This window comes from Sturnus vulgaris, chromosome 1 (assembly GCF_052056855.1).
Source record: "Sturnus vulgaris isolate bStuVul1 chromosome 1, bStuVul1.hap1, whole genome shotgun sequence".
Classification (NCBI taxonomy): domain Eukaryota; kingdom Metazoa; phylum Chordata; class Aves; order Passeriformes; family Sturnidae; genus Sturnus; species Sturnus vulgaris.
Genome location: NC_142243.1, coordinates 38,111,042 through 38,255,220, shown reverse-complemented (window position 1 = coordinate 38,255,220; position 144,179 = coordinate 38,111,042). Strand labels below are relative to the sequence as shown.

Here is a 144,179-nt window from a genome sequence, read left to right as displayed (position 1 = left end):
ATTGGTCACAGCCAGCATAGCTTCATGGGAGGGAAGACCTGCTTGTCAAAACTGACTTCCTTTTATGACAGGGTAACCCACCTGGAGGATCAAGGGCAGCCAGTTGATGTAGTCTTTTTGGATTTCAGTACAGCTTTTGGCACTGCCCCTCACAATATCCTTCTGGACAAGATGTCCAGCACAGAGCTCAAAAACCATGCTCCATGATCAGTGAGCAACTGGCTCATGGGTCGAGCACAAAGAGTTATAGGGAATGGAGTGACATCAGACTGGTGGCCTGTCACTAGTGGGGTCCATCTGATGCCCTGTGCTCTTCAACATCTTCATAAATGACTTGGATGCAGGACTGGAAGGGATACTAAGCAAGTCTGCAGATGATTCAAAACAGCTGACTCCCTCAAAACAGAGAGGCCCTGCAGAGGGACCTTAACAAATCAGAATGCTGGGCAATCATTAATTGTAAGGAATTCAACAAGAGAAAGTGCTGAATTCTGCACCTGTGATGGGCCAACCCTGGATGCAAGTACAGACTGGGCAATGAGATGCTGGAAAGCAGTGACACAGAAAGGGACCTGGTGTTCTGGTTGATGGCAAGTTGAATGTGAGTCAGCAGTGCCCAGGCAGCCAGGAGGGTCAATCCTGTCCTGGGGGCATCAGGCACAGCATCACAGCCTGAGAGGGGATTGTCTGCTCTGCTGTGCACTGGGGTGGCCTCATCTTGAATACTGTGTGCAGTTTTGGGCACCATAATAAAAGAAAGAAATTAAACTACTAGAGAGCATCCAAAGGAAGGCAATAAAGATGGTGAAGGGCCTAGAGGGGATGCCATATGAGGAGGAGCTGAGGTCACTTGGTCTGTTCAGCCTGGAGAAGGGCAAGGGGAGACCTCATAGCTGTCTCCAGGTTTCCCATGAGGGGAAGAGGAGCAGGCACTGATCTCTTTCCTGTGGTGACCAGTTACAGGACCAGAGGCAATGGCCTGAAAGACAGAGTTCAAAAAACCTCTGGACAGTACTCTCAGGTACATGGTGTGACTCTTGTCCTGTGCAGGGCCAAGAGTTGGGCTATTGATGATCCATGTGGGTCCCTTCCAAATCAGCATATTCTGTGATTCTCTGAAATGCTTATCCCTACCAGCTCAAGAACTTAAAGCACTTGCTGCATTCTTCCTGACACATTTTCCACCAAAGATGTGTATTGACATGTAAAGAAGAAAACCTGGTTCAAACAGTAGATATTTGGATATTTCTGCATATTTTTAATATACTGCCCTGACATATTCTTCACTGAGATGTCTTAAAATAAAAAGGGTAGTTTCCTTCAAATGCAGATACTAGCATTTATAATCTACTGTTTGGGTTCCACTAGCACTGATGTAATTCCTTAAATGTCTGTAACTTAGCATTAATTTCAGGCTAAATTTCTGGAAGTTTTCAATAGGCATATGCCAGTCAAGACAAATTGGGGTGATGGTGCTCCCTTAGTGAGCAGTTTTCTGAGTAAATTTATTCATAGTAAGAGATAATGTCTGGACTAAGGTCAGGAAATCTACATCTCCACAGGAATAGCTGTGTGCAGACAGTTGAGGAAATAATTATATCTGAATTTTTTTAAAAAAATCAAATGGACTGAGGGCAATAATTATTTCAATTCTTTAACCCTAGAGAATTATTGCAGGCCCAGATAATGCTGGAAACTCATTAAAGGCCTAAAGGATTTCAATCCCATCTGAATTTTTGTTGGAAAATAACAACAGTGATGTTTTGGCAAGTATGCCCTGGAGTTCACTAGTCTGTATGTAGTAAATCCAAGATTATTATAAATATGTGAGCAGAAAGGTAAAAACTGCCAATAAACCAAGCAGAAATGTGGGTTCCAGCCAGCAGGGACTGCCTAAACAGTCCAAGGAGAGCATGGAGTTGAAAAATGTGGATTCAGTGGGCATGGATCATATCATGACTTCATTATTTATATGTGCACACACAAAGCATTTAATGCATGAGGATTCCCAAATGCTTACAAAAGGCAGAGCTTTTCTTGCCAGTTTGTACAGGGCCCAGGAGGTGTGGTCACTAGGATTCCTAAGGAGAGCAGAATGGCTTTGCAGGGCTCCCTGCACTTCTGAGGAAGAGCCTTCTTGAGCTTCTTGTGCTCCTTTGCAAGCCAACAAACAAATCCTCAAAACAAAGCCTGGGAGGATTTGGTTTTGAAGCGCTTTTAGGGCCATAACTATAAAGAAACTGATATCCAGTCAGTACAAGTACAGCTCTAATTTGTAAGGGAAGTAATCAGTACAAATTAAGAGCAGATAAAAAGAAATTACCATCATACGGGAGAAGGCAGAAATGAAGAAATGAAAATTCCTGGAATGTTTCCAACCGAGTTTGGTTCTCATGTTACTTTACTTATTAGAGACAATTAGGAGAGATTTGTCTGTTGCTAAGAGTCCCTTAGATTAGATTAGAAGACAAAAAGTTTTAATGTGTTGGCCTTTTTCTGCCCTTAGGGAAAAAAAATCCAAACCCATAGGAATGTTAATGAGGGGTAGAATCTCCAAATGTTTTAAAATTAGTTTTTTTATTTTTTTCCACTCCACTCTACTTTTCTCTCTTAATTTCTCCAGTACGTTTGCATTTCTACCTGTACAATTTCACCTGGGAGACTGGCAGGAAGTCTATGAGAAATCATGTGAGATGCTGTGAACTGCTCGATTTCTAGTAATATTCATACGTCTGTTTGCAGCAGAAGATGGAAGTAGGTAGTTTGCAAAGGAAGTAGAAATAAGGCCCTTTTAACAGCAACTAAATCATACTGACTGCCCTGTTATACCCACACATCATTAAATGTTCTCAAAAGCTGTAATCTGCAAGAAAGACGGAAAATGGACCATTCGGTTGAAGAATTAAAAGAGACTTGACTTCTTTTGACAATGTTTTTATTGACAGCCTGTTAAATTAGCAACAGCAGATCAGTATTAAAGATATAGGCAGGGCAGCTGTCCTGCATTTGTTTCACATAATAAAATTTCCCTCAGGGATTGAAGAGACCAAGGGTTTGTGAGCACCTAGGCATGAGCCATGGCAGAAAATGTTGTCTGAAAGGCAGTTTACCAGTCTCCAGTTATCTTTTATCTTGAGACTGGAAGCCAGGAGTCTGCAACAGGGGAAAAGTAGAGTTTATGGAAAAACAGAGTCCAAGAATTGTCAGAATTAGATGAAAGGTATTCCTAATGTAGCAAGAACACCTTGAAACTAATATGAGCTCAGATTAACAACCAGCAGTATAACAGAGCCAGGTCTGGAGTTATGAGCTGTAGCTATTCAATGCCAGCAGAGACCAGGCAAGGGAATTCTGCATCAGCTGTTAATTGTGCATGCAGAGGCATTAGTGAGGAACGAATCACTGCGGTAGCTTAGCCAGGACAAAAAGAAGGGATGGCAAGGACTTCTGCATCAGCAAAATTATGACGTTCTCTTGTAATGTTACTAAATTTAAGCGTGGACAAGGAGAGAAAATAGAGCTCCGGTGTTGTATTAAAAGCAACAATGAAGTCTTGTCTTACCCCACTTGAAGGCATTTTATGTTTCTTTTCCAATTTCTTTGAGGGTGTTTTCTTTTAATATCAGGCTAATCTGGAAAAGATGTTTATATTTTAACAGTGGTATATTAACATAGTGAAAAACTGACAGACACCAAGACTCCTGGCCTCACTGCAGTCACAGCTTCACCAATAGAGTTTAGTGTTCCAGCAGGAGTTGTCTGTGTGACCCCAGAGCCTTCCTCAAAGCTGCCCAGCAGTGCTCGTTCTGCCCTGCTTGAGGCTTCCTGTACTCTGCAGGCTCCAGAGCTTAGCAGGGCATCAGGCTTCACTGAATCACACAACATCCAGGGGAGATCCCTCTCTGTGTGCATCCAGGATATTTTCAACAAAACTAGATTATATAGGCAAAACACGACCATTTTGTACTTAGCCACAGATAATCCAGGCTCAGACTTGGCTGTCTTCCTCTGAAAGCATAAATTCCATCCAACTAATTTACAAAAGCTTTGTGAAATAACACGGACTGACATCATCATGTCTGTCCTTAAGGAGTTTGGTGAGATCAGGATTTCAGCAGAATGATCAGAAATATCTTTACATTCTTTCTATTCATCCCACAAGCTACAGGAATTATTTTTTCTCTTTTGAAAATATGCAGTAGCTTTGTTCAGTTGCCTATAACAAAATGTGGTTTTTGCTCTTCTATCTGTTTTTTGTTTGCTGTTTTGGTTTTTTGTAGACACGACAAAGCATCACTGGAAGACTTGTATAGAGCACAAACACAAGAGGAAGCTTTATACTTTTTGGGATTTATCACATCTCTGGTTTACACAGTCTGCCTTGGTCTGTTTTTCCAGAGAGCATTTTGAGAGCTGTCTGTGCAACTGATGAGACTCGTGCATCTCTTCTGCCTTACAATCTGTAATACCAGCAAATTTCTGATAAAATGACTTTGTTGTCATATGATATCAAAATACTTATGAGAGGGAGAGATAAAGTATGAGGTAGGAAAAACCAAAATCGGTATTTTCAGATGAAGGACTGAGTCATGGTTCCTATCTTGTCTGTTGGTGCAAAGGAAGAGGAAATATCTTAAAATCTAGTTGACAGGGCTATCCCAAATTTCAGCCTCCAAATGCATTATGCAGCAATACCTCGTTCACATTTTATGAGCCCTCCTCGTGGCCCAGGATGGCAGCTGGGGTACAACACCTTCATTTGCTTCTCTCAGGAAAACTCATTACAGCTACCATCACCTTTGCATGCCATTTAAAATTGAACAAGGTTTTTGCTGTGGGAAAATTTACAACTTAGTTGCCAACATGTAAGGAAAAGATGTACAGGTAAAAGATGGTGACAATCTCACAGAATTAGGTCTCTGATTGCATCTGGAGTTTTAAATACCTCTGTTGTTGCTGCATATTTCTTTGTGAAGTTTGGAAGGAGACAACACCAACATACTTTTCTCCGCTTTCACCATTGTTTTTTAGCAACATGAAAACAGTAAAGAAAAAGAAAAAAAACACATAGGAAGAAATACTGAATATAACTAAAAATAGATAAAGATACTGTTTTAGCTTCTGCAGAGTTGACAGACCATGTTGGATAGCTGTGAATATTTCTGTACATAACTGAATCCAATCTAATACAGCAAATACGTCTAGTTGCAGAACAAATCCTGCTGTCGTAATAACATACAGAGATATTAATAGAGTTTCCACTTGCAAAATTGCTTTTTCAAAAAGCATATGGTTCAATTTGGTTCGACAGCTTTTATTCCTTTAAGTGTCAGCAATTTGCTGAAAACATTATTATTAGTTATAATTTATTTATTATCTCCCTCAAAAATTCCTAACAATATTTTTTGAACTCTGCCATTACATCTAGAAACACCACTGAGCCTAGAAATTGACAAAACTGTGTCATAATAAGTTGGATGTATGCTGCCTGTGGTTTTTAATATACCAGCAATGTCATTATTTTGTTTTAAAACTTAAAGGGCAAATTAGCCTCTTTGCTGAATCACAAAGCACATATCCTTATGCAGACAACACATTTCATGCAAAAGTACATATAGAAATTATAATAAACGTGTTCAAATTGCAGTATTTAATCGGAAAATGTTAGGAGCTGCCAGAATTAAGCTGTCCGAACTGAGAAATTATTTGCAGGGAAAGTTCCTGTGTCCTGGTCTAATCTGATGCTTACACACTGGAAAGCAAATTATCATTTCCTGGACACTTTTATGATCAAATAGTTAAAGACTGCATAATAATTTGAATCTTTTTTTGTAATAGATGTATTTTGCATTTTGCTTGTGCTACTTGACAAGGCTGATTACTTTCCTTGGTGGTTTGGGGTTTTTTGTTTGTTTTTTGTTGTTGTTTTTGTTAGTTTGGGGTTTTTTTGTTTGTTTGTTTGTGGTTTGGTTTTATGGGGTTTTTTGTGTTTTTTTCTGTGGGTTTTGATTGTTTGGTATTTTTTCATTTGTTTGGTTTTGATTTTTTGTTTTTTTTTAATCAAAAAGCTTCCTACCTTAAAATGACAAAACCCACTACAGATGTAATAATTGCTCAGAATAAGACTACTTAACAGTACTAAGAACTGCCTATTTTCTATGAGCTCTTTTCTATGTCTTTGTGGCCAGGTAGTGTCCTGAGCAATTCTGCAGAGCCTGCAGGCTGACTGAAACCAGTTTGCTTTCCCTTCAGAAGCCCAACATCTGTGTGGGAATACTGCAAAGCTCTCTTTTGCTCAGCTATCCAGAGTAGTTGAGAAGCTCCCTGCAGACACAGGTGCTATATGAGCCTTGTGGACACCTCCTGACCCCCGGGAACCCAGAAGAGGGAGATGATCTACATGTCCAGGCAGTGGAATGCACAGCTGTGACAGAGCCAGATGGTAAATCTGTGGAATCAGGAATTTTGTGTTGAACTTTAGGCTTCGAGGGAAGCAGTTTGAGTATTATAGGCAGCAAATCATGTGCATATGCCTGCTGTGATGTCTAACTATGATATAGGGCCATTAAAGGAAACTTGGTGGAAATGTTAATACCGAGGCAGAAAAGCCACGACTCTCTCGTGACTGTGTTTTATACATCATGTGCATTCAAAACAGGCAGGTTGTGTTTGCATTATTGTAAAACTTGGAACTAAGATTCTTGGTCCCTCCCAGGACCCAGATCCCCCAGAACCTTCGGGAGACTGCAGTAAAAGGGGAAACTAACCTTGTTAGTTTCCTAGCCAAGGAGAAGACTGAGCAGGCAGAACGGAGCTGATCCTCACTGGAACAGCACCAAAACCCCTTCCTCAATGCCTTGCAACCTTAAAGCTCTTGTTATAAAAAGGTAGCATTTTACATGTTTTGCAAATCAATCATAACTGTAATGTGTGAAGAAAACAGAGCTGCTATGTGCTGAAACTGATCTCAGCGTGACTCCGAGCTGGGAAAGAGCCCGCTGCAGCTGTTCCACTGCATTAGAGCCATCAGCTTCACCTCATTAGGAGAAGCATTCACCTTCCTGTGAGATCCCTGCTGCATAACCTCCTGCCCTGCCACCGAGACAGACACCGTGTGAGCAGTGCCACTTAACCCCTTGTGTTCCCAGCTGCACTCACATGTAGGGAACAGAAAGCTTCAGGAGTAGCTAGAACAACTTCCTGGCAGTACTGGTGTCTGGGGACAAGAAAACCACAGCTTTCTGTACAAATATTCATGATGCCACTGTGTGTGCCTCACTTTCTGACAGAGCAGCATCCTGTGGAGCACCGTGTGCTGCACCAGCAAACACTGGGCAGTCAGCGTGGCACAGACAACATATTAAGAAAAGAAAGTGACAGTGTAAACGAAAGAACAAATGTAATGTTTTTAGTCACCTCATAGCAAGATGACATAGCCAAATGTTCCTCTCAGACTAAAATGTTTTGTATTTTGTGAGGGGAACAGGAGAGTATGCAATGCCTCTTTATATTTAATTAGATAATTTAGCTAGATAGGATTTTCATCAGTCGCATTTGATTTTCTTTATTGTAGAGAGGTTTTGATAGCAATTTTCCTTTCCAAAACAAATGTAGAAACATAGTTTGAGAATAGTATCATTGTAAGGTGTATGAATTGCTCCTAACTTTAAAACATTCTACTTGGAAATCTTCAAGAATTTCACTCAGAAACATGTGCCCATAATTTTTCATAGAGCTGAGTTCTGATGTACCCCTCAGGACTGTTAAAAAACAAAAATTTTGTCCTTAAGTGTCTGGAGATTGTGTGAAGAAAGGCTGAATTACAATAAAGGTGAAATTCTATTTTATGGAACTCAGTGGTATATTATGGAATTGAGTGGGGGGGGGGGGGTGTTTTGGTTTTTTTTGGTTTGGTTTGGTTTGGTTCGATTTGGTTTTTTGAGCCTTATTTGGTGTCTTTCCTAGATTTTAATAGGCTAGAGTTTACAGACTGGTTGAACTGCTTTTACTCTCTTTTTTTGGACTATCTGGAAAAAGACTAATATATCATGGCCTGACTCTTATTTCATAGTATGTAATCTTTGCTAAGGAGCAATCTCCCAGACTCCAAAGTTACTCTGTTAAGGAAATGAGAGGCTTCAAAAGACTCTGAGTTTCCCTGATGTTTGGGTTCCTTCACCGCTTTTGAACACGAACATGTTTCAACACAAAAAACATATGTTTTTGTGCCCCTTCCTTACAAAAGGGCAGAGAATGAGGGCTGTGGAGGAAATCAGATGATGGATTTCTTCAGGCTCTTTTATCTCTGAATATGTACCACACACGTTAAGTAACAAAGGTAGAGCCATGTCCTCCTTCTCCACAGGGCATTACTGGAGCTTTGATCCCTTGCCCATAACTGTCTGGAACTGGGAACCACACCTCACTACAACTCTTTGCTGCTGTAAACACAGCAGGAAATCTTGCTCCTATTGCCAAGGTTTCCCCTCTCAGGGAAAGGATGCCATTAAAAGGGAATACTGTAGGCTGCAAGAATATGTGGCACAATTACTGGGAAACAATGCAGATGGATACTGGTCCAAATGCAGACAGAACACAGGATTGAGTTTCTCCAGGTGCATAATTTCTACAAAGCATTTTTTAAACTATGTAGAAGGATGAGGTAGTGGTCTGCCTATGGATATCTTGTGGAGTGGTGAAAACAAACGTGTATCTCAGTTTATGATTTAGAAGGAAAAGCTAAAGGAAATGCTGACACTGGGAAGAAAGAGAAGCAGTTGCTAGGAATCTTATCTGATGGAAAATCGTAATAGAAAATTTTTGATTTAAGCTCATGTTATTTTAGGTATCTTCCTAATGGTCAGAAACTAACACATCCCAGGTCTGTGCTACCAGATAACATGCTTTCTTCTCACTTATGCCGTCAGAATGGACAGTGAGTGAAGGGGAAATCTGGTGGCTGCTGACTCTGATTCAGAGAAGAAAATGTAGGACAAATTTACTACAGACATCTCTGAGCTCTGAGAATGCTTCTGTTGCCACTAATCAGTCTAAGATCAGCAGCACAGCCTAACACGGCCTAAAAATGGGACTTTTTTGTAGGATATCTTGGACCTTCTAAGTTCTTTCTGTTGTTTTTATCTAATGATATCATGAAAATCAGACAATACCCAAAAGCACTTTCCATAGTGAAGCTGTATCTGGTAAGATGGAGCAAACCAGAAACCACTAGATGTAGTCGAGCATAAACCTGGCAATGAAGACTACATTTTCATGCATGTTTTGATCTGGACCAGCAAGATAGAGATGCTCCATATTAAATTTGCAAACCTGTTGTGGTATGCAATTGATGGATTCTTTCTAGATCAACCCAATATGTAGATTCCATTCCGTACATACATGCTTAACTGGTTACTTGGTTTATTTAGTATCTAAGTTAAGGCATTCAGACAGCTTTGGTAATGCAGGTAGATGGATTTTTTTTTTTCTAGACCAATATAGAACTCCAGAACAGCACTGACCAAAAATACAGCAGCCTCAACACCAAATGATTTTTATTCTTTTGGGGCCAAACTGCATACTAATGTGGACACTGTGACTTAGACACCAGCAGCCTTCTGTCATGCAGATCTTAACAGCAGAATTTGATGCTATTGATGTTTATATCCCCTTTCTTACACAATTTTTTCCATGATCATGGTTAATGAAATAGACTGTTCTTGACAGCAAAAATGCATGTGAATATCTTGGAAAACAGTGTATGCACTTTATACTACATGAGAGGATACAGAACAAGGTGACATTTTTGGAAACTGAATTTCAAAGGAAGTGGGAATAACACAGACCATCTGTGTAGTCACTCCATTTTCTGTTGAAAACATGGAATTTACAAACAGGAAAATGTCATCTGGCCCAGCATGTCTACTTTTTTTGGTGTACCTTAATCCCACTTTCCTGTTTTTTCACTCTATGACTTGACCCCTTTTGTGCTGAAGAAGGATATATGAGGCTTTCTTGAACTAATTTTCACTTCTCAGCCTCAGTCTTCTCTTCAATTATTTATTCCACATATTCAGAGCTCTTTCTGTGAAACACCTCCTTCTGAGTTTACTTGGTTTAGTTTATGTTTCTACTAGGTTTTTTCTTTTCAATATGAGTAATTTGCAGATTAAAAATGCTGAGGTTTACAGATATAAACTTTTCATACAAAGCAGCACCATGACAATTTTTCTTATTATTAAAGCTGGGAATATAGTTACAGTGATCATGTGGAATCTTAACAACATTTCAATTATTTTTTTTCAAAGGAGGGAAATGAAAAACCAGAAATAGAAAGTGCTGACATTTTTACAAATTCCAAATATTTCCTGAATTATCGTGTATCAAAGTCCTCTTGAGGAAATTTAGATTTCTAAAAATCACATGTCTAAGTCTGGGCTTTCGTGATGAGTTCCCTTGCCTAAGGAACAGAACTGTTTACAGGACCCATTGCAGACATATGTCACTAGGAAATAAATTGCCCTGTAGGTGCATACATGCTTCCATTGCTTGCTAAAGAAACCTGTGGATTCTTATTCAGAGTGAGACACCAAATTCTAGATGATTTAATTACAGCTAATGAATTCCACACCATGTGTCTACTGCTCCACAAAACATATAAGGTAATTTGAAATAATAGGATTCAGAGGCACAGGTTTTCATTGTGACTCCCAATTCATTACCCTATCCACTGGACCACTAAGGCAGAAAATATCAGCACTGTAAAAGCAGCAGCAAACGAAGAAGCTTCCGTTTCAGTTTCATTCAATATTGCTGGAGAAATCAGGCATGTTCCTTCTCTCTCCTCGGTAACATGAGGAATCTAAAGCTGAAATCTGTAGCCACTGACTGAAAAATGTGGCTGACAAGAGGACTGAACAGCTCTTAGGCCATAAACATTCTGAGGCCACTGCAAAAAGAAGCTATGTCAGAAAAGTCTACCACTTCTTCAGGTGCTAAAATGCTGAGCTCTGTGTGGGATGAAGAGATTTGTTAGGAATGTAAAACCCAGGGCAAGGCATGATTTTCAGCAGAGGATGTGGAAGGCAGGAAAAGCAAGAGGGCAGATTGTTCTTCTCTATATACTGAGGTAGCTCGTGACCTGGGACCCAAAATTACATTGCAAAGTAAGAATGGGACTTCGAGCAACCTGATCTAATAGAATTTGTCACTGCCAATGGCAGAGCTTGGGACTAGATGATCTTTAAGATCACTTGTGACTCAAACCATCCTGTGATTCCATGATTTTATGATTTCCACTGAATCCAGTAACCTTGTTTTTGCAATGAATTTATAAATGTACTTACTGTGACTTCATAGTGTTGGAACACAGAAAGCTGAGGGTTTTGAACTTTCTGTGCTTTCTGACACTGACTCCCAGGGGAACACTGCTTTTGACTTGAGGCCTTGGAAAAGGCTTTCAAACTTGAGAAATAAAGTTAAGGTCATAGGTATGTAGTTAGAATAAAAGTCTGTAATTTCATATGGTGAAGAGTTTTAAATTTTTGGTTTTTACAATATAGTAATAACTATGGAACAAGAAGGGGATTCTTAAGCATTGTTTCTTTCTGTCTTCTTCCTTCTTCTTCATGCTTTCAAGTAGTAGTTTTCAGTTGGATAAAAAATCCCGCAGTGCGAGTCACAAGTATTTGATTACTGAAACAAAAGTATAAATAATATAAGTATTAGTTATTTATTAGACTATTTAACTTCAAAAGACCTTGTAACTAACTAAATTCATCTCCATTTTGGCCCCTTTTAGCTGGTAACTAGAAGTGTTACAGAACTCTTTGTACTTTAAATAAAATTTAATAAACAACCAAGTCCAAACATGAAAAATTTGTCTCCTTCATGTTTTTAATCCTAACTCTAAGTAAAAACAAAAGAAAATAAAAACAAGCCACCTATTAAATAATACAGTTAACAATTTGCAAGTGGTGTAGACAGTTTTGTCAACTCCACAGACTTATGGATGCATGGAATATCATGCACCTCCACTATCCAAGGAGAACAATCAGTTCATTTGTAGTGAGAGGTGGGAGGCTGGAGGTAGCACGGTTGGTCAGATTATTGCTGGGCTGCTTCTCAGTCAAGTTGGCAACACACCTCAGTAGGTCGGGATGCAGCTTTGTCTCAGTCTGATTCTTCTTTTTAATTGGATTTTCCAGACTTGTCTTCTGAGAAGAGCTTTGTCCTCTCCTCCTGCTTGGCACTGTAGCCTAGAAAGATCCTAGCAAACCATATCATTCTCAGGTGTGTGATCCAACTCTGCTCTGGAGCATCATTTAGGTCCTGAATAGGCAGAAATTAAACAGTGCTGGAGAAATATTTCCCGGACTTGCTCAAAATTTATGTGAGTAATGTACTATAAAATATGTACTTTAATATTTGGTCTATTTACCATTTAGGCCAAGACACATACAAAAATTTTTTGATTCATTTAAACCCTTGTAGTTTGCCAAAATACCAGATTAATTTCATGTCCCATGTACGGATACCCTTGGGGAACTAGGTAAAGGTACATAAATCAATATGAGAGGCCATTATTGCAGAGAAAAGAGTGGTGAGAAACACTGGGCATACAACTGGGACAGTTCTTGGCAGATATTATATTTAATAACAATGCTCTCAGTAGAGAAACATAAGATTTAGGCTATTGGCCCTGCACACTACATCTCACATAAGTGAAATATTATTAAACCAGTTTTCTGTTTTATCGGACTGTAAAGTTCATTCAAACTGAGCATGCTTCTTTTCCTTGCTAGTGACTAGCTAGCTGTAGGTATATGTGCCAGCACAGTCTTGGGGCCAATATTTAATGTGCCATTTTAATACTTTTATAGAGAGGAGAAACTATATATAATTTACATGAATTCATAGTTCCTACTGCAAGCTGTAAAAAAATATATTCTGGGTTTGATTTTTTAATGGGTATGTTAGCCAGATTGTAGCAAGGCATATGTGCTATGGAGGAAAAGAAAATCACAGCTTGAAAAAAGTCAGCATCTGAGTGGGTTTTATTCCCCCCTCAAAAGTAAACAGTTTTCACAATTAACCCCACTGCTCTGTTTATACATCAACTAAAATGTGGAGAGTACACACAGTTGTTCTCATTAATTTGTGATAAGCAATAGTGACTTGAAAAAATTACGCTGTGGTTTGTGCATTACAAGGTCTTGAATAAAATGGGAAACATATGCAGAAACAGATTTTCAGTCTTTCTCTCTGACAAAAGAGGTGGGAAGCCATGGAATAAACACATTCAGATTTATCTGTTATATTGCAGTTTCCTCCTTTCTTTCTTGGTGTTCCTTGACAATTCAGACCCATAAAAGAGATCACATTTCTAAGTTGCCTCTTCCACTTGATAGCAATCAGCAAATATGCTGCAAGGTAAAAAACTCTGCAGAAAAAAATATACATAAGATATTTTACTATTACCTCATGGATATAGAAACAAATGAGCCCTCACAATACATCTCGGCAGTTGATAGGTTATAATAGCCAAGAATTTGCAAACATAATGACTTTTGCAGGAAATGCCCTGCCTGCAACCCTTTGTCAAATATATATGGCTATTTATGGTTTTTAAGTGATTCTTTAACAGGATATTCTGTATTTTTTGTTTTTATTTCAGAAGAAAGGAGAAACATATCACTTGCCTACTCCAATTAGGTGATTTTAAAGTATTAAAATTGACAGCCATTGTCTCTTAGAGAAGTAACCCTGATGACATAAAAATATGACTAATAAGGTAACATACAGGCAATAAGCTGGAGTCTGATTATGTATTGCTGTGTATCTAAAGCAGGATGTTCTTTATATCTTTATTTTATTGCTCAATGTGTGATAGTTTTCAAAAGTAAGATTCTGGTGTTCTCAGTGGTCATGAAAATCAGACCAATAATTTGTCACTTAGGTGCTCTGAAGTTTAGATCAGATTGCACGTTTCTGAAAAATGAGACTAATGGAAAAATTACAAAAAAGTCTAAAGTAGGAAGACAGAACTTTGTCTAGACATATGTTACTGCCACAAAACTGAATTTAGTCATCTCCAGAAGTTCATCACTTGATTTTTATTAACCCCACAGAAGTGAGACTTATTTAACAATAAATAATGATTTACCAGCTAATTCCCCTGCACCTGTCTTCAATATATGTACACACAGTGCTACCCTCTGCAAAGCTGTAATATGCCACATACAGTATCTGAGAAACTAGCTTTTCCTTTCAGATTAGTTGAGTCTGAATAGAAATAGTCAGGGAGTGAAAACTATGGCTAAAGCATGTTTTTCCCAAGTGCATGCTGGCCTGTCGAGCACTGTCCTTGACTAAGTTCTTCCACTCATGCCTGCTAATACAACCTGCCCTTGGTGCAGATCCAGAGTGTGTACAATCCTCCAGGGAATTGCCTTCCAAGGTTTGTACCCTTGGATCTACTCAGCATCTGCTGGTGTGAGTGGCTAAACAGGCTTTGACTGTAATGAGAGGGTATTAGAACTGAAGTTGAAGTATTAAATGCTGAAAAGAGAGAGGTGCACATGGATAAGAACAGTTGAGTGACAAGTAGGGTGGTGATACCTTCCCTGCCTTCTCTCAGCTCAAGTAATTCAGCCAAAGTTCCAAGCCAGCATGAGGCTCTAGCATAAGCTAGACTGCTCACCTTGCACAGAGCTCCCACCAAGGTAAGCTGAAGTAGAAATGAAGATCGGGTGAATAATATTTTTAGTTCAACTCTAACAGTTAAGAAACCCATTATGAATTAAATTATCCAGAAACACAGAGGTAAAGATAGCATTACTTGTAATGATGAAGAGAGTTTTCCATCAAAAAGAATATTAATCTGAAATGTATTTCTCATAATAGCAATTTCTGAAATAATAAAAGTTTTTCATTGTTTCCAGTTAAGCTTAGGCAAAAGACACAATGCAGCTACTTCAGTCCCTGGAAAAGTACCAAAGACCACACAAAAGCAAAAAATCAATGGCATGTTTTTAAAACAGGCTTCGGGAAGATGTAAATGTATAGAAGAGTTACTGGCAAAAGGAAAAAGCATCTAAGAGTTTCAGGCACTGTCTCTGACAAGACCTCTAAGCAGGATCTGAAATCAAACTTCGTAAAGACTCTTTGAAGATTAAAAGATAGACTTTGATAAAACAGTTAAAAATTGTTGATATGTGTGTCAGCACAGACTCTTTTAAGTAGATTGATAATGCTTTGATACACTGTACACAATTGCAAATACAAAAGACCTCAAGAGGACAGAGGTAGAAGGATCTGGGCCGTTCAGAGATGGCATCCAGAAAATCGTATCCAAACAGGTTCATGCACAAACCAAACATTTGGAACACAATGCAAAATTATATTTCTTAGCTGGAATGAGAGAGTGGTCCAGTCAAGACACAGATATTGGCTCTGGCATTGTTGTCTTAGGAATAACCCTAGCAAAAGCAGGCAGTGTTGCAGGGAGTGATGACTGATGTCTCAGCATAAAACAACTCACGTGCTCATACCTTGAAGTTGCAGGTTCTACAAGGCAGAACAGTTCATAAACTGGGTCCTTAACATTACATGAAAAACAATGGGTAACAAAATGGGAAACCAATTCACCCTAAAAAAATTGATCAAACACAAAATGTATTTGATTTTTTTCTTTTTTGTTTTCTATACACCGGACAAAAATGCAACATTTGAAAAGAGAAGAGATACAGAGACTTCAGATACACATTCCAGTGTCTGGGCAGAGTATAAAAGTTGAAAGATAGAATACCAATATCAGTATAGTAAAAAACTTGTTTGAGTTCAGATGAAATCTGGATAATGATTTCTAGATATAAAGTTGAATGTCAGACGCAACAGAAAACACCTGAAGTGACTAGTCAGAGATGTCAGGGACAGTGCATTCTGAAACCTTAATATTGCTGTAAGGGATCTTTCTTGGAACTGGCTGAGATCTCTGTGTAGAAAAACAGGTTTTAATGGAAAATAGTGGAAAAGAGCACATGAAACTTAGGTGGAGGTAAAAGAAATGTAAGAGAAGGTCCAGAGATATTTTAGGTTGTCCTTAGAGGAACATTAGGAAAACTTTTCTTTCATATGCAAAGCTGTAGGCCAAGTTGAGAGAAGAAGCACATTTAGGTAGTGAATTTGGAATAGATTATTTTGCCTTTGACAAAATTTTCTAGTTTTTTATATTATGTTACTTAAAAAAACCCCCCAAACCCTAATGTATGCATATTAACTTTTCCCAAAGTGACAGTCTTTACATAACAGTGAAAATTTTTCAGTGGATTCAAGCAATTTGAAATGAAGTACATATTTTTAATATTGCAGCTTCAGAAAACGGCAACTGATACAGGTTTTTGAATCAGATTCGAATAAAACATTCAGTTAAAATATGTGCCCAGATGGCACATACCCTTGGTACTTAGCTTCAGTCAAAAGAAGTACTGCACTGTTGGACACTGATATCAGAATCATAAGGAGCTTCTGACAGAAAAGGAAAAAAGCAAAATATCAAGAAAGTCAATGCAATTTGATGTCTCAAATGCTACTCAGCTCCAGAAAATGATGCAATGCCTATCAAGGATAGCAAATACAGCTTACAAACAGCAGAGATGTTGCAAGACGTGACTCATGCACATTTTGGGTTGACTCTCCTAGCAGAAACAAGTTATGGACCCACTTGCAGATCTCAGACAGTAAAATAATAAATGCCAGTACGTGTGTCATTTGCCCAAGAGTCTCTGAGATGGCAAAAGATTCAGTGGGCAGAGAGAAATGGTCACCCATCCCAACTAGGATAACACATTCACTTTCTTCTGATGACAGAGGTGCCTGTATTTCAGAGTAGATGTAGCTGTACCTTTAGGCAATATTATCATATTAATCTCACAAATACTTGCAATACTGTGTAGCAGTATTAATCCTTAAAAGTGGCTCATCTCACAGAATGAGATGCAATAAAGAAAAAGACTTTCCATAAAATTTTCTAGTTGCAGCTTCTGCTAATAGAGGTACATTGTTGGCCCTTGCTTCAGCCATTTGAATTTCACTCTTTCTGACTTTTCATATAAATAAACCCAGTCATCTGCTGCCCTCTTGTTTACAGCACGACCTCACCAAGTGTCTAGATAACAGCTCAGTAAGAGTTCCTTCTGTTAAATTTACCTTATATACGCATGGGTAGGTCTCCTTCAAGTTTCCCAATTTAATTTGCTCCACACTGCAGTGATTCAATCTGATCACCATTTAGTTACAGTGCTTGTCAGTGTAACATTGACAGTATTTCCACATTTGTCAGAATTCCTACTAAACTACTCACATAACGCCTCACACATTTACTGAGGCTGTCTTTTCAATATGTCTTGATTTACTGTACCTTTAGGAATGCTTGGAAATAATTATAAACTCAACATGTTTTTCTGTAATTCATACTGGATTTGTGGAGTGCTGTTCTTTGCTTATTTATCTTAATTCCTAGGGTACTTGGAAATTTTAGGATCCCACATCTTTGTTATGGTGAAGTTGTTATTCTTACTTTATGAAAGCTATGAAGAATCATTTGCACAACAGCTAGAACTGTTAATTTGTTCACTTTTGATCTATTACTTTATTGGTAAAAATTAATTGTTTATTAGTATTCATAAGTCATAGGACTGCCCATCATTTCTGATTTTAAAAAATAGAATAGGTTCTGGTGGAACTATTAATTTTACTTCCACACTTAGCTTTTTCAAGGATTTTATATATCTCAGCCTGTCACTAAAACAGCATGTGTGGATTTTGGAAGTGGATTTGCTTCACCTGTCTTGTAATCTTCATTGGTCCTATAGCATATCCAGTCCAAAAAACACTGCTGCAATATTTATAGAGCTCTCCAAATTCATGCAATATATTTTCTGCAACTGTGCATCCAATTATGAAGTTCAAATAGTACACTAGTCTCACGAAAGAAATTCATTATTTTAAGCTGCAACAAATTATGTCTTTTTGGTAATTTTTTGTTCTCAGTAGATTACATGTAACATAGGAAATATATGGCTATACTCTCATTCCTCCTGGGGAATATGATCACAGAGACAAATCAAAAATGTTGCTATTAAGCAACCTGTTTTATGTATGCTTTTTGGAGAAGCTACAGTGGTCTTATATTTGAATCCAGGGTATGATGCAGGAATATGAGTGGGAGGGGAACAAAATCAAGGTAAAACCCAACAGCTGCGCCTCTGTCAACTCAGAACAACTGAATCAGGAAAATTGGAAATATTATGATCTGGGAAAGATGGCACACATGGTAACCACATGGTTAAAGACCATGAAGTAACATGTTTTATCGGAGTTTGCTAGGCAGTTTTTGGAAAGCATTTTTTCTCTTTTTGAACACCTCATGGTTCTTTCACTCTCATTGGGGTTGAGAAGGACAATTGAATGGAGACATTGTTAGTGAAATTAGTTGTCCATTCAGTAAGAATTTCCAAGATCTAAACATTTTTCAGAAAGTCAGAACCTGAAATTTCAATCTCGGACAATTTAAATATTTTGTTACAAATAAGCATTACAAAATGTTGGAGGGGTGTTTTGTTGTAGTTTTTTGGGTTTTGGGGTTTTTTGCTTGTTTTTTGGGTCTTTTTGGTTTTTTTTACTTTTTTTTTTTTGAGGGGGGATTTTTAATATATTTTAAAAGAATATATATTGTGGAACTCAAATTACTTATATCGAACTTTAAGACTTTTAAAATCTATAAGTATCAAAACTGGACCAAATTTAACAATTGTTTGGCTTAATTTTTTAATTGTGTTTTTTTAAATGTATCTTCTAAGTACACTCTCGAATAATAAACAGAAAACCATGAATAAATAAATCATGAAGAAATAGGTCATCCAAAGCATTGCAAAATTAGCATAACCCCCTACCTTGAATAAATTAGCAAAGCAATTGAAATCCTGAGGAATCCTAAGGCTCCTGGATCCAGTAGACGCATTTAATTTTGCATAGATGAATCATACTTAAATATGGAGTTAATTACACAAATTCTTTAGCGACATATGGAAAGCCAAATGGTAATTACAGCTCATTACTATCTACATCAGTAAAGACAACAATTCAGCTTTGGCAGTTACCTCTCACATCAGCACGCGTGGTGTCTGGCAGCCTGAGCAAACGTAAGATCTAACCATTGGCTGCACAACTCCATCAGCTGTAAACTAACTTTAAGGTGCTGTGTGGTCTGGGACACAAATAAAGTGCAGATGATGGCTTATTTGTAGCTAGCAGCTGCAGGGCAAACAGCACTGGACTCCCAAAACTGTCCTCAGTACGTGGGGGAAAACCTTGAATGATGTCAGGAGAACTGGAGCCTGGCTCTTGCCACCTAATTTGTAATCCAATCCAGTCCCTAATGTAAATTAATCATAAATGGCATCCATGTGACCAAATTCAGAGCTCTATAGTGTACATGCAATCAGCCAACACGGAGCTGATGGAGCAATTTCAGAGGAGGGCTGCAGAATTGATAAGAGGGCTGAAGCACCTCCCTTACAAAGGCTGAGAAAGGTGGAGCTGCTCATCCTGAAGAGGAGAGGAGGTTGAGTGGAGACCTCACAGCAACTTCCCACTATCTGAAGGAGGCCTACCAGGAAGCTGGAGAGGGACTCCTCATCAGGAGCTGTAGTGATAGGACCAAGAGGAATGGGTACACATTGAAAGACGGCAAATTTAGGCTGGATATTAGGAGAAGATTCTTGACTGTGAGGGTGGTGAGGCACTGAGACAGATTGTCCAGGGAAACTGTGGATGCCCCAACCCTGGTGGTGTTTGAGGCTGGGTTGGATAGGCCTTTGAGCATCTAAGGGAGGTCTAGTGGGAAGTGTCCCTGCCTATGGCAGAGGGCTGTTGGGACTAGGTGACCTTTAAGGTCCCTCCCAACCCTTAACGTTCTAAGAATCTATAAACAGAGTTATTGGGGGATAGACTGATATCTACCTAAAGTGCTCTAGATATCAGCTCAACAACATGATGAATAATCTTTCAGCTTCACTTACTGAACTTAGGCAAAATGCTACTATTAAAGGGGCATAAAAGGTGCTTTTATGATGTGTATCTTTGGTCACCATACATATATTTTTGTGTGCTTCTCCTTGTGTGCTATTACAGAGGTTACCTGTGATATGAAACAGAGTTGTGTGACAGTTCAACAGCTCTGCCCTGTTAATGGGATCCAAACATGAGATCTCAGTTCTGGAATGCAGATACAATTGTAGTTATCTGGAAACCTGATGAACTTAAAAGTTGCAACAGAAAAGCATTAGGTATAATCTGTTACGTGCCAAGGAATGCTTTGAAAAGATCATACGAGGAGAAAAACACCATTGACAAAAGTAGTGAATTTGAGGAACAGAGACACACGAAAGCATGATGACAGAAGAGCAAATCAAGGCTGCATATATTAAACTGCAAGAGGAATCAAAAAGTAAATTTGGCAGCAGACTAATGCAAGCTATCAACTCATTTTGTCTATTGACAATAAACTTTTGAAAGATGCTTATTCATCCAGTAGCTGACAGATGACATTAACAGAGCTTGCACATCTTTTGGATTGAGAAGCAAACCATAATCAAACTTCAGACTGGATTAAACATTTTAAAAACATCTTACTGTTGAGGTGCATACAACACATTTACTATCAATATTTGCAGCCCAGGCAAATTGCACCTGTAGTTTCTTGTATTTCCTATTGCATACTGGATGATACAATAATTTATAGATTACAGTTATTCAGGAAAACTCACTGTAGCAACACCATGTTATGACAGTCATACACCTAGAGGACCAAAATGTCAAAATCATTGCTGCATGATCCACTAAGAAACAGAATACAGAATTAAAGGGAACACATGAAGAATTCTGCTTTAGAACACAAGCCTTAGCAAAAGAAATACAAAATGAGAATCAGTATCTGTGAAATGTCAGCAGGTAGACCTCACCAGCACAGATAAGACAAACTTGAAGTAGCTATTATTGAAAATTCAGATCAATAAAGTGTGGTGACACTTGTTTTTCAGCCGGTAAGGAGCTCAGAGGAAACCAACCCCAGTAGCCCTTTGCGTTTTTTCCTGTGTTTGCATGCTAACTCAACAGAAAATTAAGGGACTGATTCAGGACAAATGATGCCTTGAGAGGATACCTAGAACAGAGGCTGGACGGTGTTAAAGGAACAAAGTAGGTATTTATTTAAAAGACCTTTAAAGGACACACTTTGGGCCATATAAGAGCTTGGCTGTGGCTCCACCCAAGATGGATGCAAGATGGATGGTATGTCAGAAGTTTTCACATTTTTATAAGTTTTGGTCCATTTACATATTGGGGTTAATTGTTCAATTACAGCTTCAGGTTATGAAGTTCCATCCTCCCAGATTGCTCTCCTCAATTTGCTGTTGCTTACACTTTTTGGGCCTGAAGCTGCAACAGTGTCCTTGTTTCTTGGGCTGGGAAAGGATTGTTTTGTCTAACTAAACTGTGAGGAGAGCTTGCTAACACTTTATATGAAGTTCAGAGTTATAAACTAATGCAGTACAGAGTCAGGAAAATATGAAATCTAAAACTTAAGGCATCAAAACAGCACTGTGGACAGATTAAGCACCATTAGGACAATACAAGGTGAAGGATTTAGTGACTGTATGTCAGATTACAGACAAAATTACCATTATCTTGTAAAGGATTTTTGAACTTTCCCCAACTCGCCCCTTTTGTGCGTGGACTGAGTCATTGTATGCCCTTCTCTGAAGGCTTTGGGATCACCAAAGTGAAATTCCCACTGCAGGCTGCATAAAGCCACATTTGTCCTTAACTGCATTTAGGTTGTCAGTCCAAATAAATTAGCTACCAAAACGTGTTAGATGCTATAAGAAATTTTGACCTGATCAATGAGCTTATATTAGATGTACTCTTGTATATATCAAGCAATCTTGATGACTGCACGTTTTGTCATCAATACAAAATCACAAAAAAAATTTCAGTGGGTTTACAAAGTTTTTAGAGGGATGGACTTCACAAATTATCAGCTGTCCCTTTCAAGAGATAATAAGGAGAATGTTAAAACCAGGCAGAGGTTTCATTCAACTTCAGATGTGCCAGTGTCCTCTGATTAAATACGTAGCTAATGAAGAAGGGATTAATTTTCATTAATTGGCAATTTTTAGTCTTACATTAAAGTCAGAGTTGCCCCACTGCCACTAATTGTAATACATAATATCAATGGCAAGTCTGAGTTTCAATAAATTATATTTTTCCAGGGAGGGGGTATGTATTTGAAAAATTTCTGACTTATTCTGTTTGGCTTTTGGGTTCACATCATATCTTGCTTGCTCTATAAGGAATATGTTTTTCTACATGTGGATGTGTGTTACAGATGGTTATTAATAACATATCACTAATCTCTGGAGTTCAAGAAATATTTCAACCCAGAAAATCCACTTTGCCCTTCAAAAGCCACATTTTCTCTCAATAGTAAACATCAAAATAACAGTATAATTGAATGAAATGCAAAGGAATTATTTATGTAATGGAGACATCTTGTTCTCATAAATTATTGAATAAGAAATAGCTGACAACCTGTTGAATTTTCCTAGGGCTGTGCTGAATTTCTCTTTATCAACTTGATATATGATTTATGAAAGCAGAAGCATCAGGGTAAAAATGATAAGAGAACCTGGCTTGCATACTAATAAAGAAACTCCAGTGAAACCAATATTTAAAAGTTATAAATTAGGTCAAACTGTTCTCAGTTTTGTTGTTGAAATTTGGTTTTTTTCAGTTTTCAAATATAATACTGCAAGATTTTTTTTCCCCCAAATTGGTATGAAAAAAACTCCAACCACCCGAAAAAGAGAACTGCTAAAAGCCACCTTTTTCCCTACTTCTTTGGTGGTTCAAGACGCCAAAGGGTTAGGCTGGCCTCCATGTGAAGGTTTTCCTTTCACTTCTATTTCTCCTCAATGTCATTTACAGAAATGCTATCTGTAAGTTATCACAGTACTACCTTTGAGGCCGAAGCAATGATCTGATAAAAAGTTCCAGCCTAAGCAAAACCAAATGCAGCTCTCAGAATACATGAACATTGGGACATCAGCATTTGGAACTGCTCAAAAAAAATTTAAACCAGTACAGCATTAGAAGAATAGTGAGACCTTTAAAGTTTGATATAGTTAATACTTGTAAACCCTCTTGCACTTTGGTTTTCAGAACACTGTATTTTACTGCATATTTTACCAATAACCGTCCATGCTCTTGCTTTTCTGGCTTGGGAGGAAAGTCCCTGCACTAATGCACAACATAAAATATATTCGTTCAATAATTCATACCAGAGTAACCAACAATCTTGGTGATTTAAAAGCAATTTCCAAAGAAATAAACAAAGACTCTCAATTTTAGAAGAAACTTCAAATTTTATGAGTAGAACTTTGTGACCTCAGGCCAGTTAATTTCTGCTGGCAAAAGTAAGTTGGACATAAGTGAGTGATACAGACTGCTCTTTTCAACAGTTATTTGTTCTTGCTGGACATCTATCTGCTACTCTGTGTTTCTATCTATTACTGTAAGAGGAAATGTATTTCTTTCAAAGAGAAGTAATATACAAGGGTGAATGCCATCTGAGCTTTAAGTTTGCAGAGATGAGAAAACCAGAGAATAAATGCTTCATCCTATTGTTCCCTTAGAGTTGGAGCTGGGTGGCAGTGTTTTGGCTGAAGCTTTGTTAGAGTGGACACAATCCCAGCATAGTGCTGGTGGAATAGAGGGAACAAAGGCTGATGAAGATGATGGATTTCCCAGGGGCTTTTATTTGAGAAAATCCCTATGATTAATAACAAAAGCTCGCAGCCTAACTTCCACTGTGATCACTTGCTATTAGATGATAGTAAAAAAGCCAAATATTTTGTTCCATCCATTTTCAAGAGGTAGTATTTGTTTCTTACACCTCTGAACTTTGATACTCACTGTGATACACTTTATCAGCAGATTTAAAAAACCACATGGTGCCCAAAGAAGGCGTAGGGGCTCAGGAGGATGCAGCTTATTGTCTTGTATCTCTCAAACAGAGCACCTGGGAGAACGGAAAAGGTATTGATGCAAAATGGCACCAGAGAGCTCATTTTTGCCTGTCAAGAAAGACAATAATCCCTTGGACATTAACCTGTATAAAAGGGGACTTTTATTACTGGTACTTTAACATTTCCTAGAGGTGTTTGATCTGGACTCCTGTCATGTACAAAACCAAAGTTCTGTGAGCAAGTTACTCTCAGCAGAAATTTTTTTACTCTTCAATTTTCTCACTTTGTAGACCTGATGACCTTTTAATAGCCATAAGTGGTGTGAGGCACCTTAAGGGGAAAACTAGAAGGTATGTTTCTAGTTGTTGGTAAAATGTCCTCCTTTGAATTTTTTTTTTTTTTTTTTTTGCTACATGTAGTATCTTGCTGAGCTTTTAATGCTTCTACATGGCCTGTCTTCAGGAAATAAAATGGCCAAGGCATGATTCACTATCATTTTTCTGAACAAAATTTGGGGATATCTTTTCTGTGTAAAGAAACACAAATGAATAAAATAATTGCATTTGCTACTTACAACCTTGCATTGGATTTATCATGGGATAATTTTGTAAAGGGGTGAGAGAGTAAACACTGGGGCATTTCAAACTGAGTAACTTATTGCCCATGTAGCACAATCTTTCCTGTACCGTGCATAAAAATATATAGCTCGTATAAAAAGACTCAAAGACACTCAGGCTTTTTCTTCATTACTATATTACATTATAACTGTATTACTGCATTATAACTGTATTACTTTCCAATCAGCAAATGAAAAAAGTAGATAGTTAAAGCTTTGAATAGAGATATTTTTATAAAGCAAGAAAAACAATTAACTGAATTAATCAAAGTCCTGCACATAATGGAGCAGCAATAGGGTAAAGAGAAATAAGATTCTTTTGCATCAACAAAGGAGAATCCTCACTTTCCTGTGCCCGGGCTCTTCCCTGCATTGCTGTCTGTGTGAGAGTGTGAACACTGACAGGTATCTAGAATATCTAATGAATTTTAGGGATGTGTGGAATGGACCTCTTTACCGAGTGATAAGTACAGCATTCCTGGAGAAATAGCCTCATTTAATGGTAGCTTTTCGTCTGAAGCAAAGAGAACAAATAAAGGGACTGTAAAGCCTGACAGATAGCAAGCACAGAAGCAATGAAAAAATTACATGTATGAGAAATTTATTGAGAAAGGATAATGTCAATAGCTGCCTTTGGTTCTTAAAAAAAACCCCATTGATGTACAAGCTAAAAAAACCCCATAAATTTATAAGGTTGGTCTGTTGTGTTTCTGTCCTTCTGCCTATTCGTGGAAACTAAACTAAGGAGATGCACGAGATAATAGGAACTTCTTCTAGTGCTAAACTGAGCAAAATCTGAGGTAGATCTCAAACATAAAATGAATCAAATCAGTTTCTGCGCCTCAGACTGTTTGTCGAACAGGAGCAAAGCAGGACCCTGAAGGGAAAAATGGAGCAGCTCAACAAGTTACTATTTCAGCCTGAAGCTTATAGAAGGTAAATTGCAACCTGACATTGAGGTCATAGCAGGGGACAAAAATACTACAAGGAACAAGCAAGGCATGCTAAATTGTAGTTCACAAATTAACAAGGTGCTATGTGGACTCTGGTTTGCAAGGCAAGTCAAAGCAATGCCAACATTTGAAAAATGGGATGCACTATCTCACCTGGGAATTTGCAGAAAATCTTGTTAAGAAGGAAACTCTGTTAAGGAAGGCTCAGGTAAAAGCATCCTCTCAGGAAGTGGGATGGTCCTGACAGAACCCAGGACAAGACCAGGCAAGAGAAGCATTGGTGTCTTAGATTTACACATCCTGAATACTGACCTGGAAAACAAATGAGCATCTTTGTAGGCAAAGTTCTTTAGAGTTCAGAGTAACAAGCAGAATTACCAGGAACCTTTGATAATTTTGATAAAAGAAGACACTCAGCCCTCTGCTCTTCTCCAGGTTCATGCTGTCCTCCAGAACTAGGATCCTACTTCACCTAGATCAAAAGATTTCTAGTTTCATGCATCAAAATGGACACCTTGAAGGATGTAACTGAGCTACCGGAATTTTCCTAAAGAAAATTAATGCTCTTTATTTTAGTGACGAATTCCTTACTTTCTTGCATCTTTACCACCTACGAATGTGATAAAATAATAGTAAGTGTAGCATCTAGCTATAAATCTTTTCTGTGCTACAGTGATAAATGGAAATACCTGCACAACATTCACTGCTGCTGAGCTAAGCCCAGCATCAGGAGTGATTTAATCATTGATTAAAAAGATAGATTAATTAATAGATTACAAGAATGTTTTATTTGGTGACTTGTGCCATGGGCCTTATGGAAAAATACCCATCAGTTCCTTATTTCATGAGTTTCTATAACTCTTGCCTTTGATAATTTAATTCTCTCCTGTGAAAGAAAAGAGAGCAATAAAATTGCCCTAATATGCATATTTGCATTGTCAACTCCATATTTATGTTTGTATAGAAATTTTGTATGCTACACTGACTCCTAAGGACAGATCTTCATGAAATGTACTAAGTATATAAAAGATAAACCATTTGCAGAATAATTTTTACTGTATTAGCAAGAAATGATTCCTGGCACTTTTCTAGTCCTTTATAGTTGCTTTGTTTAATTGTAAGTCAGAGATGGTATAAAATATAGCAAGATAGTGCAGTGAAGCTATAGCATGTTGGTTTTTAATTAATATTCTTATAAAATATGAATTAGCATGGTTAGAAACTTACTTGAAATCTAATTAACTTGCCATAGCTATCTTGTTAGGTGCCTGCAATACTAAAATATTTTTACAAGGTTAACATATTAATAATATTATGATTATGCATTTCTGTTCATTTCATTATATTGCTAAACTTATTTTGTCCTTACATGAGCATTAAGCATCAATCCAAAGAGTTGTCCTTTAGAAAATCATTTGATTGCTGACATACAAAATCTGATTTAATTACAAATTCATTATTAAATACTTTTACACTTAATGTTAATTTTGTATTTTACTGTCATGGTACATAGAGACACTTAAATACCTTTTAGATGTTTTTAAAGAAGGAGGCAAATAGTTGAGGGAGGAAGGACATTTGGTTACCTTTTTTATCTTGGAGGGAAAATGAAGAAATTTGCTGATCTAGTTCCAGATTTTGTGACAATTAAGTCTGCAGCTACAAGTGGGGTGAATCTCTCGTTATTAAAGCGAGGCTCATACTCTAATAAAGCACAGGCAGTAATAGTGTTTCTTGTTCCTGGAAATCTTTTCCTGTAGACTTTGTAGGAATCAATAAGCATAATTGTACTGTACTTGTCAGACAGCTGAAATGTTTTTTTAAGATATGAAATGTGTTCTTATGTGAACATCTGGGGCCTTCATATGAGACATGTGACTCTAAAATAGTCAACTATTATATATATGAACTTCATAATGAAATTATCTTAAGGAGTTAAGTTAAATGAGCAAGAGTTGTGTAACAAGGCGATTGTTACTTCCTCCTCCTCCTACTGTGAAACTGATTACAAGGAGTACTTTGCTGCCTTATTGAAATTTAACAGAGGTTGTGCAGCTCCAAGATTAGGTAGACATCATCAACCAAAACTTAACCTTTCCTTGGAATTCCAATGGTAGAACTATCCTTACATTAGAAGAGGTGCCTCACAGTGGAGATGAACCTCATATTTTTGGGATTAGTTGTTTCAGGGACATCCTGAACATTACTGCAAATAAAAGTATGGTCTAGAACTCAGATTCCACAGTCATTAACTATATTCAATCAAAAAGAAAAAAACCTAGAAGACCTTATCTTTTGTGTGTTAACAAAGCTATGTTCTACTATTTTGCAATAAATTAACATGGTCCTCTGACTTACAAACTTGCTTGGATTTCAGTGCAGCTATCCCAACTGGAATCATAGATCATTCATTACTAATTTTTCAGATCTCTGTTCCCTATCATATTTCTGCCCCCAATTGCACCTCCAAAATATACACTTCCAAATGTATTCCCAACAAATGTTAATTTATGACTATGTATATATATAAAAAAAAATGAATTAACAAGAATATTTTTCGATAATTTTATTTGTTACATGCTTACTTTTAGGTTTTCATTAAGAAAACCTGTTGAGGCTTTTCTAGTTTAATGAATGACAACATTATGTAAATGGTCCCAAAGTAACTGTTAAATAAAAGTAATCATCTAAAGCGGAATGACTTTTCCATTAGAAAGGATATATTTTCTAAAATTTCTCATTATGATTATTTTCAGGTTTCAATAGAAATCTCAAGCATTTCTGAATCTTGCAGGAAAAGCTTATAAACACATAAATAATAGCATTACTCTCAAATTTTATTTTAAGGGCCTGCACAGAAAATCGTTGCAGCTATGTGCTTTTATATAAGCAACTGTGAGTTTTGAGAAACAAGATAAAATTAAGCTCATAAACTATAAATCTTCAGTATTACTGCATAGTAAAATTGCTATACATAATTCTTGTGCAGTTTATCCAGAAAACCTGATTAAGATGTACTGCAAAATGAAATGGCTGCTGCCTAAAAATTTATGGTATTATATGGGCACACATGACCTAAATTCCTCTGTAGCACTGATTTCCACACAGAAATAAATGGATGCTGATGGACTCTTCCATAGTTCTGTGCAGACGAGTCACGAGTGAATGTTTCAGTCAATGTTCGTGCCCACAGTCATGCCTGATATATGAGTACAGGTAGTAATTTCACTAGGAGAAAGGCTTGACCTTTTGAAAAGTAGGCTGAGCCCTAAACCAACTAAATTTTAATGGATGAAGATCTGTACAACAGTCATAACTGATGACTGGATTCTCCCTATCTCCCAAACACCACGGGTTTGGCATTTCAATAGAGTAGTGACATGCTGATCATATTGATGACTCTAGGAATATTGTTTTAGTAGATACAGATGGATCTTTTCTCATACACAAAGACTGTCAACCCTAAGGATTTTTTGTTCTGCTTTTCAGAATGGGGGAACAGAAAGAAGGTATCCCCCAGTAAGTAGAACACACTCATCAGTCATGCACAACCAGCATGAGAATTCATTATCTTTTTTCACAGAGGTAAACAAAAGATGACTGAGTAAATGAACAGAGGAGATAGAAGCAGCCCAGAATATAGAAAATCTTAGTCCAAAAAAATCTTAATTCAGTCCCAAAAATGCAGTTTACTTCTCACGATCGACTTATTTACTGAGATTTCTCTATTTCAATATGTTTTTCACGTGAGAAGGAAGGCATAGAGTGGACGTGGCTCAGAGTATGAGAGAACACATGGAGGCTGCAATGGAGAATCAAGTCAGGATATTTAAATTACCCTGTGCACTCAGTAAGCCAAAAGGTGGCTTCAATTTCTGTTCAGATCAGCAAAGTACAATTTCCTCTGTCTTCATTTAATTTACTAATGTGTTGAGAGTTGATCTTTTGACTTTTTACCTCAGGTGAGCATAACTAACTCAACATGTTGCAATCTTACTGTGTGCTCTGAGCTGGATTTCTGTGTTTCATTTCAATTCCTGTAAGATGTTAACAATTAAATAAATAAGACTTGTAGATACACAGATATGTTCCCAGTCCATAAGTGAGCTAGGATTCCATTAAGTAAAAACAGCCTGTAAAGATATTTTTCAAATGTGCTCATATCTGTTCCTATTTAGAACTAGACATGCTTCTAACAAAAGAATTTTAAAAATGCATTTAGTTTTTCTTAGGTAGACCAAATAAATTTGGTCCTCATTATATGCAAAGAATAAACATGGACATCCTAAAGAATAAATGGTAACTATACTTCTTTTGAGCATAAATTTTCCAGTGACAATATTAAGGACATTTCATTGTCTCTTCCTTAATTAAGAGGAGCTAACATTCATAAGTGATATGAAATTTACTTTCTCACATTTCTTTAGTCAATTTTATGTTTGACTCATAGTACATTTCATGTTTTTCAGTCTTTTATTTCTTCTTCTTTAAGTCCACGAATCAAAATAGACATCTTTATTTTATTATGTATCTGGAGACTATCAGGTGATCAGAGAACTTCTGACTCCAGCAGGTGCTTATATTTACAATAAACGGATTTTCAGCATTTTTTTAAAGGGAAAGAAAGAAAATAATAAATAGATGTGACCTCTACAACAATTAAAATGCCATTGGATTTAAGAAAGCAAAATGCAGTTGCTTCGTGAACAGTTTTTGTATGTTCTCCTTTTGTTCCAAACTGTTTTTATGCTGGTTTTCAAGTATGATCTTAAAATGAAATTCGTAAATTAAAGGAAAAAAAATAGAATTTTTTCCATATCTCTGGTCCACTTAACTCTAAAAATAAGAGAAGGAAATTATTAATTAGTAAGTAAATTGTCCTCCACTTGTTCAAGAAGGTTAATCTTTAGAAGCAGCCTAACCTAAAGATAGAAGCACACATTTACCCATGAAGGGGTAAAATCCTTACCTTAAAGTTGTTCTGGGCTTACATATATTTTCAGTATAAGGTGGAATTTATCCTTCCTCTGCTGATGGGTAGCATTTATACATGAAACCCATTTAATTTCATTAAGGCTGATGCTGAAAGTAACTGGTGACAGTAACTGCATGACAGTGTGTATGATAAGACAACCTGCCTATCTCTCTGGAACTTGTCTCCTACTTTTAATTTTTGCATTCTCAAAATATCTACCCTTAGCAATTATAACTGTCAAAATTAATGAGTAAAAAATGCCATGAAGACTATGCGTAGGTACTGGTTCTTTTGGGTAAGCAATAATCTTTGTAATTATTTATTAAGTAACTGCTCTGCAGAGAGCTGTTGATCTGAAAAGCAATTCTAAAAGGAAAAAATTGTTAAGGAAGGCTGGTACTTAAAAAGACATGTTAATCACATAAACACGACGTGTCACAGCACAGGAAAAGATTGAGAAATACAATAGGTGTTCATCTTGTTTCAGCTGCAAATTCTTTACTGGCCTCTGCACAAGATGGGACCAAACAGTAGAAATCAGATCCCATTGTTGAGAGGATTGCAACAGAATATTTCAATCTGGGAGAGACAAAATCAAAAAGGCCAAATTGAGAAATAGAGGCATTTTGCAAGCCACACCAGGAATAACAAGGACTGCTTTAGAAGGGCTTTAACAGTATAAGGTAAGAAGTCTGAAGCAAGGGTTGGCCTACTCCCTCTGTGAAACAAAGCTAACTGCAGATGATACTGAAAACAACAAAATGTCACAGTCTTTTTTGAGACAATCTTCCCTAAAAATCCGTTTATGACTAGAGGATTAGTGCAGCTGGTAGTACAAGAAAATGAGCAAGATCTTCAATAGTACAGGGAAGACAAATTTATTGTCAGATAATTGGTATATTAATTAATTGATTATTGGGATAGTTAGGGGTTTGTCAAATCTCTGAGTGAAACCCCTTCCCACTGGCAAAAAGGACTTGGTGCTGCTTCTGGATGCCCCTTAGCCAACTCTGCTCTCCATTGTAGGATCACTGGAACATGAGAACTGCTGGAGGAAGAATGAACTTCAAAAAAACAAACAAACCAAAATCCAAAAGCAGTTGCAAGCAAAGAAGGGATATATTTTCCTTTAGCATAGAAAGCAGAGTAGCATGAGAATTTTAGGTTAGTCACATCTCAATTCTTTTCCCAGCAAAAACCTGATGCAAAGAGTGACTACTTATCAACCTGGAAAATAAAAAATAGATAAATAAGAATAAGATGGATTTTTCATGAATAATCATATAAAATAATGGACTTTTATTCTTCATCAGATTTTGCTAATGGGAAACAAGTAGGAGATTTCCTGGAGTAGTAGGGCTTTGATACCACCTTGACAAGCCAGAACAACAGCTTTACAGCCAGGACAGCAAAGCCTCTGAAATTTGTGCAACACAGGTTAGACAATCATATGCAAGAAATAATATATCAATTCTCTATGAAAATAAAATAAAATTTTCAGATAGGGCTCTGCAGAATCAAACTGCATCCACTTCTGTCCTATACTTTCACTAATGCAGTGCATGATATAACAGAAAATTATCTTGTCAAATTTTTAAAATTTCAAAACAACATCAGATCAGGATAATAAGCCTATTGGAGGACAAGATTAGAATGCCAAAGGACAATTCTTGATATACTCAAGAAACGTCTGAAAATCAATCAGAAAGTGTGACATTAAAATCAGTTGCACAATAAAGGACATGGGAACAACCAGTTAGAGATAATTTCTGAAAATCATCTAGATTTAGAAGACAGCACAAGCTGAATAAAGAAGTATTGATCTTATAAAAAAATAAGTTTATCTACAAAAACTCCCAAATCTTCAGTTTTAATTTTGCTTTGTGAAGGCTTCAGCTAGAGAGACATGCAATTTTGGGGAATTCATTCCCAGAAAAGATGCTTTCTGCTTAGGACAAGACCCTCAGAGACCGATAAGAATGCTCTGATATAAAAAAGATGATTTCCAGAGAAATCTCTCTAGATCTCTTTTAATTTATTTGAAATATGTCAAGAATGAAAAATAGAATGATGATATTTTTTTAAGTATATTTTTTAGGTATAAAGAGCTACTACAAAGGAGAAGGCAACATCTGTTTTCAACAACACTTCTGAACAGAACAAGAAATGATGTATTTAAACATCAAGCACAAATCCAGACAGTGGAAAACATCACTGTGACGGGGTAGTGAGGAACTGGTATGAATCGATGGAGGACTTGAGGAGTTTTGTTGTTGAAATTCTTTTAAGAACTAGTTAGGCAGCAAAGAATGACCCAAATACTGGCTGTCCTATGAGCAGATGAACTGGTGGTTGCCTTGAGCTTGATTTGTATTTCTCTGTGATTTCACCACAAGAAGATTCCATATTTCACATTCATCCCTGCTGGTACAAGGTACAAGGAAAACTAAAGCTTCAAAAGTTTTTGTTTGGACTCAAAGCAGCACTAGATACAAACCAGAGACTTATTCCTAGATGTTGTCCTAAAAATGTCCATAGTAATTACAGTTTGTCTCAGTGAAAACAGCAAAATAACCTAGGACTTGTTAGGACAGGTGATCAAATTATTAAATCTCCACACTACATACAGGTTGGAATTATTCAAGCTCTTATGCATGTATATTCATACATTAGATATATAATGATACCTACATACTTATATGTGTGTGTATAGACATCCTATATGCACAATAATATACTTTGTGTGAATGTAGTTATATCATAAATGTATTGTATATATACCAAGTCAGCATTGTCGAAAATAAAATTCAGAGCACTTAAACTGTCTTCAGCAATTATAAAAGTTACATGAAGAGCATTGTTTTTAACTTAGGCAACTGTATTTTACATGTAAAAATCCTACTCCCCTTCCTCCATTTAGCAGTAAAATTATCTGCAAGCAGGGAAAACATGAACAGTTTATAATCCAACTTGTCATTTGAACATTTTTTATTAATAGCAGAATAAACCTTCTTAGCATTCGGTAATGGTTTAAGACTGATGTGGTAGGTTTTTCCTTTTTAAAACGCAAACTTGATGGGAAATCACAGGTTCCTCTGCCACATGGGAATTAACCACACAAAAATTCAAAGATAAATTTACTCTGAGTCCTGTCAAAACTGCAAATGACAGTAGTTCTTTTGCGTCTTCAAAAGACGAATCCTAGTTTCCCAATAAAATTATTTTTTATCACTCAGTAAGCACTTTAGTGTATTCATTATTGTTATAGAAAGTATAAAGTCTCTCTTTTTTCATGTTCAATACACACTACTCATATTTAGTGAGATAGTATGCATCTGTCTTTGTAGTCAGCATCTACATGTCTGTCAAGCTCAACTTTCCAATGACTTAAAGTTTTCTGAGCTTCCTTTCCTTATCATGCACATTCATAATAATTGACTCACTGATCTACTTGTCATTGAAGAATTCAGACTTAATGCATACACAGAAAACTTAACTCGTTTGTTTTGTTATAGAACTGCATTGTCCAAAAAAATCATCACTTCCTGCAGTCAAATGTACTAGACAAGGATGCTGATATGCTATTTAAACATTTTAAACCAGCAAGGAGATAATGGTTAGCCTGGGAAACAAGGAATGCACATTTGTTTTGTGTCGCTTAGGAGAATTATCCATTGATTCTATGTGGTTTATGTGGAAATGGATCCAAAATCAAACAAAAAATTGCAATTTATAATTTTTGCCAAAAGAAATAATGAGTGATAAAACATTTATTTTCCACGTTATTTAATGTTTTCTCAGACACAAAGAGAAACAGAAGTATTTGCAAAAATGTTGGAAAGTTTCATTTTAAGTCAGCTAAAGATCATTCATGTCACTGTGTTTCCTATTTAATTTAGTGTTACAGATTCAGTCATACCCTCTAACCACCATTAGCAAACTTTTAAACCAGAAGGGAAACCACCTTTTTGCATGGAAGATGTAGTCAAGGAAAACCTTGCTGTAGAAGGGAAAGAGATCTTGATGCAACACAGAAGGGAATGTTTATGCCTATAAACATTAAATTCAGACTAAAGTAAAATTAAGTTTAGTGCGTCAAATAAAAATGTAAAGTATTAAAAATTCATTGAAGTCTACATATTTTTAGGAAATATCCATACATAAACTTATTAGCAAGATTCCTGTGCAAAATTTTGATTTCATAGTGATTGAATTATATTTTGGAAAAAAAATCCAATCAATTGTTCCATAATTTTGAAAGAAAAAATTACTACAGCAGGATCTGCCTAATTTTAACATAAAACAATAAAACACAAAACAATAAAAATAAGATGATGAATGCAGTGAAATCTGAAATCCAAAATCTATGGTTAAAGATAATTAAAACTCCCCCTGAAAACCGGTTAAAGTGAAGGCTATTTCAAATTATCAGAGAGTTGGATCTAAATTGGATAATTTACTAACAATGGAAAATCGTAAACCAGCTGTACTGAGCATCAGAGTTACTGATAGCAATGGAGTCGACCCTGACTCACTCTGCTACAAATGAGAGGGAGAGGAAATGCTTCTTTCCAAACAAGCCTTGCTGCTGTAGAGGAACTGTGAACATAATTACTCCTGTGTTTTTACTAAATGCATCACTGAAGGATCTTCTGAGGCTTAGCTGGAAGTTGCCCAGTTATGCCAGCTACACCATAGTCAGTCACCTGCTTGGCAGCTATCAACACCTGCATGCCCAGATAAAAGACCAGTGAGGAGGTAAAGCTGACCCAGGAATTTTACAAATAAAAAATCTGAGGCACGCCGACATTCTTCAGTTTCAGTGACTTGTGATGTGATATGAAAAGCAGTCACATCCCTCTGTAAACTAGGCCACGGTTTTGAGTCAGCATTCTTCGGGCAGCTTTTATATCTGCTTCTAGCTAGAAATAAAGTTTCAAAGGGCAATTTTACAAGTGAAGTTTTGCAATTGAACTGATAAGACCTATAGGTTTTCAGTGAAATAATCAGAATAGTTAACATAAAAACAACACAGAGAATCTCCTTAGAAGGAAATTGGTTGTGAGAGGAAGAATGTAGTAAAAAATATTAAATTTGGTTTATTAAAAAAGAATCCAGTTGACTTAATTTCCACTTTCTGCTTTGAAATATAAATAGACTATTTTCACTGAATGAGCCATAAACCTTCATCTTGACCATTTCTCAGAGTAAATTTTTATTTCCCTCCACAAACTATGAAAGGGAAATAAAATAGATCTTTTGTATTTACTTTTCACGGTGAGTCATCAGAAAAAGTCAATTTTGAAAATATAAACTGTACAAAAATCAGAAGGGAAAATACAGAGGTTTCAGGCAACCTTTAAGGGAGAAACAGCATTTGTGTGTGTGTGTGTATGTGTGGCTGTTCAGGTAAACATGAAAGGGAAACTTCAAAAGTTTAAGGATAGACAAACCGTCTGAAAATGTATGTCTGCCATTTGTGAATGGAGATCTGTGTACCCCTTGTGCAAAATCAATTGAAACTCACAAATGTGGAGTATGCTTTGGCCCCAGAGCGATTCTAAGCTTATACATTTACTGCACAGAATGGCTATTAATTTCCATCCCTGAAGCTCAATCCCTCTGTGTTGAAACCAAACAACTGTGATAAGATTATGCAGTAATGTTATTACCTGATGTAGATTGGAAAGTGGAAAATAAATTTACCAGTAGAACTGAAAGCATTAGAGGCAGAAATTAATTATCTAAGTTGGAATTTGACTAGGACATGAGGACCTAAATGGCATTAATTCATTAACTACACTAACCAGTTAAAATGTACTTCTCATTTAAAGGCTTCCATTTCTAGAAAAGCCAAGATTTCAAAAGCTTGATAGGGAATTTATTTCTTATTTTACCAGAGAGACAAGAGCCATATGCTGAATCAGCTGAATCAGCTTATAACTCAGAAACTACAAGTTTGGATATCATCAGTGTATTTTGATACCTACAAACAATCTTAGCATGCCCCTGTTGTCTCCATCAATGGCAAATTTCACATTGAGCAAAGGACTGTGAAAGGGAGAAGGCAAAAGCTTGGGATTCACATTGCCTTTCAAGGAAGTGAACTGTTTCCCAACATGGATGGGGAGAGACTCCTTCCAGCAGAGGGGAACACTGCTGCTCTTGCATATGGCACAAGTTCATCATCCCACCTTTCCTGTAAAAGACAATAAAAAAGTATGCACTTAATTATGTTCTGATCTACTTCATGCATGTACTGGCATACGGGTATAATATACAATAGATATATAATCTCTGGGACAAGTTGCCACAACACTTTGAGCCTGAATTTATTTTGAAAGTTTTCACATTAGAGACAAAATCCAAAGATATTAAGGTTCTTTTCATTTATCTGAAACTGTGAAGTGCGTGCTTTCAGGGGTGAAAACGTTCAATCACACCTCAAATGAGCTAATTTAATTTCTGGCTTTATTTCCCAAGCTGGTAGTTTTCTGCAGAAATTCAGTTCTTGATTAATATGCATCATTAATCATTTAAATAAAAGTGGACCCCATGAATTCAAAGAACAAATAATGCCACTTGACTGCTAATTCAGCAAGGTAATTAGAAGACTTCAGACATGCCAGTTGACAGACTATGATTAATAAAAATGAATAAACCTTTCTTGTAGGGTTATTCAATAATAAATTCTAGGTTCTTTCTCCTCATGTATATACACTTAAATTCAGATAAAGGTAATCTTTGTATAAAAGACTTGGGTCTTACAATGAGGGCTTGAAGAAAGTGATACATTTTAAAAACAAGACAACATCAGGGCACCTCTGGCTCTTCTACTCATCAATGAACACTTCTGCACTGAATCTTTCACTCTGAGGTACCTTATTCAAAAAGCGTGCCTATAAATTCTGCTCAGTCCTTATGTAGATATTCCACTGGGCAGTGTCACCAAATCAGCAAAATGTGAAATGAAAAGCACACAAATATGAAGATTTTGAGACAGCTGAACAGGTTTAGTACATGCCCTAATCTGAGGGGACACATTTCCTGTAGGAGCATATTTCTCCATATTCCAGTTACTCATATTTAATTTCATCCTTTGATCATAATTGTGATAGATATTGTGCACCACGAGAGCTCAGTTATGATGTAAGTCCTAAATTCAGAGGGCTAGATCAATTAATTGATTGTACATCCCTCAGTATGTACAGATGACTCAAAGGTGAATATCAACAGCTGAAAACATTAAGGAAAGTTAGGACAGAACTTCCAGACTTAATGAAGGTTATTACTTTCAGATTGTTTCTCGAATGAGACGTCTTTAAATTAAATAGATTGCTCATCAAGCTCAATCCATTGCAATTATAAAGTACCAAAAGTCCCTGACCTCATACAAAAACAGTACCTATTTGTTGAACAGCTTTTAAATAATATATTAAGAACCAAAGTTAATGCAGAGGTCTCTAGTAGCTAAGTCTGAACTTTCATACACTTTTGTCTATCACTCCCTCAACTGATTCTTTGTTCTCATTTGCAGCTCTGGTAATTGGGAAATAAATCTGAAGAGTAGTAAGAGTAGAGTAAAATATAACAAAATGGTGTGCTCACTTGTTGGACTGGATCTCAGAACTGTATTTTCCTGTTGTCTGCTGACAGATGTGTTCTCAGGCAAAATCAAAAATAGCTAGCACAATAAAGTCTGGTCTTTAAAAACTTTTTTGTACTAGATTTGTGATATTTAAGTAATTTTATTTTCTTTTTCAAAAATGTGGTTTGAATACAATGTTTCACTAAGATCCTTTTCTTTTTGCCAGTAAGGAAAACTTGCAGTGCCAAAACAAATACTGTAAGAGACAGAATGAGGTTTTTTTTATAGACGATGCTTAAACTTAATTTTTTAGTCTCTAATTGGAATTTAACAGAAATGTCACACTGGGGAGGGGGAGCTCATTAATTGTCTTTACCTGTTTCCTTGTGAGGAAAATCGAACTGACAATATTTTGCGTGGGATCAACGAAATATACACCTAAGAAAAAAGGTGGAGTGCTTTATTCTGTTGCTAATAGATATTAGTAGGAAACTTAGTAGCAAGACTACTGGTCTTGGAGATGTGTGAAGTTTGTTGTTGCTAAAAAGCAACTTGCTATTCTGTCTCTTATGCAAAAGTACTGACCAGTGGTGCTGAACAAGACTGTCAGCTTCTAAAACCTTGAAATCTGTTCACTTGCTATGAACCAGGAAATTATGACAAATCTACAATCCAAATTAAGATGCATGTACTGTGAGACAGGGAGGGAACTTGGTCTCAGATTACTCAATACCACATAATTACAGCTATTACTGTTCTATTCACAGGATGTAAAACTGCTCGAGTTTGGCTCCAGTGCTGTGGAGAGATCTGAGCACAATATTAACACAGTAAAAAATAATTGATTTCTTGTAGCTCCAAAGAGTGGACTTAAGACAATTGTACACTTTGCCTGTGGGCACAAACTGCTGAAAATTCAACCTCTCTAGTTTTGTCAGCAAAAAATACACTTTGTTTTTCTCTTCTGCAAAGCGCTATATGCCCCAGGCTATCGAACACTGTAACACTGTTTTTCTTAAACTGTTCTAAAAATGGTATTCTTTGGAAGATTGGAACGTTAAACTAGTGAGCAAAGTAAATTCGGATTGAAGAGAGATGGGCCAGGAAAGGAACAAAAAAAATACCCCTAAAACTAAAGAAAGTGAGTGAAATGAACTCAGACAATTGTGGCCATTCCTGAAATCCTTACTCTACCTTTATTTCCTCTGAAAATAAAAATTCCTGCCAGGATGAATATTGAAAAGGATTTCAGGATTGGCCTCAAGATGAGAAAGTGAAGTTACGTGTATGTGACTGAATGCTTTCTTTTAGAAAAGGCCAGAAGTGAGTTTCTTGAATAAATACCATAATTTTCAAAAGAACTAAGCAGCCAAGAGTTCCCTTTGAATCTGAAGTGTGTATTTCAGTTATGTGCCTGAACAGGTACAGTGAAACTCATGTTCGTGTTGTGTAATAATTTCATCATCAATGACTCATGAAACTGATAAAAAAGAAATCAAATAAATTCAAACAACTCAATCACTTACATGAAATTTTTGAAATTCAGCAGAGAAAAAAACGAGCAAATTTCTTTATCCTGTGAAATTTCATCCATTTTTTTCCAAGATCTAGTGGGCTGAAGATTGCCATTTCCATCCCTTACTGCTTGCCAGAAACACAAGGAAGTCACTTGTGCATGGCCTTTCGTATGGAATTTCTCAAAGTTGGAATATGTACCTTGAAATTTCTATAAAGATTTTGTTTGTTAGGTCTTGGTAAGATTCACAGTTTTTGATCCAAAGAGTGGGTGGAAAAATGAACAGGTGTCAATGCAATTAATGTGAATTTCACTGAATTTGGCCTCTTAGGGAAAAGAAGAAATGTCTTTTTTCCAGAAAAGTCCTACTGAGGCACAGATGTCCAGATGTATCAGGAAAGACAAACAGTGGGAACAGTCTCCATTTTCTTGGAAAAGACAATAAAGAAAGACCATATGCAATGTCTGGTGCTTCAGACTCAAAAAAGTACTGGTAAGCCCACAAATCTCTTTCTGGGATGCTTTCTCTTTCTTTCCCAACAGATCATCTTCTTTTATGAAACTTATTACCTTTCCTTATAAGCTTTGCAATTTTTTGGGGTTTTTTTTTTTTTTTTTTTGTACTTTTAAGAGTATATGACTTCCAGTAACTATCACTAATATCCGGATTTCCCCCAGTACCTGTCAGTGTTTTGAATACTTCATTACTTGCTAATCTAGCTAAAATGGACTCAGCTTTATAGTAGGTCAGGCCTCAACAATTGGACAATTGTTTACTTATTAAAACTCTGAAAGGATGAAGAAACGACTGAGAGAAGTTCAAACTTCTTTTCAGAAATATACTTGAGGGTAATTCAAACAAAATACTCTCCCAGAGTCTTCTTCCTAGATGATTAATGTTTGGGTTTAATTGTTTGGTTTTTTGGGTGGGGTGTTTTATTTTGTGTAGTCTGCTAGTTTGTTTGGGGGTTTTTTTTACCGTTGAATACCATGTTCAAGTGTATTTGATCTGAAGTAATAAATACTTTTCTTCCAGATCTTAATTAAATTAAATGCTAGTACATGCAGGAGTGGTGTCTAATTGATTGCAACGGGATCTTCAACCAGAATTGTCACATCATCCTGGCTGAGTCACCTCCCCTGAAATGTCTGTGGCTTTTTATTTAGTTATAGATTTCCTTTTCTTGTAAGGACATCTCTAGCAGAGAGAAGAAAGATTTGATTGCACTCTTAACCAATTCTGCATCAGTCTTTCAAAAAAAAAAAAAAAAGAATAGGAGCAGAATGATTCTTTGCAGCTATCTACCAAATCAGTCTTTCCCATCAATTTTCTTTTATTTGATCCTTAGGTTTGAAGATCGGATTCAACATATTTTATTTAAAAAAAACCCCTTTCCTCAGAAAGCACTTTTTTCTCTTGAACTACTTTTCCTCACACTAGTCTTCCTGACAAAGATTTGATCTCTCTCCCTCTCTAGATCCTTCATCTCTCTGAAGGCTGCTTTTTAATTAAAGAGTTAGTTTGATTTGGATCATTTATTATTATTTGTTTTAATGTTATTGTTTCCACTTTGAATTGATTGCCCCTGTACAGTCTGATCATTTGCTGTGGCACTGAGTGAATTTCTTCTGCTAGTGCCTCAGGACATTCCTGCAAACATAGTGTTGCATTTGATAAAGATTCTCATGATAAAAAACTTTACAACAAAGGAATAACTAATTCTTCCTAAAGCTCAGAAGCGTTAGGAAAATGCATCTTAGCATTAAGATCAGAAAATGCCTCCCTTTTCCCATTTCCAATACTCATTTGCTTAGAAAATAGTTTTTTATTTATTTGGACTTATATGAAAAGCACATTGTCATACAGACAACTGCAACACTCAACAGAACAAATGTGCCTTTGTCACAAGCATTTCTTTGCAGCCACCCTCCTAGCTATTAACAACAGGCTTAAACCACGTGGTACTATTTTAGTCCCAGTGCAATTTTCTTGTTCCTGCAAGAAATACCTTTTACTGCTCAGTTTAAAGTAAATTGACATTTCCAGCCATTCTCTGTTGTAAATGTCTTTCCTTTCATGTTTTTTTACGAAGTTTTTTCATTGAGTTTTCAAAGCAAGAAATGCCTTTGTTTCTTTTGTATTACATCCAGTTGTGCTGATGCTATTGTTTCAGTTCTATAGAACAGTGAAAAGAAGATAGAAATATTCCAGTCCTCAGCCGAAAGAAGATGAGCAGTAATGTCCAGGAACATAAATACTCGAGAATCAGTAGAGAACTTTTCTGTACTCAGACCAAAATAGTCAGTGACATTAACTTCTTATATCTCTAATGATTGTGCATGGCTCTTTTTCCTGTCAAGTGTTCTTTTGAACCTTGGTGTGCATTGAAGCACCCTCCTTGTGAGCTTTTAGCACATCGTGATGGGCTGTGGTTTATTCAGAACTTCCTCAGCTCATGAAATGATTTTGGATGAAAATCTGCTCCCTTCTGCCAAAAGCCTTCCATTCTGAATCAAATAGGACAAAACTTGCCTATCCATTTTCTACATAGTCATTACTGTTCCATTACCTAATGGATATTATCAAAAGAGCTGTAGATCTGCTTGTTACCACAAAAATATCACAGAAATATAGATTTTTAGAGAGAAAAGAAATAGCAAGTGAGTCACTTCTTGGCCACATTATATTATGGTGTTGTGCACAACAGTGTGTTTCCTGTTGCTTTATCTAGCCTGATTTTAGGCATCAAGCATTGCTATTTCCCTGGGGAGATCATTCCACAGTCTATTACATTTCATTGTTTGCAAGCTTTTGCCTTGTGTGCAGTTCAAATGTTCTTACACTGGATCATCCCAGATCACTCCCTGCACCAAGTGTTAAAGTCAATGAATTCCAGGTCCCTTAGAGGATTTTTAATAACTTGTGGGGTTTGAGGGCTAGGTGGTTTGTTTGTTTGTTTGTTTGTTTGTTTGTTTGTTTATCTGTTTGGACTGGTGTTTTTTTGTTTTAAGACAATGGAAGAAAGCAAAAACTACACTAATTTTTAAACTTACATATGCAAATTGTTTTGAATAGTCACTGAAGTACTAGGCCAAAACTGAGATATGGAAGAAGTAAATGTTACAAATTTTAGTTAATTCTTTACTTTTGGTTAGTGGTTTAGTTAGAGAGTCAGGTTCTAGTTTTTCTCAAATGTTGTTTAAATGCTTTCTTTACTGAAATACTGGCCCTGGATTTCATCTGAAGTTACTTTTGCTCACTTAATGTGAACAAGCAATACAGTTTAGATATCTTTTCAATTTTGAGCACTTAATCACTTATATATGTTCATTAAGTCTGAATCTTCATCACAGTGATTGTGTAGGTTGTCCTAAGTATTAATTTTGTGCACTGAAATCAGACAGTTTTGCCACTAGATCTGCCAGAGCAGTACACATACTCATCTCTTCCTAGAGCTTCCACATAGCACAGTACTTCACTGTGAGTCTTCACCGACCTTCTTCAGTTCCTTTGTGCCTCTTGGGGCTGCAATTAACATTTCTTTTATTCTAAAACTGAAGAATTTTCATATATTGGCTCTGAAAAGACTGTTTATTGATGAAACCTTCACATGACCTTGATGTTTTCTGTCTGACATATCATGGTAAATAACACACTACATGGGACTGCAGCATCTATAGAACATTTTAAAAGAGAATGTGAAGGTCTGGAAAGGATTGAGCGAGGAATGATTTCCTCAGATCTCTCTTTACCTGGCTGTTTGGATGAGGGGAGACAAGATTTTAGAATATATGGATATCCAAAGGTTTGGTCTTTTTAGCCAAAGGTATCTCTATAATTGTGAGAAGAGGAGTGACAATTGCCTTCAGCTGGGATCTTCCCCTTGTGACTTTCTCTCATGTACAAGCCACCCAGATATTTCCGTGTTTGTGTTGCAAGCTAGGCATGAGTTTTGTAGTATTTTGGTATCCTCTGTATAACTGCAAGAAAAAATTAAATGTGACTGAACATAGCTGATGTTACTTTTATCAAAGTATTTCTAAAATTGGATTCAGTAGATGCTTATTTTAAGGCAGGTTTATGAATGCACAGTGCCGACTAAAAGCTATTATCAGCAAGAAATGATATAATCAATGTTTGAATCCCACTTCTATATTACCTTTGAATGCTATAGCTATGCCTATCCATGAGGATAAAGTCAAGTAATTCTCTTCCTCTTTTGCTTATTACAGCACTACATAGCAGCAAAGTGTAATGCTGCCTTATTTCTCCAGGGAGCATAAAGACCATTGACTAATGATTTCTTCGGCAGCTTTGCCCATCCTACAACAAACCCAGAAGAAGCAAGCCCTGATTCCTGATGCCACCCCGGCCTCTGGGAAGTTGCTGGGGCCAGGGGAGAAAGCATGGCTGGGTGGTGGGTCAGGGGCAGCCCTGATTGGGTGGACTGGACCATCTAGTGCTGTTTCCTCTTGTGTCCAAAATATTTCCAGGACTAGGCTGTACTTTTCAGGCACACATAATTTCCTGAACCTTAGCTAATAGCCAGCAGCAGCTGAAATCACACTGCTATCTGGCAATTACCTCTACATGTGTTAAGTGTGTGAAGTCCAGCAGACTTTTGACCTTTTGTACCACTGTATTCTGCAGTAGTTTCTTTGGGAAGGCTGACGAATAGAAACCACAAAAGGTAATGCCTTTCCGATGCCCTGAAGTTACAATGAAAAGAAAGTGAAACCATTTTAAAAGTCATTAATGAAGTGATACAGTAATTAAATTCTAATTAACCAAAGAGACAGTTGTTTCTTACTTTCGTGTGCACATGTATAACTTTTGCTGTTGCTCCTAGTTATAAATGTTTCAGTAATGCCACCTCCATATCAATCCACATTTTAGAAAATCTTATTACTGGCAAAAATTTGAGGGGCTCCTGGGGGAGAACAGCAATTAGTGTCTGAGACAGTGACACTAAAACAGTTCAGAAGCAATCTGATAACACAAAGCTAATTTTAGGATTTAATAATTTTCAAAACTTTTGCCCATTAAATCATACTCATACTTTTCAACTGTGATACAACTGTGTTTCTGAGTGGTGAGACTTAGACAGTCCTGTGGGAGCTCCTGCACCTGACATTGGGAGTGAGATCTCCACACTGTAGTTTGGGATTGCAGTAGAGAGGCTCCTTTTCTAGATGTGATTATTTGCATCATGAGGAGACTCCAGTGAAATTTACAACAGCCCTTTGAAATTGCAAAATATGGGGGTGAGAGATTGTTTTTAGGCTGGAATGTCTCACAAGAAACTCCCTGGGGCACAACTTCTGAAGAGGAAGACAAGGCAAAGAAATAAACAAGATGATCTTTTATTCCTTCCAGACCATGTCAATTTACTAAGACTTATTCCTTGTACAGTTATAAAGATAATGTGATTCATATGAAGAACTGACATTCTAACTTCTTCTAAAACTGTGTAACAAATGAGAGATTCTCTGTGTTTTAGGCAATCTGTCTAACTCTGCTGAAAACTGAGATTGGCCAAGCTATGATCAAAATATACCATCTCAAAATTTGCAGCTCCAAAAGGGTTTACAGCAAAAAGTAATGATTTGCTATTAGTTTATTTTCAAAACCCCTCACATATCACTTCCTGCTTAATCTTTTCTTTAATTACAAATTACACATTTAAGATTTAGGACAAGTTATTGAAAATCAATAAGGTTATAAATGTAGAATTGGTAATTATTGCATTACTTGTGCAATATCTTATTTGCATAATTCATTTACTGGCAACTTGCATTTTAATTAACCTAGAATGAGTGCTTCAGTGAAATTGTAATTTACTGTAATAAATTGAAAAAGTTGTCAAATCTTGCACTTAGTCATGCAACTGTGAATTTCATTGTCTATTCAGAAAGATTAAGAATTGTGCAATTAGGAAGATGAATTTAATTCATGATTCTCAATGTATTATATAAAACTTTCTTTATTTCCTGGTAAATTGCATTTAAAACATGGTAACAATCAGAAACATTGACAAATTAATAAGTTTTGCTGACCATATTTTCCTCTACAGGAGTCTAGATAAAGATGCCATGAAATAGAATTACAAGGAAAAAGTTGACTAAGAGGTAGTCACTTTAACACCTCCCCAGATGCTCCAAGCTGACAATGAAAATACAAACATAGGTAACAGAATCCTATCTTTCTGCTGGTTAAACTGTGAATATTAAATGTTTTCTTCTTTTTCTTAGGTAAGCAGAAAGGTTAATGCTAGCCTAGGAAGATAGCTCTGGTAAACTCAATATCAAGATTTTCCAAAACTACGGAATGATTATATGGAAATATTCAACAAAAGTGCACTTAGTTCTTATAGTAAGAAGAAACTTCAGTTCAATTTTTACTGACCTGTTTATGCTGTAGCAGTTGATATGTAAACTGTTATATGTAAAATCAAAAATGCAAATTTTTCTTTCTCAGCTATCTCCTGCTGACAGTCATCCATATATTAATGAATTTTCCCCAAACTTTAATTTGATACCAATGTCCATATTCTTGGAAAGAACTCCTTAATAGTTTCCCCCCACATTTGCATTATAATGTTGTTCCAAATGAGTTTTTAAGGTTCATTTGGAAAACACCAAAAAGGCTACGTTATTGCATTATTGTTATCTGTGCTCTGACATAATCAGTTCTTTCTGAAAACCCATAAAAACAGAATGGCTTTTTAAAAGGCTATCATGGTAGAAGTGTGTCATTTCACTTATGGAATTCCAGAGCTTGTGAATATATTGACATGAATATATAGGTAAAGTTAATTTAAAGAAAGCAGTAGCTTTGTAACCCATAAGATAGGTTTTTGTCACTGGCACAAAAAGGACAGGGAAATAGGAAAATACCATCTTATGTTTTTGCCAGGGGGTGGGGCAAGGGACTCTTTTCTCTCCCTCCTGGGAAGTAAGGTGTTTCTTTATCCAGTCAGCGAAAAGGTGGCTGTGGTTGGGTTAGTCAGGCTCTGCAATAAGCATTTTTACATGGGAATAATTCTCTTTTTGTATACATTTTATCAATATTGTTAGTGTTCATTTCCTTATCTCATTGCTGTTTCCAGAAAATCGTTCTCATCTCAAGCTGCAATTTGCACCCTTTTGTGCCTCCAGTTTCAAACTCCATCCCCAGAAGAGGGAGGGGAAGTAGTGGGAACAACTGAGCATTATCTAGTTTGGGAGAGTCTTGTGGCAGGGAGGGGAAGGGGGCGCTACATTTGGGATTGTCACACCTAAACGGTGACACCATCCATTTCAACCTATCTCCAGTGTGGTGGCTGTGATTTAGACAGAAGATATAATTTAGATTTTTCAAGGCACTTGTATGTCAGTATATATGCCGCAATATGTAATGCAATTTGTCTGCTGCAGTCTTTATGCAGCATGCTGTCTGGCACCACAGCCCCTCTAGACAGAAGGTGCTGACAAATTAAAGAAGAAAGCAACAAGTATTGGATCTTCTGTTTATATTGCTTTTCTCAGAAAAACAAGAGAGCCAATTCAAAAGAGATTTGGTTGCTACTGTGCAAACATAGCTCCTGACCTGAGAGGTAAACTGGAATTTCATAGCTTTAGCACCTCAATAAATTTAAATACAGCACAATCTTTAAGAAGAAAATTTTTTCCACGACGTATCTTCTCATGTTTTCTGCTCAGGTGCGTGTCAATGATATTGTTTTAAAAGCAAGTATGGTGCTTATGTAATTTAAACCTAGTAAATTTGAGGTAGAACTTTTCAGAAAGGAAAAAAAGTATTTCCTAATTGGTTTTCCTTCCTATCAAGAAAATGTTGCTTGAAGCATCAGAGCTAAGAGAGTTCTTAATGTCAAGCTGGCTTACTATGGGACTGTATATTTGACTGGCACAGATTGTGTTGAGGGTGAGGGAGAATATTAAGTTTTTATGCAGTAAGCATCATAAAGTTCTATTTCCTTCTACAGCACCAGATTTTAACAAAACGCTGTAGTGCATGAAAGTGTCATTAACCTCCTGTCTCCAGACTTAAATCCTTATGCTGCAAATGGAAATGCTAACTAAATTTATTTTCCCAATGAGATACAGTGAGTACAATGCACTTGATACATTTACTGACTTCAATATTTGCCTTGATTATCTGAGGCAAAAATATAGGAACAATAGAGACAAATAAAAATAAAACATTATTAGGTACTATTTTTGCTTTAGAAAAAAAACTCGTTTCTGTTCCAAGATTCAGACTTCTGCAATGAAGTACTCACCAGTTCCTGAACAAGTTAATTGAAAACTGCCTTTGATATCTCTGTGATTGCTGCTGCCAGTGCAAGGGTGGCATGCACTTGGCAAATCTACATAACTTGCAAATGAGAAAAGGGGCTAATGTAGATCAAAACTGGGGCTCAGACACATAGCCACAATTAGTATCAATCAACGATTTAGACCCTCCATGCTGAGACACAGTAACTGCGCATGAATTGCTCCCAGATTCCTGAATGTTAAGAACCATATGGCTTAAATTCCTGCCCAGTGAAAAGATTAAACTGTGGCATTACTTGTATGTGTATACAAAGCCCTCTGGGTTAATGAACAAAAGATTATAGCTCAAGGTATCATAATGTGACTGCACTGGAGCCCCCCACGTTGCACTTTCACATACTGTTAAAAAGAGCTTAAACATTTAGCCTGTTTTTTTCACCAATAGCTACAAAAGAAAACTGTGCTGTATAAGCACATAATCTGTTTTCGTAATGTGCCTTGTGACATCTCTTGTAATGGAGATAGTAAATTCTCAATACCAGTTCAGCCCCTTGCACCTCTGAGAATCATGAAAGAGTATCTATTCACATGAGACCATGCACTTCTCTCAGTTCTGCAGAAATTCTGCAGATAACAATGTCTTCTGATAGCATAGGCTGGATACGGATCATTGTGGTGATGATGGGAGTATCTTCAGTGCATTCTCTAGCAATGTGGTTTCTCTTAATGTATGATTTCGTATTTGTATTTTAATTTGAGTGAAACTAGATTTCTTATTTCTTTTGCAGTTTTCCACAGCAAGAACCACTTCTATTGTCCGTGTAACATCTCTTTCTTAAACTCTCCCTACTTATTTCTTAAAGGCTCAATATTTTTATTATATTTCTGTTCCTCGCTTTCTTGTTACTTTACACTGATCAGTCTGTAAAATGGAATTTCAGAGAAAGATGAACTCATTGTTCTTCTATTTTAAAACAGCACTCTGTTCGTAGAATTACTTTAATATCTATCTATATACAGCGATTACCTTTTGGCTACACTCAGTGATTATAGTGGAATTGTGCTGTATTGTAGCTATGGAAATTTCTACCTTTACTGACCACGCTTTTAGTAAAAGAAACTCAAATATATGAACATAAAGGATTTTAGAGTTTAGCTGATATGTATAGGTTTACATAGGAAATATGAAAAATTATTGAGAATAAAAAATATTGATAATACACAGATGTCTCCTAGATTAGAAGAAAAAAGTCCAGATAAACATGACAGAAATATACATTGAAAGAAGAGTTTTTTTCCACTAAGTAGTACAATTGGAAACCCACAGTGTGGACAGCTCTTCTAGAAGAATCTTTCCAAATTAGTTGAATTTTGGCTCAATAGTGTCACTAGCACTGGTTATTACAGCTTTGATAAACAGATCTATTTGAATTAATAGCTCAAGAACCGTTTTCAGATGGAAAGTTTTTGCGCTTTTCAGATATATGCCTAAGTGCACGTATTGCATGAGCAAAAAGTGAAACTGAAAAGCTAAATCTTCTGAACCATCACCTTACTTTGGAGTGAAATCAATTTCTTTAACCTGTGAAAGCACAATTAATTACCACATGAAAACTTCTAAGCACATGTTTGCAAAATCTAGTAAAAAGTTCATATAAAAATTGCTTCTTTTCTGAGTGACACTCTTCTTCCCCTTGGTATCTTGAATACTAAAGGTAGTGCTCAGGCACAATTACAAACTTATGGTAGGAATTAAAACTGAAAAAAGGTTCATAGTAAGTAAATTAATTAGTCTTTGTTTGGGGGTAAAACTGCTTGTCGAGAGTGGAAAGAGATAGACCATGCCTGGATTTCAGGGTGTTTTTGTTTCCATGGGGCTGAGCATGTCAGAAATTTATATGTAATAATATGGGTGGTTTGGGGATTAGAAGGAAATCTGAAAAAAAACGTAAATGCCTGAAACATAAAGAACTATTAAACTCTATAGTTATCAATGTTTCAAATCTATGTAAAATCTCTTAAAAGTTAAGAAACTAATCTGTACATTAGAAGTCAGGGTTTTGTTTGCAGCCAAGTCCTGCACATCTGTCAAAAAGTAAAGTCAGTTTGGAACAGCAACATTGGGATATAGTTTGGCATAAAATTGGATGAATTATTAATTTTTATTAGAAAGAGATTGCTTGTTTAAATGGTTGCTGTCCAGCTTCAGTTGTTTCCTAAAATGAGCAGATAATATCTTCTTGGAAACAGAAAAAGCTTAGTATATTTTGATTTGCAAGTACAGCATTTAAGAATTTGGATCATTGTCTATGTTTGCTTCTTTCAAGAACTTTTATTTATATGAAGATCAATGAATGGCAATATTCATTGCTAGTAAGCTGACGTTTCTGTTTCAAGGGCTTCAGTTCTTTCAGCAATGTTAGTGGTAGTCTGAAACTTCGAGATCTCAAAATGGGAGGAATCTTGGACAATTTTGATGCTGCAACTGTATGGCTGATCTCTGAGCTCTCTCCTTCCCTCCCTGCCTCATCATGGTCACTGTTAATGTATCCAGTGTATTATTTCCTGTTCCAGAGAGAGACCAGAAGATGGCTTGGCCTAGAGCATACTATGGAGAAGTTTCTGGACTTCTAAAACTTATTCCACCATTGCAGCAGCCCCTGAAAAGTCCACAGTAAAACACAAAACATCACTGAATATTCCAGAAGTTGATGTCAAAAGAAGAAGGCCCCTGATTTGTACACATGCTGCATTTGATGCTTTTGTTTTAATTACAACAATTTAAAGAAGGTTTAACTTGAATAAGGAAGCATTTAGTAAGATTTATTATCTCCAAAGAATTGTATCTTATAGGCAAGGTGATTTTATTTTTCTTTCAACTAATGACCTTGCAGATACTTTTCATTAACTTCTGTTACTTTGAATCATGCCCAGGATAAACAGCAAGAAATCAAATCTGGCTAAACATCATATGTATTATGCTTCAGCTATAATCTTTGATATACATGAATCCATTGCATTCTGTAATTTTAAAATGCACTATTTTAGGCTATTTTCTTAAGAATAAAAAGTTACATTTATGAGAAACTGAATCATCTGAATACCACTAGAGGAATTAGTTAATCTACAGCTGCCTCTTTGTAAAACATCAACTGATGTGAACAAAAAGTAATAAGGGCTTTCTATTTCAGATGTCTATGTAGTGTGTGAGAATGGAATATTTATAGAGTTTTAATATGTGTTAAATAAAAAGTCCTTAGGAAGAAATTTGTTTAATTGTGGAGAGTATCTTTACCTATATCCTTTAGCACATAAATGCTGTAACAAGTTGAGAGGCAAATAAGGGAAATGTTCTTTGTTTTCTAATAATTTTTAAGAACTCATAGCAGTACAACTTTTTGGGTTATGTGAAAATCATAATGACGGGTAGTTTTCATGCACAGAGCATTCAACTTAGTTATTTAAAAGTTATTAAACATTGGATGTTTGGAAGGAAGACATGCAGACAAGTCACCAGATAATGCAGGCCAGCCTATGGACTCAAGCTTCCTGAAGAGCTTGATCAGTGTTTCTGGTAGTGAAGGATCTGGACTTTACAAGGTGTGCAAGCTCAAGGTGTTAGCCACAACCTTCCTCACCCAGAGTAAAGGGCTTATTATATCTGGTGCTTTTGCAAGAGTAGATCAGGAGAGAAACCGAGAGTCTGAATAAAAACCTTTTACTTTTGTCCCACAACAATTTTTCAAGAAAATAAATTTTAATGATACTGCATAAATGTCCCCCCTAAATATATGTTCTATGTCAGCCAGTCTATTAAAAAAATCTCCCTCTGCTCAATTTCCCTCTTTCTACTATTTAGTGAGATGCTTTACCCATAAAACAGAGCTCTTATACAGTAACTTTGTGTAGCTTCAGCTGACAAAACCAAAAAATTATGTTGCTAAGTTCTTAAATTCAATGTTAAAAACCTGTAGTTTACATTAAACACCCCAAAGTACCATGGCATGTTGTTTCTTAGCATGATATTAATGGTTTTTGTTTGTGAGTTACCAGGAGAACAGAGAACTGAGTTCTCTCAGCAACCATTATGAGTAATGCCTCATTTTCTGACCCATCAAAAGGCAAGGGGCAAGGTACAGAACTGAGTTTCTTTGGACATTTAAAATCCCATTTTAAGGCAGGATATCATTAAGTCTGTAAAGAATAGACATAATGATAAAGCAACCAAAAGGATAATGAGTGGACGCATAATCTCTCCTTGCCTCATCTAGAGGAGCACTGTCAGAATGTGCAAAACAAGAAAAGTTGCATTTTCAATACCCAGAAAATGTAATGTCAGCCAGGTCAATCACAACTCTGCCTTTAATTAGATGAAATGCCTTTAATTGAAAGCCACCTGCACATAGGTGAGCATACATATGAAGCCTGCTCAGTTCCCAGCAGGTAATCTATTCTGTGAAAAGTACATTTCAGTTAGAAAGGAAAGGCCCTACAATGCATCTATTGTGAAGTGTAGCTAATGTGTCATTCATGTACAGTCATAAACAGCTTTAAAAGCACATTGATTCTGTTTATTTTCATTTGAACATACAGTTATTTCTTGAAATAACTGGGAAACAGCAATCAAGAGAAAGCAGTTGATTAGCAATTTAAAGCAAAGCAAAATGGAAACATTTTTCATATACTGTCAAGATTTATTCTAAGTGCCTCCTGTTAAAACAGTATTGCTTACAGTAGCAGGCTGCAGTGATTCACTGCCATATTAATATGCATTGCTGAGTACAAGCAAAATCTATATTCAGTTACATAAGATTTCAATGTTTTACTGTTGATGGTCTTTTTTTTGAACATAAGCTTTTTGTTGCACATGACATCATAGCCCATTAAAACATGAAACTTCTTGGACCAATGTCAGACACATCCCCAAGGTCAATGAAATTATTCAAACTTGAAGTCAGATAGAAGGCAGGGGAATAAAGCACTCAAGAGCTTGAGGTATTTTGAGGACTTGGGCATCTTCTCTGACTCATTTTCTGACTGCATACTTTCCAGATTTCAACTTCTCATTTGTGACACTAAAAATTTAATTTAAAATAATTCTCATGTATGTGGTGTGTATGTGTTTATATAAATGTACACCCATGTAAGAGTAGACTAAAAAGGAAATATGTAAAAATGTAGTAATTTAGAAGGCTATGTCAAGAAATTTCAGGGTGGCCATTTCAGGGTTTGATTTCTATCTGTTGAACAAATGGCAATTGTTGGAAAATATGATTTTTAAATCTAGGTATTCTATATTATTTATAGAGGCCCTTATAAGTAGGAAGATACTTCAAAATATATTTATTGTGTAAAAAATTGGTTTTATTTTTGAAATTAATGGTTATTTTTTAGGTGCAACTTCTAGTTAAACTATCTTCAGCTGTGTGCCAATCAGCTCTCCTGAGCCACTTTAAAATCTGGGTTGTCTTTTCCCAAAATCTGGTGTGTACAGCAAAAAGTGACACGGAAGATGATTTAAGAAGCACCATTTTCAAATCATAACAGATAATTGCACTCTGAGGATAGTGTGATATTTTCCATTTCATGAATGATATATGAAACTAAGGCTTTGCTATGTTTCTTGATTAAATAGTTTTCCGAGTAAATTGAAGATGTCTCAGTACACTGTCAGATAAATATCTTTTTACTATCCATATTTTATGTTGATAAATGCCTTTAAAACTATTCCTTGGAAAGCACTTCATTTCTATACTAATTGTAGCCATCTTTCTCTTTTGGAAAGGATTACCATAGTTGGTCAAAGAACCCTCACATACAGATGTTATATCAGTTGGAATCTAGGTCCTTCTTATGCTCATAAATATTTGTAATTGGTAAAATGAATAAACAGTTCCACTCTGCTTTCACGCTTGGAGCTGGCAGGATAGTTAAAGCTTCACTATGTGGGACTGTACAATCCTAATGTGCTTTCTATCATCTGAGATGATAAGGCAGAATTATCTGTCCAGCATCATGGTAATGATCAAGAAATTAGTGCCAGAAACATTAAGCATCAAAGTGATAAATATTATTATAAATATTTTACCACCAGCTGTATCAAAGAAGAAGAAATTTTAAAAAAACCAAAACCACCCCTCTCAATCAAACAATCCCCTTAAGACTGTCAGTGAAATTATAAGTACTTATTCAGTGCATTTATGTAGGAATTATTTACAACGTAAGTGAAGGGCATCAAATTAAATTGTGTCCAATAGCTCACATTCCTCAGGGTTGTTATGTGAGGTTAGAAACACACATCTCCCTTTCTAAAATTAAATAAATACTGAAACAAACAATGACTGAATTTACTAGAACTAATCAACATGTTTAGAGTCTGGCTTGTGAGAGATCTTGGCGCTCCTAGTTTTCTGAGAAGGCATATAAATAGCTGGTCATATTCTTTCTGATCAAAATGAAGTCATGGCAAAGTTGATAGGGTCTGAAACTAGCACTGAGATGTGATCCTGAGTGACCAAGTGAAAAACTGTTTCTCTGTCAGAATCTTTGCATTGTAGACTATGAAGGCACTAGAGGCAGGTCATCTTGTCAGATAGGTAGCATTAAGGTTTTATGCTACAAAAGTGAGATATTGCACCAGAAAAGTTTAAAATTGAAAACAACAAAAATATGAATCTACTGAAGTTGTTTATGTGCTTATAGCAGCAAGGAGGTATTAAAACTTACTCACCCTTCCTCCATGCTAGAGGAGCAATCATCATTTTTGCTGACACATGCTGTTATTGTGATCCCATGTTATTGGGACACATTCTTGTATTGATGTAAAGGTTGGGTTTTTTTTTGAGAAGATATATTTATGTTCAAGAAAAATAAGAAACCCTAGAAAAGAGTACACAGATGGTTTGACTCAATGGAATCTAATGTGGGCTTAAAGCATCTGTTCTGAGAAAACAACTGCTGAAGAGAATGGGATTATATGGGATTTGGCCTGTTGCCATAGGTGGCACACTGATTTGGGTTGCTGCAAAGTATAAATGTGATATCTTTGGAAGGTTGCCTCTAGAAACTACAATTAGTGCAGTCTCCTGAAGACATTTTGGAAGAAGTTCTTGACAAATCTGGAATTTAGGGAGCTAAAGCCTCCACCAGCATAAACAAATTGATTGTCTTTCCATTTTATAATTTTTATGATAAAGATTTAAGCCTGGATTTGGTCCATATTTTGAAGGCACTGAGTAGTGTGCTTTAGGTTGTGACTTTTTCTGTCCATAGAGCTGATTTCAGGCAACACTCAGTTCAGTAATTTGGCCTGTCACCCTCAGACACATGAGGGCCCAGAATTAGAGAGTCAGCACACTTTCAAGAAATTGGTCAGCATAGCTTAAAATTGGGACTTCAGGTCATATCTACATTTTTGTGATGAGCAAGAGCAGTAGAAGATCTGGACAGTGAAAAGGATTTGACCGGATGCCTTTGCTTACACAGCAGTGGTGTGAGATGAGGTGGAAGGGAGTGTTCCCCTGATCATTCTGGCCCACTGGGTGACATTAGGTGGGCTCCTTGAGTATCTTTGGCTCACTTTATTCTGGGAATACAATTTGTGTGCTCTGCAATTTAAACCAAAATATGGTAAGTGGGGGCACACAAGAGATCTGCTTCAAAAAATTAATTCTTAATCTGAGCTAATACTGATGAAAATACCCTCAGAGCACAGAACTGGCATTCAGTATTGGAGGGGTGGTATACCTTAAAGCAATCAGAACTACTTTCTTCTCATCCAGAAATCATACTATTGAATTCTCTGTCACAGTGGACAGGGTATCTGGAGCAGAAAAAAAAGGGCTGTGACCTATTTCCCCTACTTCTGTTGATGCCCCCCATTCATGTACAATTGCTCAGAGTTCAACCAGCCTGGTTGAAAGTTTTCATGTGAAAAGAAATTGAACCCTTTACTTTCTCAGTGTTCCATCAGGAGTAGTTTCAAATACTGTGGGTATTTGATGACCAAAAGTCAAAATACCAAGAATTTAGGACCCTTTTAGGCAATGGAAATATGTAATAGCTTCCAGGAGTAACTTAGGTAACTTAAATTGAATGCCTAATGAGTAATCTTTGTATTTTTTAAAGAATATTAATACATGAACCCCAAGTTGTAATAATAACATAAATGTAAAGTATGGATTTTTAACCCTCTTTGTCAAATACAGACAGGCTTCTGACTGCTAACATTGCTGCCAACAGGTCAAAGGACAAAACTCAGAGTTGAGATTGAGAAATAATAAATGTTGAAAAAAGTAAGTGGGAACATCAAATTTTAATGGTCCTTACGATTTTAAACAGAACAAGAGGTACAAAGCCAAGTTTGGTTCATTGATTGGTGGGGTGGTAGGGTTTTTCCAGGGTACTTGTTCACCCTTTTCCTTCCCTCAGCTGTATGGACACATTATCTTCTTTTACATCAGTACCAACTGATGTCAGTACCACACAAGTTTATATATGGACCTTCCACTAAATTTTACCACATCCTCCTTTTTCGGCCCTACCAAATTATTAATTTCTGCATTGTAGTTCAGTCCCAAGGGAAACTGACACAGAACCAAGAGGACAAATGCTCTGCCTAAATGCACTACTTTTAGAGTATGTGGAATTTTGTTTCTAAACAACTTGGCAGTGAGCTTATTTTCCACCTCAGTGATCTTCTTTAATCACTTCTCCCATTTTTGTATCTAGTTTTTGAGGGCTTTCCCCCCCCCCATCTCCTTGTCTTTTTCTCCTTTAGCTTGTGGCAATGGTACAGAATGCTGATGAGCAAGACTAGTCTGCAGCCAGGTAATAATTTTGGCCACCAAACACTGACTGCACTTCTAAAGGAAATTTGCAGGCAGAACAAACCTCTAAAGTACAGTAAAAGCATTTGATATCCACTCATTGCAGGTGCGTCCATTGAAAACTGTTCAGACAAGGACTTGCTACAGCACTGATTGCACCAAAATGATATCCTATAAGCTTTCTCTATTTTAGCTAGTACTTTTGCCTTATCAGCTGCACATTACAGTAATAAAACTGGCTTTAATGGACGTGTGGAATGGTACATTGGTGATATGCAATGCTGAAAAATGAGCACCATTATTACCATATAATGTAAATCTTTGCAAAACTCGTCACTGGGCAAAAATGTTCAGCTGGAGTACGTGCATATAACTCCTGGGAGATCAAAGGACCTCATGAGAGTGGGAGTTCAAACTTAGCAGGACTTATGAAGAAGAATGACCCTTAGCTGGCATTTGCTTTTATTGAAAAACACATGCAAGGGTAAACATTTGAAGAGGCTGGGTCTTGTAATCCTTTTTGCATTTGAAGTATGATTTAGGTGAACAGCTGATTATTCAAATCTCCAAATACCAGCTTCTTCCCTGCAATCAAGTACTTAGAATTGTTATCCTGGATTCATATTTTCAGCTCTAGTGTGGGTGTGAACTGAGCACACAATGGACAAGCCCCTGTCCAAAACAAAAACATAACTCTAAGGGTGAGTATGCCTCTCCTTGTTTAAGGGACAGGGACTATTATTTTATTCTGATTTGAAATTTTAGATGTACAAGAATCATGCTGACAAAAATTTAGATGCCTTGTCTGTTCTAAGGTAGTAGATTTTTCTTAGGAGCATTTGAATAGGTTTGTTGGGAAAAAAGAAGGAACTTTACTTATGACTTTACAGAAACTCATGAAGTCTTTCATCACTGTTAATTTTCCATTATTCTAGAATAAATAATAATAATAATAATAAATTATATTATTTTTATTTTGTTTTGTTTGTGTTCACGACCACAACATGAGAGTTATTTTATATTAATTGTTTCACGTTTCATTTCACAAGTAAAAACATAATTTTTTTTAGTAATGTATTACAATGGAAAGTCAATAGTAAGGAAGAATATTGCCAATATGATAAAGTGAATGCAGAGAGAGATTTGACAGAGGTGATCTGTATTTTTCTTTCAACATCCTTGCACTAGGAATGAAGCACATAATAATTTGGAATTGGAATGTGCACCCAACAGAGGCTTCTAGCCTTCAGATCTTAATGCTTGTTGGTTAGATTTTCACTTGCAGCAAATAAATAAATATTATTCTTTCTTCACCATCTTTCTAAATAGTTCAGGAGGATGCATTTCAATTATAGGTCCCTTCTAACTTGAGATAACCTTTGATTCCATGAACAGATAATCTCCTTCTGACCTTAATGTTTCTATTATTGTTTGCAGTTAAGGAAAGGCTGATGACAATGTGCTGTATATATATCATGTATATATTCATGCTGACTTTATATCCAGACTCCTGTAGTGATGGGGACTTTCAAAGTATATTTCAAGACTTAGAGATGGTCTTGACCATCAGGACATAACCATGAAATACAGGTAAAATGTATTTATCATTTTTCATTCTTATGAAATGAAATTATGTTTGTGTTTAAGGTGGATCCGAAAGAAAAGACTTACTGCTCATTTAATATGCTCAGAGCCATAACTGATTTTCCCAGATTGGCAGCCTGTAGTAGCAATGCTCTTGAAAGGTGGTTCTTATTGGATAGTGGGCATGGAAAATATGCCAGCCTTAAAATGAACAGGGAAATGCAAATCCACATATGCTACTTTGTACTCCTCTTAGTTACAAACTGCTAACCAGATAAAGGGGTGATCTGGGGAGCACAATCCAAGAGGAAAGACACATGCAAAGTGTGCTAGGGACATGAACAGGGAAGCTTACCCTGGAAATCTGCTTGCTGAAGGAATTGGACCTAGTCAAGTGACATACACACACAATGGGCTGAATTTAAACTTAAGATAAAAATACTGTGTGGAAATTTGTTCTGTATTTGGAGTTCTGAAATCCAAGAACTGCTGAAAATAACAGTTTGCTGATGTAGGAAAAAAATTCGTTAGAGGAAAACACAAAAAATTCTTCATCATTTCCTTCCTTCCTTCCTTCCTTCCTTCCTTCCTTCCTTCCTTCCTTCCTTCCTTCCTTCCTTCCTTCCTTCCTTCCTTCCTTCCTTCCTTCCTTCCTTCCTTCCTTCCTTCCTTCCTTCCTTCCTTCCTTCCTTCCTTCCTTCCTTCCTTCCTTCCTTCCTTCCTTCCTTCCTTCCTTCCTCCCTCCCTCCCTCCCTCCCTCCCTCCCTCCCTCCCTCCTTCCCATGACTTCATGTTCTAATATTCTCCATCAGTAAATGTATCTCAAAAGCACATTATCACTGTGTCCAAAACTTCCAACAAATTTTAAAAGAATCAGGAAAATGACTGTTTCTGTCCAGTGATGAGTGTGCAGGGACACTCACACTCAGAATGTGCAGCAAATTCCCACAAGCAGGTGTGACGTTTCCAGCTTCTGAGGGGAGATGAAATACCTGCCTGGAACTAGAGAAATTGCAATAGCTCCATATAATTGCATAATGCTATCTACTGCAGTTGATTATTATTGAATAAGTCAAATCTAGTAGCTTTGCAGTTCTAACTTAAACATCGATTCTTTCATTTAGTTTCACTTCATGGGTAGAAACTGTTTTACTTTTTTTCTTATTCTGCAGCTTCTATATATCTGTGTGACCTGATAGAGAAAGCTGGAGCAGATCTGCCTCCCAGATGCCATCAGGAGATGCCTGGCACTGCTGCTGAGAAATGACTGACGTACAAGCAAGTGGGATCCAAGCACTGGAGTGTTTATTTGTTGCTGTTCTTAGTCAGGCTTGCCCTCTTTAAACTTATATGTTCACATTGCCCCTTGTGTTCTCTCAGGGCACACAAAAAGTTCTTTTCCCTAGGAATAATTCAATCAAATAAGTCATGTTCCAGCAGGAGCAGACAAAAGCACCCTTCTTCTCTCACCCCTTTGCCACACCATGCATCTCTCAGAGTCATCTTATAGTCCATTTATGGACTAGTAAGAGCCTTTTGGTCTTTTGTTAGCTGTGACTTCAGCTTTTATCACTTGGCTTCATTCTGTCATTTGCTGGATTCTTCATAAGAAGATGGATTTGGTGTATTCTAGTACTTCTAACCACAAATAGAATTTTACTTTTCTTGAACCTGATAGCTTTCTGTGAGCTCTTGTTATCAGGTTCTTTTCCAAGATCATGTTGTTTTTATCAAGTTACAAGCTACTATCTCTACAATCTTTCCAAAATTTCTAATGTTCTTTTGTTGAACCATTTTACTAGCTGGCATAATTCCAAAATAGGAAATTTAGGAGACCTTTTTCATAGTGAATTGTATGCTCTCCCAATGCCTTGCTCTCCTCTGATTTGCGGAGATTTTCTTCTATTCTAAACCACTCAACATGTTTTCATCAGCTAGTCATTTTAAAATATTCCTTAGTCATCTAAATATATCCGCTAAATATAGATGAGGCTAAATATGTCACTCATCTCTTTAGATTTATCAGAATAATCACCCAACTAGTAGAAAACCTCAAGCATGAGTAAGCTTAGTTCCAGCTCTGGCAGTTATGCTGTGGTAGCCAAATGTGACAGATGACTGATGTATAGTGCTGGATTTGGGATTTTTTTTTGTCTCTGGAGATGCTTGCAAGTGTTGTGCTGTTAGTGCTGGTTTGGTACAATGTGCTTTAGCATGTAATATGCCTCTTTTGCTTTTCTTGTTTCATAATTGATGCGGTGAAATATTTCCTTTCAGATTGAAGTTTCAATAGAATACAGACTGTAAAGTCTCTGAGGAGTGTGGTAGATAATTTCTGTTATCCTTCACTCCCAAACTCGCTGCCCAAATCACTCTCATCAGTTCAACAGGGAATTTGTGACTTTTTATTTTTGTTGTTGGATAGGCTTAGTCACTGGTAATTTTGTACACAGAATAACAGTGTTTCAGTTTTCTTGAGCACTACTCTCTAAGCTGACAGGTGCTAGGTGAGAATGCGCTGTCACAGAACAGGTACAGACGGACTTTCTGGCTAAGCTATTGTCAAACTTCTTTTTCTCAGACCTTCTGAAAACTTTTAGTCTGTGGCCTATATATTATCTGTGCTTGTGAAGGAAATGTGTTTTGCTTTCCTGAAAGCCCAAATTAATATGCCTCATTTAGTTTTGTATCATCAACATTAAACATAGTTTGTTTCTGTTCCTCAGTATTGCAAAAAGTGCTGGATATAATTTTTTGCCTCAGATCTGTAATATGCTTATTTTCTGTCTAGATATAAATGACAGCAGAACATAGCATTCAAATACAGTGTTTTTTTATAACATTACATTATTTCCTTAGCATTGTTAGGACTCAATCCATTTTCAGTTTGCTATATTATAAATGTTTCAGGATCTCCTGTCCCACAGTGAGTAAATAGCTATTTTTGAGCCCTTTCCTTTTTCATCCTCTCCTAAGACTCTTCTATAGCTGTGAAAGTGTTGCTTCCACTATCAGTTCTCAACAGTATTGCTAAGATAAAATGGGGTTAGGTTGCAGCCCTCCATGTGTAAGAAAAGTAGTTCTCATGCTCGGTTGCTTTTACATTGGCCTCATTCTCTTGTACTTCATGTACTCATATCTCAGAAAAAAACCTGTTCCTTGCTTCACATCGATAGTGCATACAGCCAACATTATGGTGTGTTTTCTACCTTGTTCTACTTTTGGTTTGTTGGGAAATGAGAACAAGACAAACCATGAAAAGGTTGAAACAGAGGTCAATATCACATGCAAGACAACACTGTCTTTTTATGTGAAGTTTGACATGCAGGCTTCAAACAAGTATTTTGGCCAAGTTGGAAACATCTTCCAAAAAGAATTTGATTTGAAAAAAATGACACACTGGACATTTTTCTTTGCATATCTTTAGATCAAATGATATCTCAATCACTGTGCAAAAAAGTATGTACCTGATGACATAACCCTCTTTTTCTCTACTGTCTTCAGCATATGGCTTGTATTCTACAAAACACAGCTTGATCACCAAAGCAAAAAGCCTCTTTTCCCTCATGAGCTGATTTTCCAGACCTTCTGGCCCCACAGGAAGACATCTATACCATAGTGATCTTGAAAAAGTTACTACCATAAAGGGCAAAATACTGTACAGAGGGAGAAGCCTTCTCTCTGCATTCCAGAAAAGTCCACAGCACAAATACCCAGTACACTCAGAGTGATTCACTTAACCCGTTAGTGGAGCAGAGCAATCCAGCTGCAGGCACATCACAATACAGCTGCTGAGAGCAGGGCTGTATGATTACATCTCAACTTGAAGGCAAAGGATTATTTTCAAATTCTTAGATGCACTTGCATTACTAGTTATCCCCCAACTGTGTTGTGGCATGCACATGTAGGAACCCGCCCCCTGAAGAAAGATATTCTATGTGCCAAAAATGTGCAGCTCGTGGTGTTCTCTAAGATGTTCTTGATTCTTTGGAGACAGGACCTACCCTATGATCTACAAGGTAAGTCACTGACTGGGACTCACATAGCAGCTAAATACCTTCTTAAGGTTTCTGGGATACAATCTGCCCAAAGCATAGGACAAAAACCCTGAAACACGGACTGATTGGGCCAAACCCTGGTATCTAGGACATGTGCAGATGACAGAAAGCAAAAAATAATATTTCAAAACTATATTCAGAATTTATACTCTTCCCTAATGTACTCAAAAGAGAATGAAAAACAAGATATCTCACTGAGCCAGACTAAGCAAATATAATACATAGGTTTCTTTGCCTGAAAAAAGTATGCTTTTTCTCTATAGCAATTGGAATTGTTCATTTTTTGTAACAAAGCATTGGCTATAATAGATGACTACCACCGATATTATTGGTTATGAGGGAATATTTCACGGAATATTTTTCAAGGTAGATTTTTTTCTGAAAAGAAGCAGTGAGAATACCTACCTTTTGTTATTGTTTTGTGGGTTTTATACTTTACAATACATTTAACCCATCTTCTATGGCTGAAGAAGAGAAAAAGTGCCTTCAGGAGTTTAATATAAATTGCTAGATGAATGCCCAGTTGAGCTACAAACTTTATGATTCTTTGAAATTTCTAGTTGGTTTTATAGTAGAGAAATTTCTTTAAGTTTCCCTCATGATTTCTTTCAGAGGGTATGATAAAATTTGTGTGCAATGGTTCTTTCTGTTTTGTTGAGTTTTTCCCTCACTTGAGCAGTCATCCAGAAATAAAAGTCTTCTACTTAAATAATCAAAATATTCAGTTGATCGCATTCAGAAAGAACCTCATTCTTCTATGCAGTTATGCAATTATGGAGCATCTTGAATGATTGTCACTTAAAAGGGTTGTAACTTTTCCTGGTTTATTAGAAACAGCTGGCAGATACATCAGAGGCATCAATGGAATTATTACCCTGAAGCAGATGTTAAACAGAATGGGGCAATAACAGCTGTTGCAATTAAAGCCATTGTGGGCACATTTCTGCACATCTCTGGCTCAACATGACAATTATCTAACCAAAGACCACTTAGTAAAATTATATTTTCTTTTGTATATTCAAAAAAAATTATTTTGCATTATCAGAGCAAAGAAAGTGTTTTTTTCTTACAGCTTGTGATATTTCTGAGGTAACTCAGACAATAGAAAGACTTGAATGAGATATCAAGTGCCAGCTGATTTTTTTTTCACTTTAAGCTCTTTTGAAATATCACCCACAAAAGTAACTCCTAGGTACATATACACTACCTATTGTTGAGTGCTTTGGAGTAAGGACAGAAGAGTCCTGCTTAAGTAGAACAAGAGGCTCTCTCAGCTCCTTGGAAGAGGAAGGTTCAGGGGAGGTAGAGTTACATAATTCCCAGCTGCATGGGAAAATTTCCTCATACTTTACAGTTGCTTCCTGAAGTGGACAGGCCATTACATGAAATCCTCCAATAAATTAATACAAATTTATTAATCCTTCCTGCAGCATCATGGGAAATGTTTCCTCATTATTCAGAAACATTTTAAATTGATGGAGTCTTGTTACTGAGTCATAGTTAGAAAATGAAGGTCGATGACAAGTTTTGTCCTCCAGAAGCTCTGCACTCTCTTGTATGAAGAAGAAGCTGAAAACCAGCTTGACTCAGATTGGCCAACATAGACTCAAAAAATTACTACATATTTTAAGCCACTAACCAAATGCTTTATGGAAGTCTCCCAGACTGACAAGGAGACCACAAATTGAAAGAGTTAGAAATTAGGAAACTGATTGATAATTTCACAGCTATATGCCCTTTCCCCCAGTTACTTACAAGTCCTTCCCTAGTTGTGATTGAGATTTCAATTCACTTGTGCTCTGAATTCTCCTCAGCTGAGTGTATCTCAGAGAGCAGCAGTTTGCAGATATTTAATTTAACCAATTTAATCAATGGTTGTGTCAATCTACATCAGGTGAAAAAAGAATTAAATGCTGAGGGAGCAGCTCAGATCACTTGCCTACAACCAGAGGCATTCTCCTTGAACTGAATGCCCTCATGGAAAATGACTCTATGAAAGAAGCAACAGTACATAAAAGATTGTTGGTTGCCAAGACAAATTACATTTATCCTTTCTCTGGATGTGAAGCCCAGCCAAACTTTGAGAATTACAGATTTTTGTTTCTTTTTTGTCTTTTTTTTCCCCCCTGTTTTAAAATATTTTTTACACTTTTTTTTGTTTGGCCCCTGAATCAAGTTGCTGGGAGAAAGTGGGATGTGGAATAGAGGAAAAGAAAGAAGATGGAGGTCAAAATACAAATGACTCTTAAATTTAATTTTTCTTTTTCATTGACTAAGGTAGTAGAGAAATGATTGAAGCACTCGACCTTTTGCCTTCATCTGTAGAAAGAAAGTTTGCTCTCAAATCTCTCAGCCACCAACATGATGTGGAAAGAAAGGCATCCAGAAACTGGAAAGAAATAGGTTTGTGAATATTTAGAGAAGCTGGATATAATCTAATTCATAGAGAGAAAAGAAGTCAGCAGAGGTTGCTCTGCTGTGTTGAAGTGACAGCAACAAGGTAATATTTAAAGAGACCATGGAAAAACCATTGTGTGACTGAAGAAGGTCACCGACAGCCTGGACACAGGCTAAGTTTTCACCTACATTTAAGAAAGAAAAGAAGGAAGGCAAAGGTAACCAAACATGGGTTGGTCAACATCTTTTCAGTCCCTAGAAGGATCATAAAGTCCTTTCCCTGAGAATATATTCACAGGCACATGAGGAAAAGAAGGTTACTGGGAAAGGCTAGTACACCTCTAGAGAGGACAACTCATGGCTGACCGAGCTGATGAGTTCAGTGGGCTTTATACATATTTTCTCCATAACACACATCAAAGAGCTGCAGAAAGTAGGCTTTGGTGAAAAATTAGAAGTTAAGGTCACTGTTGTACAGCTGCATAGCTCTTTGCCCAACTCCCAGAAACCCTGACTGTGGAAATTCTTGGGCTGATGTATCCATTTGGATCAAGTGCTCTCTGCCCTTGTGCCTGAGGGCTGATGTGACTGCTTCAGACAGCTATTCTTTGGAGATATTAGGGTTAGCTACTTAAATGACTGTATTAGTCTATCCCATGCCAGGCAAAGAGTAAACAGTGAAGGGAGGATTAGTGTGCAACTCTGGTAGCCTGAAGGCATTCTGCCTTTGTTGGATTGGGGCACAGACAATGTCTCTGTGAGAAAATTATATATACAAAGCATAAGAGATCAGCAGTTGGTTACAAACTTCCTGTGTCCTTACCTTGATACTGAATCTCACTGACCCATGATTTTCCAAATATTTAGTCAGCTCCTCAGTATTCTACATAAGATGATGTAAAAATTCATTTCTAGTTAAAAAATAAAACAGATTATATATATATGACTATACATTTTCTGTGTATCCTTTATCTTCCAAAAGTATTAGAGTAGATTCCCACTCTTCAGAGGTCAAAGATACTGTAGGTTTTGAGGGGATTGTGGAGAAGTTTGTAACAAGCCATTTTGACTAGAAAATCATCTCTGTCAGCAGTCTATTTATACTGAAATAAGTGAACTGACTGAAATTCTAAATAATAAATGGGTTCTGATCTATTGTGCAGGAATAGCTGTCACTTTTATTTATTTGTTTATTGTTACTGTTGAATGGATGCATAATGAGATGAAGATGATGAGATGAAAAGAGATAATGGGACAAAAAAAGACTCAACTTTCATTTTCTTCTTTTCTTCTTGCTCAGGTAATTTTGTGCTCAGTACTAGTGCATATTTACTGAAGATGTGCTACTGTTACTGACACATCTTTATTGGTTTTCTCCATTACTCGGACGTAAGAGAGGAAAAAAATTATCTTATGTTTAATCTATAATTCATCCTGAGATCATCCCTGTAAAATTTGAGTAAAAATTAGAGTTTGGTTTTAGTTTGTTGGTTTTTTTTTAACTGGAAATGTTCTTACTTTAATCGATTATTTAAACAGCACCTTTTACTCTATGAGTAGTGCAGGGGTGGTAGAAAGGGGAAAGGACCAATAAGATACAACAGTTTACATGAAACATGGAGGCATGCCAGGGGAAACCTTATTATAACCATTATGAGGAGGGAGTGAATAAGGGCATTCCCTCCATGGGACAGAGGCAGACTCTTTCTCTGCAGGGCTTTCAGCCTCCACATAGCACTCCTGGCTTTGATGTCACTGCACGTTCTCCCATGCCCATGGGCTCTGAATAAAGTTTCGTTGGGTTTTTTTCTCTGCCCTGGCTGTTTTTCACCTGCCCTGCACCTCACTAACTAAGTGCCAGCTATCAGAGTCATCTTCTGGTTACTGAGTGAGGACTGTCACATGCTGGTCCCTGAGTGCTCCAGGATGAACAGCCTCAGTCACCAGGCTGCACTCCAAACACAACTGGGACACGTCCTGTGCCTAGTGCTCTGTGGTTGACCTAATGGTGGCTGTTTCCATGAACCTCATTTATGAAAAAAACAATCCAGAATGTGCAATTCTTAAGACTTTGGCATTAGAAAAGAGATTCTGCTGAGTGATAGCTGGCAACCTCACTTCCTTCAGATAACCTGAAGATAACCTTCCAGTGTCACCTGACAGAGTGACAAACCTGCAATATAGTCCTGTATCAGAGCATTCCCTCATGCTGGCACATGCTGAACATCATTATCCAAGGACTGCATCTTCTGTTATCTACAGGTTATGTCAGCAGTTATTAATGACGTTATGTAATCTTCCTAAGTACATATAAATTGCTGCCATTCAACTAATTCTTTGCTGTTATTGCCAGCTATAAATTGCTTTCTTAGTTCACATAATTCATTACTTGCAGGCCACAACTGGCCAGTGGAAAGGTATATCTGGGTCAGGTCTGTCACATATCATTATATATTAGAGAATACAGATATTTTTAGGAAAAGGAGTGCCTAGTTCAACTGCCATTGGACTCTGAAAATCAGCTTTTCATCCATCACCAGTAATATGTGCTCAAGCTCTACCTTGAAATACTTTTCTGTGGGCAATGAACTGCGCAGCAGGATAGATACCATCTAAAGGAAAAATAAGTCTATAAATCTACAATCTCATATACATGCCCAGAGCATGAATAAGAAATAGTATTTCCCCAAAAGTTGCTTTCTGCTCTTGCTTTTCCACATAAAATACATCAGACAATACTGAGTTTCCATCTTCATTTCAAGTGAACTGTATGTTCACGAACTATTTCTAACCTAAGAGAAAGAAGTCCCATCTTTATCACCAGAACAGTCAAATCTAATTCAAGTTTCACACATTACACTTTCAGCACCCTGCAGTTCCTAGCAAATCAGCCTTCACCTATGAGAAGGTACCTTTTCTTTTGTACAGTTTTCTTCCTCCAGATTGTAGTCTTTTTACTGGGAATACACGGGAAGGCCAATTACTGACAATTGAAGTACTGTCTTTGGCTATGCTAGCAAATCCTCACAGTAGTAAATCTGTCCAGAGAATAGATTTACTTTGGTTTTATACCTACTATCCTCATTGTAAGTCTATCTTACAAAACACATTTATTCTTGCAGATGTCTTTTCTTTCATTGCAATCTTTGTTATTGGACCCTGGAAAGGAGATCCTCCCTGTTGTTGCTGTGCCAGCACATTACCTTGTTATTTAGAATGTATCAAATATACAGAAATGCTGGTGATACCAGAAGCACATTTTTTAGGACAACAAACGTAAAATAAATTGGGAAATGAGGCAAATTGTGTTCCTTGTAAAGATAACACGAATTACAGGGATGGGAAATAAAAAGCAGCTCTGCTGATGCCACAAGATTTTCTAGGGTTTCTTTTTATGTTCTTCATGATTATTATCAACTGATGTTGTAGTTACTAAAACAAATTTATCAGCTCAGCTAGAGTTTTTCTCAAACATCACAGCTATCCATATGTGTTGATCAGTAATTACTCCAGAAATAATTAAATGTTCCAATTATATATATTCATATGTTTAAAAAATAATCTTAAAGAGGTCTGTCTAGAAAAGGAGCTCACTTCCAGGTTTATAATTCAAACTCTGACTTAAATATCAGCAAAACATACATTTGTGTGTCTGCTCCAAAGGGCAACCTTATCTTGTCCTTTTTCTTACTTCTATTTCTGAGCCTTGTGATGGGCCACAAAGCTGCTTCTGCTCCTACTCCCACAAAAGGCTGTGGCATCGTGCACAACCCATGACAAATTGTCCTAAAGGCAGGAGAAAGAGAAGGTCAGTGTAAACCTCAGACACTGGAGGCACCGCTTTGGCATAAATCCCTGTAGTTATATAATGGGGAAGATGTATCTAAAAGTAAATTACTTACTCTCAAGATTCTTCCAAGGATCATGCAGCTGCTTAATTATTAAGCACTATGAGTACTCCCACTGATGTCAATATGGCTATTTATAATGAAGAAATTCAAGAGTGTTCATAATTCTTCAGGATAAAGGTTATTATGTTAAAATGATCGTGGGTAAAGTAATTTTTGATATAATCATATTTATTTAGGTGTCTATCTTAAAATATTCTTATAGTTTCACAGGTTAATATATCCTTAAAATGTAATTTTAACTCTGAATTTCCTCATTTACAACATTTGGGTTTTGGGGTTAGAGGCTCCTTCTAATGCATTTTGTCTTAAATTATTGATGTGCACTGTCAACCTTAGTTCCAGCATCTACTGTGGTATCTTGTCTGCATAATTATGCAAGTTAATGAAACTCATGAGAAGGTATTTTAACATTTAAACTAATTTATATGTGCTTTATATGCAGAGGAACATATTGTATGGAGAATTGAAAAGTAATAGCAATTCCTATAGAAGTTCAAATATCTTATTTATAAGACGGATATTAAAGCAGCAGAATGAGATTAATGTAAAATTCACAACACTTTTTTACAATTTTTAAGATACTGTTTAGAATACTCAAATGAACTGGTATTGTTATGTCCTATCCTGTGTATTATGTAGATATTTAAGCTTGAAAGAGGGGCTCAGTAACCTATCAGGATAACTAAAGAGCATTATTAAATATACATATATTTCAGTTCCTTTTCTACAAATACATTTTCTTTGTTATAGTTTCATGGGTGCTTTCTTGAGCAAAAATTCTCCTGTTTCCTTTCTGTTCTTTTTTTCTTTTTTCTCCAGCTTAATTGGAAAACGAATATTGTCAGCAATTTGAACAATTTCAGCCAGTTTGAAAAAGAATATATTTTTTAACAAACATCTTTCAACCTGATTTGAACTATAACATTTATAACAATTTTCTCCAGAAAGTATTCCTACAGAGTGCCAGTTGACTTCCACCTGGTCTGCAGTTTACTGGTAGTTTAATACAGTAATACCCTGAGCCAAACACTTCATGGAGTACCTAAAGGACATTCTCATCATGGGCATAGAACAGCTGCAACATGCAATCCACTCCAGGGGATGGGGCAGCCACCTCAAACAGATCTAAGTGGGACTGGCAAGAGAACTATACGTGTTGCAGACTTTCTCTTGGAAAAATGCCAAACACTAGGCAGAAATACCTAATTTCTACAGGTTATAAGCCACAGCCAGTACTACAATAGCAGAAAATCCCTATTAGACAGCTAGCTATTAGCATCTGACAGGCTTTAAAATGTTGGCTGCTGGTAGGTGAGGGTTTCTTTTTTTTTTGAGGAACAGAAATAAAAAATATTTCTAAGTGCATTCTACAGATTACTGCTTTATTACTGCTTTCAGGTTAGCAACTTGTAGAAACTGAGATTGGTGAAGTGTCCCAAACAAGGTGCTAAACTTAACAACAGGCCACTGCTTGTGCTCTGTCATCCACATGCTGTTATTGTGTATCAAGTGTGTCTGTCAACACGCTGGTTCAAGGATGATTTTAAACTACTGTACTACTATACAATTTATATATGGAGCATAGCTTTCTTTTTGCAGTCTGAACTCTGAACTAATAAAGTGCATGATATCTGGGACACATGAGAATGAGGAAAGATTTTTTTTCCATTAGATGATCACAGATACTGTATAAATTTTTGAGGAGGTAGTTAAGCCTCCCATTGCAGACTGAAATATTGAAAGTATTTTCAGCAATATTTCTTAGGTTAATGTCTACAAACAAGGTTTGCTTAGAGAGTGATCAAATCCAAAATCTTCAGCCAGAACATCTAATACAGAAACTGAATCTACCCCATCTCCAGCTTACATTTTTGATAATCAAATCTGGTGGGAAATCCAAAAATAAAACCTGGGTTGTGCCCTACGTACATGTCAGGTCTTTTCCTCTGCATGTGTACAAGATAATTAACAAAGACCGATCCACCTAATGAGCAATAAAGCTTCACATTCCATTTTCATTGTAATTATGCAGTTGAAGATATTACTTTAAATGTATGACTTTTTTCCTAGGTTTTCCTGAGCCATGAAATCAACTTGAACTATTTTTCACAGAGCAGAACTATCTGACCAAGCTGATATCACACCAGATAAATTACAGAATCATAAGAGGCAAGGAATTTTCCCTTTTGCTCTTGTAGGGATCTAAATTTAAAGTCCTCCTGTGACACTTTGAATACTGACACTTCTATACTTGCAGTCAAATCAATAAGTAGAATATATTCCATTAAGATCAAAGCTGACCATAGATGTAAAATCTGCCCAAAAAAACCCAAAATCAAACAAAAAAGTAAGCACCTTTGTAAATTTTAAATTGATTAAACAAGATTAGAATAAGTACCTGAAGATTTAGCTTAAAATTCCAAGTGGTTCTTAGGTTTCTCACTTCTACCAAGGTGTCATTTCCCATAAGAATTGAAAATCCAGATACTTTAGAGGAATTCAGGCCTTGATGTGAGCTAGAGGTTTGCATTTAAAAAGCATGCAAACTTGGAAGGGCAACTCTCCATACAACGAGAAAAACCTAGAGAGGAGACTGGACTGGAGGGTACTTGTAGTTGGGTTATTTTTATGCATAAGACTGTCAGCTTTTAAACCTTGCTCAGTTGACATTACAGCAAGGGTGATATCAGCCAGTACTGAAGTGAAAATGGTGCAGTTGCTCTGAGGAGACCCAGGGCAAAATAACTCAGTTCAGTATCTTATAATTGTGGCTCCACCTTTTCTCTACAGGGTTGAATCACACCTGGAACAAAATCAAGTTTACCTTTAAAATCACAACTCACAGTGGATGCACTGCATCTTCTGCACAAATATGCATAATAGCAGCTTTGTGTGCCACAATGGTGTCTTAGTTTGCAGACTGTTGTCATACTTTCAGTGAGTCCTTTCAGAGAAAGGATTCATTTGCTTTGTATTTGTACCCTGTGCTTCATAATGGCACTACTGTATTATCTATCTGTAAGACACTACAGAAATAAAAATATAAATAACCCTAAAAACCAAGTATTCAACAGAGAGTATCAAGCCCCAAGATATTTATCTCTCTCTCTCATAGGGAATGAGTGGGATGGTAGCAACACAGACATTTCTAAGAAGACTGGTGAAATGTTTTTCCAATTCTCCTCATAAATGAGTCATAAGAAAGCGGGGATATACAGTCGAGAAACAAAATCAGTTTGAAAAAAAAAAATCTTTTAGAGTTCTTTAGGAAATAATTCTGTATAATGAAATGGGCCCAAATGTAGCTTTAATCTAAATACACAATAATTAAATAAAAGATCGAAGGGTCTCATTTTTTGCAAAGAAAAGACCCTGCAATTCTAGAGGCAGCAGTAATCATATACCAAAATTATTGGATAAATTTTTGCTTTGAAATACAAAAGAGAAATATTTGAGTCACTAGAATGAATGTGAGTCTCGTTGATTTCCATGAGACTGATATTATTGTAAGATAGTTGTGTGTGAAATGAAAATTGACAGAAAATTACATGACAAGAAAAGAAGGGAATGTGGAAAGAGTTTGTGTACCAAAACATTTTCTCCATCAACATAGATGGAAGGTAGAAGGACAACCCTGGGAAGAGGTTTTCCTGAATGCCCAAGATGTGACAAAAAGATGTTACTAAAGAGAAAAACAGTAGAAAAACAATAGAGAAATCACCAAGGATGTTAGCAGAAGCCTCTCAATAATGCATAGGTCTTTCAAGTATAACTTTTTTGACCATATCTCAGAATAATAGAACAGAAGGTAATTAATGCGCTACATTTATGAGTATTGCTTTGTAATTCCACTTTTGGGATACCTTTAATCAGTGCACAGAAGCATGGATCATTCTCAACTGAATAAAGTTTTTAAACCCATTGATGACACATTTCTAAAGGTACAGAAAGGGAAAAAAAGTAGAAACAGAGGAGTTACAGATAAAAACTGAGATAGATTTCCGTTTGTTTCATTGTGTTCATCTCGACTGAACTAAAATTTTCCAAGTGTGCCTGACATGCATAACCTTAGTTTTGTTAAATGTTTAAAGACAAGATTCAAAGTTGTGAGACAAGTTGTCTTTGCTGTAATGTTATTGTTCAAGTAGCTCCAAACAAAAATTGATAAATCTGCATTTAGGTACCCACTTTTGAGTAGGCATTTTCTAGACTGAAGATGAAGCAAAATACTAAACCAAACATTTTTATAATGCATTTAATCTTAATAACTTTCATTTTTGTTGAGAAAGTTAATTTGACTACAAATGGAAGGAGAAGATAAAAAAACGTATGGGGAATTTGCTGATGGGGAATTTGTTGATTTTCTTTGAATGGTGTAAGAAAAAAAAATTACTGCTAGATTATCACTATAACAGGCAAGTGGCAGTACTGCAAAAGTTACTTTCGTGTTACCTGAGAGAAGTAACTATGGAAATACACTTAATGCAGGCTGGTGCACTAAGAAATAGATATCAGCCAGGGCCTGTTCACGAGAAAGCAAAGCTTGCCCTTGAAGCAATTTGAAGCTCTTTTTTCCTCCTCAGACATCAGTAGGAGGGGTACCTACCTATGCCTGGATGTTTATCCAAAGTTGCTCTGTTGAGGCATAGACCCTGTGCATTTGCCTGTTGTCTCTCAGTCTTCTGGGGGAGGATACATTGAAGCTCAGTTTTCTTTCATTTCCACCTAGGAACAACATCTGCTTATATGAGTACAGAGGCTTGCAGCTATCAGTGATCATCCCCCTGTGCTCAGCACTGGTGAGGCTGCACCTCAAATTCTCTGTTCAGTTCTGGGGCCCTCACTACAAACAGGACATTGAGCTGCTGGAGTGTGTCCAGAAAAGAAAATGAAGCTGGTGAAGGGCATGGAGCACAAGTCCTTTGAGAAGTGGCTGAGGAAGCTGGGGGTGTTTAGCCTGGAAAAAAGGAGGCTCAAGGGAGACCTTATTGCTCTTCACAAGTACCTGAAAGGAGGCTGCAGCAATGTGGGCAATGGGTCTCCTCTCACAGGCAACAAGTAATGAGCAGAAATGTTGTCAAATTGTGCCAGGGAAGGTTTAGATTGGATGTTAGGAAAAATTTCTTCACTGAAAGGCTGATCAAGCATTGGAACAGGCTGCCCAGGAAAGTTGTTGAGTCACCATCCCTGGAGGTATTTAAGAGGTGTGGATGTGGACTTGGGGACACAGTTTAGTGGTGCACTTGGCACTGCAGGGTTAGCAGTTGGACTCAATGATCTTAGAGGTTTCTTCCAAACTAAATATACCTATGATTCTGTGATTTTACAGAACTGAGTAATAATAATAAAAAAATTAAATAAAATTTTAAATGGCAGTATTTTATTTTACACAAAAATAAAGCTGAGCTTCACGTTTAATAATGTGGTGCTAGGAGTCAGGCCTAGGTTTTTGTACCAAAGTCCTCTTTGGAAATCTCTGAAGGACCACCCTGTCTCATTTCATAGACCCTGGAACACCTTAACACCTGGCCAAAATTTACTCCCAGCTGTTCTATTTGTTCAGGCCTCAGTCCACATTAAGTGTTCATCCACAGTCTTACTGTCTTTTTTTAAGATCTGGAATACCTATCAGCTTAAATAATGCACTTAGGCCACACAGTGAAGAGAAGAGCCTCCTTTGATTGCTGGAGTCTAATTTGTGAAGTGGACTTACAGTAACAACATATAATTCCTTGTGAAGTGCCTTTGCATCTATCCTAAGAGGAATGCCATTGCATTTATCCCAAGAGCATAGAACAATTACAGATGGTCAGCTAGTGAGGGCATCAAATTTACATTATAATGGAAAAAGTAACATCCATGTTTGTTCAAAGTTAAATTCCAGGATGCCTAAACATATTTTGATTTAAATGTCATTGAAAAGTCATCCTCATCTAGCAGACAGCCCCCATAGGTCACACTATTATTTATTGAAGGTAGAAATGATGGTGAGTGCATGGCAATATAATGACAATGTTATAGAATGATAAAACATTTTATATCTATGAATATCAAGATGCTTTTAGATATTAGTTATTCATGCCACTTGACACCAAAATGCACCTTGCTGAATTATTATTTCACTTTCTAGACTTAAAAACTGTGTTGTTTACCTTCCCATGTCCTTTAGACTGGTAGCGAGTCTTGAAGTAAGACTTGTGTTCACCTCTTTTTCCTCTGTTATTGTTCACATTACAAAGCCACTCTGGCATATCCAAGCTGGATTGCACTGAGATGTCACTAAACCAGAGGAAGTGTTCCAGGAGCACACTTCATCTGCTCCCATAACAGATTGACATGCAGTCCTTGGATCTAGTATATTAAGCAACTCCTCAGCACACGACAACACATGAACAAAATATTTGTGCTAGGTTCTGGGTCCTTTTAGCCCACTAAGCACAGCTCTGCAGACCCAGCACACCACACCAATTTCTCATTCATACATTGCTCACACAGCTGACCCAGCTCACTGGTCCCAACCCATTGCTGTGAAACTCCTTTGCCTCAGGAAGGACACAGCTTCCCTACATTTGATGCCAAAGAGAGGCAAGCTGTTACTCGTTATTTTTCTTTTTCTTTTCTCCTGCCATATTTTTCCATGAACATACCACCAAAAAGACAAACAATGAAGGAGAGGGAAACAGCTCATCTTTTTACTGTTTAAAATGCCATTTCCTCCATGTCACTTCAATTTTAAAACATGAGGTGTAAGGTTATAGAGAACATTGGTGTTTGTCTTGAATCTCTGCCTTTGTTTTGGATCAAAAATACAACACCAAGGCCAAACACAATACTAAACATTTACCACTGAGGTCACTGATCTGCAATTTGTTGTAGTGACAGATCCAATATTGTGCTTGGGGAACAGACTGGATGGCTGTTAATGCTCTATTATAGGCACAGTTGGGAAATTGGCTGAGCACCAGGTAACTGGAAGAACTAGAGCTTATTGCACAAGTCCAAGAGTGTTTTAACTTGTGACTTGATTGCTAACATGGGGAGAGCTTTTAAAATGTTAATTGATTTTTTTTTTATAATAACATAAACCATCTGTAGCTTTGAACTTAAATTTAACTTCTCTAATTAATTCTAATTCTTCTGCTACAAGAACTGCCTGTCACACATCAGTCTCTTCATTCTATTTTTGGATCAGTTTGTCACATCATTTAGAACCTTGACCCTACCATAGCCAGGTTTTAATTAACAGTAAAATAGTTCTAGAGAAAACTGTATGGAGCATTAGGAGTTGAGTTCAGACCTGTCCAGACAACATAGGAAGATCAGACATATTTTGTTTCTTACCACTGTGTTTGTGAAAAACAAGATATTCCATTTATCTGTGGATTTTCTATATAAATTTTAAACCATGGCTTAAAATCCTGTTTTACTGTGGAAAGTTCTCCTCTTGGCCACACACTGTACTGTGTGTCAAATTCTCAGAACTGTCAAGACATTGACAAACAATGCAAAAAAAAGATAAAAATTACTGGGAGGCATAGGGTGGAACAAATAAATACAAGGTGTAGAAGAAATCCACTGACAAGATGAGAAATAATTTAGCTCTGGAATGGAAACAGAGTAGCCAGAGGAGGAGGAATGTCAAGGGCAAGAAATCAAAGATAGGTTGTGAACAAAGCTGTTACTGTGTTCATTATCATATTACTATATGTAGGCAAAGAATGTCTGTAGAGCTACTGGTTGCTATGTGGAAAAGAGAGCAAGTAAAACTTCAAGGGACACTTTTGGCTGAAAACCCCTAACTACTTTATTTAGGCCATAGTAATTGTCAGGCAGATACAATGCTGTGTGTTTAATGATAATTTGTAAAATAAATGTCACTGCAAGTATAAAAAAAATAATACTCTCTTCTTCCAGAAAAGGCATAAAGTGCCAATCTCTTGCATGAGTTATTACATATAATATTATAACACTTATTTTATAAAGTTGTTGAATTTGTACTCAGCTAAAGGAGGACATTAGATTAGTCAAGACCTGATGGAATATTATTTTTGGAAAAACACGTACCAGAGATATTCCCACTTCATGTAACATGCAATGCAATTTACAAAAAATACTCACACTGCATATCTACCCTCCACACTTTTGGAGATGCTGACAAATATATGTTCTGATGGAGCAAAAAGCAATAGTGTGTCAAAGCTGCCACTGAATTCAATGTGACATCTGCAGTTCCGAGCACAGTTTGAAGATCTGAATCTTCATATTGAAGATTGAGAAGATTCACATTGAGATGTAAGAACAATGTAAAGCAGACTGCAAAATGAAAGAGTTGGATTCTATGCTTTTAAGGAGTTGAGACTTCTCCAAATCCAAGAGGACCAATAAGTGCTTCAAGCCCTGTTACAGGGGCTTTTTAATCTCATCTGATTTTTCAGCAATTGTAATTTTAATTAATTGATCCTAAAATTCACAGGGACAGAGAGTCCTCTAGAAATGATGTAAAGTGGGCAGGCAAGCAAAATGTAGACACACAGAAATTGTGAAGCTACTGCTACAGGCAAACAAATGCAATTGATAAGAGGCTTTAAGGAAATTGCACTCAAATGTGCTGTGGCAGCTCCATTCCTGAATGGTACTTCATTAACATAACATAACTCGATCTAATCCATTTATGTGCCCAAAGTCTAAAATCTGCAGCATCCAACACTAAGCAACAGACCAGAAGATTTGAATCTTGGTCAGACAACTGCAAGATTTTGAAAAATTCCAGTTTCACATCAAGATGATGAAGTGACCTCTCCTTGTCTTACTCTTTTTTTCCTTTCTCTCATGACAAATGAAAGAAGGGTTGATGTCTTTCTTTGCAGAAAAATCAGGAACTTGTTTGGCAAGTGTGAAGCTGGAATGTAGAGCGGCTGGTTGAAGGTGCTGGTCTGATTTAGGTAGAACAAAGATTTGAGTCTGCATTTTCCATACAAATACATTATACACCAAAGTAATTGGTGCTTCTGGGACCACAGTCATTACCTTTTTTTCTGAACATAAGTTCTTTTCTAGTCCCAAGAAACTTTTCTCAGATACAGTTTCATACATTTGGTTTATTGAACTGATATTTCTGACAAAACAAAGGGGAAAGAATTTCTAGTCAGTTCTGCACTTAGAATGTTGTTTGTTAAAAAAGAGGAATGATTCAGAGAAAGTGTTCAATGCTCTATGGAAAACAGTCTTGAAGAGAGACACTGAAAGACTGTATAAAAAGAAATAGTTTCAGTAATAATTAAAAGGTGCTAGTTTTACAAGGTGTGATGGGAGTTAGAGTTACATTCTTACATTCAAATGTGAAGCCTGTCATTGTCCTGCAAAATAACTGATAAGATGTTTGCTCAGATTGCAAAATTTCTATAGAGTCATCCACATCAACACCCTTGGGTGATTGTGGAGCATTTTAATCGTACAGGTAGAAACGAAAACCAAATGAAATCACCCCTCAATATACAGCTGGGTTAATGAAATCAAAGGGGACCTTCCAGTTTTACAAGGGCTTTAAGAGCTGCATTAAGAATGTGGTCCATGTGCCAAATGTAAAATAAAGTATTTGCAAATGGTTATTGTCTAAGCCACAGCTGATCCCAAGTCATTCTCATGAATAGTTTTTTCAACAAAAGCAGATATTAAACATGATGGGAAACTGTAACAGAATCATTAAAACTTTACAAGAATTAAAATGAGTCCAAGAAGAGAGCACTACATTAATAAACCTTATATGAAAGCATGGAATTCGCTGAGAATGATCTAGCATCTTTACAGCTGTTTAATTTAGAGGATAATAAACAAAGAGTTTTTGGGATCCTTTAAAAGATGTCTGGGGAAATAGTTTGAGAGCAGCATGAAAGCAGACTCCTGTTTCTGTGATTTCATAACAGTGTCATCCCAGACTACAGAAACTGCAGACCTACAGAAAGGGTTAGTGTTCCAAAAGCACACACGGGAAAAGTTTTGCTCCCTAGTGTACTAAAGTATTATAAAAGAGAGTAAAATTAAATAACATGTACTAAATCTTTATGTCACGAAATTAATTGTATTTTCTCATAGAGAACAGCCAAGAGACGTTTGGTTGATCAGTCCAAGCATATGTCTAATTTTGAACTCCACATTGCCCCCGCCCCCAGAAATTTTGCAAAATTATATTACCACCTTACTATGTAAAAATAATAACGTGCCAGAAGAGGGGACAAGGCCACACTTTTTACAAATCTTGTCAGCATTGTTCTGTGGCTGTCAGAAACTGAGGGAGCGTTCAGCATGTTGACCACTCAGGAATTTTAACAATGGTTATGTGGAACGAATGAGATAGCTTTCCTGCCAGCATTTTAATGATGCTGTCCATATTTCTAGTGATTTTAAAATTAACCTACACTTGGATTCTAGTCATTATTTCTTTTAATAGCTCAGCATATATATGTACTTTACTAGCAAATGTAGAACATGGACTTTACCATACTTTCATATTTTCTTTCTTTACTAGACATCCTCGGCCTAGAAATGGAGTCTGAAGAATGTGGGAGAGAACACACGGAAAAGGATTTTCAATTGAGTTAGATGCCAGTATTTCAAATAACATCTGCAGGTGCTGTTTGGCAAACTGCATGAGCTGGGTTATATAAAGTATTTTGAGTTGCTTTATATTATAGCCATCTCTCTCTCTCTCTATATATATATATAGATAGATATAAATAATGTGTTTTCTACCAAAGCCTGTAGACGAATAATGACTTGAGCACCTCTCCAGAGTATCTGCAAAATTCTCAAAGAGTCATATTAAGACTAATCAGAAAAATACACACTTGTCCTTGAAGATATAAATATTCACTCTGATAATTGATAAATATGGAAATTTATAGAATTATAGAATCATAGAATGGTTAGGGTTGCAAGGGACTTCAAAGATTTTATAGTTCCAAAAGTCCTGCCATGGGCAGGGATGTAACTCACTAAATCAGGTTTCTCAGGGCCCCATCCAGCCTGCCCTTGAATGCTTCCAAAGATGAGGCATCCTCAACATCTCCACTGGGCAGCCTGTTCCACTGCTTCTTCATTACACGGATTATAATCTGAAAATTTACAACATCAACCCAAACCCGTGGTTTCCAGATTATGGTGCTTTCTCCTACTCTTTGAATTTAAGAATAGAATAAAAACTGAGATTAAAAAATATATATCTCCCATTCAAACTGCTGATAGAAGTATTAGGAATATGAAAACAAGAAGGTGACAACTAATTGCATCATAAAACCAAATGAAATTCAACAAAGCTAAAAAGAAACCATAAATAGATAGATACGGGTGTACCAACATCTGTTTTGATCTTTGCATTAAAAAACAGCCACATGCATTGTCACGTCTGGCACTGGAATGATTTTTCCTATGTCATTCAGCATACACATAGTCTGAAAAATACACAAAGGCTAGTATGGAACTGTAAAAATTTAAATCCTATCCCAGCACTTTTTTTTTATTTTTTTTTTTTTAAACATTCAACAGCCCAATAACCACCTGTGTGACACATACTAAGTCTGATGGAGTTCATGATTATGGTGGATGTTAAAATACCTAATAAGATATTTTAATACCTTAATAAGTCCACCTAAAGGACTCTACTGATTCTGGGGACTTTTTTCTCAGACAGTGGATAGCTTGCTTTTAAGGATGTGAGACTCTGAACAAATTGTGCAAAGTAGGAAACTCCATCCAATTTACAGATTGGCCATTTTCCAGAAGGAAAAAATTTCAAACCTGTCATATTCCCTTCTTTCTATTCTTCAAAAAGGGATTAGTGGGGAGATTTATTTGGCCTTTCAAAGAAGCAGTGTGTACTATGACTCCAGCAAAAGGCAACTTAAATACTAGATTTTAAATTTTGTATTGGTCTGTACAGTGGCTGTGAGTGTTGGCAGAAGTCATACTGGGGACGTTGCACATTCATAAAAAGGAATTCACTGCAAACTGAAATAAATACATAGAGATAATATTGGCCGGAAATAGCCATTCAGAGAAAAGTTATTTAAACAGCTTCTGTGCATGAATTCAACTTGATGCAGTAGAACAAGAACACATATTGAATGTAATTAGCAGTCAGATATTCAGCCTGAGCAAAATGACTCTTGAAAACCTACCAGTTCTGCTACAAGTATCCTAAAATTACAGGGCAGAAAATGTTGCTAACAAAATTACCCTAGAAAGCTTGTTTCAAATATTGCATTGACTGAAAGCCATCTCTGTAAGAATAATGTCATTAGCATGTTTCATCTTTAGTAAATAGTATTTTGCACATAAATTATTATATATTTTTCTGTAAAACTCTTATGTTCTGTTTGCTCTTTTATGTTAAATGGGGGGAAGCAAGTACTGCCTAGGAGTTGACCATCACTCTGAGTATTTAGAATTTCTTCAGTGAGGCTCTCTGCCCTCTGTAGTTACAGGACTACAGCATGCATAAATGGCAGCATGCATAAATCCTCACATGCCCTGAATGGGTGGAGAGCTGCAGGTTATAAGAACTCTTCAGCCAGCCTCCCAGTGGAAGTAGCCTTCTTTGAATTTATCCTGCTAATTGCCTGCCAGCCCTTCTCCCCCGTCCTGCCAAAACATAGGATCAGCAGATCTTCCCCTAAGGGCCCCAGTCAGTCCTCACAAGAAGGCAAGGACGAACAAGAGCTGCTCATTTGGGTCCATTCCCTTGATTTTCCCTCTGGATCTAAGAGCAGAGGAGAAAATGAGGAAGAGAATTAGAAATGATTCTGTTGATGCCACTTGTCTCTACATCTGAGTAAGGCAGATGGCCATCACATGGGCATCCCATAATGGATAGGGTGATAGGCAGTTTTTTGGAGGCAGAACTTAATAACTGGGTGAGAGACTTTTTTCCTTAGGAGGTTCAGAGCAATGCTATAGACACATCTGCCTGCTCATGAAAAAGAGGACTTCAGAAATCAGATGGCAGACCCAAACCTAAGCTGTAATGGCCTCAAGCTAAAAAAAAAAAAATATATATATATTTAAACACCAAAACAAACAAAAAAACAAAACCCAAAAATCAATCAATGAAAACCAAACCCATCAGGTCTTGGCAATGTTTCAGAGAGTGCTGCAGTTTCTGGAAGAGTATGCTTGGCACAGTTAGTATTTCCCTCACCTGTTGGTTCATTTGTCTGGAAACCATCTGTTCAAGTATGCATCTGCCATAGTTTTAGCATGTTACAAAAATCCAAGACATAACAAGTTGATGAGACCAGTTAAAAGGTGGAATTGAAGGCAATAAGAGAAGTCTGATGGAGAGAGCTAAGGACGTAATATCAAAGAGAATATCCAAAAGGTACAGCAAACCCAAGCCAAAGAGTAAAATCTGATATTGTTGGTCATCTAAGTTATTTAACTTTGCTGCTCCAAATCTCTGCAATGTTTATCTCAAATAATTCTGAGAGCTTAAAAATTTCAGTGAAAGAACTGCATTGTATATAGAAAAGATAAATATGGTACAGATTCACTCCAAGCAAGTGAACAGGCTGGGGGTCTGGGTGCTTGGGGTAGGTCTGCTGGAATGGCTAGGGGTCCTGGATGGCATCAATCTGAGCAAAACTTGTTCTGGACTGCATTAGCAAAGGATCAAAGGATGCCAGGTTCTCTAGCCTTTTTCTCCTTTTCTGCCTCTTTGGCTGTGATGTGTCTCATGTGCCTTTCAAAAGTGCCTTAAAGGCCTGAAAAAGGCCGTAGTAAATGCTTAGCACTTTTTAAAAAATTATTTGTAGACACTGTGTACCTCCCTACTGCATGACACCACATTTAATCACCCAGATTTTTTGCTTGACATTTAATTTTAGTAATTCATGGACTTTTGCTCTTTGTTCTCTAACACTCACAGATCTAAGTAAGGAGCAAATGCTGCCTTTAGAGAACAGGATGTAACCATACAGTTCTGAGGATAAGTCACTGTACTTTCTTTCACATCAGCAATTTAAATTCTCAAGTTTTCTTTAAATTCTCATGTAGCTAAGCATCCTAAGAACAATGCCTACATGTTAAACTCCAAATCATATGAGATACTGTGTAAATATTTAGTTATGAATATTAACTTTCCTCAGGAACATATTCCAACTGTCATATTTCCCAAAACATCCTAAGAAGTTGGGTTGAGCCTTTCTTTGAAACTATTTTGTTTTCCAAACATACACTGATAGAACATTGTAGTCACTACTCATAATTTTTATAAAAGTTTATCCATTAAACTTCTAAAAGTTTTTATTTTCCTTAAATACTTATCCAATTCCCTCAGACTGAACAGATGACTGAAACAGAGCAAGAATTTCATGAGGAAAAATGGAAACAAATGCTTAAATTTAAGATTTTATCTATGCTACTGTGATTATGTTTCTACAGGGATCAAAAGAAGTTACAGCTGTATATAAGCCCTCTTCTAAGAAAAGTCTTAAAAAAAAAATTCCCACCCTAGCTATTATGGATGTTGCTGAGTTGGCAGTGGTAACAGTGAGAAAAGGCTTCAACAGCTTGCTTTATTTAAATTCTGCATCAGTAAAACTTCCTCAGCATGTGATTGATAATTGTTCCCTAGCACTGTTGTGGAGCAGGACTGATTACCAAGGGGATTAAAATTCCAGAAAGTCTCTGAAGAGTGTCTCTGAGGTCTTCTCTTCAGTCTCTCTGCTGCAAAGTTGATTTTAAGTGATGGGATTTAAATTTAGCTTTTTTTAGACAATATTTCCTGGCATGATCAGCATCTAAAACCTTACTGGAACCCCTTCAGAAAAGTGTCTGACTTCTATCCAAGGCATAATACAGCCACAATTTAGGAACGTACCTCAGTATAGCAGAGTTTGCTGGCTACAGCTGGAAGGAAAATAGTCACAGAGCAATAGATCACTTTTGTGGACTGAACATGGGCCTGATTCAACCTTCCCAAATTGCTCCCACAGCTCTGCATTCTGCCTCCAGTTTTTTGGGCCAAGTCATATTACCACTTTATAACTAAGTCATTTCCTTAATGATAACCAGGGTCTATATGAGGAGGGAAATGAAACAGTGATGAGTCAAACCAGATAGATTGCTGAACTTCTTTAAATTTGACTATGTCAAAGAAAATATATAAAAAGCAAATATTATTCTTAACTGGTTATGAATCATCTACCCTGTAGGACTGTCTGTTGACAGTCTCCTTAGACAGCCAAACTGGTAAATTAATCAGGCTAGAGATCATTTTTATTACTGCTTAATTTATGAGTGTAGGGTAGGCAACTGCTTGGAAAAAAATTAACAAATTACTTGGTCAAGTGGTGACTCAGTGCTTTTCTAACGCTTGAAGCAAAAGGGAGAAAATAGTGAGAATTATTTCATTTTCTCATGATAATTAGATATTCAGCAGAAACACTTCAGTTGTAGGCTTTACTCAAGCTATTTGATCAGAATTGAGAAATGATTCACCACCATTGGAGCATGATGGGTATATTCAGGTGAAACCCTCTGTAGTCAGATGAAAATAATTTCGTTGCTAACTGCATTTGGTTGCATATGTTCAACCTACCTACACCACAAAGTTACTTATAGCTTAAATTTAAGCTGTACCATATCCAATGCAAAAATGGCATAATGTTCATCAGTTAACCCCATTCTCAACTTCAGTATGGTAAAGGAGAGCAGCTAATTATTTGACTCACTATTTGGCCTGTATAATGTGAATTCATCCAAGTGCACCCAGATAAATCATGCCTAAGGGTCTTTACAAAAAATTTTACTTATCTGATCTCTAGGTGAACTGTGTCTGAAAGTCTCTTAATGTGACAAAGCATCAGACAAACAAATTATACGTGTCACTAAGATTTTGTTGCACTCAGCTCTGCCAAAGGGAAGATATAAAAAGACAATTTGGTTGTGCATTTATGCACATTTTTTTTACTGCTTTACAGCAGCAATGGAATTTCAAAAAGGAAAAAAAAGAAAAAAAGGTAGCAAATAAATAATACATGGTTTTACATCAATTCTTCTGAAGTCATAGAGTGTGACGCTTTTGGAAACATCTGGCTAAAGAAGAGTATGAAGGTTTGAAATTATAGAGACGTACAGAAAAAAAAACATTCATCACAAATGCATAAATTGTTTCCTTTTTTTCCCCGAAGGAAACTTGGAGAGTTAAAAGAAGGAACTATCAACAGGACACTATTACTGGCAATGTCAAACACATTTCCTCTTGGGCATTTTACTTGACACCTCTGAAAGTCTAATGCCAATATGAGACAAAAACCCCTATCCCTCCTGCACAGTAGATGTCTGATGAAATGATGAAGCCTGGAACATAAAGTGAATAGAAACAGTGTCAGTTCCAACAAATACTCTTTTACACAGCATTATTAAAATAGCAGAAAAATACTAAGTACTACAGATCTTACATTTCAAGAATAGAAATTTAGGTTGCTAAATTAGGAAGGACCTGCTGAATTTCATAAATGCAGGAATTTCTATGCTGTGTCAATGTGACGTTTGGAAAAAAACATTGGGAAAACGTAATGAGAGTATCTGTGACATTTTAAGAAGCAGGGAAAGCTTTTTCTCTTCTGCTAGACTAAGGTGCCATGGTCAACAACATCCCAGACACAGGATCTTAAAATAAAAAGGAAGAGCAAGTGAAACTAATGGTTAGTGACTTTGCATATGTTTTATATACTACTTGCTTTACGTGAATGTGAGTGATCCCATTGCCGGGAGAAGTGCTTCCAAGAATGGGACACAGACTGTTTAACAGTCAACACCACAAGGAACTTTAGACATACTATTTTTTCTCCCTTGTATTTTAACTCACTTTTCGAACTTCTTTTGACTGTATTTTGGAAGTTCTCTGAAAGGAATCTGACTCTTTCTTGCTAACCAGAAGTTTGTGTGCCTCAAATAATTTCTTTTAAATTGATCTGGAAAGAGTGCAGCTGCACACTCATTAAGAGCTGTGTTTATTTTACCTCCATCTTTTTATTTTTCAGTGCATCTTTACTTAGAGAATAATTATGTGTTTAATGAGGTTTCACACCATCTTGATTAATCAAAAATGTGTTTCTTCCCTTGGAATCTGCATGTGCTTTCTTGATCCCAATGTGAAGTCTAGGCACAACTGCTATATCAAAATAATTTTTATAGCAAGAATCTCTAGTGTCCAACAGAACAGTGGGGTTTTTTCCTTCAGAAGGATGAGATAATACAGAAGAGGCAGAAAAGTTTACAAGAGGAAATGCTGAAATCAGTGGGGAAATGAAAGCTTGCTATTTAAAGTCAGTATTTGTGGAAGATGGCAATGTGTCACTGATTCATATACCTTTCTTTTAAATAATCTGTCTTCCAAGTCAAAAGAAAGCAAGTATAATACTGTAATCACAGACTCCCAGAATAATTAAACTTTATTTAAGCTTTCTTCGAATGTCAAGTTCTACAATTCCCTAATTATCTCAGTAGTTCCTATTGGACCCACTCCTGCTTTCAACATCTTTCCTGAATGGGAGGGAACACAACAGGAAATCATAGTCCTGGTGTAGCCTACAAGTGTTTAGGAGGTTGAAATAAACACATCCTTTGATCCACTGTCTGTTCACTTGCTAATGCAAGAACATGTTTTGCTCAGATTGATGCCATCAAGGACCCCCAGGGCCATTCCAGCAGAGCTGCCCCAAGCACCCAGGCCCCCAGCCTGCTCATCTGCTCCGAATGAATCTGTACCATACTTATCTTTTCTATACACAAAGCATTTCTTTTTGACTCGATATTCCAGCTACTGATTTTTGTTCGACTAATCTTTGTTCCTTCAAAAGTATCTGCCTTTCAGTTTAGTTTTTATCTACCATCTTGGTGAGGATATGTTACATCCCATCATCTAGGTCTTTTATGAAAGATGCCACATAATTCTGGACAAAACATCCTCCTCCAAGGAACTCTGCTTGGATGCAGCTGTGAATTCACCTTTGGAACATTAATTACACCACTGAAGTTTTGAAGTTTAGCAGCATTCCACTCACTGGACAGGTCCATCTCTCCAGCTCATATCTTACCATCTTGTCAAATAGGATATAGTGGGAGAACATGTTAAATATCTTGCTAAAAATCAAGGTTATGTCAAGGTTGTTAGCATTGCCTCCCTGTTTGAGAGAAGCCAGACAATCTTTTACCCATATTGAGGCTGTGTTTTCTGCCAAACCAGCAGCAGTGCTGTTCTTGGATTAGTGTGCCCACATGCTGTGCATTGTCTTACCTGTTTTACTGCAATTATAAAGCAAACAAAGCAGAGACAAAAAGAGAGAAACCTCACAAATATTTTTTTTTCTTCCTTTCAAAAATGTGGTTCTGTAAGATATCCTGTTTTCCCATTGTTTCATTTTTTAGTGAGCAGTCTCAGAGGCCTCAGGGGGTCAAGGCCTTGTCTTGGAAGAAAGCTGGAATGGGAGCTATGAGAAAATTTTCACTTGCAAAGTGAAGTGGAAGATTTGGGCCTTTTGCCAATTCCGTGTGGGTATGATGATTTCAAGGCAGTTTGCCATGTCTTTCTGTATAATTTTCTATCAACAAAAATAGGGTTTGCATTAAAAAATGAAAAAGTGTTGAAAAACAGCTCCTCCAAGTCAAGAAAAGAACAAATAAGGCAACACCCAGAAAAGTAAATTTGTCCTCACATACATCTACTTCATTTGGCTGAGTTTCCTGAGCTGTGTTGTTCACTGCTAAGTTGAATACTCTTCAGATTTTGCTGTTACCATGCTTTATGCTCACAGACCTTCAAACAAAGAAGCAACTATTAGGTACTGCAGCATAAAGGCAGATCCTGGGTTAGTCCATCCTGCAAATTGCTAATATCTGCAGCTAAGACAGGCACTCATGGCCAATATCAAGAATCGGTGTAGAAAATTTTGTTTCTTTCCTTCCGTCCTTTTTTCAAGAATCCCTTCCTATTTTCATGTTTTACAACTTATTGCCCCATCTCAAAGACCTGCTCCACTTCAGCTTTTTTTTATGTAGGAAAATGCACAATAAAAAGAACAGGCACATTATCATTCTAAGGTGCAGAGTAGAATCTTTCAGTCTGTCTTATGTTTATATAAAACTTATCAAAATTTTTATGATTTTTTTCCCATCTGTCTTGTTTAATAGCCCATGGAATTGACTACAATATTCCAAATGCTCAGATATAGCCTGATATGATGATCCCACATGGCATGGCTGAAGTAGAATCTGCATGGTACTGTCCTTTCTTATTTCAGGTGTCAACTTGCTTGAAACAGTTGCAGAGGACAGTCACAACTTGCTTGAAACTTCTGCAAACACCACTCAATGGTACAAGATAAGTTACTCCCACTGCACCAGCACAGCTTGGTAAATCCATATCTGAAGGGAAAATTTATCCTGATGTAAAGAAAAAAATCCACACACACAGTTTCATGTTAAAATCTAGAGTGAAGCTTTTAGGGGTGGGTTAACCTCTGCATTTAAAAACAGCTTTTTGAAATTTAAATTTGAAATTTATTAAAACTTGATAATTCATTGTCCTTTCACTGACAACTGTTACACCAAGGTGTCTATATTTTGTCTGTGCCTTTGTAAGTGAGGGAGGATCAGATCCCTTTGAGTCATTCATACACCCAGAAAATGGTCAGAGCAAGATCAGTTGTGGTCATATTCTGCAATAATTCCAGACACCCACCTCAGCAGCATCTTCAGCTAAATGTTTTTTTATTACTCTGTCATTTTTTATGTTCAGACAAGAATCTGAGCCTATGAAATTTGCTCTTGAGTATTTCCCTAATTCCAGCACAGGCCTATATGTGCCAAGGATACAGAATGAGGGGAAAAATATTCACAGGAAAAAAACCCAAAACAGTGATTTCCTATACCATGTAAAGTACTTTTTATCGTGAGACACATCAGGTTTTCCATCAGTGCAGTTTGTGAGGTGTGTTGTGATGGAAATGGCATCCTGAGCTTGGCACTCTACTTCCAAAACGCAAACAGCACAAGCCACAACATATTGCTACTTTGAATACTGTTTATTGCATTTGTTTTTACTGAGTGAAGAATACGTGTTGCCCTTGCAGGTTGCTAGACTCTGATTTTAATAAGATGCAAGAAAATGAAATATCCTTGCTCATTACACAAAGACTGCACAGGCAGAGGAGCACAATAATATCTGCAGGCTCTAATTCAATTAAAAATCTGTGGCTAAAGATATGGAAACATTTTCAAGGATGAAAATTTGAATATTTCTCCCAATTCTATCTTGCTTCATAAGATAGACTCAAGATCCTCGAGTAACAAAATAGCCAAAGATGGCTCACATAAAATTCCAGGTTATGTCTTGCAGGTTCCTTCTTCATAGCTAGGTTAATTTGGGAATTAGAAGTAGTGCTCAGATTCTAACCCTGATAATCCATACCAAGAAAATCCCTTAACTGTGTGCATTGCTGCTTTTGAGAAAGGGAGCTCCTCTTGGTAATGCAAATACAGCCCTGTTTCATGAAAATTCTGTTTATCAGGGTCTCCCCACAGACACTGGGAAATGTGTGCTGGAAAATGGCACACATATTCTCTTACACAGGACTTCAGGTCAACTCAAATTATACTAACAACCCCAGAATGTGTCCACAAAATCTCAGGCACCTGGCGCTAGGCAGTGCCCTTTGTCCCCTGAGACCCAGGCTAAGATGGGAGAAGGAGCTGAAGTTTTTTGTGTCATATTTGGTGAGACAAATTCTGTCTGCATCCAGATCCACACTGTTCATGCTCTTGCAAGCAGTGGCTGCTGCAGACAGTTCCTGTTCTTGTGAGGAGAAATTAATTCAATCTTTGTGTTTTTAAAAATACAATTTTCTTGCCTAAACTATGATTGTTGAAGTGCTGTTTTCCAAGTTCTGGCTGCACTGTGTTCTTGTATATCCTTCACTTGGGAAAGCCTGACATCCACCTGCATGTGTGGTCATTATAAAGCCTTGTCATAGGGTTTATTCTTCTGATACTAGGTTTAAAAAAAGCTTTCTTATGTATCTGTCAAGTGTATGTTCCACATTTAAGGTGCTGCAGTATTTAATTATTATTTACTACTCAAATGTTTGTGATCACTAACAGCAGCATATCCAGCAATTTCCATTTCTTCCAATGCAGCAGGGTGCAAATGAGGATGGAGTCTGTGTCCTTGAGCTGCACTTGAGTATACCTGAGGCAGTCTTATACAGACTGACTGCAAGTCTATTTTATAAATAGAAAAAAAAACTATTTTAAATGTCTTATTAGTTCTGAGTAAATATTTCCAGCATATTTTTGTGCACCCAAGGGTCTGCCTCTGTTTATGCTTCCCAGAATAGCAGAAAAAATTAAGCCAAGATTTATTCTTATTGCCTTTTATAAAACCACTAATGCTTGTTCTAAATTCTTACCTTGGTGTCTATTTAAATTATAGTTTTGAGCGCACTGTAACAATGTGAGTTTTTTCAACATATTTATATCCATTTTGTTACAAATTTAGTGTTCAATGAATCCACCTGACCAGATAGTTAAACACAGATAAAGCAGACAGTGAGAAAGGTTCCAATCTTTAAAATATTGGCTTAAGGTCGTCCCATCATTATGAACAGGATTTTGATGGCATGTAGGAAATGGACACAATAGTCATCTCAATTTACATTGCTTAGATATGTGCCACAGGCCAATAGGCCCAACACTGTTCCTGTGATTTCTGCCTTTCTGACTCAAGTTACCACCTCCCCTGACTTTACTAAGGTACTGACTTTATTAAGGTATCCTGAAGTCAGTGGGTGGCAGGGTGCTACAGTTTTTAAATTTATTTTTCCAAATTAAGAAAGGGAAAAGTGCTGGTGGAAGAAAAAGACAAAACAGTTTCCATTAAGTATACAGAACCAGGGACTTTTACTTCTATTTCTTATATTAAAAGAGAATTAAAAGACCTTATTATAGGATGAATAGACTGAGAAAAACTAGAATAAAAAAAAAGACACTGTGAGCAAGTAGCAAAATGGATAAATAATTGATAATAAAAAGTAGGCTGCTTTCTTTCAGAAGCTGTCTATTGCATGCTGTCTTTGACTCAATAAAGTTATTAGTTCTTTTTTTCTTTCTTAAAAGTGTTCTCTTACTGTTTAAGAAAAAGAAAAAGCTGAATGTATGTAGGTAGGAACTAATTATCTTTCTGTAAGCTAAAAATTTTCTGGAAAACAACAACAACATTGTCTATAACAGGACTTTAAAAGAAACCATCAGTGACCTTTCAAAAATGCATGGCTAGAATAGAGTAGGATTCCATAGGGACAATGTAATAGCTGATGATTAAGATACTTATCACCAAATATGTAGTATTTTTGCAAAAGGAAATTATATTCCTTATGCCCTCTGATATAGCAGAGCATTTCTGCAAGCCAAGTATGAAAGCAAAGCTGTCAAAATAAATGCAACATCATGTTTCAGGTGCACGTCTCTGAATTTACAGCTCAAGCATTACATCCACATTCTGGACATGTTGGACTTTTCAGCTCTCTAAAGAATGACATCAGAGTGCCCTCGATAAAAAGCTGTCTAGTTGCCCTTGGGAAATGCTCTCTGTGCAGTTCCTTCAAGCTCTTTGCACATGAAGCAGCAGGCAACCAGAAGATTCCAGCAAGAGGTCTGGGAAGGATCAGGAGACTCAAGTATTGTCGCCATCCCCAGTGTTGGAGGTTTGGGCAAGGAGATACTTCCCTTATATTATTTTTTTCTCTCTCTGTTTTTGTTTGTTTTTAATCCCTTTTCCCCAGGCCTGAGCATGCAGAGCTGTAAAAAAACTACATTCATCAGGTGGTTCCTATGGATTTAGTGCAAATTTCTGTGTGGAACAACAGGTTCACAGGCAGACCACATCCTCCCCCTTTACAGGGAGAATAACTACCTAAAAAGGAGCAGGTGACCTTCAATATCTCTGCTAATTTCACTTCTCTCTGTCTGCTGGATGGGCATTTCTAGGATACAGAATAACCTAGTCTAGTTTATTAAGTCCTGCTGTCATTCACAATGTTCAAGTTCACATCCTGTTACAAAGCAGAATTGATTGTATTATTGTATTGGTGTCTTTTAAGAAGAATGCTATTAAATTTGGTAGCCTTACACCTCAAAGACACTGCAGTGAACAAGAGAATTAGTTCCTCCATATCAGTATTCTGATTTAAATTATTCAGTTTGACAACAATTTAGGCTGCTGCTGTGCTGAGTCCTCTGATCAATACTGTCTTGCTGCTCTCTTTTTCTACTCCCATCTTCTATTTTCATCTTTTGCTCTTAGTTTTCCACTTGGATTGTAAAGTCCTTGAATCACAATCATTGTTTTGTTCTTCGTAAAGTGCCTAGAGCAATTCAGTCCTGGTCTGTAACTGGTGTGCCCAAACAGTGTAATAAATGTGTCGCAATTACGACTGATGCTGCAGTTGTTATTGTATCCATGACCATACACGTGATAAATGAATGGCAATAAAGTTGTAAGTTTTCTTTTTTATCACACAGTGCATCCCAGATATCTGCAGAAGGTGTTCTTGCTGCCACAGCCATAACTGCTGGAGAGATCCTGGCCCTGAGCAGAAGGGTGGTCCAAGTTTAACTGAGCCTGTGGAATTCCTACTGAGGCTGTCAGAAAGCTTTCTGGTAATTTGATGGTGATAAGAGAACTCCTTAATTAACTTGAATTTTCAATAAAGATTATTCACAAAAATAGTTACTCTTCACTCAGGGCAATTTTGCACCATCCTAAAGCAAGGAGAATACAGTCCAGGAAGGGTAAAAGGACAGTTAAAAAACAAAGCTCTGTGCCATCAGCCTTTTGCTACCACCAAAGATTTCACCCCAAACCCTCTATTTATGCAAGTAAGCACTAAACTTTATGAAATCTAGTGACCTGTTTTTTTTTTCTTTTTCTGATTCATTATTACTGGGAAGCATTTGAGTATATTTGCCTACATACTATGAACTGTAATTTTATCACATTGGATTAATGAACAACGGTACACACCATTGCACACACACCCATGTACACACTCTGTAAGAAGATCTTTAGAAAAGTTCCTAAAGTCTTTCAGTACCAAAATGATTAACCCCCACATGTCATCTGGGCTTTCCTCTCTGACCCAAACCTAACCAAGCTCCCATCCTTCCCAGCATTCATCCTCTTGCTTCCCAGACTGGCTTGGTGCTATATGTTTATTTTCTTTGCTTCAACAAAATACCAGCAAGAGGTTCTGAAGGGAGGATCTATGGGCTCTGAACAGGAGTTGGATCCTAATGGCAGGTGGAGAAGGTAATAGATTTTCCTGAAAAAGTAAGAGGGAAGAGCAGCACCCTTTGAAGCATCTTAGCCTGAGCCTTTTGTGTTTGCTACAGTCCTGAAGGGATCTGCCCTGGCCTCCCATCACTGCTGAGGAAATGTCTGAGGTAAATGAAATGTGGGTAGGAAGATCATTCAAGCTGAAATGCCTATGAGTCTTCAGCCCCTCTTGTGAGATTGTCAAAAGTTTACTGGTAACTTTGTACTGACAAAGACAATACCTTGATGAGACAAAGTAGCCTGTGGCTATTGTGGCTCATTGTGGTTCACTTCAAAAATAATCTCAAACAGCCACTCTGTCAGTCATCAAGTAATGAGGTAAATCAGGTAAACTGGGGAGGCTGGAAAAGAGGATTTTGGTGGGAGAGAAAGAAAGAACTCACCAATTATCCACACCTTCCAAAATCCTCTTATTTCTTGTTTACAAAATTAATAGCCTGGAGACATCTGAAGTTATTCTAGTAGCATTTTGGGGGATTGGTAATTTACAGTAAGGATCACTGTAAATAACAGTAAGGATAAGCGGTGTTCTGAAAGAATAATTGCCTCGTTGTACTAGTGGTTTTCACCTCTTCCAGGCAGATACATGACTAAAAGCTAAAGTGAATGTCAGTCAACACCTATACTGTTTGAGCCACTACACATTCAGTAGCCGTGCTTCTGCTAGCAAGAGTGGGTACACTTCAGTGTTCCTGTATTTTAAGCCTTCTAAGGAGAAGCACAGTGCCCTCTATTTCCTAAGGAAATCCAGACAAGGTCCTTTATATAGGAAACTCTTTTTTCATTATAAAATGTACAACAGTTACTAAAATGAGTTCTTTTATCTCTAATATAAAAGCAATTACTTCTTCACGCAGCAGAAGTCCATGGTGTTCCTGCAGATGGTTTTGTCACTGGAGTCATGTCAAACCCCTATTGCCAAGTGGCAAAGCCCACTTGTGAGTTAATGATGCATTTGGGGTTTTAATACTCTAGTGACAGAAGGAACTGTAATGAATCTCACTGAACTTCATTTCAGGGCAAGAACCTCGTATTCAATGGGTTGGAAAAAGTCACCTTCAAGGTTGTCAAACTACCACATTATATTTTGTTTTTGTGCACTGTGTTCTTTCTTACCTTAGCTCCTCAAGATGCAGTTTCACTTCAGACTGTATCACTGAAGTGCAGCAGTCTATCAAAAGCTGAACAATGAACAACATTAATTGTTTCCAGATTCTAGGTCAGAATATTAAGCTAAAAATACCCCTCTAGCAGAAGGGTCTTTAATGTAGTAAACATGGATGTGCAATAAATTGAAGATTACCGTTTTTATTGCCTATATTACAACTGCAGAAAGATTTAGGGGGAACCCAGGAACATATCCAGTTCTTTGATTCAGGCTGGTCAGTCTTATTTGTGGCTTCATGGAAAATGTTTAGAAGCAATGAAAGAAACTTAATTGTTTTTCTGTACACTCCCCCCGCTTTTAAGCTACAGAATGCAATTTCAGGATGTATTGGCACAAATGTGTATTTATTGGTTCCTGTAATCCATAATGTATTCAAGGTATGGCAGCAGAAACCTGAAAAACTATTAGCATCTGTAAAGCAGTCTGTGACCAAGAGATTACTTCACAAAATGAAGATTTAACATGCAACTTTCCCAGAAAATAGTTGTGTTTGAGTCCGGCTATTCTGTTGCTTTCTTCCTTTATTGATCCCTTCAGGCAGAAGGAAATGGTGAGTTACCTGATTAAAATATGTGCAAAACTGTTCAGAAATCCTGCACAGCTGCTAATGCCACCTGATTTGGTGTGCTGGAAATACATTCAGCTAAGTGTTGGTCAGAGCTTCTGAGAGATTTTAATAGTTAAATAATTTCAGAAAGGTCCAACATAGTGAAAAAGCAAAACCAGACAGTTCCATCCTTTAAACAAATGGCAAAGTTTAAATTATAAAGCAAGTAAATATTTGTCTAGTTTTTTGAAGTATCATAGCTCACATACAGAAGGAAATATGGAATTTTTCTTTACAATGGCAGAGTTATTTGTTATTTGTGAAACACATACCAAGGTTTGATAGATTGTTGAAATATTTCAATAAAAGCAAGTCAAATTGAGCTGGTGATGTGCTTACAAAGATTCTGAAAGCACAGACAAGCACCTCAACACTAATTACTCAGCCTAAAACAAGTCTGAAAGCTGTTTAGTTTTCCTTGTGTATTTTGATACAGAGAAGGTGACACGGTCTGCAAAAGGCATGTATAGGCTTGTTTATATATTTGAAAAATGCGTTTTTCTAACTCTATTATTTTGAATTTGCAGGCTTGTAACAGGAAAAATAAAAGAGAAACACAGCTGAAACCACCCAGAGTGTCTTGGTGGGATGAAAGTTCAACTCAGCTTCATTTCAAAACAGATTTATAAATTGCTACATATTTCTCTGAAAATTGAGCAAGTTTATAATCTTTCTCACATTCATTTCACAGTGAAAGCAATACAGGGTGGGAGGTTATTGTTGCTACAATGCACACGCGGCAGATTGCATTCGTAATTCAATCCTGTTGCATGTGATGCAAATTTTGCTCAGTTTCTTGTGACACAGTGAGAGTAGTCCTGAGATGCATTTTGCTTTGTAGTGGTACTACCTAGTACAGAGTAGCTCTCTATGGGGTAAACATGTGGGAACAGCTCAGACATTTCTGCACTCTGAGCAGCAAAACAAATACTTTTCCTCCATTGGAATGAGAGACGGGGCATGGAGGGTTCTTGACAGCAATCAAATTATTTCCCCGTCAATGCCAAATGCAAGACATGTGAAAAGAATACCACAATTTAAGACATTTCAGACTACTCAAAATCCCCTGCCCCTTCCTTTATGAATGTACTATTATTTTGTTGAATGAGTACAAAGAGATTTATGGCTCACATCTTGCTTAATGGCCTCTACAGGATATTCTATTTCAAGGACACATTATGCTTTACAAAAGGTTAGAATTCTTCACATACCTCTTCTGTACTGGGCCTAATTTTGCTCTATTTGTCAACAGTCGCTCTCCAATGTTCTCCCACTGTTGATCTAAATGCTCCCAGAGTATCCGTAAAGCCACAGGCAGACATTCGTTTTCCAAACCATTTGCCAGCTTAAAACACTACTGCTCCTTTAGTGTTCGTTTTTGACCTCTGCCAAGGGTTATCATCCCAGCACTGCCAGCAAAGAAGGGAGCACAAGAGGAGTCTCTATTCCAGGCAAAACCAGTCTGCATTGACTTAGATGACATTGACCGAGACCTATCTGGAAGCACTCATACCGTGCTGTTCAGCAGCAGGACTGTAAGAGTCGTACCTCCAGCTGGAGGACAGCAAGAGGCATTGAGCTTGCCTGTGATTTCAGCATCACTCTATGTAGATGGTCCTTCAGGGTCCTCAGGAAGGCACAGAAGAGTATTGGCTAGGGGCAGGGATAGTCATAAAATGCTCTGGCATGCCTATACCAAGGGCTATACCATTCTTCACATCTAGTAATCTCAGAGTTATCTTGATACTGAAATGATATCTTAAAGATTAATTGCACCTTTCCAGCTGCCCCATGCTGTGATAGGAAAGATATGGACCATCTCAGCTTTAGACTTTCATGAATCATTACCGGATGAAGATTGTCAGACTTTTGCAAGCAGTTTACAAGTTATTCCCTCGTGCTCTTGTGAATATTTACACAAAGCGAATAAGAGTGAATAAATGGCTGATTGTGGGTTATGTTTTGGGATACTGATGGATGTCATTAAAATGGAGAGGGGAACAGGCTATAAAAAATTGTAGATGTAAAAGGGACTTACAAAATATACACAACTCAATGAGATGAATATTATTAACACATGAGGCAGTTATATAATTTCTAGAACTTCTGCTTGAAGAAAAAGGGCACACAAGGGAAGGTCACAAGAAAAATATTCCTTTCCAGTACGGTCTAGACATTGGCTTTGTTATGTTTACATTTGTTATTTCAGATTGAGATCATATCATAGATATTTCCAGACAACAAATAAAGAAAAAAGATGGTGATATAACAAGCAACATATGTGTATATAAATAAATTTTTCCTATGGTTAATTTTTACAAAGCACTCCCAGCTTCTGTTATTCACCAATTGCACTTTGCAAGCCCAGCTCTAGAGGTAAAAAGATTTTATGCATTCTAGTACAAGCTGTGATTGTGACTGCACTGACTTTGTTTAAAAACGTTTGCTTATCTCTTTTTTAAAAAATCAAAATTCTATCTGAAAGAAATTGCTAAAATAGAATAACATTGCTATTACCTTCCTTCAAAAATGCTGATATAGAGAGAAAGGAAAAGTTTCTGTCTTTTCAGAAAGATTCATATACATTCATTTTGAGTTTCCTTTTTCCTTTTTTCCCTCCTTACTATATTCTATGTAGAGCTAAAATTTGTTCTGTTACAAAGCTTATCTTTTTCATGTCAGCTTGTGCTGTCTGCTGTATTGCAAAATGCAGTCAGGTTTCAGATTGAAATGGAAGTGAGTTTGGTAAAAACACAGCCAATTTACCTACTCTTTGAGGTTCTTAATAACATTAGAAATATAAATGCATCACAGCAAGAGTGATTTTGTTAAAAGACAATAATCAAATAAAGTATGGATTTTTAACAATCAAAGGATGAAAGTGCACTTAACCTTAGTGGCAGAGTGTGCATGTAATGACACATTTCATCTCAAAGGGCTTGATCTGACTGCTGCTGAAATCAATGGCAAAACTTCCACGTACTTTGGTGAAGAAAGGAACAGGTCAAAAAATACATACTGATTTAAAGCAAACCACTGTTTTCTGCACATTCAATACTCAATTTTTGCAGTACCTTTAACATCTAATAGAGGAATTGGGACAGGATTAGAAAACCCATTGCTTTCCAGACCTCAATGCCACTGTAATGTGTAAATTTGTCCCAATTTTAATTCATTTACACACATCCCATGATAACTGACTCTTTCTTGTTTAGACACCAAATTATAATTACAGTATGCTGTCACTTTGGGGGAAAACGATAACAGAAATCACTGGAATAGATAATAGTCTTATGACTGAGTGACAGTAGTATTGATTGATGCTAGGGACCCTTACCCACAGCACATCTGGGGCCAGGGTCTGACTGGTCCTTGCACCAGACTCCAGCTTGGTTTATGAATTGCCATAGAGACAGAAACGTGAGACTGGTAGTGGTTCAGAAATGAGTGGGTAGTGTGCCTTTCTGATCTCTACCCTGTCTGAAAGCAGTTCTCTTTATTTCACAGGGCTGTTGGCTGGGAAAAGATTTCTGATCCAGATATCACTGCTTCCAAATTATAAACTCCATTTTTCAAGAGACAGGTTAGCAATGGTTAGAAATTTTCCACTTTCTGGCTGTACCCAAGGACTTGAAAGCCCTGCAGTACACTTTGGGTAATAACCTATAGAGAGATAGAGGATTAAAAGCTTAATAATAGAAATGGAAATCAGAGTTCTGAAAACAGCTATCAGAGCTCAGTGCCTGGATGACAGCTTGGGATTTTATCCTAAGATGTTTACCAAGCAATTGGATGGAGGCAGACTCAAGCACACATACCCGTGGCAGAACTGAGGCCTTGCTTTAGATGTTTTTTATTCTCCTGACTTGTTGGACTAACAATTAAGAGCAAGTGGAGCACATGCTAAATTTCCTTCTCTCTGTTGTGGTCAGTGGAATACAAATGTCACTTTGTCACACGTCTCTGGGATACTAAATTCTTTGTAGTGTAGCTTCACCATATCTGATTCGGTTTTCCTGCCCAAGGAGGCTTTGTTTCATTTTGCATCTGGGTCTTTGTTTGACTCTGTCCTTATATTTTGCAGCTCCAAACTTATTTATGCTAATTTGGATGAGTTTAGCGTATGTTGGGAGTAAATGATGGCTTGCTGGAGTGTTTAGAAATTTTTTTAAAACTCTTTACCAACAGACTCACCTTTTATTTTTCTCAGCCCATCATTGCCACTAAGTAAAAGTGACACAAAAATGTTACAATAGAGAATGACATTTCTGAACCATAAAACCCCATCATATACATCTTGAAATTCATGAGGCTCCATGAGGGTCGTCAATAGCCATTTCATACATTTGTGTGTCCAGCACTACTTTACATAATACTTACATATTACTGATTGTCTACAGGTGGAAAAACTGAGATACAAAGAATCTTTTCAGTTTTGCAGATAATTTTTATCTTTTAAGCTGAAGTGTTTTGTGTCATTAATGTGATTGTTTTGGCACCACATCTGGTGAGTGTGCAGAGATGCCTCGAGCAGCTCGTTATGTCTTACATGGGTCTCAGAAGCAGCACAAATTTCAGAGTAGTTTCATTCATGGTTCTAAATGGTTCTAAATGGGCAAATTAACCTACACTGAGCTCCTTGATGTTCAGATACAGATTCACATATCCAGCTTGATCTGTGCCACACTACCTCAAATATTTCAGACTTTGTAGGTTCCAGTGTGAGCACAGATGGTATGAAAAGGTGGATATCTAGGCCTATACATGGCCACTGAGATTTTCAAATGGCTTTCCCTGTAATAAATAAATAATTGCTTACAAGACTGTCCTCAAATTATGTGCTCAACCTCAGCAAACCAAGATACCAAGTCCAATTCATATAAAAATCCTTCCCAGAGTCTTTATTAACAAAAATTCAGATTGAAAAATGGGATTTTTAATGTTACTGAAGAAGCCTTTACCTAGAATCTGCCTTGTATTTGCCTGATTCCGGTTTTCAAGTTTGTTTCGTTTTGGATCTCCAGTAATACAGGGAGAATCATGTTAAAAAAAACCCTTAGAGATCTAAAATTATACTAGACCTATCTAGTTGCCAGCCTGTTAACACTTGTTAAGGCAAAGTAAAACTTTTTCAAAGATGAAAAATTTAGAGTTGAGAATGGAAGTCTAGTTCTATAAAGCAGTCCTCTTCAAAAAACATGCTCACAAATCAACAGGGTGGATATGGATTCATCAGTAATCTGATTCCACCCCTCCACATCCACACCCACACATTTTATTCCACCACTCTCTGTCCACTACAAATTTGCCTCTGTACATGCCTCATTTTTATCCAGATTGTTCAAATAAGTTCAAATTACTAGAGATGTTATTTTGATTTAATTCTTGTAGGCCAGAGTGCCCATAACCATTCTGAATTTGTCTTGTGCAACCATCTTTTTTTTATGTGAGGTAAAAGATGGATGACGTGCGGAATGAATCCTATCTGCTCCTGAAAGAGATACTTAATGTTTCATCTTGTCTTATGATTACTGGCTAGGAAAAAAACATTATTGATTTAAAACTCAAAGACTTTCTATTTCTTAGCTGTGTTCTGGCACACATTAAGCAGACCTGCCATGCTAAGTTTATTTATTGGGAACTGAAGATGAGTGTTTATATTTTTGAAGAGCCTTGTAGTTCCGCAAAAATAAAAGCATACCTGGTTTATTTCCAGATCCAATTTCAACTGAATTCCCCACAGGTAGGAAACGAGGGAAGGTGATAAGTTTTTCAGATTATACTCTAAGTCTCCTGTTGAAAATGACACAGCAGCCTAACAGCATTTCAAAAAATTAGAACAGAGGTGAGGATCCAGGGGAAATAAAAAGCAGAGGGAGCCCAAGATAATAGGCTGAGGCTAAATTGGACAGGACAGATAATCAGACTGGACTTGTAGTCCTGCTTTCCTCGTGGAGGTAAAGTCTGTCCATAAATAAGACTATCGGAGTATGAGTCTGTAAAGACACATGATGATCAAGGTCACAAATCAAAGGTAAGATGAACCACGTAATATTTTTTCAACAAATTTAATACATAAAACAGAATAAATTTTACAAGTGCTGTGTTCACAAATTCAATCTGTAATAGAATTTCAATTATTTCAGGGGAAGACTCATTCTAAAACAAAAAAACCCCACACAAAATCACATAATTTACCCCATATTATAAATTTTCTAAATTATTTTTGAGCATTAAGATTTTTGTGGTAGCACACGTATCTTTTTTTACGTACTGCTGCTGCTGCTGCAAAATGTTGTTTTTCATTCACTATGACCAACAGAAACATGATGTTTATAGATCAGCAGAAAAGACTGTGCTCATAAAAAGGAGTGTGAAATCACTCAGCACTTACAGCACTTCATATTTTCAAAGGGTTGCACTCACATGAATAGACAGTTTGTAATTGACTCTAACTTTACTGTAGACTGAGTGAGGAAGATTTATCCCTTTAACAGATAGAAAAAAATTGGTGGGAGGCTGGGGGTGTGGATGTGAAATGAATTGCTTCATCCTCCCTGGTAGAGGGACAGCTAGAAGAGACCAGATACACACAAGAACCTATGTTCTTTCCATAGCTACAATATTTCAGTATGTTTATTCTTCTCTGTGAAAAATAAAGAATAAGGGGAAATGTGCCCATTTCCAGCCTTAGTAGCCTTGCAGAAAGGACAGAATATTTATATCTCAATCCATAAATTCAGAAATACACTGAAATGAACCAAGTGAATTAGCAGACCTCCTGCATTATATATGTAGGTGAACACATGTAAGGAAGTCCGTTTGCTCCTGCTTTCTGAAAACTCGGGCGGTTCAAAGAGAAAAGAGGGGCCACTGGCAGCAAGTGCTACTTCAGTATTTACTGAATGAAATCCACACTTCTCCAAACCAGGAAACATAGAGGTAAGATGCAGAATACTCCCACATATAAAAAGCAGGTAACATAGTGGTAACTGTCAGTGACATCATTACTCTGTCCCACAGGAATAGATGCAGAAGAATGTTTTTGTGTACTTTAGCTTCATTCCATTAGGAGCTGGCATTGTTCTGGTTTACTGGACAAATGCTGAAAGTCACTGTTTTTTCACAAGTGTTTGGGTGTTTTACATCCCTCTGGGAAACACTGGATGGAAAGAAAACACATTCCAACATGTACTGTATGCATCTGAGCTCTGAGAAATCCGGTATATATTACCCTATAACTTCAAGAATAATTCTTACAGGGGCAATGGTGTGTTTCTTCTGTTAGAAGCAGGACACACATATCTGCTTCCTGTGATCTCTGACAGAAGGATATGTTCTGGAAAAAATATAGTGTTATATGACACCATAATCATACGAGTAAGGGATTGATACATTCCGATAGGCAACATTTATTCAGTAGAAAGTTTGCCTACAGATAGCTATTGTCCAGAGACTGAGTACACCTGAGTTAGGAGACCACTGATGTAACTCCCAGAAAAGTTACAGCTCTGTGTGAAGGTTTTTCTTGATGTTCATGGGAAAGCCACCCTACCCAGGTGATATTGGATGACAAGTTCCCCGGTACACCTTGCTAAAATACAGTGAGATCAAGGTCACATATTGAAATGTTGCAGTTTGACAGTACCAGCAAGGGAAAATGAATTATGTCCTTCTCCTCTAATCAAATCTCATCTAATACCTGATAACATTACAGTGATTATTGTAACTTATCCCATGTTAAAGACTGGTTTGCCTTCCTCCTTTCCTTCTCTACCTCTCCCTGAAGATGTAGCCCCTATCTTTTTTGTGCAATTTTCCTATGCCTGAAATTCAAGCCCATGGCTAATCCACAACACAGGCTTTCAAGTACAAATCTTGTTTTTCCAAAGGGCTGTAAGAGGCATGTGTCATCTGGGAGAGCATTAAACAGCTGAGTGCTCTGAGGAGCTTCTAGTCTAGGCAACTTCCAAACTCTGCATATTAAGAAATTCAGTATTTTTGCTTTGAGCCATGTTTAATGTCTTGAGCTTCTTGGGGAATAGGAGGGAAAGGTAAGGAGATGGTGAAATATGTCGAGTGGAAATTTCAAGAAGTTGTATCTTTATGCTCTGTATCATCAAGGTGTAACCCATTTCGAGGCTTTCGAGTGATTACACAAGGTTTAAAGGAGCTCTTCATGCAGTCCTTGAGAACAAGATTTTCAGGTATTCTTAGCTTGGATTTTGATACTTGTCATATCTGATGAACAGACATGGATTCCCAAAGCTTGTCTTTTTTCCTTTTCCAGGGATACCTGTTGCTTTAGTACATGATATTACTTCCCCTATCAGCTTTTGTCTCCAGCTGAATGAGAAGACACACTGTGTCTTGATGGTCTGCAGGGCTTGCCAAGGTGAAAACTGGTCTTTCACCTGCAGAGGACATTCTTATCTCTTCTTTTCTGGGCCACTGGGTGATGGCCTCTGGCTGACATCAAATAAGTCCACATCACAGACTCCTCAGGTTCAGGCTTCCAGCATGGCTATCCATGTTCACCACTTAGCACAGCCAGACCGATCTGTATGGAAAGTAGAATGCCTCACAATATCCTACAAATAATCCTGGAACATATTGTAAGAAATGGATGCCCTTGAAGGATAAGGAAACAAAACTTGTGGTGCAATATATCAAAAACAAGGCAGAGGCTTCCTCTTGGGTACAATACTTGACTATACAAAGATTAGATTCTACCACACTCTGGTTAACCATAACCAAAATATTTTGACAGAAGAAGACTACAGTGATTTTTTCCTGTTTTTTATGTAAAGTCTCTAATCTGGATTATTTTTCCTGTTCAGGTCCTGGACTGTTGAAAGAGAGCATGGTAATAAGATTTGAAATATATTGAGATTGATGAAAAGTGAGGGGAAAATAAAAAAAGCACTTTTTCCTCCCCTTTTTGATTGAGTTTGATATTACAGACACATCTTGGATGTGAATCAGACAGGTAATTTATGTGAACAAAGCTTGCAGTGTTCTGGTTACAAGCGAGTGGCTCACAAGTAATCAAATACTGCCCATACTTCATTATGCATATGTGTAAATCAATGTCATCCCCTACCCCATTGCATTGTAACAGACTTGCTTTCTCCAAAACAGTATAGTATCTGTCACAGTGTGCCAGAACACATAAGAATGTTGTATCTGGACTCTGAAATAAAGCCCAATGCTTTAGAGAATTCTATCTCACACACAGACCTCAGCAATTGTGTATCTGCATATAGAAAAAATTCTCTATTTTCTTTTTATTCTGTGCTGCTACCAAAGGTAGCACAGAATAAAAAAATACTTGATAAAACAACTATTGATCTATTGCTAGAACTTACTATTAACAGTAAACTATTGATATAAATGCTTCTTAAAACAATCTCCAACGAAAGCTCACCCTCCACCTTTGAAGTTTTCTCTCCTTTGTGCCTCACTGCTGGTGCCTAGTGAACTATCTTCCTTTGTCCCCATGCTCACCTGGACACATAAATCCAAGGCACTACCCACTCTAACCCTGCCACTAGAATAATCTCTCTCAAGATTACCAGTGCTGGTTTGCTGAATATTCTCAATATGACGTGATCAGTAGGGCTTGACAGCCCTCAGTAGAAGGGCTTAGAGAAATGAAAATGGCCAAGAGGATCAGTTCAGCTGTCATAACTGTCCAGGCTTCTCATTCCTAACCCAGCCTTACCTGCACCAACACTTCCCTCTTATTTGATGTTGACATTACTGTAGAAATACTCAGGTAAATATTTGCACTACTAGCTCCAAAATTGGCAACCCACGGGCAGATTATTGGTTGTTTCAAAATCAAAGCCCACAAAGCCTCACTAGACAACCTGAGAGTTGTCTTTTAAGAGGGAGAATTTTTTTCTGTCGCTACAGGTGCAAATAGCTCCTGAACACTGGATAAGAGACCAAATCACCTCAACATTTCCAGCAAAGCAGCTCTTTGGTTTTAGAAAAGATGTGAAAAGAAGGTGAATGTGAAAAACTCCAGAGTGTAACCTCTACCTTGAGGAGTTTTGTGTGTTGGAGGGTGAAGAAAAGTAGAATCTGCAAGTCATCTGTATGAGCTGACAGGAACAATTCCCAACTGTGGACACAGAGCCTGCTTGCAAATACTTAAGTAATAACACAACTATTTCCAAAGTCCATCTTATTTCCAGAAAGTCCCACCACATGTTTACTGCTTCAAACAGGGTGAAGTCTGAATTAGGTGCCAAAAAGTCATCTGATCCTGCCCAGAAGAGACTTGAAATCTGATACGACCCTTTTATCTCCTTTGGAAATAGTACTGCAATAATTATAAAAATCTTTTCTTCTGTAGCTAGCAGATAATCTTCAATACATACTCTGTGATATATCCTGATCAGCTTATACAGGGCTTCACTTAATATACCTCATCAAATGCGAGTATTTCAGTCTGCCAATCTGCCCCTTGGATAGCAGGCTTGGCCAAAGGGTCACTGAAAACATGTGCAAGAAATTAAAGAACCAATTAAAGAATTAGCATATTTTTCAAATGATGCTGTTTAGTCACAAAAATTCAACATTTTGCTTGCCTAAAACTGCAATGTTGACAGTGATTTCCAAGAGATAGAAGACTGACCCTTTGGACAGCCCTACTCAGTTCATCTGTCACAGCTGCTTTGAGGCCAGCAAGAGCAAAAGCTGTAGATCTGGAGGAGCTCAGAACCTCCGGGCAAGAGGGTTGTTTTGTCAAAACCAGAGGTATCTAGCTGGTTTAGGATCTTGAAGCAGGGATTTCTGACAGTCTATTTTGCTCAATTGCTTCACTGACCAGAAATGCAAGTCGGTGGCAGAATCAAAACTAGTGTATTCACTGACTCTTCCCTCTCCTCTCACAGACACTGGACACACCTACTCTTTTGAAGATACCAGGAACACCTTTTAGCCCTCTAAGCCTCTTCAAAGACCTGATCTCCTACTGAGGGCAGTCTTAGGCCATTCCTGCCTCTTTGATCATGCTTCTATTCATTCAGTATCTCCAAATATCTGCATACCACATCAATACTGAGTCAGAGGGGCACAGTCAGTAAAGTTCCACATGGATCAAAGCATTTCTCATACCAAATACAATAAGACCATTCAATACAGGGGACACTGACTCTTTGGGGTCATTTTCATAAGCCAGGGCAACAGAAAGTTAGGTTCCTAATTTAATATTACAGCAGTAATATTTAATTTTTCACCCCTTTTTGTTAAAGCATTTTTACTTTTCAGAAAGTAAATGCTTAAAATGCCACTTGGAGCATATGAAATCTATGAAATCTGGGAAATGAGAGATGGGAGTCAATACTGCATGTGTTGTGTGGGAATTAGCTTGCATTCAGGGTAGTTTTGAAAAAGTGCTGAGACTTAACTTATTTTCTACTTCAATAAACTTTATTGAACAGCAATATTATTATATCTCAATAAGCTTGTTTAGTGTTCAGGCCCACGCACTACCTCTACCAAGCTCCAAAGTGTACCTTGCCTTACATACACTTTTCCTCAGCTGTTGTATGAGCAGAATAGCTCAAGGGAATATAAATTACAAAGCAACATGGAGCATAATGCAAATATTTGGTGTCTGCACTGGTTTCTGCAATCCACAAGAAAAGAAACTTTCAAGTTCCCTTTGAACTGTGCGTTAGTAATCATTTTCTTTAGTGGAAAGAAATTGCAATGGAAAATGGTACCCCTCGTTGAGAACCCACATAGCACCAAACTCCAGAATCTAAGGCACGTGCACTGATTATCTATGAATTATCTCAGATTTTTATCTAACTCAATCCTTGCAGAATTGTGCTTTGCTGATAATCATTGCAAATATCTATTCAGATTTTATAGGGATATATATATATATACACAAACGACACTATAAGCACAGAACAGAGCACAGCCTTGAGGCAAACAGAGCTTCTTACACTGAACTGCAGGGTACTTCTGCTGAAACAACATACTCATTTCCCAATTATTACATTAGTGCAAGATAAATATGAGTTAACAGAAGTATCCAGCTGCCAAGCTCAAAAACAAAAGAAAAAGACAACGTCATGTTATAGAGATTTTCCTGCTGCTTCATTCTCCTGTCTGCTCCTGTGCAAACAGACACCTTTTTAATAAGGAAATGGTCCGTAAAGCTGCAAAAATGAAAAATGAGATATATATTCAATTAGCTGTAGTACTGTTGGCATGACACTTCAGGTCAGCTGGAAAGCTTTGAAAACCAAGACATTTGTAACTTAAAGTAGAAAATCTGAATGCAAACTCAGCTGGCTTAACTGTGAAGCTCTTTTGGCAAACCACTGGAAAACATAATTGAATGTAGCCCTCCTGGGAATGAGCCCTAATAAACTGGAGGACAACTTGTCTGCTAGCATTTTGATTTTGCCTTCACAGTGTTCAGGTCTTTGTGAGATTACAGAAGTAAGTTTCACTTACAGGAATGACTACACTACACAGTTACAGGTAAGGGCCTGTTTTATCCTCCCCCTGCAGCTAAAATCCATCAAAGAAACGGCTTTCTATACATAGCCTGCTTTCCATGAGTTTATTTTCAAAGGTTGACCATCATTTTACAGGCACAGGCACCACCTGAACAATTTACTCTGGCATATTTTAGTGCTTACGACCCATACCAGGGTAACAAATGTGATGAGCCGCACACCCGTCTGAGTGGCTGCTGTGCAGGCAGAAAACAGAGACACATTTTAGCTGCCAGCCTGTGCTGCACCTGCAGGAACACTAGTTATGCCAGTGACATTATGTATCTACACAGGAATAAAAGGTGAGGGACATTGCTGTAGGGGAACTCTAAGGGAACACATGGTCTCAATTCACTACCCGTGACAATCTACAACCATAATTATCCCCCTGTAGTCAACATCCTTACAGACACCTTATAAATACTAATTTTTTTCCATCTGCTTGTTTGCCAAATCCTAAGGTATTTGTGCCAGCAGTATCTACTCAGAAAAATACTGCCACCTGTGAGGTGATTCAATGCAAATCCCATCTTTGCACAGATTTTCCCATTTAAGGTAGATAATTGTACCAATGCACTGAGTCAGACTCCTAATATTCTGTGGCATATTTTTTAATTTGGGTTCTCCTATACCCTCCAACAATCTTCACCCCTCAAAACAGTAGGTACAACACAGTACAAACATAGGTACAAAAAATAGCTACAGACATAGGTACAAACATCCCTTTTCCATGTTTAGTTATGTTTATAGCTCAGGAGATTATAACATGCCAGAGTGGCTGCACTTGGATTAGGCTATACGAAGCACAAGTATAGGCAAGACCTGAAATAAGACACAGATCCTTTGCACTGGAATTTGTTTCCACAATCCTTTCCAATGAACCTTGCACAGCCACTCAGCTAGCCGCTGAAAGCAAACTTCAAATTCCGTTTCCAGCTTGCATGTGGATTCATGTGATGATATCCTGCCATAAGGGGTTGGCTAGAATCAACTTAGACTTCTACTGGATAGTGTCTGAGAGTCCAGCTCCTGGAAGACGGTATCATTTCATCCAGGAAAGTCTCTTGTTTTAAATAAAAAATCATAAGGCTAAACAAATTCCTCGTTGCACAAAGTGGTGGTAGACATTAATTTCTGGTTTAAACTGTGACACAGATTATCACATATATAATGATTACTGTTTGTTAGTGTTTACTGTATGTCAGAGTGACAAAGGCACATTTAATTCATGTTCAGTGAGGACCAGGTTTTTAGGTCTCACAAAACCTTTGCTGGCACAGGCCCAGGCTAAGGAAAAAATCATCGCAACTTACTCATCGTTCATGGCTTCAGGGCAGCTGTAGGTCAGTGTGACCCCAGAAAATTGTGGTCACTGGCAAGTTAGACCAGGTTTACTAAGAACAGTGCTCCTAAAAACCTGAGACAAAGCACCACTGAGCAGCATGAGATGAGAATCAAGACAACTTTCCATCTTCCCCTTTTCTTACCTTTTAGCATCTCCCAAACCATATCCAAGGCATTAATTTCCTCTGAACTGCAGCAACCTTCACTTTTCTTTGTACTATTGAAATCCCTTACATATGCGCTGTTTTGTTCTACATTAGTTCTTACAATTTTTATGAAGAATTAATCTAGTAATTTCAGCATTTTCCCCTCTTTCATTTGTCCCAATTGTGTTAATGAACATTTCAGGAAAAAAAAAGTCAGATACATCTGAAATGCTTCAGACAGGCTGGCACAGTAGTCCCTCAAGGTGGTTTTAGATGATACAGATTGGGTTCACATTTTCCTGCCATGGTGCTAAGAAAAACTAAGTCCCAGCTGGCACAGACAGTTGTGTTAGAGAACTGAAATTACCCTGTACTTTCCCAGGTAATGCCCTGGCTGCATCTGACAGTGCAGAATATTCAGGCGTACTTTATTTGCATTTCTTTCACAAACAGGGATATTAGGACTGTATTCTATCTTGAATACAAACAAAGAAGTCACAGCCATCTATATGTCCTTGCTTGGTTTTTCACCTAATCCTATTCCACACCCAGTTCTAGGAAACCATTTAATAGTGCCAGACTTCCTGCACTGACCATATTTACATTGCATCGTCAAGCTTTACTGAGCGTGCAACCAGAAATGCAGAACACTACCTTCTACATTTAACTGTACTTTTTGAGAAAGGTATTTTAAATGCACTTAATCAGAAAGTTGAAAGATAAAGAAGTGCTTATCTATAATGCTTTGTAAAATGCTTAGTAAGCTGCTCAGAATCGGGTCTCTGAAGGCACTATCAAACAGGTTTACTCATTATTTAATAAGCCACTATGAAGATTGTAGTGATTGCTACTACTCAGGCCTGGAAGATGGAGTGGCTGGAACAAAGCAGTAAGATGCAGTAAACTGTCATATACCATCTTCAAGAGAATGAAAGAAGCCAGGAGAATGGGAGCAGCAGCAGCATCTCAGAAGAAATACTATCATGGAAGAAAATATGCTAAATAGCACTGAGCCAGCAATAAAAATGTGCAGTGTCCAAACACAAGGCTGAAATCATTATTCAGAAATTCCCACTTAAAACACAAGACAAACCTCTCACTCACACACTTGATATTTCCAGAGTGAGCAACTGTTCAGGAGCACTCTTGATTTTGAATACAAGGCAACTGGGAAGCAGACTACAGATGGAATAGGTCAACTGTAGCTAAGCTGCATTCTGCTGAAAACTCTACAAACTCTTTGCAGCAATAAGTGGATCTGTTCCAGTTTGCAGCAGCTAAAGGCCTTTCTCTGCCATTTTATACATCTTGAACGTTAAGATCAAAACAGATTTCATCATATGTTAAGAAAAAAGCTTTGACAATAATCTACCAATTTGAGTTCACATTCAAAGGGAAGGTATGAAATCAACCTTTCATTTGGCAACTGGTCAGCCAGAGAAAAGCATGAGCAAGTCCTTCAGTAGAAATGATAATAACCACCACAATGGCTCCAATGGAACTAAAAAAATTGAACCAAACATAAGTTAGTTCACTGACTAGCAACACTCAAAGGGTGGTATTTGTGTCTGATGAAAATAAATCTCTCCAAGATATACCATCTACCTTTGTGTTAACCCAAAAATTTGTGTCTCTATGTTGCAGTCATTTTCTATACAGTTGGGAGGAGCATTGTTTTGCTTTTAGAGATTTTTTTTAACTTCAGTTCAAGAAAACAGTTATTATTTTAAGTTGTCTTCATAAGTATGAAAATTGAATCTAGTTCCCCAGAGTCTACTGAATGTTTAAGTAAATAAAGGTAGATTTATTGCTTTTAATGGAACAATATAAAAGTTGGCTATTTCCTTCAGGTTTAGGTACCTTGAACAGTCATAGGCCAAAACACTGCAAACTTGTGTGCTGTTTCCTTTGGGTAACAGTTTATCTAAATCCTAAATGTAAAAGTTAAGAAACTCCTTCCTCTTTTTTGTTCATTTGTAAAAATGTATTCATTTACTCCTGGGATACTGCAGAGTATTTTACTAAAAAAAGTTGTGCTGTAGTATGACACATCAAACTGCAGATCCAGTACTGTCTGCACTTCCATCCACTCTTCACATTAAGAAAAATAACTGGTGCATTTTTCAGAGAAGCTTGACAAAATGGTACTAGAGGGCAGGCAGTATTTTTGAACCAAGGAGAGGAAAACAAATTCTAAAGCCAAATATCTTCCCCTTAGGATGTTCTAAGTAATGTCCCATTAGGCCTAGGCAAATTACAGTTTCAGATATTATTGCTTAGGAATAATAATTTCATACCACAAAATGTCTGTTCTATTACTCATACAATAATGCACTGCATTTCTAAAAAAAATTCTGGATCAATGGTCAATAAAGATCATCAAAAGGATGCAAAGGTGTATAATCAAGCTTTTATCTTGCCTTAGCAACTTCTAGGCAATTAATATTTCATGACATATATTACGAGGGTTGTTTTTTTTCTGAGTTTATGCCTAATGTAGAATTCTCTAAAGTGAAATATTTGCCAGTGGCAATCTCTTTCATACAATATTAGCATATCCAATTCTTCCCTTGTGGGATGTTTCAGCATATAATATTAATTCACAATTAGGTAATGTACTCATTTTAGCAATCTCCTGTGTTCTTATTAATTAAAAACCTGGTACAATCACTTGTAGTCTATTCAATTTTACTTTGTTTACTTTGCTTTAACTTTTTTATTTTTTCTTTTTCCCCGTCTTCTTTCCAGAGTGATGATGTTTTTTAGGAGAAAACTTCTACCAATGCCTGCCCTATATTCAGCACAGTATTCAGCATCTATTCACATCTATGGATACAACAGCTTCAGGCAGGATGGTATTTTTTTTTAATTTGGTATGATTTACTTACCTATATTAATATAAATACATAAATATAATTTTACTTTGCTTCAGGATTTGTTCTGTTGTAATTTTTTTCACAATCCAATGTTTGAAACCATTTCAATTTCCTTTCTTTCTTCTCAAAATAAGTAATGAAATTTCTACACAATTACATTCTCACTGAAATTCTCAGGTGAGCTGTTCAAATTATGACCTGCTCACCTCCCCACTATACAGATAATTGTGAGTTTTTACTTAAATCTTCAAACAAATTTTGATTGAGGAAATGAAATAATCAGGTATGAGACATGAAATACTGGAGAATCATCCTTCAATAGGTTTCACTGCATGTTCAGTTCTCATGAAAAAGACAAAGGAGTCATTGTAATGAATGTTACATACATAGAGTAGTAGAAGGTGAACAAAGGTATAAAACTCATGTCAGCTCTCAGAGGTTACAAACCCCTATTTCATAGTTACTGCTGTTTAGGACAGAGATTCTGGTATTAAACCTCAAAGTTTGAACAGAATTTTCTTTTCAAAAGGTCAGAACATTTTGGAAAATTTCACTAAAAGGTGGGTTTTTTTTCTTTTTCTGTAAGTTAATGCTAATAGCTCTATTCCTTTCTATAATTAACAGGTTGCCTGTAGGATTTCTTTTGCAATATGTTTCCTTGTCACAAGTTTTTATGACAAAACTTTATATCAGGGGTTAAAAGATCCAACAAACTATTTTAAAGATTAAAAATATAGGGTTTTTTAAAGGAAAGTAATTATCAGACCAATATCTAACTTATACTCTACCCAGCCAGAATGCAAACCCTTTCAAAGAAAAGGTTGTTTGTTAAATTTTTTTTGCTTGTTGTGACAGCCTTTTTTTTCCTCTTTTTTTTTTTTTGTTTTCAGTATGCTTTTAAAACCAGATTCTGATGAACTAATATCAAACAGGCTGCTTCCATTTATTCCAAAGGAAATCCTGGAGTTCACATATTTATAACATAGAGGTGACAGGTTGCCTTATGTTTCAGAGAAAAAAATGTAAAAATGTGTTTAGAGCAAAACTTACAATGGAAGACAAAAAAAAGTACACTGTCAACATTTATTTATCAGCTGAAAGAAAACAAGGTGAGACACCAGATAAGAGGCAGATGGAGAATCAAAGGAGACAAAGGAACTAGGTAGTAAGTATTGTAAAAATAGTTGAGCCTGGAAACCCTAATACCCAGAGACAGGATGTTTCTGATAAAGTAGATGAGGGTCTAGAAGAGAAGAAAAAAATTAATATGTGACGGGTTAAAGAGAAAACAGAAATATGCAGACTGAGGGTCCCATTAAAAATCAAGTTCATCTTAAAAAATCGCAAGCCAGAATACCTCAGAAAAATTAATGAGAAACACAGGCATCCAATGATCAGGTTAAAACCAGGGAAGCAGTAATAGCAGTATATACTTTGGAGAAATTGTGGAAATCTCACTAGCCCATAAATTTGCAGTGTAATATGATAGGGGGGAACATAAAATCCAAGTAACAAACTCTGGCAGCTAATCACAAAGTAAAGAGAAAACAATTCCTTATCTACAATCTACATGGCTCTTCTGCAGTTGTCTCTGGCTTATTTCATTAATAAAGGGTAACTTATGGCCAAATATATATATATATATATATATATATATATATATGCTCTGAATGGAGAAATGGGGAAAAGAAAAAAAAACAACTCCACATACTAAGTTAAATTGGGCTGGTTTATGGGACTGAGTGGGAGAGAGGAGAAAAGATTAAATAGATACAGTAAGGTTTGGGGGAACTAAAGTAAACAGGTACAAATTAGCACAAACAGTAGAAGTAAAAAATGTCCTTGTAAGATGACAAGAGCAGAATCCAGATATCTAAATGTCTTTTTAGAAAATTACCTGAATGCTATACAGACAGTAACACAATTCTGCTCATAGCTCTCAATCTGGTTCTTATTTCAGCTCCACTAAAAACACTAAACTCTCTATGATCTCTCTTGGCAAGCGGTTCTTCCCCACTGTCAGTAATTTGGAGATATCAAGAAAACCCCAACATACTTTTCCAAGGAGAGGAGGAGGTTTAGGGTAGAGAAATATAAAGAGGTCAGTATATATACCAATGAACACTGAATCGGGAAGGTACTTGCTGAGCTTCCCCAAGCTGTGTCCCACAGGAGATGGCCCCACCTGCCTCTTCAAGAACTGCTCAGCTTTACCCAGACACGTGTCTCAGAGTTTGAATGAGGCTGAAGAGAACCAGCTCACCATCAGCAGTTGTACTGTGCCATTTGCATGCCTCAGCCTCTAGCCCAAAGTCCCAGGTTCCTGTTTAGACTGAAATGCAGCCCTGAAAAGCAGCAAGACCACACTGGACTGTGATGAACTGAAAGCACTTCAGTTCAGTATTATTTTCCTGGGTTTCAGCTTTGCATAAGGAGCTGCTCCAAGTTGTCTTCCCCTGAGTGCCCGTGCTGAATGCAGCTCCCCCAGAGCTGGCAGCACATTGTGGGGAAGAGGAGCTGAAGAGGAACTGAGACATTTTGGGCACAGTCGCGGCTGCTGCATGGCAGTGTGAGCATCATCAGCACTGCATGCTGTAGTCCACTGAACTGGCTTCCTGCAGACTGTACAGGAGGTGGAATAGGTCATTGAGAGTAGGTAGTGGGAAAGCAAGACTGTGACTGACTGTGTTGTCTAATGAACACAGCAGAAGAGAGTGCTTTAGGAAAAAATCTCATATCAAAACAAAAACCAAACAAAAACAAACAAACAAAAACCCTTAACACCACATTTTCAATATACAACAGACTCTTCCAAAGCTCACTTGCCATACAAGCTTGGCTTATCTCCACAGTCTCAAACAAGTGGTTTGTACTTATCCCTACAAGTAAAGACAATGGTCTTTACATGTCCCTTAAAATGATGTTTGAATCTGAGGGCCAGAACTGCTAAATTTCCTCAGCAACTTTGTTGGGGCTTGTAAACAGTGCTTCTCCATTAAAAAAATAAAATAGAATAAAAAGAGAGAAAGGAAGATTACTCTGTATCCATGGCTACATGACTACACACCATATCATCAATACCATGTCTCTGAGCAGCTGAGAATGTCTGACATATTTTGGAATTTTAATGAAACCCATCAGGGACTATCTGATAGGTAAAACAACTGGAAATCAAAAATCCAGGGATCCATATAAAACTCAAGAGAGGACTGCTTCAATTCTCTTTTTTGTCACACCTTTGTGTATTTTAAAGCACATTTCTTTAAAGTTATCTTGCCAAACCTGCTGTCAGAGCAGTTTGGTTATTACCCATTTCCAGCTGATGCTATCAAGCTGACCTGTGGTGAGGCAGGGCTGTCAGAGTAAGCGGATTCCAATGTACAGTAGTTGAAATAATAAATGATAGAGGCTATATACCAGAGAAAAATGTGATTATGTCATCACTCCAGGGCCCATTAAGCTCAGCAATTTCTAGCTATTTGAAAAACTGAGATGTCATTTCTGCAACATGTAAGTGTTTTCTTGAATGTAATAAAATCCACCATTTTAACACTGATTGCTTCTCAGGACCTAACTTGTCTGTTATCTAAATAAACATTTCAGGAGGTTACTTACCTCTATCAGACTTTTAATTCATAACGTGAAGCTATATTGTTTCGGAAATGACAAGCACTCAGTAACTCTGTGTCTGCCAGTGACCACGGTACCAGGATTTATACCAGGAGACTTTCCAAAGCCTGGGAAGTGCTCGGGCCCCTAAATCTCTCACTTGCAGAAATCTTGAAAGGACTGGCTCTGAGACGTTCCCACACTCCCCACTCTTTGAACTAGCACAGAAGTACAGCAAAACTTTAGCACCTCTACTCTTCTTATGCAAGTGGTGAGAGCAGTTAATTATCTGACCCTTAGATAGGCTTACATTTCATTTGAAGACATTTTTGAAAAATTTTTTTTTCTTTTTCCTGGAGTAGTTCTTACTGCATGAACTCATAAAACATATGGAAAAACGTAAAAGGGAATTTTAACATCTATCTGTACCAGAATGTGCCACAAAGTCAAGGCAGAACTTAGTAAGAAACTGCTGGGAGGCTTCCCACAGATTACGCTGGGCTTTACATCAGACCTTGAGAAATCCAAACCCCTCTTTTTCTACCCAGCCAACTTCCACTTCTAGTTTTGTGTCAGACAAGTCATGAAAAAGAGAACTCAGCCCTACTTAAGTAGGGGCACCCAGGATAATCAATCAGGGAAGAGATCTTAATACATAACTGCTCTTGGGGAGAAAATTTAAAGAAACTCTTTCATCTTTGACCCAGAGGTACTTAATCAACCCTAATGGAAAGTAATGTTTCTAATTGGAGAAATGTGTGCTCAAGAACCATCTGAATGTTCATTTATGAGCTACAACTATGAATTAGCTGGAAATCTGGCTCAATGTAATTTTAAAAAAAATCTAGAGCAGGAAGCAAAATGTAAACCAGTCCTACTGAGAAACTGATGACAGAAATGCTACACAATAGAACAGAATTAAAAGACAGACTGCAGATGCAAAATACACCTACGTCTTTTCAAAACCAAATAAACAGAGGACAGAAATTACTCAATCAATGCTTGTAAGCTGCAAGGAAAGGATGTATATAAAAATGCTTGCTTAGTGTTTGTGGGAGGGTAAATTTGCAAGTAGTGTATCTCTGGAAGTGTTAAGTTTTTATGTGAAAATAACGGATAATAAACCAAGCTTGAGAAATTTTAGATTTTAATCAAGATTTAGAGCTAAGAAACTGACTATTTGACAACTGAGACTTCACTATCCCAAATATATTCACAAGAGAAGGTTGCAGATAGCAGAAAGAGATTAAAAATATTTTTATCTCCTTCTTTCTAATGTTACTGGCTTCAGCAAATTTCTTCCTGGTTTATTCACTGTTAATGAGAAAGGAGAAGGGAGCTTTTTTTAATTTAGTTTCTGAACACGTGTTTTTTCACTAAAAAAGGTGAAATGTGTCTATTACACAAGATTAGTTTCATTCTGACCTGATAATCCTCATTGGATTATGGGATTCTTTGTTTATATTCCTCTGTACTTACCTGTAACTGTCAGCTCTGAAGTGCCACTGGGTTTAGAAAACGGATGTTTAAAGGAAAATGGTTTTGTATCTTGCTAACCTTCTGTTCTCCATCAGTTTTTCTATGTTCAACACCATAGTACGATACTTCTCTATTTTCTTGAGTTAATGTGGTAGAAAAATCAAACGAATTCAGTTATGCTTTGCAAAAGAAATACCCAGAGTTAGACATAGTTCTAAAAAGACTTGACCTCTTTCTTCACTGCTTCAAAAACCTGTTTGGGCCCAGGGCAGAGCACTGTGGAAACTCAGACAGTCATTCCTCTGCCTAGGGACCCTTTCTTCATGATCTAAGTTGCATTTCTCTGCTCCCACTGTTAAACAGGACTCTCTGATTGTGATATTGCACATCCTTTAGTTCCTCACCTTGTCCCCCAAAGTCTGCAGTTGGCATTAATATCTCTTTCCCTTGCTCTTGCTTTGCTTGCTGCCTCACAGTCTTTTGTATCATTTGGAGAAGATGAGCCCTCCTATGATATTATCAGGTTTTCATCCCCCCAAGATAAAGGTCAAGGTGCTCTATTATTGTTCCTAGCTATTAATCAAAAGATATATCAAGGACATCCATATGTCCTTCATGCCAGGAAGATGGAGACAGCCCCTGTGTAAGAAGATAAACAGTTTGTGAAATAAAACCCGTCTTCAAATATTGGGAACTACTGTCAAGAGCTAACACTCCAGACCATCTCATTTTATTTTCCATCCTTAATATTTGCTTGACTTTGGATTTGAGGAGAATATCTGGTCTTTAAAACGTGCCATCTGTGTTCAGATATCAGACCCATTAACTGCATTGGCAGAGTAGGCAGAAGGAACAAAGACCAGAAAGAGTAATCCTCCACTAATGGAAGATGTCGTATCTCCACAAAACCAATTTGCAGAGGTGACAGCCCATCTATTGCTTTTGGTGAAAGTCACAACACCACGGGTAATAGTTTCTCAGAGCTGAATTACCTTCTCTTATGTATGAAAATTAGTTACATTGTAATTGAAGACATTTTAAATCTAGTATTTGACTGCATACTGGCAGTCCAATTTTTCTTAGTTGCAAGTTCTGGGACATAAGATGCAAGAAGCAAACACAGACCATATATGTCCATGACCTTACCATCATAGGACCTCTTTGGGACTGATTCTGTTTTCTGAAACAAATCTAGAGTGACGTCTTCTGTCAATCGCAGCCTCCTAAAAAAAAATAAGCATTAAACCCCCCCCCTTCGTTCCTTTTTGAAATCTAATTTCAGTGTTATTGAAGTATTCTCAGAAATTTCTATCCTCTAATGGCAGAGATCCCCAAATGCATCACATTAAGGGCAAGTGAGGACTACATTTTTTAGACTCTGTAAGTTTACTTGCAGCATGCAGAAACTTCAATAAATTAAGTGGTTCATATATGCTAAAACTGGCTTAATGTGTGTGTCGAAGCTTTAGTAGAAGGGTGCCACAAGAGAATCAATTAATGGGAGTCTATTCAAAGGTGTAAATTAAGACAGCTAACCTTAGTTACTTTAAATAGCTTATTGACAGGCAAGTTAAGTTACTATGTAGATTCCATTTCCCACTAGTAGGGACTAAGTGATATTAGAACATCTAAGTGAATCAAATTATTTAAGAATTTTAAGTTTTTAAAAAGGCCAGAGTATAACTTTTACATCAACTCTTTGTCTCAGACCTAAATATTTTTAAGCAAGTAATTCAGAAATTAATAATCAGTGTGTTTGTTGATTCTTCATTTTTGTTCATCTTGTGATGTTTGTTTTTTTTTTCTTAGATATTTCTGTTGCTGTTCCTCCACACAGAAGTGGGAAGAGTTGCTATTTGGTCAGGTGGGGCACACTGCTACATGGCCACCCTTCCACAGCACCCTTCCACAGCAGGGAAGCTGAAGGAGGATACAGTCTCCTGAAATTTTTAATACAGCTGCTTCCTAATAACGTATTTGAAATAAACCCAGCAGATGCTGAAGTCAACATTGTACTGCTGATGCACCTCAGTCTGAGAAAAAAGCTTCCCACTGTACATCACAAGGAACACTCTAAAAAATTATGGTCATCGCTGTTTGTCATGTCAAGAGAAGGGGTTTGGGTTGATAAGAGTTACTTCTGCCTTTGACACCTGTAAACTCTGGCTCCCCAAGATTGATGGCCCAGATTTTATTTGCCTACAGTCTCTGACCTCTAAATTTAGAGCTGTCTTAGATGAATACCTCTCATTCCAAGACAATTCCTGATGCAGGAATGTGATGCTATCCCCCTGTTTTGCATATTTTTTTTTCTAATTCAGGGTTTGGAAAGAGGATAGCAATTAGTAAATAGTTTTGAATGAAGACATCCTTGGACAAGTCCTGGAAAGCACTATGGACTGAGGAATCTTTGGTCTTTCCACAGGCTTCTCAGGAGATGGAGAGCACTCAAAGAATTCTATTTTGCTTCCCAGTACTACTGTATGTTGGGTCAAGAGAGTCAGTGCCTGCAAACAGCCAGCAGCACACACACATCTAGAGAAGAGTTTAAGAACAAGATATGAGGAAAGTCTCTGCTCCATTAACATTTCCACCAGGTGTCAATGATTTATCAGTCGGTTTCTCTTTCAGCACATTCCCTCTGGGGGCAAAATTGCTCCACTCAACACCTAAATGCTCATGAAACACCTCGACTTCCCAAGTGTGTCTGGAAAGAAGATAGTGAGAAATTTCTTTCCTCTCCCAAGATATTGGTTCATCCAAAAGCCCAACGCATATAGTTAGAAATTATAAAAATATTAAAAATATTTCCCAGGAGTGGGGAATGGGAGATTGTTTTCTTCATTACAAAACAAAACAAAACAAAACAAAACAAAACAAAACAAAACAAAACAAAACAACAAAAAAACGAATAAGTTTTCATGTTAAAAAGCTACATAAAGTATTTTGGATAGATAAACAACAAATTTCTTAAAATGCACCTTTTTTTTAAAAAAAGTAACTCCCTGTCTTAAAATTTAAAAAAAAATCTGTTATATATTTCATCTGTGAAAAGGTTTTACAAGGTAGGAAAAAAAAATCTGCAGGTATAACCAAGCAGTAACATATAGGCTCCTTTGCATAATGGCTCTTTCCCCAGTTTTTATTTTAATCCATTCCTGTCTACCCTAAAGGCAGATCTTATTCATGCCATATAGTTGAGTTCTAAAAGACCTGTTTTGGGTTTTTAAAGCTAAAAATGGGTGATCTAGTCATGCAGGCAGTCAGATGTTTAGGATGTTTAAAAACAAGCCTGATTTAAGCAAGTCTTTTAGACTGTTTCTTTGGTTAATGGAAAATTAATATCAGCTGTACAGGGTGTTGGTTCAAGTACAGGGTGTTGGTTCAAAAACAGTGTCTAAAATATATGGGATTGATTATCTTGAAGACTTGCCTACAGGCTGACTCTAGAGCATGCCAGGTAAATAGGTCAGACTAGACGAACAACTCTGAGATATCTAAAGTTATAAGAGACTAATGCCTTCTCTCCTTAATGAAATTAATGAAAACATGGAGGATTTCTTAACAGTATTTAAGTTGAGTAAGTTTTTTTTTCATTCCTAAACAATTTTGGGGTTTTTTTCTGCCTTATATTTTTTACAAGGTTTCTCACTAACAAAATAAAGCTTTTGTTTTCCTAAATCATTTGACTTTATTGTTTGAACTTGGCATAACCCAGCAAATCTGGTTGAGCTGTCACACTGTCATCACAGGACTCTATGAGAAAAAAGAGGAGAATATTTTTGCCCCCACTTCATGGAAGAAGACATAAGGGCATATATGAATGAAATGGTATTCTAGGCCATCCAAACCTTTGAAAAATTATTGATAGAATATCAGATTGTTGGTAAACTGTTATTAGAAACATAAACTAAAATTAAGGAGTAGCCCAGAAGATATCCCTCCATGTAGCTATATATACACTCTTAACCGAGGAGTTAATGGATTTTTTTTTCAGTGCTGCTTATTGTCTGATTATGAGTGATCTCTTAAATATGCATGCTTGTTAAACATATTTATGTAACAGATTATGTCAAAACAAGTAATATAATTCTTAATCAATGCAAAACTGGTTTTCTCCTTTCTTTTCAGTCCACGAACATAACGTGAGAAAAGTAACTTCTATGAGATAAATCAAGCATCTGAAAAGTAAAGCCAAGTCAAAAGTAGCAGAAAGAGTGCTACTTTATGTTCATCTTCCACGTCTAAGCTGTCAACCTTTCAGTCTGTTCTTTGAAAGGGAGCAAAAGAACTTTCATTTAATAGTCAAGGGATATATTAGCAATGAAAGAACTATCATTCAAAGAAAAATAAGAGTTTTGAAACTGATGTTGCAGCTGTACGATCTTCCAATAAGTTTTGTTTTCTATGTCAGGCAATGATATTTCACTGAGAAACTCCAAACCAGATATGAATGATAAAATTCAACACACCTTGAATTTAGACCTGTGTTTAGGGAAGAAACACAGACCGAGTGGGTATATGGCAGGCTGTCTCAATGACTGACACAAATTTAGAATGCCTTCATTTTCTGGCTGACCCAGTAGAACAGCACCTCAGTGGGCTGACAGTCTGTTTTATATCTCTGCTCTCTGGATTATAACGTCACATCCCATTTAGCCAAATTCACAGTCATTTACTGACACCACCCAAGCCTAGGCAGTCAGCCGAAAGGATACAACTGTCTGGTTGTTATTATTAGCCATCAAAGTTCTGAAACATTGTCATCTTGTGGCAGGTTGAGGACATAACAAGGGAAATAGCTGCTTCTCCAAGGTATTCCCCTGCCCCAGGAAACAACCAGCATGCCTGCAGAAATTGCTGCAGGGGAATTTCCCCAATGCCATAGTGTCAGCAGACTGGGACAAACTAAATCACAGCCGGCTTGCATCACCGGATCAGATCTTCAACTTATATGTGTTCACTCCAGGTGTAGCAATGCTCATTAAGTATAAAGCAATTTAGCCATTAGACCCACTTCTTTTTCATCTGAGGAATGATCAGCATTTTGCCTATTTGTATCTCGCTACATATATACCTAGCCAATAAAAATCAGACCTGGCAGAGGTTAAAAGGTGAGTGATAGTAACCTAATAATAATTGCTGTACCATCCTACATTTTCTTGCTTGGTTTTAGGAGAGATCCTACTGGAATAGCTCTGCTATCTCTGATTTGCACTGTCACATGCTTTCTTCCAGAGCATTTGAAGGACATGCTAAACTCAGCACAGTTCTTCCCAGAGACTACACTGTGTGCACTCATTATCCAATAGAACAGTTTGTCACCTAACCTTGAGTCATCACGGAGTCAGTTTTAGCTCTTCAACACTCTGTGCCATAACTTTCTAGTCAAAGTTCCTGAGTCATACAGGAGGAAAGGCAAGGGGAAACACAACAAAACTTCACTTTACACTAATACCTATTGGCATGCTCAGGCTAAAGGCACATCTGTTAGGGTGCATGTAGACAGGTCTGCTTGTATAGAGAAGGAAATATTCAAACTACCTAGCAATATACCAATACAGCTATTCAGATCTTAGAGCAGATGTCTGGATTCAGCAAATTTTATTGTCCATGTCAGACTGTACATCTCTCCACTGCCTATGAAAACCCAGGTTTCAGCAACACGTGTGTCTGCCTTCTCCCATTGCCAGTTCTTTGCTAACACATTTGTAGTAGAAAACAGAACTTGCACACACCTCCAAGCTCTTTCCTATGAAATCAAATTACTTACACTAAAAATGATCTCACAGTATCACATCTGGATTGAAATAAGTACTTGAAGGTTTTACTGCTTCCTAAAGAGTCAAGCCCAAGGCCATTTGGTTCACCTCGTAATAAATAAGAATTTCCATTTTCACATGTCACCTGATGGTGGACTGTGGATGGAATAGTCATGGAAAAACTAATGATAGTCTGTTGATATGTATAAAGTAAATAAATTCCTTATTCTCTCTGAGAGGAAAAAAAAAAGATCCACCACCACAAATGCAGGTCAAATCAAGAGCTGAGCAATATCAGCAGGGAGAGGTCTAGTAGAGAATGAAAGCAATGGATATAGCTGGGTTTTTTCTCACTGGAGATATATACAGGCATGTATATGCATAAACTGACACGCAGAAATATCACAGGCAGAGAAAACAACAGAAAGTCAAAGGCAGCTAGTCATCATATGACCCTGACCAGAAAGAAACCCAGGAGGGCTTTGTGAGAGGAATGCAGACTAGGAAAAAAAAGGAGTATGGGCAGGAATTATAAGAGAAAAGGCATCTGCTTTTTGATTTCTACTGATCTGGGAAGACAAACTTCTACATACATTAATTATATATATATATATATATATATATGATAAAAATATGTTTCATGAAATCAATGTAATATTGTCTTCTACCTAAAGATTTCATCCCAGTAATAGCAAACTGCAGAAACTTAAGTTTCTCTGCAAAAGGCAGAGATGGTTCATGTCTAAGACTACTAAACTGCCTGTGAGGAAAATAAGGCCACAGTTCTGTGCTAACCAGGGTCAGAGTTGGACTTCCGGAGATCATTCAGCCACATGACCCCGACCTGGATTAGGAAGGTAGGCAAAGATTGTTTATGCCACTCTTAGTGGAGGAGAAAGTATCTGTCTGTGAGTAACATCCGAACTGAGAGTCAGATAATATCTGAGCTGGCATAAAATCCAGTGCATAATCGCCTGCCTTGAAAATCCCTTGAGCACACTGGAAAAGTCAGGGTTACTTTGAAGCAGTTCCATGCCATACCATATGGCTGTGACATTTTAAATCCTACATTTAAATCCTGGTTCTAAAACCATATTTTCTATTCCTTGCAGCCACAGCCTGAGGAATAAAAGAGCAGGAAAACACTGCAAAGATAGCAGCCAGCTAAGAGGCAACATTAAAGCAGAAGTATGCCTCAAATCCCATCCCTCTGTGGGGTTTATTGGATATAAATAGAGTAGTAGGAACAGAACTGAGGTGCCTCAAGCACTCCTGTATCGTGTTTATTATCTGGCATGATGCTCATTTATTTATTCCACATAAAACAGAAGCTTTAACAGAGGGAATGAGAACATCTTCAGTCTGCCCAAAGTAGCTAATCCCAGGTTCAAATCACTTCAGAAAGATGAGAAAAGTTAAATCTTTCCCATCATCACCATGAAGTCTGAGCTATAATTAGTAGGTGAACGATTAAAGAGGAATGAGATGGAGCAAGCACTTCCAGGGATGCTCCATATGAAGCCCAATTCAAAAAGCAGCACTGAAGCATGCTTACCAGTCTGTCACAGAGGGAAGCTAAACAATTTCAGCAGCCAGCTCAGACCTCAGTCCCATAGGGAGCTCCACTGTGGCAGCATTCTGCACATGTGCCATTTAGCTTTCATCAGTGTGAGGCACTATGAAACAAGACTACCAATATAAATTTTGGATCTATTGAGAGCACCAGTGAGGTGGTTCCTCAATTTCAGATGCTTTGGGACAATAAGAACCCAATGCCTGGATGAAAGCGATGGAATACAGACACTGCCTGCTGCAGCTTTAGAGAGCTACCAGCTCTTCCCTCCAACTGCAAAATTGCACTGTGCATTGTTGGCTATCGTGGCTACCTTGTAGCATTGAGGTAATGTGTTTTGGGTATGAGAAGGTGGATGCTTTATAAGATCCCAGACAAATCTCTGGTGTAAAGTATGTCACGACTAATAAAGATTCACTGCACAGCAATTATGAGTCAAGGAGTTTAAGGACTAAGGGACGCAAAGGAGAATGTGCTCGTTGCTTAAAGGACAGTCTTAATGTTATTTTTCCAAAGCCATTCTTTTTTTTTTTTTTTTCACCCATGAGACTCATACTCCTATAAACGCTGTCTCATATCTTTAGAGGCATAAAAGGTGACCGGCCCCTACTTAAATGAATGAAAACAATGTTCCTTTCTAATCAGATTTTAAAGGAGATCACTAATCAGCAATTTTTGAATGAGGAACCGTAGCCAGCTAATCCATATCCTATGATGCCTTCACCTTCCCATTTACCTTCTCACTGCCATTGCTCACATGGTTATTTAGCCGATCAGATGCTGAAATGTTGGGTTGGCATTTATTAAAGCAAAGTGAGCATTTTTATGCAGATCAAGAGAAAACACCTAAACAGTACTAAAGCAAGGAGCAGATGTCTGCAGTTTATCTTCCTTGATTTAATTTCAATAGAATTTACATTAGGTCCTCTTCATATTCAAGTTACCACATTAGGGAGTCTGGGCTTGTGGTGAAGATTGACAGATATTTGAGAAATTTGTCCAGCATTTGCAGAGGACAAGCTTACAAATACGAGTAGAGAAATCATTGGAGTGGAGTTCATTCTTCCAGAACTGGAAAGGACACAGTGGATTGCTTTTGGGCTAGCTTCAGAGTTGATATTATTTTCAAATATCTCATCTGATGCAACATACAAAACTTCTGTATTAAGTCAAGGCTCTTTAAGGTATTTAGTCTTTAAACAGTCTTAGCTAAGTATCTCTGAGGGTTAATATTTTGGCTTACCTTGGAGGGGAATTTTAATGTCATTTACTTTAATTAATTTTCTGAACAGCTGAATTTTCTGAATAGCCACTGCAGTCACAGAGTCCTGAAGGAGTTATGACACTATCTCTACTTCCCCTTCCTCACTCTTGCACTACTCTCTCAAGGCCTTAAAGCAGATAAAACCTTATTGTCTTCACTCATCTCCAATGCTGGAAGGGAGGTGGAGAGGTCAGGATTATATATAATCTTCTCATTCCTCTGGAGAATCATGCTACGAGTAGCAAAGGAAATGTTCATCTTTTCTGGAGCTAATATTACAGACTTGAAAGATGGATGCTATCCTGGCTGCTCTGGCAGTTATTGAAGTAGACTTGGTGTCTGGAGTCTTTCAAAGGCAGCCCATCAAATGATATTTCACTTTTCAGGTTAGATGTTAAGCATATAAGAATAAAGTGAGCAAGAATCATGAGATGCTACCACTAAAGCAGGCAACATGCCATCTGTCAGTAGTGCTCAGCATCTCCAGGAGGCAGTGGTTTCTACTTCGTGCTGAGTTCAGAGTGCTGTGAAACTGCAAAGCATCAATATCCTTCTGTGCATCAGCCCTGCTGTGTGCAATTTGCAGTCTGGCACCCTGCAGTACCTACCCATAGTGGGGACAATCTCCACAGCTGGCAGATGTGCACTTTTACAGCCCAAACTTTAAAAGGTGGATGTGCAGAACAGGGAAGCTTTCCAGTGCAAATTCAGTATGAGTCAAGGTAGCTAAGCACACTGTCATACAAACATTGTGTATTCCCACAGCATGCTGCTCCCTAAGACTGCAGAACTCACAAGGTGACCCTTCTTGGTGGGCATGTATTATGTTCAATCTATTCATTTGTTCTTCTGTCAAATGGGTAATTTCTTAAGAGCTGGCCTTTACTTTTTCTCTTTCCAGAGCCTTTCTTGTGTGGTGTATTAGAGTACCACTTCTGGAAGAGCCAATGACTTTCATATTACTGTAAAAGAAGATACAGAATAACTGCAGTATCACAATTGCTCTCACTCCACAGGCAATACATGACATCAGATTTCAGACAAGGTATATTGTTTGTTCAGACCTCAGAAGAATTTTTTACTCTGGCACTAGCAGGTTCAGTAGAAACACATACTAATTTAGGTTAAAGAACAAAAATAATCAACTTTTGCATTAAACCTTAGTTGCCATCTGTCCAGGCCATTGTAATTAAATTTTTTTCCTTCCTCATCTCAGACAGAGATTTTTACTCTCAAGTACCTGTTGAGGAAAGAGCTTTTACTTTCATGAATATATATTTATTCATGTGTACATGAACATATGAATTTGAAAATACAGAAACATTATCCATATTTAATCAGACTGTGCACTTTACTCACTGTGCTGCTATCTTTAGTCAATGAGTGGTCATTTAAAAAAGCCTTTTAGCAGAATCTTTTAGCTTATTAAAAACTGTGCTATAATATATTTCCTACTGACTAGTCTACAGGAATCCTGAAACAGTGGTAATCAAGAATTTCACAGCTGCAGTTAAATTATGCACCATTAAGAGAAGATGTGTACATTTAGGACTGGACTTTAGACTTTCAGAGAAAGACTGGTCCCACCCCCAAAAGTTTACTTCTAGTCCAAAACCATGATAAGTGGGAGAAAGGAAGTATTGTTAAACACAATGTGTATATGAGGGAAAACAATACAGAGAAAGAACTTGCCCAAGATTACAAAGGAAAGCAGGAACAAAGGAAAGCTAGTAATTGAATCCAAATGTCCTAAAACACAGTTCCGTTGCCTTAATAGTAACTTTTTAAAAATTTTATGTTGCCTTTAATTATTTTCCCTTCACTTAAATATTGTGGTGACAGCTGCCTCACAGAAATCAAAAAATGGAAGGAAAGCAGGTGTCAAGAATTTCTTGAAGAAAAAAAGCAATCAAAACAAGAGATTTTCACTTTCTCCAGTGTGCATACTGACTTGTCTGCAGTCTTCATCATAAGAATGATGAAGATAAACTACTTTGATAGCTTCCCCAGTTCTATTAAATAGATCATTTTTATAATTGATAGTGTTACTGTGTAAAGCAATCTGCTGCTGAATTAAAGATTAAACCAAAAGCAAGCCCTGAGTCAGTGTGAATGTGCATATTATTCAAGGACTCTGTTTATTATAAGGGTAATTTTATCCCCTATATAACCCTTAAGAGGAAAAGTATTCAAAGTAATGACCTTACTGTAAATTATATTCCCAGAAGGGATGAGTCTTAACTGTCATACCAGAAAAGTCCACCTCAATCATTTTGGAAAAGGAAAAACTGGATGATCTCTACACATTTTAAACAAGACCATTTCACCTAATATTTTTCTTCGTAAATTTGCAAGCTGGCAACTTATACATGGTCCCAATGTTTTCTTCATTAACAGGACAAAGAGAGAACTTCTTTCTTATTCACAGTCCAGCTGAAATCCAGCATTCAAGTAGACAGCAGAGAGGGGAAAGAATAAGCAGCCCAGGAAACCTGCAAAGCACTAACCTCAAAGTACAGCTGGTTAAAGAAACAGCTCATTGTCCTGGCAGCAGGCAGAAAATTATTTGAGTGCTATCCACTGGCATTCCCAGAATGTGCAGTATTTCAGGCTTCACTGACCTAGAAGAGAGGAAACTCAGGCTCTGGCCACAGACTACTGGGGCTGTTTGACCTTCTGTTCTGCACTTGGTACCCCTGACTTAACACCAATACCTACATGTAAGCTAGTCACTACAAAGTTTATTGAGAGAAAATGAACTCATCCAAACTAGATATCTCAGGTATGGCCACAAAAACCCATCCTGAAATTGCTTCTCCTTCTCTCCATTAAGCAGAAAAAGACTTCTTGGCAGCTTGCTTAGCTGAGAAGGTGTAAACTCAGTGAAACAAATAATGGCCCAGATTCTTCTTCAGGCTTTTATAGTAAATAGTGTATTTGTTAGCCATGTGTCACTCCCACTATAGTAAGGTGTATAGGAAAGGAAGACAGCTACTAGAGAAGGTTTAGCTATTAGCTATTAGAGAAGGTTTGGTGCACCTTTCCCATGAAGACAGGCAAAGAGCTGACAGGCAGAGAGCTGGGGTTGTCCAGCCTGGAGAAGCAAAGGCTTCGGAGAGACCCATATAGAAGCCTTCCAGTAGCTAAAGGAGGCTAATAAAAATAATATAAAGACATTTTTTACCAAGACCTCTAGGTCAAAAGACAACAGTTTTAAGTTGAAGAAGACAGATTCAGGCAGAATATATAAAGAAGATATTATTTACAATGAGAGTGGTGAGACACTAAAACAGGTTTCCCAAAGTGAAGTTGTGGATACTTCATAATTGGAAATGTTCAAGGTCAGGTTGGATGGGACTTTGAACAACTCAATTTAGTGGAAATGGCCCTGACCATAGCAGGGTAAGTAGAAACACATGAACTTTAGTGGTTCCTTCCAATCCAAATCCTTATTTTTTTCTGTGATAATTAAAAAAAACAATGTCTTCAACACACCAACAATTCAATCAAAATTCATGGTAAGATAACATTCTTTTCAGGCCTGGATTTGCAATGTTTGTGATGTTTCATCCCAATGTTCCTGCCCTTATGAGCTCCTCTCTTTGTGATATAAATATGTAGCATTACTGTAGCACGTGGGAAGGTTATTCATGGCATGGCCAGCTTGCACTATTTTAGTCGCTATATATTCACATCTCTTTGCCTTGCAACCCTGGTTTTGTTAACACATCTCTAGTATTGATTTTAACAGTTGTGCACATGTTCTTAAAGGCTATTTTAGTACAAGGCCTCTTAAAGCTTTTGAAGGAAATCAGTGCCTTTGAGAAGCCACCATTTACAGGCACATAGAAGGCATGACAATTTTGCCAGCTGGATCTGAAGCAAGGAATGGAAACAAGAACACTTTTCCTCAATTTAAGACTGTCCCCTGGTAATTATTTATAGATCTCAGTCATCTCCTATGAAGGTGTTCTCTGTTTTTCAGGGATCCTGAAATACAGATTTGGTACATTTCACCTGAGGAAGGAATATGGTGCTGATTTATGTGCTGAATTTGAACCCAACACCCCAAAAAGCATTGCCCAGAGCTGACAAGGCAGAAACATGAAAACATTGTCTGAAAGGCCTTGCAAACACACCACTTAAAGAAAACATGGATTCTGTCCCTAATTTGTTCTATCTTGAAACAAAATCTGTAAAATCTTGTAACAGCCTTGGAGTAATATTGAAAAAAATCCTGTGGCCAATGCATCTCTAGGCCAATAAAGTATCATCAAAACTATTTGAGAAATCATTTGAAAATATGGCATATTTCAGTAGGGAAAAACAATTGTTAAAGGTCAGAACAGTTTTTCTGCCATTATTAAAACAAAATAATTTTGGGTTCAGACTGACGGTTGCCTCAGCATTTACCTTTAGTTTTGTTTGGGGTTTTTTTGTTTTTTGTTTTTTGGGTTTTTTTTAGTATTCTCAACTTATCTCCATTGAAATATTCTAGGCCTTCAGATTTTTAAAATTATGAGCAACGTCCCTCCTAAAGAAATCATTTCAGGTCAGTGTGAATGGAATTTTTTTCAGTCAGTGAACTGAAAAATCAATTATTCCAACAGCCACTGCAGTGCACAACTCAAGGGCAATGTGAGACCAGGAGACAAATTGGGAAAGAAGAACTGACTGATCCTGCCCTTATACTTTTCAATATAGTGCTACTCAACTTTTTTCAACAGGTTCTCTGTTAAAGTTTCCAGCTGAGTCTCATATCTTGCTCAAACCTTGCTAGGGTTGGTGTTAATAAAAATGAGCAAACAAAACAACACAAGGAAAATTAAATCAAGGAAGTTCCATATCTGAAACTAGAAGCTGAGAAGAGTATAAATACATTTTCATTATTTGTTTGAACTAGAAGCCACCTTGAGAAATATTTTATCAGTATTTAAATACTTCTTCAGGGTGCATAACCAGCTCCTATTTCTTTCGTTTCATCTAATTTGCTATAACTAGCTCGGGAAAAATTTAGAGGATATAGCACATAGCTTCAACAAGACAGTTGATACATGATTATAGTGATGTACAGCACTGTAGAAAAACAGAAGTTTTGCTAACATGTGAGTTCTCTCAACAGCAACTCAAACCAAACCTAGATTTTTTGTTTAAAATATAGGTAAGGATAGCAATTCTGTTTTTTCCTCTTTCTGCACACAAGGTCAAATGAAAAAAATACAAGTCCCATCAAACTCAAGATCCAATCTTGTATACAATAGGTCACCTAGTTCTGTGTGCACCAATATATTCTGTTATCAAATTTGATATTTAGGGGCGAATCTATTTCTAATTTCATTTTTCACATCTCATTATTTCCCTATTTCTCTACAGCAGAAGTTAAATTGATTTAAGTGTAGGTGCACTAGCCTGAGAACTAGTCAAGATCTGTGTCTATAAAGTGGTAGGATCACATGAAGTTTGCCATCTGGACATGGGGCATAAATGTAGAATCAGCATCATGTTTTAGCACTTGTGACACCCTTGCTTAAATGAATTTACAAATAGCTTGACATCCTGCAGCAAAATTTTGAAGTAGTCTTCTTCCATAATCCTGCTAAAGATGAAAATAATTGAGGCACCAAAATTAAGTGACCTAATTCTCATATGGTAACAGCATTTTCCTATTGCCAACAAGACTTGTCTGAAATAATTTTTGGATTCTGATTAAAAAAATCTAAGGCCATCGAACCACCTTTATGAAGGAGTAAAGGAAAAGGATAGCAAATTAATTTCCATTTAATTGAGGAGCAATGCTTTTGCCTTTAAGCAACACTACTTAAAAGTCAGACTGTTGACTGGAAGTAATGTGCTTTTTATTGTTTGGCATAACTCCAAGTTTTGTTATAACTATAAAAACTGGAAAAGATTAAAAACTGTTTCTGGTTCTTTTTAGTCTGTTTACTTCTACATTTGCGTGAACTCTGTATCTTCAATTTCATTGTTTTTCATGTTTCTGTGACTCTTTCACACTGTAATAGCAGAATGAAAATCGTGACTATAAAGCCCTTAGAATTTCCAGAGCAACCACAGAGTAGGAGTCTTATCTGATATTACTTTTAATGCTTTTTTTATTAAATGAATATATTTCAAGTTGATAGGTCTTTTTAAATCCTTCTGCTCTGATAATCTGTATTTCTGATTATCTTATGCATAAGTACCAGCTTGAATTTTTCAAAGTGAAACCTCATTTTCTTATTTTCTGCAAAGCTTTGCAACATGCAGTTTTGGATTTTCCCACTGATGCTGAGATGTGGATTTATATGACATTTCTAAGTTCTGAGAGTGACTTGATTTTCTTCTTCAAACTCCCCAGGTAACTTGTCTTCTTTTATGCAATCTCTGTCACAGCCCAGTTTAGTAAAAGCATTTAAGAACAGGATTAATCCTCAGTGAAATAAAGTACATAAATATGTTAATATGACTGCACATCCTAAAGCTAACACCAAAAGGTGTGACCATTCTACCTCCTTTCGACTTCAAAAGACTAGTAGTCCAGATTTCAGAAAGTCAAAATATTTAATTTAAAAATTAATATTATTTTAAAAATATTTCCTTGATCTTTCAGATCCCACAAAAGTCAAAACTATTTCCTTCTAAATATTATCCCATCACATATGATAATAAAAGTAAATAGCTTCCCTGGTTTTGGCAATGAAATTTTATTCTTTCCATTTGATAAAGAGAACGCCATACTTAAAACTGATACTCAAAGATATCACTGCTTAATGTATTTAGATTCACAATCCTCAGTAATCAGGGTCAGCTGAGAATTTTCCAACAGAGTAGTATTCTGCTGGCAAACACTGTTTCAGGGATGAAATATGTTGCATTTGGAAGTCCCCTTCACCCCTGCCTGCCCCAGCAGGATCCAGCCCTTTGCTTTGCCTATGGGACTGTGATGAGAAGGAGCAAGTTCAAGAGGAGCAGTGGGAAGCGCCTGCCAAGTCTCGTGATGGTATGCAGAGCTGAGAGATAAGATTAACAGACACTTTGGGAACCAACTCTATTTCTAAGAGCCAGCTGGACTGAGCCACCTGCAGCATTGCACTGGTTTCAATGAAGCAGCACTTTATGGTGCTAATTTCCCCATTCTTCTTTACTTACGATGTCAGGATCACTGAAAAGATACCACACACTACATTTTCGTCTGCAAATTGACCCTAGAGTTTTTCAATTCCTGTCAAAATTATTCCCTTGTACAAGAAAAGCCAACAGCCTTTGTTCACTATAGATCAAATTTAGCAATGCTTCATTCTTTAAAGCAACATTTTTATGCCTGAAGCATCATAGAATCATTGAACGTTTTGGGTTGGAATGAGATCATCTCATTCCACCTTCCCTGCTGTGGCCAGGAACACCTCCCACTAGACCAGGCTGCTCAAATCCCCATCCAGCCTGGCCTTGAACACTGACAGAGATGAGGCATCCACAATTTTCTGGGCAACTTGTTCCTTGTGTCTCACCACCCTCACAGAAAATAAATTCTTCCTAACATCTAATCTAAACCTACTCTCTCTCACTTTGAAGCCAGTTCCCCTTGTCTTATCACTGCATTTCCTGACAAAGAGCCCCCTTCAGCTTCTTTGTAGGCTCCCTTCAGATACTGGAAGGAATTTATATACAGTAATAAAATATGTACTATTATAAGGCTCATTTGTAAATGTATCAACTCTTTCAGCTCCTAGCAAACTTTCCTTTCATTTCCACTAGGATCTCTGCTTGACTTTTTGCCCCAGCCTTTAGAAATGTAATATAACCACTGCTTACACTATCCTGTATTGCTGGGTGTGGATGGCATTGCTACTTTAGGACGGATGGGTAATTCAAAGTTTGTATTTCAGGATCCTTGGGCAAGTCCCTACTTCTCTTTACAGAACATTTTTGTAAAGTTCATTTGTAAGTGTCATGCTGAATAATGGCTATTAGGGTTAAATGTGGTATGGCATTTCGAAACATTGCAAGCTCAGAACCTTTCACAATTAATAATACAGGGAAAAAATCATGGAATGGTTTATGGCAGTGTGCATTTACTGTACATCTATGTTTGTGCTGACTGCATTTATGTTACATTAGCATGAAAATCATGCCCCTAATGAGATATGGTGCATTTTAAGAAAGAGTTACAATGATATATGAGAAAACCCAGAATGTAAATTCCACAATCCACTGTGGAACAAATTTTTTTGTGCCAACAAAAAAGTTATACTCTTCATAATTTTTAATGTCATGTTGCAAAGGTATCTTGGTTTCTTTTCAAGCCCTGTAGGTATTGTATAAAATAGTCTGTGCTGCTGAAATTACCTGGCAATGACTGATGTTCAATGATCATTGTTTCTGCAGTACAGTTGGGAATCCAGAAATTCAGCAGCCAGCATCTGATTAGCCACATTTAATCATCAGGAGCAGAAGTTCTAGGAACTATGCCTAGTCGTGCTAACTCTGTCTTGTCTCCATCTCCACAATAAAAAGGTTTCCCCACGTACAGCCTATTTGCTGACAGCTAACTCAAGGGTAGAAGTATCCACAGGACTCTTGCATCACCTCTCCAATGGTTCAGGTGATTATTTCTTGATTTGCCTTGAAGCAAAGCTGTGACTTTTCCAGACTGGTCTGTGAGTTTGGCTGGTAATGAGATGACTGCTCCTTTTCTAGATGTGAATGATTCATTTTAGATCAGAAAGGTTCAGTTTACATCATATTACATTGGTAAGCTTAAAATGTACTCCTTGCATTGCAGGTTCCCTTGGTATTTTTGTTTAAAATACATATCAAAAAGTCATTATTTGCTACTTTATTTAAGCCTGCCATATGCTGACATGAAAAGACAGGTTAGCAGTAAAAATAATTTTCTTTAGGAGAAAAGGTGATGGGAAGCTTACAAAATCCACCTTGTGGTGAACTCAATTTTAATAAAAATATTTTATTTCTTCTATAATTATAACATTCTTACTTAAGCAGGTTAGTAAATTACTTCTTTTATTTTCTGGGAAAAATATAAAGAGAGAGCTATCATTTTAACATTAAGCTTGTCATCCAATACTAATGCATAAATCAAAAGAATTTGAATTTAAGTGCTTTGCTTTTATATATATATATACTTTAAAACAAAAGTGAAAGTGAAGTTTTAAGCATTTTGAGCAGCTCTTCAGACTGCAATAAAGTGAAAACATACATCATTAAATCACTGAGACTTTTCTAAGGCTTATAAGTAACCACTGCCATGCTTGTTAAACAGGGGTCCACACGCAGAGCAAAACTGTTAATCACCTTCCCAGAAAACTTGATTTGAGATAAAATAACTTGAAAAAAAAAAATCCTCTTACTTTGCCTGTGTGTGCTCCAAATGATAGGAATAGCAATGCACATATACTTTATTCATGCACACAAATATTTACAGGCTGATTTAGCAGCCCAATCTAAAAACTCTACCCTGAGAAACTCTGTGCCTGGGGTACCTTCAAATGGCTACACAGGTACTGCCACATCTATAGAGATATGCCTGCCCAGAAAGGACAAGTTCATTGGCATTTATTTCACTCAACAGAAATAAATGTCTCATCCAGAATTTCCCTGAGCTTCCAGCTGACAGGGTGATGCATGGTATATGTGCTGCCCCTTTTTCTGACTTTTCCTACTTTTGGTCAGTGCCAGAGTTAGGATGCTGAGCTACACAGAGACTTTTGCTGACCCTGGCCCACTGTTTGAACACATCTGGACCATGGCTTAGCTAGTTTTGATGTCCTGATATTTAGGCTCAGCACCTAGTCAGACTTGAGTTTAACTCAGTTATGAAATTTAAGATGTTTCCCCTGAGCATTTGTGGAAACAAACCTCTTAAATAGAAGGCTTCTGAAAGTTTTATTTAACAGCAAACTGAAACCTTCCTTATTGCCTATGCAGCTGTCAGTCTCTATTCCATGTCCTAACCCTGCTATGATTTGCTGCTATCTTTTATGGACATCAGAATTGCTTTAGTGTTGCAATGTCCTAAGAAGACATGCCTTTTTTAGGTAATCTAGATCCATCAATCTGTCCAAAACTGATACATCATTCCACAGTCAGTAGTTTATTTAGTGACAGCAGCAGGCAATAAAATAAGGCAGTGAAATATTTTAGTGTGAGAGTATAGTTCAGTATTAAATATTAATTTACTAGGTAGATGTGTGAAATCCCATTGTAGTCAGTTGAAATTTATGTGCTGAATGGTCTTTGGCTTTTCTTAATTTATAACTTCAAAAGACATTTACTTTCCCCACAGCAATTGAATAACAACCAAGAGTTCTAAGAATTGCATGATTTCTGGTGAAAAAAACAAGGTGCTGATTAATGATGACCTTTTTTATAATGCAGAGTTGAGAAAAGCTTTGAAACTATTTCTTTTTAAAAATGCTGCATTTCCTGCTGAAAGCACTGTAATAGTTTGAAATATTTTGGGAATTAAAACACTTTTGAACACAGACTTGAATGGTTAAAAATCTAAGTACATAAATAGAAACGCCTACCTAAGACAATTTTAAAAAGAATTTAAGCTAAACTACTGTAGTTTATATTCTACGACAAGCCCCAGTAGTTTGAATATAGGAATAGAGCACTAGCTAATGTGGATTTATGAGAAATGATCGCACAACACTGAAAATGAAAATATTATTAATTAACTGCATGAGAAAACAGCATCATAAAGCACTTGAGGGTGTTTTTTGAAAACTTCATTACTGATGGTAAAGGCTAAAAACTTAAGAAAAAAGTTCTCTCTTCTCTCCTGTAATCAAAGTAACTCTAGAGTTAGCAACACATTATGAGTCTGGTGTGTGAGCAAAATGCTGTCTCCCTGGAAACTGCTAGAATGTGTCACTTCAGCTGATCCCAAAATAAGAGATAAGAAGTGAGTGTGAAATCCTTTGTTGTGGAGGTTAATATTTTATTAACAAACACCTGCAGTTTGATGTTTAACAGGACCTGAAACATATGATTTCCTAATTGCTGCAAAAGGCATTGAATCTCCTTTACAGTTGTATCTCTCCTGACAGAAGTCCTTCCTTCCACTGTTGTTTTCCTGCCTGCTTAACACATCATAGGTTCAAAACAAAATTATTAATATCTTCCTTACATAATTTCTTAATTAACCCCCTCTCTGCTTCACTAAAAATGGCATTAACACTTTCCTGGAAGCATAAATTTAGCATATTTATTTTATGCCATCATTGTGACTTTATCAGGATAACTATAATGTGTATGCTGAACATAGATCTAAGACTGCTCAAAACAAAATCACACTAATGAGCACCTCCTAAACCAAAGTTATAGGAAAGGGACATTGATTCAGCAGCAAACCAGCCAGCATCACAAGAAACAGTTCTCTTAAAACTGAAAAAGAGCACTGGGACAGCAGTGTTTACATTCAGGCTGATATCCTTCCATTACATGACTGTTTCCACACTGTGTCACCCAGCTACATATAGGGCAGTACTGGAGGCTAAAGCTTATTAGTGTCTTTAGATTTTTTTTAATAAATCAGTACTTGAAGAGGAAAAAAAGCAAAGTGAAAACCAAACACTTGTCTATCATGAGTTCAACACCATATCAATTTTCTCTCTGTTTTGGAAGGTAGGCTCTTCATTTTCTACTGCTGCAGAGAAATTCATTCTTTAGATGATACATGAGATACAAAACATCTTTACATACAACTCAGTTACTTCACAGAATCATAGAATTACTTTGATTGGAAGTATTAAAGATCATCTAGTTCCAATCCCCCTGCCATGGGCAGGAACACCTTTCACTGGACCAGAACTCTCAGAGCCACATCCAAACCGGCCTAAAACACTGCCAGGGTTGGAGCATCCACAAATATTCTGGGCAATTTGTTCCAGTGACTCAGGACCCTCACAGTACAGAAATTCTTCCTAATATCTAATCTAAACCTACTCTCTTTCAGAGAGAGTTGAAGCTATAGAATTCAGATAGATTGAAGCTATCCACCCTTGTTCTGTAACATCATGTCCTTGTAAATTGTCCCTCTCCGTCTTTCTTGTAGGCTCCTTTCAGGTACTGGAAGGCTGCAATTAAGTCAGCCTGAAACCTTCTTTACTTAGACAGAAGCAACCTTTACTGACAAGAACATACTTCTCCCTTATCTTGGGTATTAGTAGAACTCTGCAGTGAAGAAGACATTTGAACACAGGACCCTTAACTTCTAGAGTTTCCAAGAATATGATGAATAAGGAAGAACTGCAGAAAGAATGGCTGAACACCATATTTGACAACTGGACTCTACACCTGCTTTCTCTTACATGTTATCAAAGCAATGCCAGGTAAATGTTTTGGATTACAGTAACAACAGCTGCAGTGATGGCAGTTTCTTTATCCATCATCATGTAAGCCTTCAAGTTGTCAATCTGCCTCATAAAAACGCTGTAGCAGTTAATGGATGGTGAGATATGAAAAGCTAAATAATATTTAGTATTCTGGAAATAAAGCAAAGCATCAAATGAATCTTATTAATTAACATTAGCACACCCCCAATATAAAACATATATAAAATATATTAAAATATATATTAAAATATAGAAATATATATTTATAAATATATAATTTATATATTATAAATATATAATTTATATAAAATATTTTAAAATAATTATATATTATATTAGATATAATTATAATTATTCTATTTCTATATATAAGAAAATAAATAGTATCTATTTTATATATATAAAATATGAAAATAATTAAAATATATTAAAATATATTAAAAATAAAATCTTGAGCTGTTCAAGCTTTGGAATCTCCATCTGTAATACAACCATATGACAACCCCGTTTTGTGGCATGCTATAAAAGTCTGCTGGTAACTGCTAAGAAGTCCTCAATTCATACAGAAATTAATGTCTTTTTCTCTAGAGGACAGTCTGAATGACTTGTCATAGAGAGCATGGCCAAATGCTTAGCAGTAAGGGTAAGAAGGAATGGTGAGAGATGTTTAGAGATCATTCACACTTTGATGAGTGGGGATCACTTAAAAAAAAAGTATGTGATCACGAAATTAAAGAAAATATTATCTCTATTATAATGTATCCTTTAATATCATGATCATACAGCAATAACACTAGGAAATTAACTAACACTTAATTTCACTATTCCACAGCTTTCAAAAGGTAAGTTTGCACTTCATTCTGTACGTAATTATATACACATATGTATAACTGAGACAATACTCTCTTTTGAATCTTGTTAGAAACACTTCCAGAATACACTTCACAGGGTGACACTAGCAAGAGTACAGGAGAAAAATGATGGCAATTGAAGGCAAAAGACTACTTTGAAAGACTAAAATATTACTTTTAGATATTGTTTCCCAATGTATTTGCAAAAATCTCTACAGAAGCACTAGAAAGAAAAAACGGTGATAATAACACTATCAAAACAAGAGACAGTAATTAACAAACTGAAAACCAAACAAATATTAAAACATTATGTTCTAATTCTGAATCAGCAGACATCTTCCATGCAAGAGTATGGTCTCTCATTCCCAGACTGACAACTTTTAAACCAAATATTCTGCTATACATTCCATCTTACCTTTCCCTGTATTATTAATATTTAGACAGATGTCCTGCCTTTTAAATTTCTTTGGATCTTTTTGTTACATTTGCAGAGGAATTAATCTGTGGATCTGCGTCTTATAGCTACTGTCATTATTAGGCAATATAGAGAACATTAAACTGGCTAGTCTGACAAAATATTGACTAGTGATGAATTAAAATACATGCAGAAATTTCCTTACATTTCTGGATGACATCAGAAATTATAACTATAACTTTTTTTCTGCAAATGTTGGAATAAAAGACTTTTCAAGGTCTCTTCCAACCTGGGTTTCCTCTGATTCTATGAAAAAAAAGCCCTGTATCAGAACAAGGCATAATCTTAATATATAATTTTTTAATAGGACATATCACCCTGATTAGAACTCTAATGAATAATTACTGTCTTAGATACTTTCTAAAAAACGTTGTTGAGGAGAGAGGGTAAATAAAGGGGAGGGGGGATTTGTGCATGTGTTCTAAGTGCACAAACAACAGAGGAGTAGTACAGCTAGGGTCTAAGGTGGCAACTAAAGGACATATGGGTCAGAATCTGAAGAAACAGAAAACAGGGCTCATGGAAAGAACATGAATAGCAGTCTCAGGCTCTCTGGCTGCCCATATCAGATGGATTCTTATTCTTATAACATTCTTATTAGCAGGAGGATATCACTTGTTGGGTTTTGATTGCCTCATGTTTCTCCCTGTAAACAACTAATAGAGTAGAGCAGTGCAAAATCTGGAATTATTAGCAAATTGCTGATGCTACTTCGTTTTTGTTATTTTGATGAATATGAAACAGAGAAAAGAACAGCACTACCAGAATATATAAGGTATAAGGTTGCAAAAGATCTCCATGTTAATGAAGTTTAAAAAGTTACAAAAAAAAAAAATTAAGTACTGGGGTGCATCAGAAACAGCAAGAACAGCCAGTCAAGAAGCTGATTGTCCCACTCTACTCTGTGCTGGTGCAGCCTCACCTCCAGTCTTGTGTGCAGTTTTGGGCACCAGAATATGAGCAATAAAGCTATCAGAGAGCACCCAAAGGAGGGCTAAAAAGATGGTGAAGGGTCTGCAGAGGAAGTCACATGAGGAGAGTCTGAGGCCACTTGGTTTGTTTAGCCCAGAGAAGAGGAGACTGAGGAAAGAGCTCACAGCTTTTTATAGGTTCCTCATGAGGTGAAGCAGAGGGGCAGCACTGATCTCTTCTCTGTGGTGACCAGTGACAGCACCCAAGGAAGCAGCATCAAGCTGAGTTAGGGGAGGTTTAGGTTGAATATTAGAAAAACGTTCTTCACCTACAGGGTAGTTGGGCACTGGAACAGGCTCCCCAGGGAAGTGGTCATAGCATCAGCCTGAGAGTGCTCAAGAAGTGTTTGAACAGCACTCTCAAGTACATGGTGTGACTCTTGTGGTTGGGTGCTCTGCCAGAGTTGGAGTGATCCTTGTGAGTTCCTTCCAACTCAGGATATTCTACAATTCTATTATTAATAATCTGTGTTGCCTGAAGCTTCAAACCCCTTCCTCCAGCTGCAGCATTCTAATCCTGAAGGAAAGCAAAAGGACCTACTATCCATGAATTTGAATCCTTACTAGACCATTATACTGATAATAGTATGATTTTTTTCCTTTTTCACTGGCCCCACACAAGTCCCCCAAATACATATACTATCAGGAACTCTAGATCATTTCCTGCCTGTAGGCCAGGTCTGTAGCAAATGCCCAAGAGGACAGCTCCTGCCAAGCAGCAAAAATATAGGCAGAAATTGTTGGACTTATTTCATGGAAGCAGCACAGAGAAAAAGGAATTAAGGAATAGAATTCTTCTCCACCTGGAACTTAAAATACATGCATGAGATATTAACAATAGAGAAAATTTGTTGGGGGAAAAAAACAAACAAATATTTTTATTGATGTAGAAATGAGTTACTGGAAAAGGCAGAATTTAAAGTACCATGGGCTTCCAACGTGTTCACAGTCAACATATGCTTATCCCAGACATAAAAAAAATCTCTGCTGGCTACAGAAACAGAATGTAAGCAACCTTGTTTCTTGTGGTTATATCTCTATTAAATCTGTTCTGAGATCATGCAGAAGCAAGCTTGTGCTGAAAACTGTACTCTTAGAAAGCAGATCTGTCTGCTAAAATTCATTGACTACAGTGCTGGGGAAACAGATAAACAAACAAACCACAACAAACCCCAGCCTTTGATATAGTTTCTCTTTCTCAAATGCTTCTCATAGCTAAAATGTACTACTGAGAGATCAGCAGCAAGAGTGTTAAGAAAAGAGAGGAATGAAGTAGTACAGGCAAAAGAGAACAGTTGCATTTTCAGTTGAGAAAATTTTATGGTACTCACATCTGAGGAGAACAGTAAAGCATATGTAGGTGGAATAAAAGCAAAGGAGTAAAGAAAATAAGAAATAAATAAGAAAATTATATTGCTCTCCTTCCAAAAATATCGAACCAGTGCAGAAGTTTAGTAGTGAGTCCTAAAAAAGCACATGATTTTGAAAACTATGGATCCTTGCATGTCTTCAAATTAAAATGCTTCATTACATAAAGCTTGTCTGTTTTTCTGTCTTCCAATTATGCTTTTCTCTTGGAATATATTCACTGTAATACAAATTCTCTTAGAAACCTGACTCCTTGCCATTAGCAGTAAGAGTGAGATTAAGATTCACTCTTTTTTCCGGTGTCATCCAGGGTTACCACTGTCATTCTTCATAAACTAGCTTAGATAAGTGCAACTGTCAGCTTAAACCTTAGAAAACGCTACTGTATTCTTACGATTTCTGCTCACTGTATCTCATGACTGAAATCTACCTTTCCAGTCAGATTTTAACAGGGAAGCAAGGAGTAGAACAGGCCTTTGTGGCCCTAACACTGTCAGTAGGACTCAGAGAGGTGTAGAAAGATTTGAATTGTGCACCACTGACTTACATCATGACTAAAGTAATTCTAGAGAAATCAGTTTCCCTGGATACTTCATTCTGATATTTGGGACTTAAAACAGTGCTTTGGTTATAACAGCTTCACAATATTTGGGGTTTTTTCCATGTGCAGCCCATTTGGTGGTTTTCTTGGTTGATTCCTTGTCATCTATTACTATGCTCTCCCTCAATGCCTCCTTACTACTAGCAACATTCTCCCCAAACAGATTTTCATGACTTCTTACTCGTGCCAAAAGTCTGATTTTCAGCTTATGTCAAGATTTCCTAAGACCACAATATTTTTACCTTTCCTAAACTCTCAGGTAGAAAATTACAGAACTTAGTAAAAAATTTAATACTGTTCTCTGAGGACCAGCTAATGCCTTAACTTGTAAAACTCATATAGTTTTTTATTAATTCAGACTTTGCATTCGGATACGTGGCTTCTCATTAAGTCCTTACAGAGCTATGGGTCTGCTCCTGAGAATCTGATTTACAGGCTAACAGAAGCTTTGTGCCAGGCTGCTTCTTGTTGGTAACAAATTGGCTGCAATCTGCAGTAGAACTACTGAGGTTAACCTGGAGCCTACTGCACATTGTGTAGAATATTTTCAGATTTGGGTAGAAAGGAGAAAATGTTAGAAAATATGGTTTCCTCAAAGGAGTAACCTGGAAAAATTATAAGCTAGGAGAAATATTGCTATAGAATATTAGTTTATTAACAAATTATATTAGTTTAAGTTGGTTATCTTCATTTTCCAGAAATGCTTATGAAGAGTGTGAAATGCCATCCCAGAAAAACTTTTTATGCCTCCAGAAGTTGCTTTCTACAGTGTTCTGAATGGTATGAAAGAGAAAGGGATAAGCCATAAGCCAGTAGTGTTGACAAAGGAGTGCTGTGACTATCATGGTTCATATACAGGGCTTCAAAATACAGTGTATTGAGTAGAAAAAGGATCAGCCTCCTATTGAAGATAAAAACCTCTTTCGGGCTTTCACAAAATCAAACTACTTTTATGTAACTGGTGCAGATCACAATGAAGTAATTAAGCAAGAACTTCCACACATACCTCTTCAGTTTCATCATATGCAGAATCCCTTGCCTCAGCTACCAGCAAATGCATCATCATTCAGTTCATTCTCACAGGCAACAGATTTTAAAACACATCAAGGGTTGCGCCAGACTCCTGCACATCTTTTAAATTCCGCTTCAGGCTTTGTACAGATAAAGTTACAGAGCACACTCTGAACATCAAACACAAGCAAAGCACAAAGAAACTGCCACAACAGCAGGTCTAACCAAACACAACATTGATATGGAAAATTATGACATTTGACAGTAAAGAGCAGAATACTGCAGTTGATCTAAATGCAATAAGCAAACGTTTTTCTTACACTCTTTCTTCATATATATATATATAAAAGGAAGAAAAGTATGATCAAAATAGTAGCTCATTTGGTAAACAGACCAACTCAGCTGACAATCTAGTATTGCAGATACAGCTAAGGAAAGGTAGAAAACAAGGCTGGGCTCCCACTTACTTGTTAATTAAGTCATTACTTGGTTTGATCTTCTCATTTATGCCCACAATTAAATGGCATAAAAGCTGATTTGAAGTTCACAATTGCACCTCCTAAATTCAGGCAGAGTAAGGCTTATCTTCCTGATCTAGAAAAGGTATATCAGAAGACAAAACTAAAAATCCCTGAAAATCTCCATATGAGAGTGGAATGAAGAAAAGTGTTTCACCAAGTTCTAAACTCTGTTTAGATCAGAAGTCATGGTGGCCCTGAAAATGCTGACAGGCACACGCAGTTCTGCACTTGTTGCCAAAATATCTATTCTTTCACTTCCTTGTAAGAGCAGTTTAGTGTTCAGTCAAAGGGTCATGGATACCCTTGGATACTCTCCAGCCCTTCTGAAACATTTAGATTTTTGTCTACTCTAGCTCCCTTTTCTGAGGCATAAAGCCAGCAGCCTTGAAGCATACAGCAAAGAAAGACACAGTAACTCCCTCCTGCAATGTGGGAACACTGGAGGTTCAACGAGGGAAACTTCACTTCCTGCATGTCAATGCAAATGCTGACA

At 37.1% G+C, this 144,179-nt stretch overlaps 1 long non-coding RNA gene across 1 annotated transcript; it reads right to left on the bottom strand.

Moving 5' to 3' along the window:
- Nucleotides 1-25,840: 25,840 nt before the first annotated feature.
- Nucleotides 25,841-143,838, bottom strand: LOC148225163 (uncharacterized). The gene is made up of 4 exons (XR_015799017.1): nt 143,633-143,838; nt 118,080-118,156; nt 36,621-36,829; nt 25,841-25,967 (listed from the first exon to the last, which is right to left on the bottom strand). It is a non-coding gene; the product is annotated as an uncharacterized LOC148225163 (long non-coding RNA).
- Nucleotides 143,839-144,179: the final 341 nt, after the last annotated feature.